Source organism: Fusarium fujikuroi, chromosome FFUJ_chr08, assembly GCF_900079805.1.
Source record: "Fusarium fujikuroi IMI 58289 draft genome, chromosome FFUJ_chr08".
NCBI classification, from domain to species: domain Eukaryota; kingdom Fungi; phylum Ascomycota; class Sordariomycetes; order Hypocreales; family Nectriaceae; genus Fusarium; species Fusarium fujikuroi.
In genome coordinates, this window is record NC_036629.1 from 1301068 (window position 1) to 1409291 (window position 108224).

At 32.3% G+C, this 108224-nt stretch overlaps 13 protein-coding genes; 7 read left to right on the top strand and 6 right to left on the bottom strand.

Moving 5' to 3' along the window:
- Positions 1-2148: 2148 nt before the first annotated feature.
- Positions 2149-6910, bottom strand: FFUJ_12232 (related to UDP-N-acetylglucosamine-peptide N-acetylglucosaminyltransferase; the record flags this gene model as incomplete). XM_023581813.1 has 5 exons in its annotated part: positions 2149-2784; positions 2842-3451; positions 3515-5157; positions 5263-5470; positions 5532-6910. The coding sequence occupies 5 exons, from the start codon at positions 6908-6910 to the stop codon at positions 2149-2151; spliced, it is 4476 nt and encodes a 1491-aa protein (XP_023434449.1).
- Positions 6911-9042: 2132 nt separating this feature from the next.
- On the bottom strand, positions 9043-9747 carry FFUJ_12233 (probable ribosomal protein L12; the record flags this gene model as incomplete). XM_023581814.1 has 5 exons in its annotated part: positions 9043-9056; positions 9108-9432; positions 9485-9605; positions 9656-9689; positions 9744-9747. 5 exons carry the CDS (start codon positions 9745-9747, stop codon positions 9043-9045), a joined length of 498 nt encoding a protein of 165 aa, XP_023435203.1.
- A 404-nt stretch (positions 9748-10151) lies between these two features.
- Positions 10152-12267, bottom strand: FFUJ_12234 (putative protein SEC23-like protein; the record flags this gene model as incomplete). XM_023581815.1 has 5 exons in its annotated part: positions 10152-10176; positions 10232-10431; positions 10478-11572; positions 11628-12104; positions 12160-12267. The coding sequence occupies 5 exons, from the start codon at positions 12265-12267 to the stop codon at positions 10152-10154; spliced, it is 1905 nt and encodes a 634-aa protein (XP_023434450.1).
- A 1035-nt stretch (positions 12268-13302) lies between these two features.
- Positions 13303-18797, top strand: FFUJ_12235 (related to poly(A) polymerase; the record flags this gene model as incomplete). XM_023581816.1 has 4 exons in its annotated part: positions 13303-14263; positions 15161-17258; positions 17314-18020; positions 18073-18797. The coding sequence occupies 4 exons, from the start codon at positions 13303-13305 to the stop codon at positions 18795-18797; spliced, it is 4491 nt and encodes a 1496-aa protein (XP_023434451.1).
- A 1640-nt stretch (positions 18798-20437) lies between these two features.
- FFUJ_12236 (related to exocyst complex 70 kDa component) lies at positions 20438-22388 on the bottom strand (the record flags this gene model as incomplete). XM_023581818.1 has 2 exons in its annotated part: positions 20438-22122; positions 22175-22388. 2 exons carry the CDS (start codon positions 22386-22388, stop codon positions 20438-20440), a joined length of 1899 nt encoding a protein of 632 aa, XP_023434452.1.
- Positions 22389-22882: 494 nt separating this feature from the next.
- On the top strand, positions 22883-25638 carry FFUJ_12237 (probable subunit of pre-replication complex; the record flags this gene model as incomplete). XM_023581819.1 has 3 exons in its annotated part: positions 22883-22955; positions 23018-25550; positions 25605-25638. 3 exons carry the CDS (start codon positions 22883-22885, stop codon positions 25636-25638), a joined length of 2640 nt encoding a protein of 879 aa, XP_023434453.1.
- Positions 25639-26689: 1051 nt separating this feature from the next.
- Positions 26690-28219, top strand: FFUJ_12238 (related to carbohydrate kinase MAK32 protein; the record flags this gene model as incomplete). XM_023581820.1 has 2 exons in its annotated part: positions 26690-26990; positions 27084-28219. The coding sequence occupies 2 exons, from the start codon at positions 26690-26692 to the stop codon at positions 28217-28219; spliced, it is 1437 nt and encodes a 478-aa protein (XP_023434454.1).
- A 17912-nt stretch (positions 28220-46131) lies between these two features.
- Positions 46132-53777, bottom strand: FFUJ_12239 (probable polyketide synthase; the record flags this gene model as incomplete). XM_023581821.1 has 4 exons in its annotated part: positions 46132-52562; positions 52615-52752; positions 52807-52987; positions 53049-53777. The coding sequence occupies 4 exons, from the start codon at positions 53775-53777 to the stop codon at positions 46132-46134; spliced, it is 7479 nt and encodes a 2492-aa protein (XP_023434455.1).
- A 638-nt stretch (positions 53778-54415) lies between these two features.
- On the top strand, positions 54416-55510 carry FFUJ_12240 (related to C.carbonum toxD protein; the record flags this gene model as incomplete). XM_023581822.1 has 2 exons in its annotated part: positions 54416-54924; positions 54979-55510. 2 exons carry the CDS (start codon positions 54416-54418, stop codon positions 55508-55510), a joined length of 1041 nt encoding a protein of 346 aa, XP_023434456.1.
- Positions 55511-56405: 895 nt separating this feature from the next.
- Positions 56406-57499, top strand: FFUJ_12241 (related to DltD N-terminal domain protein; the record flags this gene model as incomplete). XM_023581823.1 has 3 exons in its annotated part: positions 56406-56522; positions 56576-56698; positions 56777-57499. 3 exons carry the CDS (start codon positions 56406-56408, stop codon positions 57497-57499), a joined length of 963 nt encoding a protein of 320 aa, XP_023434457.1.
- A 1489-nt stretch (positions 57500-58988) lies between these two features.
- On the bottom strand, positions 58989-60597 carry FFUJ_12242 (related to monocarboxylate transporter 2; the record flags this gene model as incomplete). XM_023581824.1 has 4 exons in its annotated part: positions 58989-59418; positions 59477-59888; positions 59954-60235; positions 60324-60597. The coding sequence occupies 4 exons, from the start codon at positions 60595-60597 to the stop codon at positions 58989-58991; spliced, it is 1398 nt and encodes a 465-aa protein (XP_023434458.1).
- Positions 60598-61550: 953 nt separating this feature from the next.
- On the top strand, positions 61551-62905 carry FFUJ_12243 (uncharacterized protein; the record flags this gene model as incomplete). XM_023581825.1 has 2 exons in its annotated part: positions 61551-61701; positions 61815-62905. 2 exons carry the CDS (start codon positions 61551-61553, stop codon positions 62903-62905), a joined length of 1242 nt encoding a protein of 413 aa, XP_023434459.1.
- Positions 62906-68652: 5747 nt separating this feature from the next.
- FFUJ_12244 (related to O-methylsterigmatocystin oxidoreductase) lies at positions 68653-70384 on the top strand (the record flags this gene model as incomplete). XM_023581826.1 has 2 exons in its annotated part: positions 68653-69780; positions 69836-70384. 2 exons carry the CDS (start codon positions 68653-68655, stop codon positions 70382-70384), a joined length of 1677 nt encoding a protein of 558 aa, XP_023434460.1.
- Between the last annotated feature and the right edge of the window lie 37840 nt (positions 70385-108224).

Genomic DNA, 108224 nt, shown 5'->3' on the forward strand with positions numbered 1-108224 from the left:
TACACGGCAGTCCATCATCATCGACTTTCACTCATTCTCTTGAACATGACCATTACACAAGCATTGCCTAGGTACTCAAAAGTCAATCAAGGGCGGGCGAGTGAGAGATTTCCATCCCTGATTTCGTTAATCCCAACCCAGTCAAGTCAAGACCAGACCAGACCAGACCAGACCAGACAAGACCGCACAAGAAAGCGGTGGTGACCTTCCAAGCCCTGACTCGACTGTCCGACTACCGTTGCAATGGATGGGAAAATAAGATTGCTGCATCCAAATGCAGAGTGATCGATGGATGGGCACTTTCCTGGACAACCGAATAATATCTAGACCCTGGCCCGTCACGGTCATCATCTTGTTTTGTTCTCGTTGCTCTACAGAGCACTAGTCCTCTAGTTAGTTCTTTGTTCTAATTAACTTCTCCCTAGGTGCTAACTGCGTTACAGGCCGTTCGTCCACGTTTAATCAGGTGCGGAGAATGCTAACCCGCCCAGGTCTGGACGAGCAGGGGTTGCGTAAACGACGATGGGGTCATAGCAACGCTGCAGTTTGCACCAACCATTCTCCCATTGGAAACGAAACGAAACGAAACAAAAACGGGCGGGCAAGCGGGCTCGTCTAAATCTGAATGAAAAGATTATCCAGGGCCAAGGCGCGTGCCGAGATCAGATCAGACCATGCGTTGGATCACTCACAGACAGCACATGGTCATGGTCATCCCATACGCACAGGAGAGATACTCGAGTCACAACATGTCTTGACTTACTGAGAGCTCCTGGACTGCGTTCATATAGTACTGGTACTCTGTACATAATTACTGTTCTTGCGGGCAGAGGCAGAGGCAGATAGGCCCATCGGGGTCCGCCAGCTTGGGCTCTACATACACACGTATGTATGTACTAGACGTGAAAGGATGGATCTTCATGTCAATCAATCAAGGTATGGTTACATCACGGCTGTCATTATTGAATCCACAATGAGCTGTTGCACTCTGCAGCCTCCCTCCTTTGGCATCCATCTATCTATCTTAGTACTGGAATTACAGCATCTGATCCGTATTATGTGCTGTGCTGTGCTGTGCTGTATGGTTTGGCTGGCAAAGCAACAGGAGCTGCCCCTTTGGTGAATGCTACTCCGTACTTTATAAATATTCCATGAATGACCTACCTCTTGACCGGATGAGGGAGGCTCCGATGGGCAGACGACGATATTGGCAATAGTCACCTCAGTCATTCCCCCGCCCCGGACGTTGATGGAGCCCCTAATCCAAAGGCTCCATTCGACACCGGCCACTAAAAACGAAAAACGTTGTGGCGTCAGGCCTCCCTTCAGTGTCCAAACCCTTCTTGGATCATGCCAAGCGAAACAGACAACGGCTTTTCAGCTCGGCTCAGCTGGCTTCTCAGTTGACGTCTACATCGCCCAATGAAACCTTTCCTTTCCCCTGTCTTGTTGTCCAGATCCCTGCTGCTTACCCTGACCTCAGCTGGGGATATGGTCACATCATTTACCTCTTGCGGATGATCTGCTCCAGAACCAGCCGCATCCGGAGCCATTGCAACTTTTTCAAGCGCCGTCCATCCATCCCATCCCTTATTTGTGACGCATGTCAACCCACCCACCCTACACCACGCAATGTACCTCCAGCATTTGCCTACCTACCCTAGACGGATAGACACCTCCCTTTGACGTTAGTTAGCTGCTGCTTCTTGAACAGAACACAGCAATGTCATCGTGAGGGTTCTGCTTATCGGAGCGCGGTGAGCAGCGATGACAAGATATCAAGTGCCATTCTCCCTGTGGTTCTTGCGATTCTACAATATATATTGGATTAGTGTAATTGTCGACCTGTCTGTCATGACACTGTAATGCATCGACTCGACGAACTGGCACTTCGAGAGGATATGTCAGAAACTCGAGCCCCATTTGCTGCGAATGAGAGAGAACTACCCGTCTGCGACGTCGAAATAGCAAGAAAAACACCACAACGCCGTCCTGAGACATACCTCAATAGCATGTTCCGGCTTACCCACACACATCATTTACACATTCAATACCCCCGACTTTTGTCAGATCCTCGAGTATGTATATATATAGGTACCTTTCCGTCCAATACCCGCAACACCATGAGCTGCCTCGCTCATCACCTATTCATAGATAAATGTCGCCGCCTTCGCCAGCAACCCATCGTTGCCACGCTTGCTCATAGGCTGTCTCAACGTCATTCACCCAACGCTTCGTGTCGAAGAGCCCGCAGTGCCATTTGCTTTCCCATAACAACTTGCGTACATCTGCCAAGCGGCCATCACCCTGACCATAGCCGTCCGCGCACATGGTGTAGCTGAGGCCGCTGGCGAGTTCAACTGCGCGTTGCTCGTACTCTTCTTCACTCGCGGCGATCAGCTCTGCTGCAGCCTCTCGGCCTTCGTTTGATTTAGGTAGAGCGCCCTTCAAGATTGATGCGGCCATACGAGAGCACATCTTGTATGGGTATCGAGGAAGCGTGAGCAGGGGTGTGCTTGACCAGAGAACATCTGCCGCTGTTGTATGGGCGTTGCACTCAGGGGTGTCGAGAAACAGGTCACACACACGAGCCCTCGAGATATGCTGACTCTTTGGCGCTACATCTGTGAAGATCAGACGACTGGCCACTTCTTCGCCAGCCCAAGCACTAGCAGTTCGCCGTAGATTAGCTTCCCCGAGTTCCGGAAATCGAAGTAGCCATATCACTGCCTTTGGCACCTGTGCCAGAATTCTAAGCCATACTCTAAAGGTTGTAGGCTCGATCTGTTCGAGATCAGTCAGTGAAACTCCGGTAAAGAGCTGGATGAGTGACGGACGTACCTTGTATAACTGGTTGAAATTGCCCATGATGATAGTGTCATCACTCAAAGCAGGAAAAAGCTCTTTTCGCATCTTCCAGCGACGCCTCTGCTCTTGTTCCCAAGTAACCGACCGTTCACTTGCATCGCATGACTGAGCGTGATCGCAACAGAAGAAAGTATCTCGGCAATAGATGATATTTTCCGAGTACATCCAGTCTTCCTCCTCGCCCTCCGTATCGTCCTTAAAAACATCGGCGATATCGAAGTTTCCACGCCAGGGCCGTAGGGTCTCCGGCGGAATGGCTGTGCTATCGGCCAGGATATAATCGCACCACTCAGCACCCAGGGTACCGGCAAAGCCCATGAAGGACATCTGGACTGGGGCGGGTCGTGCAGCAAAAATTTCGTTGCGTGCCCCTCTCGTATAGCCGTTGAGGTTGACAAGTATATGAATCTCGTCCTTGATGATTTGCTCTACCAGTTTATCTGCGGGCCAACTGCTGACATCACGAAAAACAGGAGCCTCCCTTTCGATCTGCTGTCGGTGGACAGATCGGTCGCTTGCGGTTGTAGCATAGCAAATAGCGCTTGCCCGATTTGGATTGTGGAATCCAAATACTGATTGCATCCTAAATTCCGACCCGTACGCAATTAGAGACTCGGAAACACATTCAAAAGACGGGAGATCTTACAGGTGAGCCAAGGGGTGATTGTTAAAGTCCGAGGATACGTATCCTATATTAAGGTGTGGGTTAGGGGGAGGCGGTGGGGGATAGACTGTGGAAGGGAGCCATGGCAACCGTAGTGTTGAACAAGATATTCGAATGCCATTACGCTGAGAAATTACTCGAATGTCCTTTGCTGATAGGGGGCATGTGAAGGTATGAAAGGGTAGGACGGTTGGTGCTGAAGGAACGCTAAGCCCGCTGGGTAATCGAAGCCGAGTGTACTGGGTCTGTGTTTGGCTGCCAGAGACGTGCTGATCCCGATACCATTTCCATTGCGTTGCACGAGCTGCACGCTCTATCAAACGTATGACGCGTGAGCCCTCCCATGGTTTGTTGCTCCATCCCCTGAGAGCTTGCTCTGGGTCGAACGATGTGACCAGGCCCAGGTCCTTAATCTGCCGCGTAAACGAGGCGATTTTCTTCTCATCGAGAACCCCCTGACCCCAATGTGATGCGTCACTCAACTGGCGATTGATAATCCGTACGACACGCTTGACAAGGCCGCTGTCACGGCCGAAAGAACGGGCATCAATGAGCAGACCCTTGTCATCCACGTGCCATCGATCGTATTTCCCGGATTTCAAAATAACCCCGCCGCGACCTCTCCAGTCACAAACAGAGTTGAGAGCTGTAGAAAGACCACATACGGCTTCAGCAAAGTCGGGGTTAGAGCTTACAGCGCGTTTGTAATACGTTATTGCATCGTTGATGCGTCCCCTGTCCTTGACAGCATTGGCGAGGTTTGTCAAGGCGATATCAAAAGTCCCATCGCACGCCACGGCCTGTTCATACATTTGTATCGCAAGATCCAATTGTCCAATGTCCTTGAGCAGACTTCCCAAGTTGGTGTGTAAATGGACATGCTTGGGATCCAGGCGTAGGCCATAGTGATAGTACGCCAAAGCCAAAGCCAGACCGCTGCCTGGTACTATACCGGGAATGCTCGAATGGGCAGGCACATCAACATTCGGAGTCGGGGGATTTGATGCTATCTGTTGAACACCGGCGAGGAGGATGCCAACATTGTTAGCCGTGGAAGGGCTTTCCTGAAGTGAAAGTGATAGATAGTATAGGGCCAAGATATCTTCAACCCCAGAAGGGCGTCGTAGAATGTTCGGGGTTCCTTGCCCACTTGACAAAGAATCTTGGAATATCTTAGCCAAAGATAACAGCGAATTGCTTGTGGTCTGCACAGCAGCTCGCTTGGTTGAGCCTTCAGCTACATGCTGCAGTCCCGGTAGAGAACCGGTGCCGCCAAAGACGAGCTGTGCAGTATGACGAGCCCTTTCAGGAGGGAGTAATAAGGGCCGAGTACCGTGTCTAGCGTTCCTATGCGAGACTGGAGTTTCTGTTGGAGATAAGGCAGTCTGGATTCGACGAACAAGATCCTGTATACTAGTCATTTGGCGACCTACGCTGATCAACACAGCCTCTTCAAAAGCCTCTGATGCTCTGTTCACATCTTTGAGACTGTATAGCATGGTTCCCTTCGCATGTATGAGAGCCAGGACACGCCCATTCTCTTTCCCATGAACAGCATAGCCACTGGATGCAAAACCAGGAGGTTTCACTAGTTGGTCGTGAGGTCCGGCTTGCTGATTCTGTGCCTATCTCATGTCAGTATTCCCACAATACAGGCGCTATGCACCCTGCCAAGGCCTATAGTAAATAGCATGCTGGCTGCTGCCAATCATTTCTAATGGGTTACATACCGGCAATACCCTTAGAGCGCGTTGAACGTGGTCGATGATCTCGACGGCTTCTTTGCTGCGCTTTTTGTAAAGAAGTCCAACAAGATGTTCAACAGCTTCTAAGTACCTAGGCTGCACTTCCACAGCTCTGATCCAGTGTTTCTCGGCCTCGTCTTGGCGGCCGAGACAGTAAAGAGTGGCCGCTTTATTCGTAATTGCCTCGACATGACTGCAAAAGAGTCAGAACAATGAACAGCCACTTGACAGTTCACGTGGGAGAAGAGTTTTACCTCGAGTCAAGGGCGGTAATTCTCGAGAACCATTCCAACGCCTCTTGATATTGATCTAGACCATAGTGCAAACACCCCCCTAGCATTATCCCGTCGATCCAGCTCCAGGTACTCTGTTCGCAAAGACTGCTGAGCATATCTAAAATAGACTTTGCTGCCGCGAAAAGTGTTGAATTACCCGTGGAAGAATAACTGTTATACGGCCCCTGAAAGTAGGGTACCACATGTCCCCTTGACTGGAAGTCTTGATACGAATCATTCTCAGAGGAGTTGTTGAATAATGTAGGATCTTGTCCAAATGCGGCCTCAGATATTCTCAAGGAAGGTTTCGGAGGTTTAGGGTAAACGAGAAGCCTAGGGGACGTGTTGTGGCCTACTGCTCCTTTGGAGCCCTGCGGTTTCCGGATAGTTTGTGCGTATGCCAGCAGATCAACGTAGACCCTGTGCGCCTGTAATAATACTTTCTCTCTGAAACCCTGCTGGCTGCTCATATGAGGTGGCCGAAGATATGATTGTGTTTGCATGCCCGAATCGAATCCAGGATGATGCTGAGTTTCCGAGTCAAAGCCTGAAGCAAAGGAAGAACGACGCGCGAAGTCAGAACCACAATGCTGCTGGAAAGAGCGCAAGTCCTGCGGCTGAATGTGCCTTGCTGAGACAAGGTCAGGTCGACCATGATAATTCCATGGCGTATGCATGCCTGGTTGACCGAAAGGCAGCGATTCGTTCATGACTATGGGGGGTGGGCAAAATGCCCTGACATTGTACTCGTGAGCTCGTATTATTGGTTGGTAAAGATTAGGGAATACCCCCGGCGCTTCAGGCTGGCCTTGAGGAATGTACTGGCCTTCGGCTTGATGAAGGCCATAATGATTAGTAGGAAGTGCACCACGATGCAATGCCGTATCGCCTCCATAAGCCCAAGTGGAAGATCCGGGACGGGCTTGCAGGTCATCGCTGAGGCCAGTATTGCCGACCGAAGAGGGACGGCGGTAGTCGATGCTCCCATTGTAATGAGATTGGCGTATAGAAGGGCCCGTCAGGGGAAATGCCGTAGCCGTCGCTGATCGAGGTAGAACTAAATGTTTTGAAGGCGGGGGGCCATGGGAGAACAACGACGGCGAGCCGTCATATCCGGCATCGACAGTACCGTTTGGTGTCTTTCGTCGTAAATGATGCTCTTGGCGTGGGGGATAAAGAGCTGAGCCATACGGGATAGTGTGCCGGTGAGGTCGAGAGGTGCGAATCGCGAATGACTGCTGATATGGCGCCGGGACATTGCGAGGGTGATGGTCGTTAAAAATGGCGTCGTCGTTATTTGGGAACGTTGAGAGGGTATCGAGATTCGACTGCGGCGGCGTCACCGCGTGAGGGGACATTTGAAGGAGAGGTAACATGACAACGGGGTATTTTGGCGAGGAAACAAAACTGACTGAAAACGCAGGACAAAAGACACCGATTGAAATCTGTAGGTCATGGCCTGTTGGTTAAAGGGCATGGCTGGCGGCTGCGCTTGGTATTGAAGTGTCGAGTTGATTGCTGACAAGCATCTGGGCGAGTGAGAAAGGCGAGTGTAGCGTCAACGACACACCAAAGAACCAGAAACTTCAAGCTGTTGCGAGAGAGCTTTGCGCTGTCTTGAAACCAGCAGAATGGTCTTTGTGTTGGTGAGTAAGAGTGAGGGAAAGAGGGAGGGCCAGGCGTTTCTAGGCGACTCTGTTAAGTAGTGTCTATCGATTCTATCGCAGAGGGACCGAATATCAAGTCGCACGAGAAATCACTATCGCGTTCATCGTCTCACAAAGGAGGTTCCGATTGCAGTGGTAGGGAATCAGAGTATAATGACAGCCCCAGATCCCTAGATATTGGTCAAGTAAATGCTAAAGGAGGCTTTCAGGTCAATACAAGCAGAACAAGCAGCTGACAAGAGAGAGCTGTATCGGTAGTGGTACTACTAGGCAGGTTAGGTAAGTGAGGTTACGGGCACGTTGCTCGCCAGGCAGTTAGCGCCAGGCTCAATGGAGCAAGGCCCGTGGTTAGTGGAGAACCTGTGACAGCGGGGGGGACAGGGCGTCCCACATTGGGGCGGGAGAGACGGAGTCACAAAGGCACCTCACCTCAAACTTGGACACCACTTTGCCTGTGATGCCACTCAAGGCATGCATGGATGGAAGGGGAGGAAAGAAATCTGGGAGATATATCTCAAATGACAAAAATAACCAATCTTAAGGAGACCTAAAAATACACTAAAGCTACCTGAATATTTTTATCACTTAGAATAGAGAACCCAAGTTTTCTTGCTCCCTGAGGCCCTCTCAGCCCGGCTTGTACCATAAGCGCGGACAGACCATTTCCCTTCCATCCATCCACACTCATGCTTACCTACAATGCCCACTTCCCCAACCAACAACTCGAACCCCAGATAAAGATTGCGTCAATTTACCATTTGACGCAGATAAACAACTCGGCGCAGAGCGGGAAGAAAGTATGGACCAAGGCAAGTATTTGCAAATTGAATCATTGAGTACATACCAAGCCAGTATTGCTCCCGTCCTTGTTGAGCTGCATGCAATGTACCTAAGGTATGCAACGCACATACAGGGGCCCTGCGCTATGAGGTTGCTGCAGCATGTCCTGATAGTCATTGGATCCATCAATCATCCATGCCAGCATGAGGCGTTGGAAATGGGGCCTCTGATCCCACCCGTGCCCGTGGATGCGAGTGATATTCTATGAATACCCTCAGATGCGACGAGACTATTGAGGATATCGCCCATCGTACCACCTCGCTGGTGTACTTGCCGCATGTGGATAGAGTCTCGGCATTTTATCCATTCAACTCAACTCAACTGTACCCTTCTCACAACCCTGAAGATTCCACATAACTTGATGTAGTCTCGTAAGCAAGTAGATCAGACTGAAGGTGTGCTGCTTCAACTGATTTATGATTGAAACCTTGGTAAACTTCATGGAGAACTGGCACTCTCAATGGTGGAAACAATGTCACGCAGGTTATGCCATGAAAATGCTTACAGCTACCACAAGTACGACTTGATTCAAATTCTTCCCGGTTAGCTTAGATAGATGCTATCTTTCTCAATGCCCATTTCTACCTTACCTATTCGAGGAGACACCGCGAGTAAGAGCTTGTGCAGTCCAATAGAGTGGCAGGGAGATGTTCTCGAAATAAATGGAAGGGAATTTTAATTGGAAGTCCGGTAACTCTGTATTGGAGATTCTGTGTCATGTGGCCATGATGATGGACCGCTACATCCACAAGAGCTTTATCGCTAGTATGTCGCGGTGAGTATTGGGCCTAGGTTCTCTCCCTTGCACAAAAATAGAAATAAACCACGGGGCAGGATGGTAGATTTCAGAGTGAGTCAAGGGTTCATAATTTCGAAGCATATCACAGGGACTGGACGGAAATAATTTGTCATGGCCATCGATCATTGAGTCTATTTTTTGTTTCTCATACTGGTGGGATTTTTGAATAGGGCGCGAGAAACATTTACTCCTCAGGGACTATTCGCATATTAGCATAATGGTATCTCAAGGAGGGGCACCAAGACTTACTATCGATGTCTCCGCTGTCAATGGCCTCGATGATAGCCTGGGGAGGCTTGCCGTCGACCTGGCAGCCAACACTGTAGGCGGTTCCGAGAATCTCCTTGACAGTACCAGAGAGCTCCTTGGCGAAAGACTTGTATCGCATGGTGCGGGCGATCTCGATGATCTCGTCAAGGCTGACAGACTTGTTGTGCTTGATGTTCTTCTCCTTCTTGCGATCACGAGGAGGCTCCTTGAGAGCCTTGATGATCAAGGAAGAAGCAGTGGGCACAACCGACACGGCGGCCTGACGGTTCTGGATGGTGAGCTTGACAGTCACGCGCAAGCCTTTCTAAGGACAATTGTTAGTGTACTTCAATATGCAATGGGATCGAACACCATACCCAGTCGCCAGTGGCCTTGGCAATGTCTTCTCCGACCTTCTTGGGGGAGAGACCCAGAGGACCGATCTTTGGAGCAAGGGCAGAGGAGGCACCGACCTCACCACCAGTGGCGCGGAGGTGGCTGCAAAATGTCAATTTCATGGTGTCCAAATTCTGCGAATGACAACCTACATCACCTTGACCTCATTGGGATCGAACTTGGGAGCTGTTCATCGTGTAAGCAGAATGATCGTGCCTGATGTTCGGGAGTGAGACGAACGCATTTTTGTGTCGTGAAAGTCGGCAGAGGCTCGAGGTTTGCGTGCCGGAAGTATGGAACAGGCAGGTTGATCGAAAAGAAAACTTGAGGTTGTCGCGAAATATCGAAACTAAAAATGCAGGATGTGGGCCCCACATTGCCCTAAGCTGCCGAGTCAGCAAGCATCACGTGCTATCATCTTCCCAAACAGTGGAGGTGAACTAAAGCGTCACAACGCAGCGAGGTACTCAAGATTATAGATCGACGAAGGGCTGGCCTCGGATTTTGATTAATTGTAATGCATCTTAACTAATATTATGGGCTTATGAGAACTGCGTGGTCACTATCTACACCCCATCGTAAGACTTGAATTTCCATTGACTTCTTGAGATGGCAGTCGGTGTGCGATACAGCCGTTCGTTGGCCACCTCAATTGGTACCGCTCACAGCAAGCCTAGAAAGTTTGTTAGCTCACCTCAGTATGTGCTACCTACTGGGCTCAAACTTACTTCATCAAGTGGTCCATGAAGGTCTGTAGAGATACGTCGTCTGTGAAAATTGTCTGAGCAGTGGTGGCTCCTACACCACCATATGGACCAGTGGTGTGTGTAGTAGATGGGTTAAGCTTGGACAGGAGGAATCGAGCCTGAGAACCGCCAGCATCGCAAACAATGAATCGAGGAAGAGGAAAGCGGTCAGTGATGAGATCCTAGACAGGTTAGTGACAGATTGAGAGTGGTCGAGGGTGAACTTACGCGAGCATCCTCCTTGGGTTGTTCCAACAAACCAGCGAAGTTCTCATAACCTTCTTGATCTTGGTAACCAGCCTTTCTCCACTCTGCAATTGTTTCACCGTGGAAGATGAGAATGTGGAAGAAAGTATCGAGAAGCAGAATGTGAGTTGGTTGGATAGAGGCCGAGTCCAAAAGAACTGGCTGGCCGCCATCCTGGTCGAAGGTGTAGGAGTCCAGGGTTGGCTGAATCATCACGAGTGAGTTACTAACATCTTCATGGTTGAGTACGTGGCGGTAGAAGGCTGTTTCGTCTGGAGAGTTGTTGAAAACCTGCAGGAACTGGCTTCGTCTGAGATGGAACATGAATTGAGGGTATAACGTAAAGTTCTTCTCCAGTCGGAAGGATGAAGGATCATCTTTCCTGTAGTCCGCGAATCTGGAGCAGAGGCGAATCAACATTCTGTCAACCCAGCGTAGGACATCAGGGCCATCATCAACCTCGGCCTTGAACACAGCAATTCGTGACATGAGGACAGCGGCGGCCTCTTGGTCGAAGGACTGCGCGATTGCTGGGTCCCCAGCAGGGCTACTAAGGTTGCGGGCGACAGTCGTGACGCGGAGGTGGAACTGACCCGACGAGTGCTGATAGTACGTCAGGAACTGCATCATGCCCTTCTGCGGTGCTTGTTGATGTGTGGCAGGACCTTGGCCGGCAATCTCGAAGTAGATACCGTAGCTCGATTTGGGGTCGATGCCGCACATCTTCCAAGAACATGTGTTGCCAATTCCACATTCAGTCTCGCCCACAGAGATCGACTTCTTGTTGAGAGAGACTGCGTGTCCAATGAGACCTGTGACCTTGAGTTCCTTTGTGGTCAGAACTTCCAACACTGCGTTGAAACCCATGAGTAGATTATCATCGCCATCCTTCTCAAAGATTCGTACAAATGATTGTTTGAACATGGAAGAAGTGAAACTATCAGTCAGAATCATATGACCACCGGTTGAATTACATAGGCCCTTCATTTCGAGGAGACCGACCTGATCCAGACAACCAGCAAAAATGTCAATAATGTGACCATTGTGTGCCGTTCGTTTGGCCAAGTTCTCGTAAAACTATAATGAGACGATTAGAATGAGCTCAAAAGACTGCAAGTACCGAATGACGCACCTTCAGAGCCTTTTTGTAATACTTAACGTTGTCCCGATCAATATCATGGTGGGATCGGATAGGCTCTCTCAACTCGGGCCCCACGACCATGCCAGGGCCTTCAGTAGCGGGGCCTCCAGCAAATAGCATGATGCGCCCACCTGCATTCTGGAAACATGACTCCAAAAGACCGACGGCAACGCTGAGGGCAACTCCGGTGCATCGAAGGTTACGCCTGTCATTCGCAACTGGCCATGGGTCCTTTTGAAGGGATTCGAGAGCCTTGGTCAGCTGGAACTCGGCCTGCTGGACAGGGAGGAGGAAGCGAGATGCCGGGCCGGCAGGGAATGGGCGACCAGGCTGAGGTTGCATGCCGGGTCGTACGCCGGAGGATGATAGACCAAGCATCTCCTGGACTTGCTTCGCAGCATATTCTTTGCTACCTCGGAAAACATAGGACTTGGCGCATTCCTCGTAGCCGATCTCGTGGACATGAGCCTGTATAAGTATTAGTGGTATAACATCTGGATGGTGAGAAAAATGAATGGCATACCATTGTGCCATAAGTGATGAGACCAACAAGAGCGTTCTCGGGAAGCAGACTCAAACTCATCACAAGCGATTCTTTCAAAGAGGCGAGGCTGTCAGCCTCCTGGCACATATCGACGACATAGAGAAAGATCGGGGGCGCGGGAGCAGGTCGTGAGAGGCGATATTCTATCGTGGTATTCGCAGGGTGAAGTTCGGGGGGGATAGCGTTTGCAGTTATGTCCTTGTAGTGAGGTGGAAGCTGATTTCTCGAAAGGCAGAAAGGACAGATCCAAACTCTGGCACGAACATCGACTTGACTTCAGTATCAGGTCAGCTCATGAAACTAGAACAATCGTTTTCAAAGGGCATCGTACCAGAACGGGTTCAATACAGAGCGACAGGGCTGCTTGCATGTGACGGGCTCGAAATGGAGTAGAGGAGTATCGGGCTTCTCCTTTAACGGGGTATAGAGAGCGCCGATGGGCACGACGAGTCTAGAGGCTTCCTGTATAGCGTGAGCTCAAGATGGAGTGTTATGAAGCTGTAAACATACCATACGGGAGCTGGGAAACACATTCCAGCTCAGACGGACACCATCGCGGTCCTCGACCTCGCTCCATTGCTCCTTGAGCGTCTCGTAATCCATGGTTGGGGTTGGCTAAGTAGCAGGCGCGGGGCGGAACTTGAAGAAGTTATTATAGGAATTGAAGGTAAAAAGCGAGTATGGCAGTTGGCTTGCCTTGTAGAAGAAATGCAGATGCTGGACGCTGAGATAGCAACCAAAGCTAGGTTAGTAGGGATGGAGCTATGTGTTCACAACAAGACTCAGGCTCTGGCCAGGTTCCAGATTGACGACCTAGGTAAGTACCTAGTGGGGCAAGGCTGAGAGGTGGCGCTCGGTGCCCCGATAGATAATTAGTATTTTAGGCAGGTAAGGAAGGTAAGAACCATAAGTTTAGGTAAAACTTCCAAAGTAATACGGGGTAACTTTTCTTTGATTATTCTCAAATATTGTATAAGAATATTGTTATTTTCATATTTACTGTCCAAAGTTGATCAAAATATTCCATACATCTTCACTTACCTGAAGGGCATTGCATTTATTTTATAGCCTACTGACCAATATCTCTTATCCTTAATCTTCTTGTCTTCCTACATACTACACATGGAAAAGTCCGCAGCAGTCACCGAGCCTGAGCCATCGTCACCTGTCACAGTCTTGACCGGTGAGACTCCAGAGCATCATGTAACACTACCGCCTTATTCTGGACCTTCTGTCCCATCAAGCGCTGGTTCCGCCCCGGCCTCACAAGCCACAGCAGCCCATAAAGGCCCAGCACGCTTTCCTGGATTACCGCGGGTTGATTACCGTCTTTACTCTCCCCCTCTCTTCAAACTCTCCAACGACTATAAGACTCTCTCATCGCGTGCGGAATATCTATCGGCCAAGCCTGAGGCGCTTATCGCTCTCATCCGCACACAAGCCTCGGTGCCTCCCAAGCCCCAGATTCACATTCGTGGTAGTCGGGGGCGCAAAGTCGATTTTGACATCAAACTTAACCTTCTGAGCCTGCTAGTCCCAGATGATGATAACCAGCGTTTAGACTATATTCGATGTGTTGGCGATGGGGAGCTAGCTTATCGTGGAGGTCTCAAACCTGATGTCCTACCCGAAGTCGGCGATGCTGGGTTGGACGAATGGTGCCGCCATTTCATTCAGGATCCTGCTTCTGTCAAAGTCTTTACGCTTGAACGAGTGGTCACAAACCTCGATACGGCATGGCTTGAAGGACAGTTCCGCAGCCTCGTGGCAGCACTCAACTACCGCGGCGTAGTTGATGTCAGCTTCGTGGTTACCCATAGTCGTGTCGTGATACAGAACCCGGACAAAGTCAATCAGTTCTTCACAAGTGTGACCAGCCTGTTCTCTGGCAAGCACAAATACGAAGTGGTCAAAGCCGTCTGGCCATTTGCTACAGCGAAGAACGGGGAGCCTGACAGAAGGTGCATTGTTCAGAGTGAGGAAACTTGGTGGAGAGAGTGGAGGGATCCAATCAAGTACGCTATCTCACAGAAGCGTCACGGTTGGGTCACAGTCGAAGACAAGCTTGAAGCTCTAATGGAAGGTAAGGGGCATGAAACAGGAATTATTGATTGGGGGCCGGAGAACATGGGATAATGTGCTATTGCGGAATCTTGATGAGCTGTTCGTCAAGCGAACGGCTGACTGTTCCAAGGACTGCAGCATTGGCCCTTATTGATGTTGTAGTATTTTAAAATATGGTATTAATAATTGACTCATAAGTGCCTAAGGACAAATGCAATCCTGATGATACAGTGCCTTTTACTTAGTATCAACCCGGGGAAGGTCTATAGCCAGTCCGAGGGGAGCAAGAAAACGTCGAACCTTGATATAGGATGTCAAAATAAATCCAGCAAAAGGTATCTTAAACTTGGACTAAATTAGTTACCTAAATCTTTTTATCATCCGAGATTTTTTCCCTCCCTACCTTCGCCAGCTGAACATGTCTTCAGTTGACAAGATCGATATTCTTCATAATCATGTATAGCTCACAGTGAGTCACACCGCAGGCTTGCTCCCCCACGGGTCAGTTTGAAGTTGACGCCTGAAATCTATGAGTCAGTGGCCATATATCTCTGTATCACCTGTCAGCCTTGTGAAGTGAAGATGAAGCATTAAAGAAGTAAGGCAAGCCTTCTTTTTGTTAGTAACTTCATTGATACAACAATACGCGAGACGACAACCCCTCCGCCGATCCCCTCTACCTTTTCTTACCCCTGCAACGTTAGCAGGGCCCCCCCACTACACTTCAAACCCAGCCTATCTTCTTTGAGGCATAGCGCTTCTAGTTCACATAACATCATTCAGCTCATATATACCCGGAATCTGGAGGAGAATCTCATAAAAGTTATGGAAAAGACAGAACAAACATCACTGTATGGGTTCGACTCGCACGAGACTGCCCTATGTGTTATCCCTCCTCGTGGACTTTGGCCATCAGTGGATCGCCTGAGAAGTCTTTATGATAAGGCATATTCTGCGTGGCCTCCCCACATCAATCTTATCTACCCATTTGTCGAGCCTGAAGTGTTGGGGAATGCAGCTCAAGCACTCGAAGGGCTTGTGATACAAGATCGGGCTCATCTTGCGCTCAATGTCGCTGACTGTTTCAAACATAAAAGCCGCAACACTGTCTTTCTGGGTTCAGACTCAGAATCTACTACAACCGAGCTCTCAAAGATCAGGGATATAATCTGCAATGCTCTTGGCCGTTCACATAGAGCTCGAAATGAACGCTTCGTTCCTCATATGACCATCGGTCAGAGTGAAGACGCCTCAGCTGCCCCTCATCATTTCCTCCTCGAAAAGGCCCGCCTCTTGGCACCGATAGAATGGGAAGTGAAAGAAATTGCTATTCTTATCCGCGATGGCGCACTTGCGCAAGGCGGAAGCGGACCACGGCCTATGAGGCTTTGGGGGACTCTAGATCTTGGATTGGGAATCTTCCGTCGGATGACACCACCTCAAAGTTTCAATGATCATCTAGACAGATTGTCTACTATTGCCTTCCAGCCATGCTATCACTCAATCCAGTCTTCAGGGGTCTGGGAAACGGCTGAGTCGACAAACACATCTCCGGATACAAACGAGGTCATCCTTGAACAATTGGTTGTTGCTTCTTATAATGTTTTGGCAGAGTTTGAGTGGCCTCCTCAATCATATCGGCATCCAGTTCTGGTGGAAAATCTGCTCTCAGCTCATGCTGCCGCCGATATTGTTGTTCTCCAAGAAGTCACAGACCATTTTCTTCCTGACCTCCTCGCCAACAAAGATATACGTAGTCACTATCCTTTCGTCACTCATGGGCCTCCAGGTCATCCCGGTATTGGGCCACTACCTAGCCTCCTCAATACTGTCATCTTGAGTAGATTTGAGTTTGAATGGCACTATCTACCATTCCATAGGAAGCACAAAGGCTGTACCGTGGCCCGGTTTCCCGGCATCGGTACAAGAGATGCTGACGATGGAAAATTCAAACCTTGGATCCTTGTGGCGTGTCATCTGAGCCAAGGACTCACTGACGGCGCCGTCGCCACCAAAAAGAAAGAAGTCCAGAAGATGCTCGATTATCTGTCTGCTACCTTTCGTCAACATCCATGCATCATTGCTGGGGACTTCAATCTTGCGACTTCAACTTACACCATAGATGCTGCCAAGAAAAAGAATGATATTTCTGCCCAAACTGTTCGTCAGTTGCGAGATATCGACCGGGCTATCTCGAATTCTGGCTTCTTAGATACTTGGCTGGCAACGAGACTGGAGTCAGGCGAATCTTCAGACATAGCCAACGAGAAGAGGAACGTCTTAGACTCCTTCCAGGGAGAACAAGGGGCTACTTTCGACCCACTGACAAACACACTGGCGTCTGATCTCGTTGGAAATGGGCTGAATAACAGACCGCAGAGATATGACAAGATCCTGGTCAGGGCAAATGGCCACTATAACCCGCGTGGTTTCAATACTTTTGGTCAGACAGCCTTCGATTCACCAGAGAAGAGTGGTCCCACATACGCCAGTGATCACTGGGGCATAAGATGCCTTCTGGTAAAGTCGTCGCCCTCTGATATGTCTCGATGTTGTGTCCCTGAGATGAAAATTGCACTTCGACAACATCCTCCTGGCTTGGCTAATAGCGAGAGCTTGGAGGACTTCTTGGAAGGACATGGATGCTTGCCTAATGAGCGGGAGAGGACCGACCGGGGTGAAGCGATTAAGACCCTTGAAATGGTTCTTACAGATGCTACGTCCTCGATCTCAGAGAATGAATCCCGATGTGGGCCTGCATTTATTGTGGTCCCAGTTGGCTCTTATGGCCTCGGCGTCTGGACAAGTTCTTCTGATATCGACTGCCTGTGCATTGGCCCATTCAGCTCAAAGACATTCTTTGCATTGGCTGTTCAAAGGTTGAAGCGAGCAACGACCTTGGGCGTCAGAATCTTGCGACGAGTCAAGGCCAATTCAGGTAACATGCTGGAGTTAGATATCAATGGCATCAAAGTCGATCTCCAGTATTGTGCAGCTACATCGATAGCCGAAAGGTAGTATTGGCTGATGTCTATATTCAAAATGGAAACTGCTAATTCGCGGATATAGATGGCCTGAAGTTATGAAGCGCCCAGCCAGCGACCCAGCGTTTGCCTTGTCCTTCCAGGCACTTGCTAAGCTTAAGCCTGTCCGCGATCTGTTCTACCTTCGCCGCTCACTTCCAGATATGGTACAGTATCGAATGGCGCACTTGTTCATCAAATCTTGGGCCCAGGCGCGAGGTATTTATTCGGCAAAGTTTGGATTCCTTGGTGGTATTCACATAAGCGTCCTCCTTGTTCCTGTCTGTAAAGCACTGGCTTACGAGAATGAAACTGTAACCCCAGCCGATATTGTCGTCACATTCTTTCATCATTACTCGGAGTTCGACTGGAAGAACGCGATGGTCTTTGATTCGTTCTTTCACAAAGAATTGAGATATAAACGAACATTCCGAGAACCCCTCTGCCTGATCGGTTGGCATGCCCCAGCGCTCAACACTGCTCCTGTCGCGTCTATCCCAACAGTGGCTACCATTTCTTCTGAATTTGGTCGTGCCAAAAAGTTGCTGTCAGATGATGACTGTACCTGGAGTAAGCTACTGGGTATTGAGCCCGAGACAGCTCTAGGATCAATTCAAGCCCCAGCATCTACGGAATTTTTGCATGCATTCAAAACATACATCAAGATTGATGCGCATTACTGGGGCCCGTCGCAGGAAAAGAGTGGTCGCTTCATCGGCTGGCTTGAGTCGCGTTGCGTTATGCTACTAGTTGGTAGGGGACGTTTCTCTCGTTTGGCAAGACGTATCATGTTGACATTGTCTAGATATACACAGGAAACTGAAGCACCTGCTCGCACGCATATGGCCATCTCGTTTCTTGGATGTATCTGCTGGAGCAGAGACATCTGGCGCTGAGTATCATGGTTGTTACCTCATTGGCCTTGCATGGGACGATGACTCAAACAAAAAAGATGCCAAGGAGGTGGGTATGGTCATGCAGACAGTGCTACAAGAATTTGAAGTAAGGATTCGCCGAGACGAGAAGTACTATGACTCCCAGTTCTGTTGGATGAGTGCAACTGTCGCGAGGGCTCATGATCTTGGCTCATTGGAAATCGATCAGAGTCTATGGGGAGAATATGGGGGCGAGACAGACGATGACGGATCCGATGAAGAGCTTGAAGAAGAGGAAGATTTCGACGATGCTGAGGTGGATTCAAAAGGGCATAAGAGCACAGGGCCTAGATCCCGAGCTGCGGTTGTGGGCAAGACACCAGGGTTGGGCAAGTTTCGCACAGCTGCAGATGTGCTCAACCGGCTTCGCTGGGACCCCAACTTCGATTCAGGCGACTACATCATCGGCTACGAGGACCGCTTCCTGGGAGCGCGTGAGAGGGCAGTGGAACATTGGAAGACGGAGCAGACTGATGAGGAATTTATCCCGCAGCACCGCATACTCTACTTCAAACGGAGGGAGGACAATGCCATTGTGTGGGAGCGACGGACGCGAATCGACGAGATCTTTGGCAGTGGTGTCAAAGACCGATAAGTGAATTCTGCCTGTGCATGACTTGTCATAATCGAATTAAGGGTCCTCAAATCACAGCAGAGATCGACACAGGAACATGGATCTGGTCTGACAGAGAAGCGGGCTAGCGCGTGTGAAGTAAATTCGGCGTGCTGCGAGACAGATGGATATGATGCATGTGCATGAGCTAGATTAAGTAAAATACTTATTAGATTATGTATTTACATGTTGTGCCGAATGGCGACAAACAACTTGCTCGTATCTAGTTTCGGGCACCACTGCATGCATGGTAAGACCCGAGCGAGGCCCGAGAGTGGTATCCTGTCATTGTAGGGACAGCGTTAAGCATCATGGGATAGTGTGTGACAATTGGTTACTATCACCCAATAACCTCGAAAATAAGCCTCATCATCGCCTTTGCGAGGCCAGGTAATTTACAATGGGGGAGCCTCCGAGGCCCAAGACATATAGGAAATGCAAGATATTGGGCAAGCAGAGTGAAGGAAGATACCAGCCCACTCACTCACTTGTGGCCTCTCCAAAAGGGTCGGTTACCAGATGACAGCTGCCATCTACTGGGAACCAGGATTCAAGTCCCAACTGGCGTGGCGCCAAATTCCAGGAGACTGGACTAACAGTCGCATCACATGCATGATGACGATGACCTCTATGGCTGGCAGTTGAAGGGTTGCTCTCATTCTCGCCGTGGTGAAGGTAGTATAAAGCTGTGCATGATGACGCGCTAGGTACGTGGGGGGTGGGACTGTTTCATGTTTCAATCCATCCGTAGAAAGAAGGCAGTAAAGCCCCCCTGCACATATCTCCGGTCCCTCCCACATACGAGGACCACCTCGACTCGAATTGAAATAGCATCAGCCTCACTTTCGGGTCCACGGATAAGACCATCGTGGCATTGCTGGCTCAGACCCTTGAGGATGGACAGAGTATAAAGCTTCTGGAACCGTTGATCGGTTCTCCTTCAGGCCTTTGAAGCAAAAAGCACTCCATCTCAACTTGAGTAACACCGTCCTCCCCACACGGGCCAAGTGACTTACACAAAACTCTCAAATACTTTCTCAGCACCTCCACAATGGCCGTTGTCGAATCTCAGGTGCCTGTCAACAGTTGCTGTACTGCGTGTTGCAAAGCAAACGATCTCGGAACTCACGACTACTGCGGCACATGTCCCAGGTGTCCCTCCTGAGGACTCTGCGACTCGCCAGCCGCTTCTGTAGCCTCAACAAACTGGCCAGAGGACCAAACAATTCTTTTTTTTTTTTTTTTTTGGCTGCGTTGCTGTTCTCAAATCGCTTTTGCTCGACCCCTGATTTGCATGGCTACCCAGGATCTTGAAGAATCGCCAGATGTTGAAGTTGGATTGAGCATGGCAGTAAATGAGGGGGAACATGGCATAGCCGGTGAATAAATCCTTCAGGTTTCATGCACTGTGCCTCGGGCAAGATCGGGGAAATCGGTTGGTTGGGTGAATCAGGATGGTGACAAGATATTGATGATATTCATCTGGGATAAACATCCTTGCGACAAGAGCGGAACTGCTGCTACAGGTCGGCTAGCAGCATACGTCGTTCCATTCCTCACCAGCGTGTCCTCGTCCATAGTGCCTAAAGGTCCAGGCTCACGATCACCCCTTTGCCTTATGCTCAGGAAGCCAAACTGGAAAATACAGCGGCAATGGAAGTCTTATCATATTTGACGTACTTGCCCTTGCCCTTGTCGATTTCGTGATACCGGTCCCAAAACCGCTCGTAGAGAGGCTGTAATTTCTGGCGGATGTCCTCCCCAAACATTCGCCGGACTTCCCGCTCCATGCTGTATGATTTGTGTCGAGAAACCATGTCATCAAATGCGCTATTGAATTGTGTGAACTTTTCTTTGATCCTGTCCTTGTCTTTGCTTCCCAGCCCTTTGACGATCGAAGTAGAGTCCACAGGTCCAGAAGTTGGACGATGCGCACGATTGGTATGCACAGTGTCGAACAGGTGGACGGAAAGGTCTTTGCAAACATCCGTATAAGCCGCCGTTGCCTTTTTGCGCCACTGGTCGAGAACATCAAGTTTGTTCTCAAGCAGCCCGCTAAGTTCTGAGCTCTGAACCATTCTTCCAATGATAACAACGCTGTTGGCCAGGAATACCCCAGCAACAGCCCTATTCTTCATGAGTACGCGCGACTTCTGGTCCAAACCAGATAGGAGCATTTCGATGGTATCAGTGCAATAATGCGAAAAGATCTCTTTACCGTCCGCTCCTATGTCAAAGGATGCTAGACTGGGGATTGCATCGGTCGAGCGTCCGCTAGCTGCCGCGTTGGAGCTCCATCCACCGTCCCCTAATGATATCATTATGCTCGAGATGGGGCGTAGAAAGTGTACCATCGTCTGAAGGCGCTGCATTGTCTCCGAGACGAGGGGTATAGGGGCGCCATCTGACGGTAACATCTGTAGCATGCTGATCTTGCGCCTGGTCTCATCAAGGAGCTCCGCAAGGGACGATTTGGCAGTTTCTCGAACAGGCTTCAGGGCTGCAGCGAGTGCCCCTTTCAATTCTCCGGTGCGTGTTTCGAGCTTGCCTGAGAGAGCCGAGATGATCTCGGTGATTTCATATGCCAGATAACAGTCGGTGTTGAGGTGACTTTTGATATGAGCATTGAGTTCACGCAACGTTCGTGCAAGCTCAGCCATCGCTGCCTGGCAAGTTGATTGGAAGACCACGCCCCAATCCTCACGCGAGAAGACACTGCACACATTGTCGTATTCGGAGACAAAAAGGCCCTCCATAGCTTGCGAGTAGGTCCCTATACCGTTGGTCCCCGCACGGTAGACGGCATCTGGGCTCTTCTTCTTGGCGGTGTTGACACTTGCGGCAGCAAGGTTGGCCAAGGATGTTGAGAGGTATGGGCCGCGTACCTCTGCATATATATGGGCGAGCTCAGAGGATCCGCTGTGGTGACTCTCAATGACATATGAATAGACCAGACCGAGCCGGGCTATTTTGTCCTGAGGCAGTGTTGGGAAAGCCTTATCCTTTGTGATAAAGTGCAACGGCTCGACGGATCGAGGAGTCTCAGTGCGCAGCAGTGTTTCGAAATGGGATTCCAGCTGACTATTGCCAGACTTGATGAGTCGTGTTAGATCGGCCATCGTTTGTTGGTTGGCGCGCAAGTTGGAGGCTTTCATCTCGTTCAAGGCCTTCCCTAGGCGTTTGATAGAAGCCAGGTAATTAGAGAGGCCAGCCTTCTCAGGACCGACTCGAATGATCTGCTCTTCGTCATTTTTGCTATCTGCAGGTTGGCGCAATCGGTCAATAGCGGCCAGGACTGAATCAACGTCTACCCAATGGTTAGTTGTCAGCATTTGCTGGACATGGAGTCTGTTTCTTACTATTTCCCAATATCTGCAGTCGCCTGGTCTCTCCATTCAGAGGTCCTGCAACATCTTGGACACTCTTCCCTGTCGACTCGAGTCGGTTGAGGCACGATTGAATCTTCTTGGTCAATTGCGTCGTCTTTTCGAGCCGCGAATTGAGAACGTCAACCTCAGCCCTTGCTTCTTCATCTAGAGTGGTATGCAAGTTGCCAGAAAGCCCGACCGACATTGTGTACGAACACCGGTGAATAGCATCCGTTCAGGGAGTGGGTTGGCTTATATGTGGTGGTATAGGAAAGACGTCGTAGGGGAGAGATCACTAAGGTTGAGAGTTATGAGTGCTCCACGTGGAGGACCATGGGAATCCCAGCATAAGGCAATAGCACAGGCAGGTTTGGCGTATCCGTATGTACTTCCCTCTTAAAGACCAGGACCAGAGGTCATTACGGAAACTGGACTAGCTCCCTGACGAAATAGGGTCCAGCGTAGCCACACATCAGCCACCTCTGAGGGCCAGGTTTAGCTACCACTTTACGCGAAAGAGACGCGTTCTTCTCAAGGGAGCGCGGAGCAAATTCGAGCAGCCCCCTAGCAACGCCCCGCCTGGTTTACTTTCACCCCTCGATCTGATTACCGTTCAGTTGAGGACGTTAACTAGGTTCCATATCGGCATCACTTTTGACCAAGTCGCTCATTGAAACGGCAATACAAGGAACCGCCGACATGGACTCTTTTATGCTTCAAGATGAAGGCGTGCGCGATCGCATACGCCAAGCGGAGGAATTCCTTGATCCCAGTACGTCCATCGCCCGTTCTGCAAAAGATCGATCCTTGTGCCTGGCTAACTCTTTTCTGCAGATGATCCCCAAGTCCGAAGTTATCGATCCGATATCATTCTTATGCTACAGAAGAACCAGCGTCGATTGACCGTTAATCTCGATCATGTGCGCAACCACAGCCCGGACCTCGCACAGGGCCTCTTACAACAACCCTTCGATTTCACTCTGGCTTTTGATCAAGCCCTGAAGAACATCGTCCAAACCATTCCACAGGCACGACCTGACCAGACCGCAAAAGACACAATTTATTACTGCGCTTGGGCTGGCAGCTTTGGCTTGAACGCTTGCAATCCCCGTACATTGTCTTCTCACCTCCTCAACTACATGGTCTCTATCGAGGGTATTGTGACTCGATGTTCTCTCATCCGCCCCAAGGTCGTGAAGAGTGTTCACTACAATGAGAAAAAAGACATGTTTCATTTTCGCGAGTACCAGGATCAGACCATGACCAACGGTGTTACCACTTCAAGCGTCTACCCTCGCGAGGACGACGACGGTAACCCGCTTATTACAGAGTATGGCTTTTGCACATACCGAGACCACCAGACCATCTCTATCCAGGAAATGCCCGAGCGAGCACCCGCAGGGCAACTCCCCCGCGGAGTCGATGCCATTCTAGACGATGACCTCGTCGACAGTGTGAAGCCCGGCGACCGAGTGCAGCTCGTTGGTATTTATCGAACGCTGGGTAACCGTAATACCAATCACAACAGTGCTCTCTTCAAAACGATGGTTCTCACGAACAATGTTGTCTTGTTATCTTCAAAGTCCGGAGGTGGTGTGGCGACTGCAACCATTACTGATACCGACATTCGTAACATCAACAAGGTGGCCAAGAAGAAGAACCTTCTGGAGCTGCTCTCTCAATCACTTGCCCCCAGTATATATGGGCACGATTATGTCAAGAAGGCCATCTTACTCATGCTTCTGGGTGGTATGGAGAAGAACCTCGAAAATGGAACACATCTGCGTGGAGATATCAACATTCTGATGGTTGGTGACCCGTCCACTGCTAAATCTCAGCTGCTACGTTTCGTCCTCAATACTGCACCGCTCGCGATTGCGACGACTGGTCGTGGCTCCTCGGGCGTTGGTCTCACTGCGGCAGTAACTTCTGATAAGGAGACGGGTGAGCGCCGACTGGAGGCCGGTGCCATGGTCATGGCTGACCGTGGTGTCGTTTGTATCGACGAATTCGACAAGATGTCAGACGTTGACAGAGTTGCGATCCATGAAGTTATGGAACAGCAGACTGTTACCATCGCAAAGGCGGGTATTCACACATCGCTGAATGCTCGTTGTAGTGTTGTTGCTGCTGCTAACCCTATTTTCGGCCAATATGATCCTCACAAGGATCCTCACAAGAATATTGCGCTGCCTGATTCTCTACTCTCACGTTTTGATTTACTGTTTGTCGTCACAGATGACATCGAGGATACGCGAGATCGACATGTGTCAGAACACGTCCTTCGTATGCACCGATATCGCCAGCCAGGAACTGAAGAAGGCGCTCCTGTGCGTGAGCAAGGTGGGCAGTCCCTGGGGGTCTCGGCTTCAAATCAAACTGAGTCCCTGGGACCAACTGAAGTCTACCAAAAGTATGATGCAATGCTACATTCTGGTGTCACAATCACATCTGGTCGCGGTACAAACAAGAAGCCCGAAATCCTTAGCATCCCGTTCATGAAGAAGTACATCCAATATGCCAAGACGAGAATCAAGCCCATTCTGACACAAGAGGCTTCTGACCGAATCGCTGATATCTATGTCGGTCTACGGAACGACGAGATGGAGGGCAACCAGCGAAGGACCAGTCCTTTGACCGTCCGTACTCTGGAGACCATCATTCGTCTTGCCACAGCACATGCCAAATCCCGCCTATCAAATAGGGTGGAGGAGCGCGATGCGGCTGCTGCAGAGGGTATCTTACGCTTCGCTCTTTTCAAGGAAGTTGTTGAAGAATCGCGGAAGAAGCGGAGAAAGACCCAAACGGTTGACTTTGCATCATCCAGTGACGAGAGTTCCAGTGATGATGAAGATGACGATGGTGACATTGCCAATGCCACGCAATCAAACAGGTCGACTTCGAGGGCTACACGCAACAGTAGTCGCCTTCAAGCGAGAGAAACCAGTGACACTGCCCGGTCCAGCAGAGAACTTGATGCTCCTGAGGATGACTCGCAAAGCACATTGCGAAGATCTAGCCGGCGAACACAAGACCAGTCACAATCGCAGGCTTCATTTGCATCCTCAATTCCAGCCTCTCAGCTACCATCCTCGAACCAGCTAGAGTCGCAGGATGGCGACGAGGACCTTGCCAGCGGTGCTGCAGCATTGGCAATTGACGATACTCCCATCAGCTCTGAGCGACTGACAACCTTCCGAACAGCCCTTGGTCAGCTTCTCAACACAGACCTGTTTGAAGATGACGCGGCCGAGCTGGATGCTGTCGTGGAGGCGGTGAATAAAAAGATTGGGAACCGTCGCGATGCATTTGATAAAGGAGAGGCCACAAAGGCGCTCCAGAAAATGGGAGAGGCAAACCAGATTATGTAAGTCTCTTTATTGCAACCACCCACGCGTTGACCTACTAACATTCATTTGAGGTTCACGGAGGGAGATCTTGTGTACAAGATCTAAATCTTGGTGTCAGCAATACGAGGCAATCGACTGGCGTTGGTGGGATTTGTTTTGGTGCATCTATTGGTTGGCTTGGTACTACTATGAAGTTGATAACGACATGGATGGACACGAGGTTGGTCGAGTTATGTAGGTAGTTAATGATTGGTGCCAGGTGAATAGAATTCCACAAGGTCTGTAAGGGTCTCTCTCAATACCTTCCTTAATCGAGACTTTGATTGAACAATTTGTGGACAATGAGTCTGCTTAATAACCTAGGTAGTACTCCGTAGGTACAGATGGTTTGAGCTGAACCCAGAGGAGGAGGAATTGACCAGGATAGGAGAAACTCAAAATTTCCTGTAAATATTGAGCCACGTATCTATTGCTCAGGATGTGACACACAAAGAGTCTTTGATTGAATTCATGAGGTGCATTTTTTATCAGCAACTGTAAGGTCTGATGATATATTCTGTTCGCTCCACTACTTACCTTATTAGGTGCTGACCTACCTACCTACTATGTACCTACTAGGTAGGTAAAGAGGACACCTTCTGTACGTAACCTTCCATCCTTACGTGTACCAACCTGGGCAGCAGTTCCCGTGTGCCCAACCCACCACGGACACCGCCTAAACCTAAGTCAGCTAGAATTGCTCACTCATCCGTTCCTTTGGAAGTTGGTCTATCTCTTTCTTTCTCGGCAACTCTGGCCTACCCACCTATACAACGATTCTATAACTGAATCACAGCTTAACTACCTATACTAGAGTCACAGTAGTTCCCAGCAAAGAAACTGACCCTGGTACGGCAAAATTAAGAGTCTGGGCCCCGGGCTGTTTCTTACGATCCGATTCGCATTCATACTCAACACCCTGACCGCAAACTCCACCGACTGCTGAATATTTCTATTCCTGACCGGTCTATGAGCCGAGACTGTACAGTCCCGCGGTAGAAAACACCTTTATTCATTATCGAATAGCCAGTGTCTTTATAGGGAGTTTCTGCCAGTTCAAGACCTGCCTCGTACCCTTCCACACAACTGGTCATTACCTTACCACCTCACAAGCATCATGGCAGATGTAGCCGAAACTCCAGAGATTGGGCTGCCTACTGATAGCAAGGAAGCTGCTGTTGTAGAGGAAGAGAAAGACTTAGACCAAACGAAATCCGATGATGCAGATGAACACAAAAACGGTGATGTATGTGCACCAGGCACTGAACCAGCACCTGAACCAGAGGCAGGGCCAAGGCCAGAAGCAGATAATTCCCCAAAACATCCCCCGTTGGCCATAATTGAGGGCAAGGTCAGCGACTCATCAGGCGAAGAAGCTGTCCGAATCGATTTTGTTACGATGGGCATGTTTATAATTGGTGAGAAGATTCATTAACCTACCTTAGCCAGCGCCCTTGTCTACAAAACTGCTCCGTTGCTCAGATCAGACACTAACTAACTCGACCGGAAAGACGATATCGACTTCATTCCGCCAACTCCGCCTGTCAAAGACATCCTTGGTGGCGCTGGCACCTACTCAGCCCTTGGGGCTCGCCTGTTCTCACCCCCACCCAAATCTGCTTCAGTTGGCTGGATTGTCGATCAGGGCTCGGATTTCCCGCCCTCTCTCTCTACGCTCATCGATAGCTGGTCCACCTCGGCTCTGTTCCGTCATGACGGGCTTCGTTTGACCACGCGAGGTTGGAACGGCTATGAAGGCACTACCGAGAAGCGAGCTTTCAAATACCTGACTCCCAAGAAGCGGTTAACTGCTCAGGATCTGACACCACCGCTGCTTAAATCACGGTCGTTCCACCTGATATGCTCCCCAAATCGATGTAGGGATCTTGTCTCCGAGATCACCTCACTTCGAAAGAAGGTCGTGCCCCTTGAGACATATACCAAACCCATCTTCATCTGGGAGCCTGTGCCTGATCTGTGTACCCCTGACGAGTTGCTCAATTGCACCAACTGCTTACCTCTTGTCGATATCTGCAGCCCAAACCATGCAGAATTGGCTGGGTTCATGGGTGACAGTGGACTTGATCCAGAAACAGGTGAGATCTCTACCATTGCTGTAGAAAGGGCCTGCGAACAGCTTCTTGCAAGCATGCCTCTGCAGTCATTCTCTCTTGTTATCCGTGCTGGCGAGAAGGGATGCTACATCGCCAAGAATGGAGGAAGAAAGCGTGGCCGTGACCCCAAGACGACCAAGCGACGAAAGAAAGATTATGTTAGGGGTGGCCTTCAGCCAGACACGGATATGGAGGCTTTGTTTGCCGGCCTTCTCCAAGATGCCGATGGTATTGTGGCTCGCGAAGAGATCGAGGTCGATCCTGGTGTCGAGAAATGGGTTCCCGCCTATCACACTGATCCATCCAAGGTTATTGATCCTACGGGAGGTGGGAATACCTTCTTAGGCGGCCTCGGTGTGGCTCTGGCCCGAGGCGAGAGTCTTGAGGACGCTGTAGCTTGTGCCACTGTTGCCGCAAGCTTCGCCATTGAGCAGGTCGGTGTTCCAACGATTGGTAGAGATGCTGAAGGCCGCGAGGCTTGGAATGGACATAATGTTGAGGACCGTCTCCGCGAATTTCGCAAACGTCTATGAATGAAATGAAACATCGGATATACTATATCATAAACTATATTATAAAATTACGATGGGTTATAGGGGATTTAGAATAATAAGAATAGAGCACATTTGTATGGGTGTTTAGTCTTGAGCCAGTCACGAAATATAGGTAGTCTAAGCAACCCATTTGTATGGAAGGTCTACGGAGTAGTACCTATCTAGATGTCCGGGTTTGCGTCCGTTATATCAGTCGGCGCTAGATTGCCTGGTTCCGGCGTTGATGGAATGCCTCCCTACGTTTTGTATGGATCAAGGCAAGTTGCTGCGATCCTTACCCAGCTTGGGAGGTGTTCAAATCTTGTCATGGCCCTCTAGGTTAGCCACGTCTTTACCTAGAGCTTGGCCGATTTCTGAAATATATGGGTTTAAGGTGAAGATGTGTATTTGCCTTTGGCTGCCTAGCCAATCGCGCGACCTGGGGAAGCCGGGTGAGCTATGCCGGTTGTAAAGAGGTTAAACCTGAGATACCTGCCTTCCAAGACGTGGAGGTACCTTCCGTTTTGGCCTAATGGTATTTTTAACTCTGGTGCTGGCTCACCCTATACCCTCCTTTAGGGTGAGCCAGGCACACACGCAGAATATGGCTTAAGGCGGGAATGTTAGAAAGATAATAGGTTTAGGGAAGGGAAGAAAATTAATATTATTAATATAAGTTTCTGTTTACTTAATAGGTTTAAATTTAATTTTCTTTATTTTTAAAAAGATAATAATATAATTTATAGTTATATATAAATTATAACTATTAAATTATAACTTTATATATTATAATTTTATTAATTTTTAATAAAATTTCTTTAAATTTTTAATATTTTATTTTTTATATTTTATTTTCTTAAGTATTACTTATTTATATTTATTTTAATTTATATTTTTTATATTATATTATTTTATAACTTAATTTAATTTATTATTAACTTATTAAGCTAGCTTTAGTTTATTAATATTTATAGTTTTTTTCTTTAATATTAAAACCTTTATTTTTTAATTTTTTTTTTCTTTTTTTCCTTTTACTTTCTTTCTTTTATTTTTTTTTTCTTACTATTAGCCTAATAAGGCTATTAAGCTATTAACTTTATATATAAAGGCTTAAATAATAAGGCCCCTATAATAGGCCTATACCTTAAAGGTTAAAATTATATAAGGTTTATCTGCCTTAATGGTATAATTACTGCCTTAATTAAGTAATATTAATACCGCTTATCCTTTAGTAGCTATATTAGCCTTCTTCCTTTACTCTAGCTAAAAGACTAAGACAGTATTAGGCTAAGTCTATTATACTTCTAAAGTATATTCCCTAACCTAACTTTCTATACCTATTAATTATAGCTACTAATATTAATTATAGCCATTAATATAATACTTATATAAAATAGCCTATAGCTATATAATTAGGCCTACTATATAACTAGCTATAATCTTAATATAGCTATTAGGCCTGCCTTATAGAGAGCTAATAGAAATAAACTAAAAGAGATCTATATAATAGTAATTACTATTAAAAAGAACTTCTTATTAAGGTGCTAATTTCACCTTATTAAAATAGCTATTTTTAATTATAACCTAATTAGGTTAATTTATTATATAGGCTATTTTAGCTTAATTAATTTAAATTAGGTTAATAATAAGCTATTAAGTCTAAAGGATTTAAAGAGAGTCTTAAGGAAAGGTTATCCCCTTAAATTAAATTAGGCTGCCTTCCTTACTGCCTTTATAGGCCTAAACTTAAATGTATATAAAAAGTGGCTTTTTAATATAGCTAAAAGGGTTATTATAGCGGAGGGGATGCTGCTTCTAATGTGAAGTATGTCTGTATATAGAGTTAGATAAATGTGGGGTAATGGCGGGGTTTAAAGGTTTAAAGGAATTAGGTTAACTTTACTTTATATAAGTTAGTTGGCGAAAGTCAAATTGACCTCCACTAATTGAATGTATGTGCCTAGGTATATAACTAATTAACCTTATGTCTAAGAGCTGCAGATAAAGTAATATTAATAAAAAAGCAGTAGGCTAAACTTGGGTTCTTTTATTTTATAATAGCCTTTAATTTCTATAATATAATATTTATATCTTTTATTTAATTATTATAACTATATATTTTAACTTAAAGAATTACTATTAATATAAATTATTATTACTATTTATTATAGGCTTAGGCTTTACCTAAGCCTTTATAGAACTATATAACTTAAGGGCCTAGTTTAGACCCAGGCCAGAACCTAATAGTATATAAGGAGAATTCCTTAAGGAATTTCCTTTTTCTCTTTAAGTTTAATAATATCTATATTAACATTCTTTTAATTATAGCTAAGGAGCCAGTTTATAATACTATTTAATATAATATTAATAATAAAGGCTTATTATTACTTTAGTAGGTATTAGTCCTTTTTTAAGCACCCTATTAAGTCTTTTAAGATTTTTATTTAATATATAATATAGTTAATTTTAGTTATATTAACCTCTTTTAAAATAATTATATTTAATAGCTAAAGATTATTAAATTAACTTATTATATTATTAATACCTTATTAATATATAATAAATATTCTTTTATAGTTTTATAATACTTAAAAAAAGATTATAATATTAAGATATATTTAAAGTTAAGCTTATAGATTTTTATTAAAAGATTAATTATATAGTTATTACTTATATTAATTAAATAATTATAACTAAATTAGCCTTAATTTAAATTACTGCTTCTTTACTAATATTACTTTAACTACTTTTAAATATAAAGTTAATTAATTATATATCTAGGTATATATATTTAATTAATAAAGTTATTATTAACTTTAAGTTAATTTAACTTTTACTAACTAACTTATATAAAAGTTAACTTAATTCCTTTAAACCTTTAAACCCTGCTATTACTCTATATTTATTTTTAACCCTTATATAAGCAGAAGGAAGCTAAGTATATATTTAGCCTTAATAATTTATATTTTATAGCTACTCTTTATAGCTAGCTTAGCCTAAAAAGGCAGTTAAAAAGGTAGCCTAATTAATTATTAAGGTCTTATTTTACTTTATTTTTTTTTCCCTTACTATTAGCCTAATAAGGCTATTAAGCTTTTAACTTTTTATCTAAAGGCTTAAATAATAAGGCCTTTATAATAGGCCTATATCTTAAAAGTTAAAATTATATAAGGTTTATCTGCCTTAATAATATAATTACTGCCTTAATTAAGCAGTATTAATACTGCCTATAAGTCCCTTAATAGCTATATTAGCCTTCTTTCTTTACTTTAATTAAAAGATCTTTAATTAACCTGTTTAATTAGGCTAAGTCTATTATACTTCTAAAGTCTATTTCCTAACTTAAATACCTATTAATTATAATTATTAATATTAATTATAGCTATTAATATAATATTTATATATAAAAGCCTAAAACCTAATTAAGGCTATTATATAACTAATTATAACCTTATTATAGTAATTAAATTAATATTAAGTTAGGCTAGAAATAGAAATTACTATAAAATTTATATAATAGCTATAGCTATTATAAAGAACTTTTTATTAAAAAGCCTATTTAGCCTAATTAAAATAGCTATTTTTAACTATACCTTAATTAACTTAATTAATTATATAGACTAGAGTAGCTTAAGTAATTAAGTTTATTTAGTTTAATTAATTAAAAAGCTATTTAAATTAAAAAAGCTAAAAAGAGCTATTAAAAAAGGCTTACCTTTTAATATAAAAGAAGTAACTTTCTTAATTATATTAATAGGCTTAGCTTTATATAAAGAGTAGCTTAATAATATAATTATTAAGGCTAAATATATATACTATATCCTTCTAGTTATATAAAATTAATAAATTAATTATAGTTTAAGACTATAAAAGTAAAGGAATAATATATCTATAAATAGAGTTCTAGGATAAAGGCAAGGTAATAGCAGGGTTTAAAGGTTCTATTAAAGTTAGAATTAAAGGAATTAAGTTAACTTTATTTATATAAATTAGTTAGCAAAAGTTAAATTAACCTTTACTAATTAAATATATATACCTGGGTATATAACTAATTAACCTTATATCTAAGAGCAGTTAAAGTAATATTAATAAAGAAGCAGTAATTTAAACTAGGGTTGCCTTACCTTATAGCTTCTTTTAGGTCCTTTAGTTATAATAGCTTTTTAGCTAGCCAGTTTAGGGATATTATATAAAATAGGATATTTAAATTTATATAATTAATTATATTAATTAAAATATAATTAAAAATAGCTATTTTAATTAAATTAAATTAATTTTTTAATAAGAAGTTTTTTTTAATAGCTATAGCTATTATATAAAGCTTATAGTATTTATAGCTTATAGCTTTTATTAGCACTAATTTAATTATATTAATAAGGTTATAATTAATTATATAATAGGCCTAATTGGCCTATAGGCTATTATATATAGTAGGTATTATAATAGTGGCTATAATTAATATTAATAATTATAATTAATAGGTTAAAGAATGCATTTTAGAAGTATAATAGACTTAGCCTGGTTAAAAAGGTTAATTTAAGATATTTTAGTCTTTTAGGTAAGGTAAAGGAAAAAGGCTAATATAGCTATTAAGAGGCAGTATTAATACTACTTAATTAAGGCAGTAATTGCATTATTAAGGTAAATAAACTTTATATAATTTTAACCTTTAAGATATAGGCCTACTATAAAGGCCTTATTATTTAAGCCTTTATATATAAAGTTAAAAGCTTAATAGCCTTATAAAGCTAATAGTAAGGAAAAAAAGAAAAAAAATAACTAAATTAGCTATTATTAATTTTAATTATATAGTAATATATTTTATAATAAAGTTTTTCTTTAGTTTAACTTATTGCTTTTTTATTAATATTACTTTATTTACTCTTAAATATAAGGTTAATTAGTTATATACTTAAGTATATATATTTAATTAGTAAAGTTATTATTAACTTTAGGTTAATTTTACTTTCGCTAACTAACTTATATAAAAGTTAACCTAATTCCTTTGGTATAACCTTTAAACCCTACTATTACCTTGTATTTATTCTTATATTAAAAGCAGTACCCCCTTTATTATAATAACCCTTTTAGCTATATTAAAAAGCCACTTTTTATATATATTTAAGCCTATAAAGGCAGTAAGAAAGGCTATTTAATCTAACTAAAGGAAATAACCTTCTTTTAGGTCTCTTTCTAGCTTCTTTAAATTTAATAGCTTATAATAAATTTAATCTAAATTAATTATATTAAAATAAGGCTAATAAATTATATAACTAATTAACCTAATTAATATAAAATTAAAGATTACTATTTTAATTAAGTTAAATTAATATTTTAATAAAAAGTTCTTTTTAATAGTAATTACTATTATATAAATCTTTTTTAGTTTATTTTTATTAGCTTTTTATAAGGCAGGCTTAATAGCTATATTAAGGTTATAGCTAGTTATATAATAGGCCTAATTATATAGCTATAGGCTATTTTATAGTATTATATTAGTGGCTATAATTAATATCAATAGCTATAACTAATAAGTATAGAGAAAGCTAGGTTAGGGAATATACTTTAAAAGTGTAATAGACTTAGCCTAGTATATAAAAAGATTAATTTAAGATCTTTTAGTTAGGGTAAAGAAAAAAGGCTAATATAGCTATTAAAAGGTAAGTACTATTAATACTACTTAATTAAGGCAGTAATTATACTATTAAGGTAAATAAACCTTAATAATATAATTACTACTTTAATTAAGTAATATTAATACTACCTATAGGTTTACCTTTTAATAGTTATATTAACCTTTTTTTTTTATTTTATTTAAAAGATCTTAAATTAACCTTTTTAATATATTAAGTTAAGTTTATTATACTTTTAAAGTATATTTCTTAACTTAACTATTAATTATAGTTATTAATATTAATTATAGCTATTATTATAATACTATATAATAGCCTATAGGCTAATTAAACTTATTATATAATTAATTATAACCTTATTAATATAATTAAATTAATATTAATAAAAGCTATAGGCTATAAATATTATAAGCTTTATATAATAGCTATAACTATTAAAAAGAACTTTTTATTAAGGAATTAATTTAATTTAATTAAAATAGCTATTTTTAATTATATTTTAATTAATATAATTAATTATATAAATTTAAATATTTATTTTATATAATATTTTTAAATTAGCTAGCTAAAGAGCTATTATAACTAAAAGACTTAAAAAAAGCTATAAAGTAAGGCAAAACCTTAATAACTAATTAAACTACCTTTTTAATTGCCTTTTTAGGCCTAAATTTAGCTGGCTATAAAGAGTGGCTATAGAATATAATTATTAAGACTAAATATATATTTAACTTCCTCCTGCTTATATAGGGGTTAAGGATATATATTTATAAATAGAGGTTTAAAATAAATATAAGGTAATAGCAAGGTTTTATAAAGGAATTAAGTTAACTTTTATATAAGTTACTTAATAAAAGTTAAATTAACCTTTATTAATTAAATATATATATCTAAATATATAACTAATTAACCTTATATCTAAAAGCAGTTAAAGTAATATTAATAAAGAAGTAGTAGTTTAAATTAGGGATATATTCTTTATAATTACTTTTATAAAAAATTAAAAAGCTTTAAGGATTAACTTTAAGGAGTTATTATAATATTTTTTAATTTAACCTTAAAGGTAATTAAACTGTAATTTAGCCTTAAGGACTATTATTAAAGTCCTTAAAGTTTAAGCTTAAGCTTATTAGACTATCTCTTTAATAGGCATTAAAGTCTATAGCTATATATTAAGCTTTAAGATTATAACTTTAGGGTTAAAAAAAGTAAGTTTAATTTCTTTAAAACCCTTCTTAATATTTAACTTAATTATAGTCTTTTAAAAGGTAATATAAAAGGCTAAAAAGAACTTAATTTTAAAAATATAAATTATAGACTATTTAATTAATTACTTTATTTTTTAATTATAAGCCTTTTTTAATAGCTTAAAGTACTTAATATTAAGTAGCTAAAATAAATATAATAAATAAAGAGATATATAAAAGGTAATAATATTATTAACTTTATAATTTATTTAAAAATTAATAAATTAATAACTTTTATAGCTATTAAAGATTAAAAAATAATAAAAATTAATTAATTAATTAGTTATATATTAATTAAAGTATTTTAAATTAATTAAAGCCTATTTTATTATCTATTTAGCTATTTAATATTATAGTAATAGCCTAAATACTTAAAAGGTTATTATTTTAATATTAATTAATAAAGTAATATTAATTTATAATTACTATATATAAATTAATTATTTAGCCTTTTATATTAATTACCTAAATTATAGTAATTTATTTTTATTTTTAGGCTAAATTAACTTTAGGTTTTTATACCTTTTTAAGCTAATAATTACTATATTATTTAATATTATATTTATTATAAAGCCAGTTTTATTAAAGTTTTAAATACTATATTTTATAATTATATTTTATATAAGCCTAAATTAGTTATAAATAATAGTTAAATCTCTATATTAAGCTTTTTAATAGTTATATTTATAAAAAGAATATATTTTAAGCTATAATTATTACTTAATAAAATTAATAGCTTAATACCTATTAATTAATAATATATTATATTTAATAAATACTTAATTTACTATTTCCTTAATATTATAATATTAAAAAAGAAATTCTTATAAATTTAAATTTAAAATATACTTAATTATAACCTATTTCTCTTAATTATTTAGTTTTTAATTATTAAGGATATAATTAATATAAGCCTAATAACCTTAAGATTAATAATAAAATATATAAAAGAGAATATTATAAAGAAATATAGCTTATTATAAACTTAATTTTAGGTTTTCTTAATAGGCCTAAAGTATAAAATTTATATAAGCCTTAAAAGTAAATTAAAATATATTATTTAATTAAGAATTAATTAATTAAATAATATTAATATAAAGTAAGGGATTTTTATATTACTTACTTATTTATATTGCTTACTTATTGTATATATTATATTATATAGTATAATCTATTTTTTCCCTTTTTTATTAATAGTCTTTAACTTTTAATAGCCTACTTAAATTTATATAAAACTTAATATATTTTCTTTTTATAAAACCTTATAATTACCCCTCTTTTATTTATTTTATAATATATTATTTCTTTTATTTTTATACTTTTATAGTTTAAAATTATAATAAGTTTAATATTTATAGCAGTTTTATTTTCCTTAATACCTTTTTAGCTTATTACTTAATGCCTTTAAGCTATATATTATATAAGCTATTTAGGTAAATAGCCTTAATAAATATTAACTAATTATAGCTTAAAGCTATCTCTTTAAATAACTTAATTTTAAGCTTATTAACCTTTTTTATTTTAAGCTTTAAGAATCCTTTATTAATTAACTAATAGTAAGGCTATAAGACCTTAAGGATCTTATAATTAAAGGCTATTAACTTAATATAATTAATATTATTTATATTATTTATATACTTTTTTTTTTTTTCCCTTACTATTAGCCTTATAAGGCTATTAAGCTTTTAACTTTATATATAAAGGCTTAAATAATAAGGCCCTTATAGTAGGCCTATATCTTAAAGATTAAAATTATATAAAGTTTATTTGCCTTAATGGTATAATTACTGCCTTAATTAAGTAGTATTAATACTACTTACCCCTTAGCAGCTATATTAACCTTTTTCCTTTACCTTACCTAAAAGATCTTAAATTAACCTTTTTAATATACTAGGCTAAATTTATTATACTTTTAAAATATATTTTCTAACCTAATTATTAATTATAATTACTAATATTAATTATAGCTACTATTACAATACTATATAATAGCCTATAGGCCAATTAGGCCTATTATATAACTAATTATAATCTTATTAATATAATTAAATTAATACTAATAAAAGCTATAGGCTATAAATATTATAAGCTTTATATAATAGCTATAGCTATTAAAAAGAACTTCTTATTAAAGAACCAATCTAGCCTAATTAAAATAGCTATTTTTAATTATATTTTAATTAATATAATTAATTATATAAATTTAAATATCCTATTTTATATAATATCTCTAAATTAGCTAGCTAAAGAGTTATTATAATTAAGGGATTTAAAAGAAGCTATAAGGTAAGGCAGGACCCTAATAACTAATTAGGCTACCTTTCTAGCTGCCTTTTTAGGCCTAAACTTAGCTGCCTATAAAGAGTGGCTATAGAATGTAATCATTAAGGCCGAATATATGCTCGGCTTCCTCCCGCTTGTATAGGGGTCAAACGTATCTGCAAACAGAGTTCTGGAATAAATGCGGGGTAATGGCGGGGTTGGACTGAAGGTTCTGTTAAAGTTAGAATCTGGTACTGTAAGGTAAAGTTAAAGTAGTAAAGATAAGGGATAGTATATATGCTAAAGGAATTAGGTTGACTTTTGTATAAGTTAATTGGCAAAAGTCAAATTGACCTCTATTAATTGAATGTATATGCCTGGGTATATAACTAATTAACCTTATATCTAAAAGCTGCAGTTAAAGTGATATTAATAAAGAAGTAGTAATTTAAACTAGGGATTTATATACTTTTAAGTTAATTTAATTTTAATAGCTATATTATAAAAATTAATATAATTATTTTTATTAATAAATAAGTTAATTAAAGGGATTATATTAAAATCTTTAATTAAATAAGCCTTATTAAAATTAAATTATAGACTCTTTTTAATAGGTATTATAATAAAGTAGCTATAGTATTATTAATAATTATAATTAAAAGAAAGGTTAAGATAAATAACTTACTATTAAAGTATTTTTTTTCCCCTTACTATTAGCCTTATAAGGCTATTAAGCTATTAACTTTATATATAAAGGCTTAAATAAAAAGGCCCTTATAGTAAGCCTATATCTTAAAGGTTAAAATTATATAAAATTTATTTACCTTAATAATATAATTACTGCCTTAATTAAGTAATATTAATATTACTTACCTTTTAGTAGCTATATTAGCCTTTTTCCTTTATTTTAGCTAAAAAATTTTAAATTAACCTTTTTATATATTAAGCTAAATCTATTATAAAGTATATTTCCTAACCTAACTTTCTCTATTAATTATAGCTATTAATATTAATTATAGCCATTAATATAATATTTATATAAAATAGCCTATAGCTATATAATTAGGCCTACTATATAACTAGCTATAACCTTAATATAACTATTAGGCCTGCTTTATAGAAAGTTAATAAAAATAAATTAAAAAAGATCTATATAATAATAGCTATTATTAAAAAGAACTTCTTATTAAAATATTAATTTAATTTAATTAAAATAGCAATCTTTAATTATATATTAATTAAGTTAATTAATTATATAATTTATTAGCTTTATTTTAATATAATTAATTTAAATTAAATTTATTATAAGCTATTAAATCTAAAAAAGCTAAAAAAAGACTTAAAGAAAGGTTATTCCCTTTAGTTAAACTAAATAGCCTTCTTTATTGCCTTTATAGGCTTAAATATATATAAAAAGTAGCTTTTTAATATAATTAAAAGAGTTATTATAGCAAAAGAGGTATTACTTTTAATATAATAGGCTAGTTATAGTTTAAAACTATAAAAGTAAAGCTAGAATAATATATTTATATATAGAATTCTAAGATAAATATAAAGTAATAATAAAGTTAAACTAAAGGTTTAAAGAAATTAAGTTAACTTTTATATAAATTAATTAGTAAAGGTAAAATTAACTTAAAGTTAATAATAACTAGCTCTATTAATTAAATATATATACTTAGGTATATAACTAATTAACTTTATATTTAAAAGCAAATAAAGTAATATTAATAAAGAAGTAATAAGTTAAACTAAAGACTATTAAAGTATATTAAATAATTAAAGTATAATATATTATAGAGGTTAATATAAAACCTTTAAAATAAAGTTATAAAAGGAAGATTTTAGCTAGTTAAAAAGTAAGGCTTTTTAGCTAAATTAAATATATTTAAGTTTAGGCTATTTTTTTTTTTTTTTTTCCCTTACTATCAGCCTTATAAGGCTATTAAGCTTCTAACTTTATATATAAAGGCTTAAATAATAAGGCCCCTATAGTAAGCCTATATCTTAAAGGTTAAAATTATATAAGGTTTATCTGCCTTAATGGCGTAATTACTGCCTTAATTAAGTAGTATTAATACTGCCTGCAGGTCCACCCTTAGCAGCTATATTAGCCTTCTTTCTTCACCCTACCTAAAAGATCTTAAATTAACCTTTTTAACCAGGCTAAGTCTATTATATTTCTAAAATACATTCCCTAACCTATTAGTTATAGTTACTAATATTAATTATAGCCACTATTATAATACCTACTATATATAATAGCCTACAGGCCAATTAGGCCTATTATATAATTAATTATAACCTTATTAATATAATTAAATTAATACTAATAAAAGCTATAGGCTATAAATGCTATAAGCTTTATATAATAGCTATAGCTATTAAGAAGAACTTCTTATTAAAAAACCAATTTAGCTTAATTAAAATAGCTACTTTTAATTATACCTTAATTAATATAATTAGTTATATAGATTTAAATATCCTATTTTATATAATATCTCTAAATTAGCTAGCTAAAGAGCTATTATAATTAAAGGATCTAAAAAAAGCTATAAGGTAAGGTAAGACTTAAATAACTAATTAAGCTACCTTTCTAGCTGCCTTTTTAGGCCTAAACTTAGCTGCCTATAAAGAGTGGCTATAGAATATAATTATTAAGGCTAAATATATACTTAGCTTTCTCCTGCTTATATAGAGGTTAACAGGCCGGTTATAGTCTAAGACTATAAAAGTAAAGGGATATATATCTGCAAATAGAGTTCTAAGATAAATATAAGGTAATGGCAGGGTTAGACTAAAGGTTTAAAGGAATTAGGTTAACTTTTATATAAGTTAGTTAGCAAAAGTTAAATTAACCTAAAGTTAATAATAACTCTACTAAATTAAATATATATACCTAGGCATATAACTAATTAACCTTATATCTAAGAGCAGTTAAAGTGATATCAGTAAAGAAGTAGTGGTTTAAACTGGAGAAGTTTAGGCTATAATTAAGGCAATTAACTTAATAATATTAACTTAATAAAGCTTTACTATTTAAAAGGTAAGAAATATTTAAATTATAATAGATTTTAAAGCTACTTAAATACCTTTTAAGGCTAATATATAAACTTAAAAAAAAATTATTATAAAGAAATTTTAACTTTTTAATATTTTATTTTATTATAACTTAAATTTTAAATTTTTTTTAAAAATTATATAAATTAATATTTTATAATTTTCTTTTTAATTTAAATTATTATTTATTTATTAATTTTTTTTCCTTACTATTAGCTTAATAAAGCTATTAAGCTTTTAACTTTTTATTTAAAGGCTTAAATAATAAAGCTCTTATAGTAAGCCTATATTTTAAAAGTTAAAATTATATAAAGTTTATTTACCTTAATAATATAATTACTGCCTTAATTAAGTAGTATTAATACTACTTACCTCTTAATAGCTATATTAGCCTTCTTTCTTTACTTTAGCTAAAAGATCTTTAATTAACCTATTTAATATATTAGGCTAAGTCTATTATACTTAAGTTTACTTTTTAATTTAACTATTAATTACAGTTATTAATATTACTTATAGCTATTAATATCTTTAGTTTAAATTATTACTTCTTTATTAATATTACTTTATTTACAGTTCTTTAATATAAGGTTAATTAATTATATACCTTAATATATATATTTAATTAATAAATTTAATTATTATTAACTTTAAGTTAATTTAATGTAGTTAATAAGCAAGCGCTGCAGATAAGCAAGCGCTGCACTTTTCTCTTCTATATCTAACTTTTTATCTAATTAGATAATTCTTAACAACCAAAAATGCCATAACCTTTAGATAAAGCTAGAACTCTTCTTATACTTTAGGCCCTTTAAAATAATCCTAAACTTAATATTTAATATATTATAAAGAACTATAAGATTAATAAAAGATAATTATATTATCACTAAAATAGTATTTAATTATAATGCAATTCTATTTTAAATTTATAAAAACTATTTAATTTAAAGAAATAGATAATAGTTTAATTTATTTTTAATTTAAATTTATAAGGATTTCCTTTATAATTGCATTTTATAGAAAAAATAGCTAATTCTCTACTAGCTAACTGTAATATATTACCTATTAATAAGTGCTAGGCTTATAACTTTATAAAGTAATAATTAAAGTTAAAAATATATTTATTTTAAAAATATAACTATTAAAAAGCTAAATATAAAAATCTAGCTATTATTTATAGCTAATTTAGGCTTATATAAAATATAATTATAAAATATAGTATCTATTTAAATAATATTTAGAACTTTAATAAAATAGGCTTTATAATAGGCCTTATTATAGCTAAAATAGCTATTATAGGTTTAAAAATATAAAAAAGGCTAAAATTAATATAGCCTAAAAACTAAAAATAGATTACTATAATTTAGGTAATTAATATAAAAAGTTAAGTAATTATATTATTTATTATTAATATAGGCTAATATTACCTTATTAATTAATATTAAAAATATAACCTTTTATTAAATTAGGTTATTATAATAAGCTAAAATAGGTAGATAAATAATAAGTTAAGTCTTAAGTAATTAAAGTACTTTAATTAATCTATAACTAACTAATTAATTAATCTTTATTATCTCCTAATCCTTAATAGTTATAAAAGCTATTATTTAGTTAATTTTAAGAGATATTATAAAAAGAATAAGATTATTATACTCTATATACTGGCTTATATATCTTATTTACTCTAGCCTCTTAATATTAAATGCTTTAGGCCACTAAAAAAGGCTTATAGCTAAAAAATAGAATATCTAATTAAATACTTTATAACTTATATTTCTAAAATTAAGTTCTTTTCTGCCTTTTATATTGCATTTAAAGCTATTTTTATAGAAAGTAATATTTAGGGGGGTTTTAAAGAAGCTAGACTTACTTCTCTTAATTTAAAAACTATAATCTTAAAGCTTAATATATAGTTATAGACCTTAATACCTCTTAAAAAGGCCACTTAACTATTAATATTATAGGCTTTAAAGACCCTAAAGATAGTAATAAAGGCCTAATTTTAATTTAAATACCTTAAAAGGTAAATTAGAAGGCATTATAGTAGCTCCTTAAAGTCTATTATTAAAGCTTTAAAGTTAACTATTAAGGTAATAAAGGCAGTTATATATAAGGTTATCTTATTAAGGGCTAAGCTTTATAATCTTTAAAATATAAATAAAATATTAAGCTAGTACTATAAAGTAAAAAAGATTAAATTATAGAAAAAAGGGATTATAATTATATAAAAAGTATTATAAGTAATTAATTAAATAGATATTAATATATAAATAATAGCTAAATTATTAAGAAATAGTAAATTAAAAAAAATTAAAGTAATTAAGTAATTAATATTATAGTATATATAGTAAAGGCAATTATAATATAAAGACTTATTAAATAGCTCTTAAGTTATTTAAAGAGGAATTTAATAAGTAAAAGCTAGCCTTTTTAAACTATAGGTTAAGCTTTTTAAGCTATAGGTTAAAAAGGTTAAGAAAAATGGTATATATACTTAAATAGTATATATACTTATTAAATATATTATAATTAATTAAGTAAATTACTATTTAAAAAAATCTTTTATTACTGTTTTAAGTAAAGTTATTACTAATTTTTAAAGGATTTATTAATAGCTTATTAAGCTTAAAATTAATTATAGTAATTCTTTATAGGTTTACTATTATACTTAAGTAGCTTAAGGTAAAAACTTTAGGATTATTATAGTAAATTAATAATAGTTAGATAAATATAATAGTATTATATTAATTAAAGCTTAAAGAAATAAAATTTTATTTAAGGAAGTCTTAAAGTTATATAGTAATAAACTAATTAGCCTTATTATTAAGTTATTATTATATAAAATTCTAAAAATTTATTTAAAAAACCTAATAATTAATAATTAAAATAAAGTAATTAATAATAAGTCTAAAATACTAAAAAGACCTTTTATTTCTTTAAAATAACTTTTATTTTTTATTTTAAAAATACTTATTTTTATTTTACTTAAATATATTTTTAAATTAGCTAAATTTAATAAATTTAAAGACATATATTAAACCTATTAAGGCAATAGGCAGTATATTTTCTAATAAAGAACTTTATTTCCCTAAAAAGAAGGTTATATAGTTAGAATACCTCTCTTTTAAGCTAGCTAGGTTAATAGAAAATTGCCTCAATTAAGCACGAATAGAATAAGCGGTTCAACACCTAGTTTATGCGGCAAAATATCTCAATCCCCTGTACAATTATCCACCATGCTCCGGTCTAGCTTGTTTCCGATAAAGCCGGTACAGGACAGAGAAGTATGATGACCCGTACTGTTGTAGACAGCTGCATATAGAGACTGGTAAAGTCGCATTGGAGGGTTGGCCATTGATCGTCTAGTTTCCCCCCAGCTCCAGGACCATATCCATAACGTCCCCCACCCAAAGACCGGCCACCCCTATAGACTGGCTACCTCAGCTAAAACACTAAAAACCTAATATTATAATTAATTAATAAATTATTATAACACTATATTTTTTATATTAAATAAAACTTTAGTTAGTAAATATTTATATAGAAATTAATATAAAGATCTTTAAGTTTTAATTTCTTAATTTTATTTATTATTCTTTTTAGTTATAAAGTTTTTTATATCTATTTATAAGCTTTCTTTATTGCTAGAATCTTTATAAACTTTATATTTAGGTTATAAATAACTTTTTTATATTATTTTAGTTAATTTTCTTTATTTTCTTACTGTAAAATACTTATTTCTCTATTCTATTACTTAATATTAAAGTTATAATAATTTAATTAACTGCTAATTTTCTTAAAAAGCAGCCTAATAGTTAAATCTTATATTATAGAAGCTAGAATTTAGCCTAAAGCTTATTAAAGCTATATAGATAAATAGGAAGTCTTTAAGAGACTTAAATCCTACTCTTTTACTAGTAAATTTACTGTAATAATAGAAAAAGGTATCTTTATAACTATTAAGTTTATTAAGACCTTTACTAGGTTTATAGGCTACAGTATAGTGGCTTTAAAGCCAATAATTATATTAAATTTTATAATAGCTTCTTTTTAAGCCTTATTATAAGTATATAGAAATGTAATCTTACTAATATAACTATTATTAGAGATAGAAGTAAGATCTAAAAGAAGATAATAATATACCTTCTTTAAAGGACTAAAAACTATAATATTTAGTGGCTAAAAGATATAAGAAATATAAATAGGAAGAAATAATAGATATATATTATTATTATAATATTTCTAAAGGAAATTTTCTATAATATAACTTCTATAGCTATTAAGAATAAGAAGTTAGGGTTTATTTTTCTTTTTAAGCTATATTAATAAAATAAAGACTTTTCTTAATTAAACTAATACTAATTTATTACTTATTTAGCCTTTATTACTATATATAAATTTTTAGTCTTTTAAGAAATTTAAATTTTTAGGGAAATATTATTATTAAACTATTTTCTTCTTAAAAATAACTATAGGTTTTAAAATCTTTTTAGTTATTAAAATATACTTAAGAATTATAATCTAGGCATAAAAATTAGGCTAATAAATAAATACTAACTTTTTTAATTAATAATTAAAAAATAGACTATTTATTCTTATTCTTTCTATTATTTTAATTTTATTAATATTATATCTATTTCCCTACTTAATTAGGTATATTACTAGTATTATAAGAAGTATAAAAAATACCTTTATTAATTTAAAAGAAGCTTTATAATATTAATTAAAGTTAATTTTCTTGCCTTTTAATATCTTAATATTAGGATTTTATCTTAAAAAGCCCTATAATTAGTTCTTTTTAATACTTTCTAAAAAGCTATTATAAATAGCAATCTTACTAATAAACTCTCTAACTTACTAATATAATATAAGGTATTTTAAATTAGCTTAAATAATAATTTAGTCTTAAAGACTCTTTTCTTAAGTATTAAAGAGCTTTTAGTAAGGTTTTTAAGCTTCTTTTAGTATTATACTTTTTTTAATTTAACTTTAAAGCGTAAAATAGTTAATACTATAAGCTTTAGCTGCTTTATTTACTAATATACTATCTATAATTATCTAAAGTATAGTACTTATATCTTTTTTAATAAAAAAAGGCATTCTAAATTAATTAGCATTAATTTAAAATTAATTAGAATTAAATTAATAGAGTTATAACTATTTAAAGTATATATAAATTAGGTAGCTAGGTTGAGAATAAGGTAGCCAGTCTGTAAGGGTGGCCGGTCTTTGGGTGGGGGACGTTAAAGCTTTTCCTTTGGGCTTTGTAGCTCGTAAATACGAATAAATGCGGGGGACAACAGGCAATCCACGTCGAGTCGCGGGACAATGGTTGCGTTCGGTGAGACAGCTCGCTGTCAAACATGGAAGAGTTAGCAGAAATCTGAGCTCCGCTTGTACTGTTATTTGGCCTGTGGACAAATCGGCACAGAATATACGCATACTGTTTCACATTGATGTAAGTACACACCAAGAGCCCAATAAGTCTCACAAGCAATTGTTCATACTAGCGAGCCAATGATCCAAGCAAAGTATAACGACATCGTCAATTAGTGTCAGAGAAACGCTTGTGAACGTGAAAAGCTCCTTGTGCATTCTTGGGGGAAGGAAAGTCAAAAGAACACATCTCCTTGCGCAAGTGCGCACATACATAACACCAGATCTGGCCCCGTTAACCAAACTTGACCAGTGAATATTCATGCAGTCTGCCCTCTCATCACTTCTTATCCTCAAGCTCACCTTCTTTCTTAACCCTGCGCCAGTCAACAAGCACATCGTCACACACCCGAGACAAAGAATGTCCCACAGACATAATCTTGAGCACCGGCACTTCAACACCTAACTCTTTCATGAACCATTCTCTAATCCGAATAGCCACAAGCGAATCAATACCTAGGCTAGCAACCGGCATGCTACCATCTACTTTCTCTGGGTCGATCTCGAGCATGTTACCCAGAGCCTGGGCAAAGCGCTTCTCAAGGATGGGCAAGCACTCGGCGGGATCATCGGCAGCGTCGAGTTGGGTCTCGACACTGACCATTCCAGCTGCTTGATCTTTGGCTGAGTCGTTTCCTAGCTGCTGCTGGCCGAGGTAGCCTAAAAGGCGTGGGTCGTCACGCCATTCTCCTTGGAAGACAGCCTTGATACCAGTGATAAGCTCAGGTGGTTGGCTCGAGCCGGGACGCCCACAAACGATTGCCTCTGCTAGCATCTCGTGCAGATCCGTCTCTGCCTGTCTCTCCAAGCGCGGGAGCAAAGCCTTATCTATGACAGCCGTATGTTCTGAACCGCGCCGGAAGATATATCCCAACCCTGTAAGAACTGAAATATGAACAATTGAACCAGCAAGACCGCGTCGTTTTCGCTGCTGTACAAGGCTGACCATGAAATGATTCGCGGCGGCGTAAGCAGATTGACCGACAGTTCCGATGATCGAAGTCGCCGAAGAGAAACAAACAAAGAAATCCAAGGCTGACTCTTTTTGACCGAAGGCGTTGTTGATGTTCTGGGTGCCTTGCACCTTGGGTCCCAGTACCGCCGCAAAGTCCTCCCAGGTCAGGTCGTGGAAAAGACGATCTCGGAGTACCATGGCGGCGTTCATGACACCGCCAATAGGTGGCATGGTAGATTCGATGTCCTCTCGTGCTGTGCAGAGCGATTCCATATCTGTGATGTCGACAGACAGAGCACGAACTGTAGCCGACTTTCGCGACATGAAGTTGAGCACACTAGATGGCACATTGGGATTCCGGCTGGCTAGAACCACGTTTCGTGCTCCATTGTCGACCATCCACTTGCACACCGAGATTCCCAAATCACCTGTCATCCCGAAAAGAAGATAGGATTTGCTCGGGAAAAAGAGATCACGGTGCTCGAGAGGTCTGACCAGAGCAGTGACGGTATTGGCAGCATGCCAATCAATCACGGTTGTTGGGCCCAAATCTTTGCTACTCTCTGACGCTATCCTGTCAATGAGTATTACCTGTGAATGGTCTTCCGAACTCTTTCGGTCTTCGGTGAGACACCTTGCGGCCAATTTGGCAAGGTAGGACCGGTTAATGCCATGGGTAAGATCCATCATACATCTGTGCGATATAGCGGAAACAGGCAGAGAGGCGGCTACTGACGTGTGCAGCGCCTCGTTGCGCAATTCTGAATGTTCTAGATCCACAAAGTTGCGCAAACCGCTCGGTTGTTTGTCTTGGATATCTTGCCTGGTGGCATAAGGGTGAATGAAATTGAATGCGGCAACCTGTGCAAGATCTGATGTTGTTTGGAAAACATCGAGGCCTTCTTCTTTAGTAACCTCCCCGATGGCCTCACTGAGGTTACTTGGAGCACCATGGATCCACACAGGTCCTGTCGTATTGCGTAGCAAGTTCTCTGCTAGTGCTTTTGCCAACAAGTCGGATAGCTGTGCCACGTTGATAGCACCGGTCTGAGAATCTTGCCAGCGATGCAACACTTGGTCATCAGTGATATTAGCAATGGAGCTGTTTGACGCAGAGAGACCAATGATATTGTCCCCAGATAGGAGTTCGCGACCCATGAAGATGTATTCAGGCTTGCCCCCCTCACAGCTGAGGGTGTGAAGGGACGAAGCTGTAACTCGCACTTCTATTCCATTCACCCGGGTACTGTCAATCGGGCTACTCTGTAGCTTCCAAGAGTCCTGGTACTTGACAAGATCTACAACTGGGCTTGCTGAGTTAAGATCAATATCCTCGATGACTTGCCGATATCTCGCAGTGGATTGACGGTTGATGACATCCAAAGGCTGTACTCTGGGTATGTACAGGGCCCCGTTTTTCAGAGTAAGCTCGGGCTCTATAGTCCACAACGTTTCATCAGACTTAGACTGATCCAAGATAGCAAGACGGAGAAGCATTCTTGCTAACATAGATGGATCAATGGTGGTCGGGTCGTCCACGTCGAGGAATTGAAGCTTGAGATCTCCACGCTCAGCCATCAACGTGCTTCCCATACCGACAGTGATGTTAGCCTCGGGGTTCGTCCCGGATGTGGCACCCGAAGTCACCCAAAGAACCGCATTCGCTGCTTGGAAGACTTTCTGCAACCCTTCAAACCTCGTTTGATCCATATTGCAGAATGAAGGGCTGTCTAGATCACCAAGACAGAGGACAGTTGATCCCCTGTTTACCTCGACATCTTCGAGACTGGACGCAATGCGAGTCTCAACCGGAATAGTAGAAGTTAGCAGGCTTTGTATCTGAGGAGCAAGCCCAGAGCCCACACCACCAATGATGACGATCTCACTGAGCGATGGCACACCATCAGGGCTGGCGAGCGGGTTTCTTAGTACAGAAACCGTCTCATCGACAGCCTGAGACACGATGACAGAACAGTAAGAAGGAGTTGAGCTTATGTCAACCCCTGAAAACCCGGTGGTCTTCAGGATCTCGTCCCATCGGTCAAGGGTGACAGTGGGTGCCCAGAGTCGTCCTTCATCCATGCCAAGGAACCATCCAGGCAAAGTAGCCATGATCATCTGAATGGGTAGAAAGTCACGAGTGATCTCTAGCAAAACCAGACGTCCTCCAGGCCGTAGGAGCTTTCGACACTGGCGTAGGGTGTTCTCCAAGCTGTGAGTTGCATGCAGACAGTTGGAAGCGATGAGCATATCGAACGAGCCTTCCGTGAAGCCTTGATCCACTGGGTCGTTTTCGATATTGAGTGTTTTAAAGGTGAGTTTGCTAGCGTGTTGGCTGAAAACGCTGCGAGCGTTCTCAAAGAAGCCGGTAGAAATATCTGTATAGGTGTAGGCTGCGTATCGAGTTTCCAAGGCATCCAGCACGGTACGGGTAGTGCCACCTGTACCGGCTCCTACCTCGACGATGCGCATTCGAGGATGCTCATGACCAAGCTGCTTAACGATAGCGCCCAAGTCGACGTTACCATCCCGAAATCCTATTCCTTCAAAGTAGAGTCGATCAAGCATGCCGTCTTGTACGAGCACCTTCAAAGGAGGGACAGTGCCACGAACGATGGGTATCAAGCTTTGGCCCATGGCGTGTAAAAGATTCATATCATTATTATCGGCAGGTCGACTGTTGCGCCATCGCTGGACCGTATCCAGTGTATCGTCTTTCCACTCAGTCCGAATGTCCGGATGTTGACCACTCTCAATCTGAGGGAACAGATGTTCCGTGACCCATCTCATCATATGCCTTCGGAACTTGCCCATTAGCATCAACTCAGGAGGCCTAATCTTGGATCGAAGCTGTCGCAAATAGAAGTATGCCGTTCTCACAAGTTGCTCATACAATAGTCGATCATCGTCAGAGAACTGGGTCCCTGAACCAGGTTCAAGCCCATAAGCGATATCTCTTGCCCAGATCTTGCCAGCGTAAAGCCATCTGTCCGGTGGTTTCCCGATGGCCGTCATTTGAACGCCACGCATTTGTACTTGTGTGTGACAACTCGCGGCGTCGAATATGTCCACATCGCCCGTGATGGTAGTGACATCAGTCAAGGTTACCACACTGTCGGCTTTGAGAATAGGAGCGTCGGACTCGCTTGGGGCCGTGCTGATCCTAACACTTTCAATACGAGTTGGAAGATATGTCGTCCCAATGCGGCCATCTCCAGGAAATGAGAAGGCGGTTAGGAGGCCTTGAACAGCAGTATCGATTGGGGCAGGGTGAGTGAGCGTATGAGTCCACGAAACCGGACTAGGGGAAGAAAGGGTGACTACCGTATGGCCGAGTCGGCGTAGCATCGATTTGGCCTGAAAGTCCCCAGAGTAATCAAATCCTTCTTTGGACAAGGACGAATAGACCTGTGCCATGTTCAGCTCACTCATAGGCAGCAGAGGCTCACTCCGAAGAGGTAGAGTATAGGCCGAGGGCTGTTCCAGCCAAAGCCGGATACGTCCGTTGAAATGAGCTGTAAGCTCGGTCTGGTGGGCATCTAGGGGCTGAGGCGCATCGACGGCACCGCTGTAGCAGGCCACGTTCGCATTTATGCAGCTTTGACTCTGACTCGTGACATGAATGGTGAAGAGAACTTCAAGACCCGAGGTATCATCTTCCAATCTCATGGCACGTACGATATCCATGTCTTGCATCTCAACAATACGAACTGACTGCTGCTCATCAACAAGACGTATCGCTGCCTCGTACGCCATTGAAAGATAGCCAGAGGCTGGAAACAAAATCTCGCCTTGGATCTTATGACCGCGCAGCCATGGAAGCTCCCTCAGTCTCATAACTTGCCTCCAATGAACCTCTCGTCTGGAATGCTCGCCATGAGAGACAGAACGACCCAGGAGTTCATGAGGCGCATGTTTTGGTGTTCGGAAGTTCCGCGAGGCTCTGGACTCTTTCCAAAAGAGGGTGGCATGATCCCATGAGTAATTTGGCAAGTTCTTCAAAATGGTCATTGATGATGGTTTGACGGCGCTGAAAGCGCGGCATATCCCGTTGAAGGTGATGGTAGGACGAGACGAAGGGAAGGATTTCCACAAGAGACCCAGGGCATCAGCAAATGCCTCTGCTGCACCTTCTCCTCGCTTTAGAACTCCCGAGTAAGGAAGAGAGACCCCAGTCAATGTCTTGATGATTTCTAAGCTGGGGCCCTTCAGAGCCGGATGTGGTCCAACTTCGAGAGCGCAGTCAAAGCATTGGTCTTCGTTGAGGGCTCTCGCCAAAGCCTGGCTGAAAAGAACAGGGTGCGTAAGGTTTTCAATCCAATACTGGCCTTGAAGAAGTTCACCCTCGGTATTGAAGGAGCGACTGCTACCATCTGACCCCCAAACACTAGAATACCAAGCACAACCCTTCTTTGGCTTTTGAACCTGGATGTCACACTGCTTCAATGACTCGAGATAGGGAGTGGCACATGGCTTCATGTGATGAGAGTGATACGCCGTGTCTACTGCTAGGACTCGGGCGAAGGTGCCGTTTTCCTCCAGACGAGACTTGGCCTCTTCGATAACTTCGGCGTCGCCTGCCAAGGTACAGCTCGTATAGGAGTTGCTTGCAGCCACAGTAATGCCTCCGGAAAGCTCGTTGCAGAATGACAACGCTTGGTCGTACGACAAGCCAACCGCCATCATACTCCCGCGCTTCCCTCCCGGACCTTGAGCTAAGTGAGAGTGGAAGCCCCTGTAGTAGGCAATGCGGATAGCATCTCCAGCACTCAGATACCCGGCAGCATATGCTGCGCCTATCTCACCAGACGAGTGACCAACAACCGCGGAGAGCTCTACCCCGACAACATGCAGAACATCCACAAGAGCGACTTGAATGGCTGTGCAGAGAGGTTGCGATACTGTGGCTTGGCCGACGCGAGAGGTTTCTTTGGGTGCATGAAGCTGCTCGGCAAGAGTCCAGTTGGGGCGATCACTTTCTGGAAGTGAGTCCAGACTGTGCTGCATCTGTTCCACCGAATTTCTGAACACCATAGAAGTCTGGTAAAGCCCTTCGCCCATTTTGGCCCACTGTGCACCTTGTCCTGTGAAGACACCAAGTACTCGGGGAGGTAACGATTCAGGAAGGGTTGTGATTCGTGAGTTGCTCTTAAGGGATTCTTTGCCCGCTTGGAGCTTTTCGACGAGACACTCCACCGAAGAACCAGAGAAGGCAGCCCGAAAAGGCAGATTTGTTCTCTTGAACAGAGTGTAGCCGAGTTGGCCAAGATTCGTAGTAGGGTGCTCTTTAAGGTACTCGGCTAGAGCTCCAGCGTTTGCCGCCAATGCTTGGCTCGAGTTTGCGGATAAGACAAAGGGACCGGCACCAATGGCGTTAGGCGCAGGGCTTCTTTCGCGCACGTAAGGGCCATCCCAGCTTTCGACTATGGCGTGGGCATTGGTTCCACCAAAGCCAAAGCTGTTCACACTCACACGGCGAGGGGCCCCGGGGGAAAGTGTTGGCCAAGGAGTTGTCTCTGTAGGTATCCGCAAGTTGTCGTAATACGGTCGGATCTTTGGGTTCAGTTCGTTGAAATGAAGGTTGGCTGGAATCTGGCTATGTTGAATTGCCAATGTAGCCTTGAGCACCCCAGCAAGTCCAGCAGTCCCTTCGGTGTGACCAATAACCGTCTTGACGCTGCCAACTAGAAGCTTGCTATCCGTGGGTTGTGTGTGATCTGGGAAGAAGACTTCTTGGATGGCACGAGCCTCAATAGCTGATCTGAATTAGCCATCTGTACGTGCTAATCACCAAATCATGTCACTCACGATCACCTGCTTGTGTGCCTGTACCATGGGCTTCAAAGAATTGAGGACGATCGGATTCCCGATTCGGATCTAGTCCACACTTTGCGTAAGTGTCTCGGATAAGTTGGGCCTGAGCATTCGAGCTAGGCATTGTAATACCTTAAGATAGATTAGCATACCACTAAGAAAGAAGATTGGCACTTATAAACAAACCCGGTGTCTTTCCGTCTGAGTTCACGCCTGTCTCTCGAATAACGCATTCGATATGGTCACTATCCGCAAGGGCTTTAGTTAGAGTCTTAAGGAGAAGCACAGAAAAGCCCTCGCCTCTCGTATATCCGTCTGCTGAGGCATCCCACATGTATGATCGCCCATTAGGCGACAGCATGTTCAACTTTCGGTTTTCACGGTCAGCTCCAGTACATAATTCTTGGTGTTATCATTTCTTGTCATACCTTGGACTCTGAAATAAACGGTTCCGGTCCGAGGATCAGATTTGATCCTGCTGCAACAGCCAGCTTGGCGTCTCCGCTACGGAGAGCAGATACTGCTTGATGCAAGGCAACAAGACTGGAAGAGCACGCTGTGTCGATGGCGACTGAAGGGCCTTTCCAGTCGTAAAAATATGATACACGGTTAGCAAGTATAGACATAGCCGCACCGGTCGCATGGTATTGTGGCAGGGTACTGTCGATTCCCCGAATAGCAGCAAACTGGTAGTCGAAGCTCATGCATCCCACAAACACAGCGGTAGATGACCCTCGAAGCTGTTCGATCGAGTATCCTGCTGACTCAACACTCTCGTAGACTGTTTCTAGGAGAATGCGTTGCTGAGGGTCCATTGCCTCTGCTTCCTTTGGGTTAATCGCGAAGAAATCGCGATCAAACCCTCGCGGGTCATCATCAAGTAGATAGGCGTGCTTAACATTTGTGCTCCATTGGAGAGTAAGCCTCAACCCTTTTATCAAGTCCGAGGGACTCACCCCATGATGCTGACTATCAGCGTTATAAAAGGCCTCGGTGCTGAACCGTCTAGGAGGGATCTTCTGTACAACATCCCTTGGATTGTCGAGAAGCTCCCATAGTTTTGATGGCGACGAGGCACCTCCAGGGAAACGACAACTAGTGCCCACGATAGCAATAGGCTCCCTTGCGTAATATTTCTCAGAGATTTGGCTTCCCATTGTGGAGGAAAGCTGATAGTAGATTGAGGTTGCGGTGAGGTGACTTGGCTGAAGTAGAACGAAAAGTAATTGGAGTTTTCCACGAGCTTGTATATGATGTTCTTCTGGTTAGGTTCACAAGCGATACCATATTTAGGTATAAATTGAAGGCCTGTGAAAACGTGATAATAATTCAAGAGTGAGTTCTAAGCCAAAGCGCAGTTCGGCGTCCGGAGATAAGCTCTTGTCTCCTTTCAAGCACCTGTGTTTCCCAAGCTAGATGGAGTAGTAAGAGCGATGCCGATGAGAAGCGATGATCATCTCGGTGTATCGAGTCTGGTAGCCCCTACCGGGCTTACGTTAGGGTATATGCCTCTCGGATGCACACATGTCAGCGTCGGCCTACAACTTCATGACGCGATGCCTCCGACCTCCGATCCGGATCACCATCGGCTTCCACGGAACACTGGCACCGACCGACAACATCTTATGATGATAAGATGCCGAGGGCACATTATCTTGGTCGCTTATATCCAGTCATTGCGGGTGAAAATGACGAAACTATGTCTATCTTCAGCGTATTACGTCTTCATTTACCTGCACCACCTCATCCTTTCGTTCACAACAAGAACAACTAGGAAAGTCAATCTTCTTTTACAATGCAGGCTCTTGTAGGCGCCGAAACAGGTGGCTATCGTCTTGCCGACAACGTCGAAAAGCCTGTTCTCCAACCAGGCTCCATACTCTGTCATGTCAAGGCGGTCGCACTCAACCCACACGATGCGAAGATCGTTGACTACTCCAACGTCCCTGGGGCGCTTGGCGGTTGCGATTTTGCCGGTGTCGTTGTTGAGATTGGCAACGGCGTGAAACGTTTCAAAGAAGGTGATCGTGTATTTGCTGTCACGTTCGGTATGAATGCCTCAGACAAGACTGCCGGTGCCTTCACTCAGTACGCTGTGGCAACTGAGGACTTGAGCTGCCTCATCCCAGAAGCCATGTCATTCACCGAGGCATGTTCAATGGGACTCGCCATTGCTACCGCTGGCTTGGCGCTCTTCCAAACTCCCGGCTTGCAACTGTCTATGCAAGGTGGTAACGGTGAAGCTGTGCTTGTCTCGGGAGGAGCCACGGCCACAGGTACCATGGCAATTCAGTTTCTGAGGATGTGAGATCAGTATTTCCCTATGATGCTCAGTTACTAACATGTTTTCTTTCTCAGAGCGGGTTATACACCCGTAGTTACCTGTTCTCCCTCAAACAATGCTTTATGCGAGTCATTTGGTGCTGAAATATGTTTCGATTATCATTCACCCACTTGCGGTGCTGATATTCGTGTACAAACTGGTAACAAACTCCGACACGTCCTCGATTGCGTTGTAGACATCAGCACCATGAAAATGAGCTATGACGCGATCGGCTCCTCAGGAGGTGCATATGTCGCACTAGAGGCCATTCCCACCAATATCAAGTACACACGCAGAGACATTTGTGCTAATTGGCTGATGGCTCCTTCGATCCTTGGAACTCCTGTTAACAAGAAGGGAGCATATGGAAGACCAAGTATGCCCGAGCACAGACAGTTTGGGACATACTTGTTTGCTTTGGCAGAGAAGTGGTTACAAGACGGGAGTATCAAGCATCATCCAATTGAAATTAGAGAAGGAGGCTTGAGAAGCATTCGTGAGGGTATCGATGACCTGAGACGTGGAAACGTGCATGCCAAGAAGCTTGTATACCCGTTATCGGCCTAGTATGTAAAGTATGCATCAATCGGTTATTTTATGTATATAGCCACTGGTACATAGAACTATACTGAAGTTTATTTTGAAGTTCCCTGCTAGCTTATAGTCCAACTTTCCAAGCACAAGTTCATATCTTGTTTTGTCTTTATCGCTAACCTCTCACCAACAACACGTTCGTCACCCGCAAAGAAACAGCTCAGGTAGCGTGTTTGCTGATCGTTGAGATTAGAATATGAAAAGAAAAGTACAGTTGCCATTTCATCGTCTTGCATGTAGCCGAGGGCTTCGCTTGTGATGTTGTGTTCTCCAGCAGATAACCCCAATGAGCTATCAAAGAACACCGATTTTACAATGTTGTATTCCGTCCAAAGGGCAAGATAAGAGAGTTTTTCAATCCTACCGGCCCCCAATTCGGCCACGGAAGCAGCCTCGTGAAGTCGAGATCCAGCTTAAGGCCGAAGCTTATCTTGCCACACATATGTAGGATGCGGGACAAATCCACAGCGAATGCAACGATACAGCGCCATCTTGAATCGCTTAGATAGGTATTGGATTAATGGTACTTGTCATCCTCCGCGTATTGCTTACTGTGCTCCGACTCAGGATGCTGCATGCCCGGGGTTGCGGGGCCGACCCGTCGCCGGTATCCGCTCCTAGTTCTCCGGTTTACCGCTCACGATACGAAAGCGCTGTGTCCAAAGAGTCCTGGCGTACCTATTTTCACCGGCTTCAAAAAAGCTTTATTTGGACGTTGTTGTCTATTCCTTCGCTATCTCAAACGCACATTGGCCACAAAGTTCTAACACACATCTATCTCGCTGCCCTTCATATCCTCCGCGCAGCACCCTGGCAGTTATCGTTTCAATCCACAATACAGCATCAAGCACGCCACCACTATCATATAATGTCACCAGTTCTTCCCCGCCATGACATTGAGTTTCCAACTCTTGATGGTATAACACTACGCGGTTGGTTGTATCCCGCCACAAAGCGTGGGCCAGGCATGATCTTGTCCCCAGGGGTACGCAATGACATCCCGCTAGAGTCAGATTAAAGTCGTTAAACAGAATTCAGTTCAACATGCCAAAAGATGCTATCATACCCGATATTTGTAAATGGTTTCAAGAGCGGGACATTACATGTCTTGCATGGGACCCTCGTGGTATTGGTGCCAGTGATGGAGAACCAAGAAATGATGTGAGTTCGTCCAGGGATGTTAACTTCTCCATACAAAAGTGAAGGAAGAAAATAATCTTAAACTGATGAAATTGACAGATCGACCCCCGGCAGGAAGCTGAACACCTTCACGACGCTGTGACGTGGCTTTCAAAGAACCCTTTGGTAGATGTCACGAAAATAGCGCTATGGGGACTGTGTTTTGGTGGCAATGTGACCCTCGCCGCCGCGGCCCTAGAGTACGTGTTAAATGGCTCTCCGTTTTCGTCCCCTCCTTGCTTTGTCGTTCCATCTTGGGCTGACATCGATCTCACCCTTAGCAAAAGGATCGCCGCCATGATTTCGGTTGCGCCTTTGATTGACTCGACCGGCCTTCCAGAAAGGCGCCAGCCTATTCTCGAACTGGCCATGTATGATCGTGCCGGTCGTCTGGAGGGAGATGACCCCATGTATCTTCCCTACGTGAATGAAGATGGCAGTGTGCCAAACGGTCTCCAGCTCGCGGCCGACATGATGCCCGCGCTTGACCGTCTGGGCATCCCCGTTGAGAATCGTGTAACTGTCCAAACTTACTATCGTGCACTGACGTGGAGCGTTTTGAACCTTGTTGAGTATATCGCTCCAACTCCTGCAATGATGGTGACACCTGAGTTTGACGTCTCATGCCCTACTAAAGACCAGCTGAAGGCTTATGAGCGCATGGGAGAGCCTAAAGAACTCGATATCTTGAAGGGCAAGGGTCATCTTGATTGGATATTTGGGGATGTTGACATCATTTTGAACAGACAGTTGGACTTTTTAAAGAGGCAGATGAACTTTTGAAAAGGGTTTGTGCTTCTAGTCTTGACTCAGTTTCAGGATCAAATAGTTATTATTAGAGATTATAAATGTTCGGCTAAGAATTCGTCTAAAACATACGCCTTATATCCACTCATGTCCTGTTTCGTGATAGTTTTAGTATACTTATGTCACTGTCAAGCGGAAAACCCAGTGAATTCCCCATTAACTGCGTGACAGACAACAAGGGTCTGGCTAGATTAGGCAAGTGGGGACCTAGCGAGCATTGACAGCCTGATTCATATATGCATCTGATCGCACAAGTCATTCTTCAAATCCTCGAGCAGCTGCAAAGATAACTGCTCAAAGTTCGCAAGATAAGCACAAAATGACGCAACATGATAAGAAAGTTCCATTCCGTATTTGCTCTGTCCATGGCATGGTACCAATTGCAACATTCTTCTTTTCACCTGCCATTTCTAGTCTCGGAAGCCGAAACTTTACAAAGCGTCTGACTAAACCAGGATTCATCAAAGGCGGCCGCTAGAGGCACAGCCAGCTGTGCCTCTAGCAGCCGCCTTCATCAAACCTTACACGTAATTTGAGTAGGAGCTAGATTCCTGCCATTAATGTAATTTGTTTACTAAGTGAAGTGGCCCGGCTGTGCCGGCTGTGTAGATTAAATCTAACAGGTGAGTTCCAACAGCATCAAGGGTTTGACGAATATTGTCTTACTATTGATGTTAATTTACTACCTAACCTAGCGTGGCGGCACGATCCGTCCCTTAGTCCACGGCACTTATAAGGGAAATTATAATCAGATAGATACCGACCGCCTATTTTGCAAAGACACAGGTTGAGTGTGCCGCTAACGGGGTGACTACTGCATGTAAGCCGCATATTCGTAAATGGCAGCGATCTCCTATAAAAGCCACGCACGCAGCACATGGGTAGCTTTGCTTAGGTGGTATTTATGTACTCTCCTTTAAGGATTCAGTCACATCTAAGGAATTGTCCAAGGTATTAGCTCAGATTGTCTTATGCGCGATTTTTTGTGAAAGAACCTTTCTACCCATGGCCCACTAACAGACCTGGCTGTTGACATCCTTGAATGATATCCTCGAAATACATATTGAGATTGTGTTGATTTGCGAAGTGGCAGACCCTCCTAGATAACATAGTCGCCAAAGAGTTGCCTCTGACTCGGGGAATAAATCATCCTGAATCAATTCTAGTCTCTAGAGCACAGTCTGTCTCTCGTCATTTTATCTGGAGGCAACGTGATACAAGAATATGAGTTAATAATATTAAAACAGCGCATCTAATTTAGGTCCGATGCTTCCAGTTTTTCGAAACGAAGTAACACATAAGTACAAATTGACCAACAGCTTCATAGCTTCCATCAATATGATATCGCCATGTCGGTTTATCACTCTCTTAATATGCCCAAGCATCTTGGACTCACAAAAAGACGTAGTACGCCTACTGAATCTCTCAAATCTCGCCGGCCTCGAGGTTTGGGTGAATATACATCTTAAAATGCCTTGATCAGTCGCTTTTCAGTGTACAGCATTCTCGACCCTAGGATGATTGCGGACCCCACAAGGCACATAACGCCTGCAAATACTTTGAGGCTGACCCAGCCGTTAGACGCATGCTGTAAGATGGCTCCACCAATAGGTGCCATAGTTAGTGCGGGGATAGAGATGACAAGGAATACTATGCCCATGCGGTAGCCAAGCTCGGGAATGGGAGAGACTGAAACTGGGAGAGCGCCAACGAGGGAGACAAAAGCCCCCGATGCAAAGCCAAACATTATGGCGTACCCTATGGTGATGGAAGATTTCGTGGCGGGGATCCAGACGGCAAGATTGGAGATTCCCGTAACACCACAGGCAATGATGAACATGTTCCATCTGCCGATGATGTCGGCACCATAACCTGCGCCCAGGCGACCAAAGAGACTGTTGAGTTAATCATGAGCTTAGCAAATTGCCAAATGCGGTGATGGTTCAAGCATACCTTGCAGCATTCATGATGGCAACCAAGTATTGAGACATGTTTACCGACATGTGAGCTTCCTGAAGACCGCTGAGAGGTAGGTAGTCAATGGGAATATACATTCCATATGTCAAGATGAAGATTCCCGCGAGCAAAAGGGCAAATGCTGGCTCGGTGAAGGGCGCGGCAAGTCTTCCAGCTGGTAGTTTCTTGGGAACCGGCTTCTGTCTCGGTCGCACTGTCAGGCAAGCAATGACCTGGAGGCCGAGGATGAGGAAGGCTGCAGTTCTCAACGCCCACGGGTATCCATTCCTCTCAATCATGCGGGTAATCATGATTGGGAAGATGACACCGCCGACTGATGATCCTGTGGCCATTATGCCCATGGCTGCTCCACGCCTCTTGAGAAACCAAGTCGATATGCAGGCCAGCGCTTTATAGTACAGAAGTCAGCATGTGGAAAATACGGTGCAATGAGACGGTAAGGTGGTATCTTACCTGGAGAGTATAGACAAGCAACACCAATGGCACTGCAGACACCTTGCGAAAGAAGAAATTGATAGTACGTCTTTGCCAACGATGCCATCATCAATCCAAAGACGTGGAAAATCGTGCCGCCGATGATGAGTGGCCTCGGTCCATAACGATCAAAAATTATACCCACAATAGGCCCCAGCCCAAACAAGAAGAAGATCTCAAGCGAAGGGATCCAAGCAATCTCGCTGCTGGAGTAGTCTTTGAGTGGTTCGCGCTGATAGTACTCCTGGAAGCTGCCCATGCCTAGTGGTAAAACGTCAAGGTCAGTCAACTGCGATTAATGCGTCGCATTCAACCACGGTGCAGCAAGTGAAGACAGGGAGCGACATACTGTTGATCCATCCAGGACTGCAAAAGGAGCAACACCACGCTCCTAGAACAACCATCCATGCAGCAGTACCGCCATCTGGTGGGCCTTCATCATGCGCTTTTGCGGCGTCGCTAGCCTGCTGGTCCAGGGCTGCTTCGGGGTTTGCATCTTGAGGTCTCTCAGTCTCGCTCCCGCTAAGAGTATCTGGAAGTTCAGCGGGTTTCTCAGGATCGTGCCTGTTGTCTGAGATCGACCTTCTGCTGTTATCCACAGCACCTCCTACGTTGGTGGCCATTGTTAAAGTGAGTATCGTCGGATCTACTCAACGCTGAATGATTCCAGGTTTCTGTCATGATAAAGTAGAATGAAAAGTCGCAAGAAAATAGAAAACGTAATGCAAGAGTGGACGCCAGGCTCAACAATGAAGCCGAAATTTGTCAGGTATCGGAGGAGGAACGGGACATTATCAGGCCGCTCGGAGCCGGGTGGGTCCAACTCCACATCGGAGAAAGCGGGCCAACGTCCATCCGTTTGCGCCATAGCTTCAATGGCGCGACATGATTCGCTGTGTACGACCTCCAGTACCCTAAGGTACGGTACAGTACAGCACAAGATAAGCTGAGGATCTTGATCAGGCTACAGTATCCGAATGTTGAATCCGACGCGCGACACTGCAATGTCTCGTCTCGCGCGTTCAGCAACTGAACAATATCAACTGTACTGGACGGTCTGTGATTGACGCGGACCCCTGTATGTAAGATCAGCCCTGGAACTAATGTACACACAGCAAATGATTGAATTGGCAAATCAAAGTCGTGTTTGGTCATGGCGACACCTGACCTTTTGCTCGCTTACATGCATCAACTGGAAGGAGCAGGATATGATACCTCGAAAAGATAAACATGGCCTGACTTGGGGCTCATATATGATTATTAAAAACAAGGGCAACGGTTGACATCTTGGGGTCTGGATAGTAAAGATGCTAGATGGTAAGTCGCTACATACAGTACCAACAGCATATTAGTACCCTGATTCTGACTGAAACAAAGAGTTACGGACGGGTTAACCTCCCTGCTTGGGCTACGTACCCCTTACGTACTTAGGTGACACAGTCACGTCGTTGGCCGTTGACAGTTGACATAACTAATTACCAAACAAGCCCACTCGGCGCGACGCGATACTCCATCATACCACCAAGCAAACCCAAAGCTACAACCGGGAGTAGCACAGCATAACGACGCAACAACCATGTCCCATCGGCAATCGTGCGACCGCTGCCGACAGCAGAAAGTTCGATGTCTTCGAGACGAGTCACAAGGTGGAGCTGGAAACAAGGCTCGAGCTTCTTTTTCCCGGTGCGAAAGATGCACCAAAGCCAGCGTGGACTGTGTTTATAGCTGTACGTTCTCTTTGTGGCGGGTCGCATCACATGAGAAGGCAAGGCATGGCAATACCATGCTGTGCTATGCAATGTATGTTTCACCACGGACGGTTTATTGACTCTCAAAACAGTAAAATCAAGATCCAATCGCCCGAATGCCCATCAACCAATTCACAACCAGGTCGATGCGGACCCTCAAACTCTAGTCGGACCCTCCTGGTTCGGCCAAGGTCTCTTCTGTCAAGCCGCCTCCGGCAGTCTGGGGCCCGACTACGACGATCTTGCTGGGCAATTTGCCGACCTGGATGGGGCTGAGTTTAATGGCTGGGATGGGAATCTCGACGTAATTCCTTCATTATCCATGTCGTCGTTGAACACTCTGGCAGCCCCAGCGGCCATGGTATCCCAAGACATTTCACCCACCAAAGACCATCACGACAACAACCATATGCAGGAGCCCGAAGCCGACGATGATGACGAGAGCAATAATGGCCATGACCAAGATGCCATTCAAGAGCTCTCTCTACAGCTCACGGCAATAAGCCAAAGAGCGACTCGGGCAAAGCGCCGTCTGCATCGTGCTGGCTGCCCACCCCCGACGGTATCATCACCAGAAGTAAACGAAGCGTTTGAAGATACCAACAATCTACTTCGAATCGCCAATAATATTACAAATGCATGTGCACACCTTTGCGACGAGGCTAGTTCCAATTCAATCACCCTTGATTACGGACTGGTATTCTCAGCCTTGGCTTCTCATCAGCATCTCTTAGCTTTGTTCAAGGCCATTTGTCATTTAATTCAACGGTACCTAGAGTCTATGACATCAGCCAACCAACACCGGCAGCAACAACAGCAAAGACTTCATGACGGTGACATTGGCCCGTCTTCGGTGGCACAATTTGTCATGGTGCTCCAACTGCTAACGTACCTCATCAACCGAATGGACCGAAATCTGGCTCAAGTCAACGGCCCACATGGGCACGGTCTAGAGACATCTCTCGGCGGCCAGGCCACCCCGATCACGCCCAGCACAGGTTATCAAGACATTGTTCAATCGATGCTGATTCATAGAGGGGACAAGAATAATACAACAGGAAGTTCACAGTCGCTTCCCATTATTGGGCAGGTCGTCTTAGGGGCCATCCCAGATGAGCACAAGAGACTGAGACAGGTTATCCAGGAGCTACAGACTAGGATAGAGCGTTCGGAAATTCAGTAGCTAGCTGGATTATAACCTTAGAGTTAGATTTAAATTAAGTTATTTATACCTTCTTTAGGGTTAGCTTTCATTAAATAAATAGTAAAGTAAAAACTAGATATATTTTCACTATCTTAACTAGCAGACCAATTAAGATATCACGCTTTATGCAGCAATGAGAAAATAAAATCACTGCTAATTTCCTTTGGATTATGTGTTTGACTGTTAGTGAAGCATGCTGGAAGTATTATCTCTTAATGACAAGGGGATGAATCGTAATACTTTAAGCAGTGCGCTGTTATGAACTCGAACAGTTCGAGCAACATTGGGTGCTTACACTAAATTGTAAACGTTGCAGCTAAGGTCCATCATCATCGATATCCATATGTGCTATAGCTCAAACGTAGACAACATTCTAATACAAGTTCAACAGTGCCCATCAAGCATGGACTTTATCTTAACCTGAGGGTGTAAGAACTTGCTCGACGTGTTTAGTGGGTGGTTTGTAAAAGGTGAAAAGATAAAGAGGCGGATAATCCTGGACAATGTAGATAGTAGCTATATAAATATATCTTATAGAGGTTTGTCTTAAAAGTCTTTACCGGCAAGCAGGGATTAGTAACTACCCTTATAAAATTAATAGACTGGTTATAGTTTAAGACTATAAGAGCAAAGCTAGGATAGTATGTCTGCAAATAGAATTCTAAAATAAAGGCAGGGTAATAGCAGGGTTTAAAGGTTTAAAAGAACTGGGTTAACTTTTATATAAGTTAGTTAGTAAAAGTTAAATTAATATTTACTAATTAAATATATATACTGAAATATATAACTAATTGACTTTATATTTAAGAATTATAAATAAAGTAATATTAATAAAAAAACAGTAATTTAAATTAAAAAGCTATTTTCTATAAGTAATTTCTATAATATATATAATAAATAAGTAAAACAGATAAGTAAGTAAGATAAAAATCTTAACCTTTTTAAGATAAATTATAATAAAAATATAATAAACTATTTAATTAATTAAAATTAATTATTATAATTATTACTAAATGCATTTAAAATTACTTAATAGGTCTTTATATTATATTTAATCTTACTATATATATTATATTATTAAATATCTAGCTTTATTAATCTTTTTTAATTATTATTTTTTAATAATTTAGTTAATATTTATATATTTATATTTATTTAATTAATTAAATTTTAACCTTTTTATATAATTAAGCTCTTTTTATTTTATAGATATATCCTTTTTATTTTATATTGCTAGCTAAATATATTATTTACTTTATAAAGCTTTTAATTTTTAGCCTTTAATAAGGCAGTCTTTTATATATTTTTTATAACTGCCTTTATAAAAGACTAAAAAGCTTTAAGGATTAACTTTAAGAAATTATTATAATATTTTTTAATTTAATTATAAAGGTATTTAAACTATAATTTAGCCTTAAAGACTATATTTAAGGTCCTTAAAGTCTAAATTTAAGGTTATTAAATTACCTTTTTAATAGGTATTAAAATCTATAGCTATATATTAAACTTTAAGATTATAACTTTTAAATTAAAAAAAATAAAGCTAGTTTCTTTAAAACCCTTTTTAATATTTAATTTAATTATAGTTAATTAAAAGGTAATATAAAAGGCTAAAAAGAACTTAATTTTAAAAATATAAATTATAAATTATTTAATTAATTACTTTATTTCTTAACTATATACCTTTTTTAATAGCTTAAAGTATTTAATATTAAATAGTTATAATAAATATAAAAAATAAAGGGATATATAAAATATAATAATATTATTAACTTTATAATATAGTTAGAAATTAATAAATTAATAACTTTTATAATTATTAAAAATTAAAAAATAATAAATATTAATTAATTAATTAGCTATATATTAATTAAAGTATTTTAGCTAGTTAAGGCCTATTTTATTATCTATTTAACTATTTAATATTATAGTAATAACTTAAGTACTTAAAAAATAACTATTTTAATATTGATTAATAAAATAATATTAGCCTATAAGTATTAAATATAAATTAATTACTTAACTTTTTATATTAATTACTTAAATTATAATAACCTATTTTTAGTTTTTAAGCTAAATTAATTTTAGGTTTTTATATCTTTTTAAGTTAATAACTATTATATTACTTAATATTATATTTATTATAAAGCCAGTTTTATTAAAGTTTTAAATATTATTTAATTAAATATTATACTTTATAATTATATTTTATATAAGCCTAAATTAATTATAAATAATAATTAAATTTTTATATTAAGCTCTTTAATAATTATATTTATAAAAAGAATATATTTAAAGCTTTAATTATTACTTTATAAAATTAATAGTTTAATATTTATTAATTAATAATATATTATATTTAATAAGTAATTAATTTATTATTTCCTTAATATTATAATATTAATAGGGAAATCCTTATAAATTTAGGTCTAAAATATACTTAATTATAATTTATTCTTTTTAATTATTTAATTTTTAATTATTAAGGATATAATTAATATAAGCTTAATAACCTTAAGATTAATAGTAAAAAGTCTAAAAGGAAATATTATAAAGGAATATAGCTTATTATAAACTTAATTTTAAGTCTTTGTAATAGGCCTAAAGTATAAAATTAATATAAGCCTTAATAGTAAATTATAATATATTATTTAATTAAAAATTAATTAATTAAATAATATTAACATAAGGTAAGGGATTTTTATCTTACTTACTTATCTATCTTACTTACTTATTATATATTATTATTATTCTTTTTTTTAAATTTATAAAAAAGATATTATATATAAAAATAAATATTATAATCTAAGCTTTAATGATAATATTAAAAGCACTTTATAAAAAAATAAAAATTATATTTTAAATTTATATTTTAATTAATATTTTTAAATATATAATTAATAAAATATATTTTTATATATTTAAAAAAGGCTTTAAATTTAATAAATATTTTTTTTCTCCTTACTATTAGCCTAATAAGGCTATTAAGCTTTTAACTTTTTATTTAAAGGCTTAAATAATAAGGCCCCTATAGTAAGCCTATATCTTAAAGGTTAAAATTATATAAGGTTTATCTGCCTTAATGGCATAATTACTGCCTTAACTAAGCAGTATTAATACTGCCTGCAGGTTTACCCCTTAATAGCTATATTAGCCTTCTTCTTTTACCTTAATTAAAAGATTAAAATATCTCTAATTAACCTATTTAAATACCAGGCTAAATCTATTATACTTCTAAAGTCTATTCCCTAACCTAACTATTAATTATAATTACTAATATTAATTATAGCCACTAATATAATACCTACTATATATAAAAGCTTAAAATCTAATTAAAACTATTATATAACTAACTATAACCTTATTATAGTAATTAAATTAATATTAAATTAGGCTAAAGGTAAAGATTACTATAAGATTTATATAATAGCTATAGCTATTATAAAGAACTTCTTATTAAAGAGCCTATTTAACTTAATTAAAATAGCTATTTTTAATTATATTTTAATTAACTTAATTAATTATATAAATTAGGCTAGCTTAAGTAATTAAGTTTATTTAATTTAGTTAATTAAAAAGCTATTTAAGTTAAAAAAGCTAAAAAGGGCTATTAAAAAAGGCTTACCTCTTAATATAAAAAAAGTAGCTTTTTTAACTATATTAATAGGCCTAAACTTAGCCTTATATAAAGAGTGGCTTAATAATATAATTATTAAGGCTAAATATATATACTATATCCTCCTAATTATATAAAATCAATAGACTGATTATAGTTTAAGACTATAAAAGTAAAGGAATAATATATCTATAAATAGAGTTCTAAGATAAAGGCAGGGTAATAGCAGGGTTTTAGGACTAAAGGTTTAAAGGAATTAGGTTAACTCTATTACTTTATATAAGTTAGTCAGCAAAAGTCAAATTAACCTCCACCAATTAAATGCATGTACCTAGGTATATAACTAATTGACCTTATATCTAAAAGCTGCAGTTAAAGTGATATCAGTAAAGAAGCAGTAGTTTAAACTGGGGTTTAATAAATATATCCTTAAATTTATTAATACTTATTTTAAAATAAAGCTTAATTTAAGTAACCTTTAAAATAAATTAAAATAAATTAAAGCTTAATTATTATTAAAGTTAATATAAATTAACTTAATAAAAAAAATACTTATTAATATCTTTAATAAGCTTAATAGTTAAAATATTAGAATTTTAGCTATAATTATTATTAAAATCTTTAAATTAATAAAATATAGAAAGATTAAATTAATAAAAAAGCTTAAATTAATTATAATAATAATAGAAAAATACTTAAAAAAATATATTATTTATAAAAATTAAACTCTTAGAAATTAAAAAGCTATAATTTAATTAAATAAAACTTTTATAATACTTTTTTATTATTATAATAGCTATTATATTTAAAGATAACTTAAAAAGTAATTCCTTTATAATTATATTTATAAAAAATAAAAAAGACTTTTATAAGTTTATATTTTAAGCCTATTTTTTATATAATAAAAAAAAATTATTATTATTAATCTTTAAAGGCTTTTTTTTTTAAAAAAAAAAAGCCTATTAAAAAAATAATATAAATAATAAATAAAAAACTTAAGTTAATTATAAAAGAAAAAAAAACTTAAAAATAAAATAAAAAAGCTAAAGCTTTATAATTTATTTAATAAAAAGCTTATATAATTTTAAAATAAAGGTAATAATAAGTTAATAAAAAAGAAAAAAGATAATATTAATTAATAATAATATTATATAAAGATTTTGATTCTAAAATTACTTTTTTTTATAAAAAAATATAAAAAGAAAAAACTAAATACTTTTATATAAAAAATTGAAACTTTTATTTATAAATACTATATATAATAGCTTTTATATAATATTAAAAAAATTTAAAAACTTTTTTAATATTTAAATTTATTAAATTTAAATACTATTAAGCCTACTTAACTATAAATAAAGAAAATAATAATAAAAAAAGATATTTTAAAAAATAAAAATAAAACTATTTATAAATAAAAGGCTATATAAAATAACCTTTTATAAAAGTAGATTTAAATATAAATAAAAAGAATTTTATTATATATTTAAAAAATTATAGCTTTAAAAGGTAAGAATAAAGATAAAAAAAGTAGGAGTAAATAAATATAAAATTTAAGATTTATAGATATTAGCTTTTTTTACCTTACTTAGTATAATTTTAGCGCCAGTAAAGACTTTTAAGATAAACCTCTGTATAACAGGTTAGATCTGCTTGCTTGGTAAAGCGATTAGTGGAATGGGTGCCAAGACCGCTTCTTCCCCCGATTGACCGATTGATAAGTGACAAAATGATATATCTGCCAGCAGAATATGTGAAACACCGACAGGGGCCGGCTTTCGTCTGACGCTCCCGAGCATCCGACCGATGCATAGTCTCACGCTCCGATCGAATATCCGACATGATCTTTCCGCCGCTAACCACAATACAGTCGGACGCCTTATGTGATGGGTTTATGACTAGTGGGTGAGTCGAAGTATTAATTGACTTGACGAGGAGCTACGAACGCAATATTGTTCATTCATATTATTCTCAACGCAACTGTTCTTCACAACTTGAAAGAAACATTTTAAACTAGACGGCCAAAGTCCATTGTACTCGCATTCAAAACAGACCTCGTTATAAATATTTACGCTACCACCAAGGAGTGTGCACCACAGTTTCAATCTAGAAAATGGCAGGCGTTTTGTCTCTCATTTTGTCCCCAAGCTTTATCGTCTATAGCTCATTTGCGTTTGCTCTCTTCAATACATTGCTCTTTATCCGCACCACCCTTCGTCCCAAGACCTTCCCCCCAGGTCCAAAGGGAGTTCCAGGCCTAGGAAATCTGTTACAGATCGACAAAAGCTTTCCATTCCGAACATACAGTACTTGGTCTAAAGACGTCGGAGAAGACACACCCTTGGGAGTCAAAAAGGCTGCCAGTAATGTCGTGGTCTTAAACAGTGGCCGCCTGGTCCGTGAACTATTTGAGAAACGAGGCGCCGTATACAGCGATCGGCCGTGGCAATACATCAATAATGATTGGATCTTGGGCGATGACCTGAGAATTGCTCTCTTTGCCAACAACAGCTCTTGGCTCACCCGCTGGCGGAGAGAGTTTTCGCACATCTTCGATGTCGCAGCCATCACACGGTTCCGCCCTGTCTACGAGGCAGAAACAGCTCGTCTACTTGTTAAGCTGCTCGAGTCTCCCAACGCGCGAAGACGAGACCTTGAAGACATTCTCGTATGTTGGATTGTGAGCGTGCCATGCCTAGGATTATGCGGCCGGCGCCCCGACGATCTGGGAGACCATGATTTCAATGTCAAGCAGTTCAGACGTGATCAAGAACAATACCTCAGTCTACTTACTCCAGGCGCGGGTGATGTTTTCCCACTCCTTCGCTATCTCCCCGAGATTTTTGGTCTGGCCGCATGGAAGAAAAAGGCTCGATACGTCAGGCAGCAACTTCTACTGGCAGGAACATCTTTTCTCAGTGCTGCTAAAGAACAGCGCGCGGCTCTGGACGAAGGCCAGTCGATTGAGTGGGAAAGCCTCCTGGCTAAGATTTTGAGGGAACAGCGTGGCGCAAAGGAACCCATGTTCACAGAAAAGGACATGGGCATGACTGGAGTCCAGATCCTATCAGCTGCTATGAATACTTCACTTGCAGTTTTTTCGATCGGGCTGATGATCTTTGCAAAGTATCCTGCGCTCCAGCAACGCGCGAGAAGTGAGGTCATTGAGGTATTGGGAGATGCGCCCCCAAAGGCAACGGATCTAACCAAGCTGAAATACCTAGAGGCATTCTATAACGAGGTACACAGAACCATATCCAACAGCATAAGGAAAGTTGCAACTGACCTCTTAATAGATTCACCGCTGGCGCCCGGTCGCTCCTCAAGCAGCTGCCCACTCTCCCTCACAGGATAATATCTTTGAAGGCTATCATATCCCCAAGGGTACTTCAGTCATTGCCAATGTTTGGCACATTCACCACTCAGAGCAGGACTATGATGACCCTGATGAGTTCATCCCAGAACGCTTCCTCCATCACCCATATGGGATGAAGCTAGATGAGGCGCATAACCCAGCACGTCTCCAAGGCTCAGGCCCGCGACTCACCCACGCTTTTGGGGCTGGTCGTAGAATTTGCCCAGGCATGGACTCGGCGAGGCAGAGCTTGATGCTTGGTCTGGCAAAGGTCCTTTGGGCTTTTGAGATTATGCCAGCTCCAGGCAAAGAAATTGACCTCAACATGGAGACCGGATTCATTTCTGACTTAGCCTTGAGGCCCAAGGACTTCGATGTCGTCCTGAAACTTAGAGATGGAAGGACCAAGGGAGATATTCTAGACCACTATTCTCAAGCATACGAAGCACAGGCAGCAGTCATGGGGTGGGAAAATGGTCTGTACAGGTAGGTAGCGCAATCATTGGGTACAACTTTAGCATTAATTGATCGTGGATATTTCCTCCAAAATAAACACTTGAAGAGTAATAAATATAATCCTCAAAACAGTCCAAACCCGATGTCATGCTTTGTCATGATGTAGCACAAGCCCCTCGGACCAAAAGCCCGAGGATCTGTGTCATTCCACAGCAGCTCAATCAGTCGTGCACTGTTTTTTTTTTACAGCGCCAGCCGTTTTTTAAGAGGCTCTTATACATAAGCCTCTTCCAAAGACCTGAATATGATCTTGTTGTTGTGCACACGAAGCCATCATAGCGCCAGGCCAGAGAAGCATCTGTCGGTAAGGCAGGTCGCTAACAAACAGGGCATAGAAGATCAGTATTACCTTATAGATGCGCATCTCAAGTTCTACCACTAGTTATAGGTGGGCTAGCATATCTCAATAGAAGGCTGAATGGAGACACACAATAAGGGCTTCCTGATTTAACATGGTTGCTCTGGTGCGCTCTTGGCGGGGACGAAGACCTTCAGTGCTTTCTTCATATGCATCCAAAGCCTGCAACCTGGCAAGGAGCGACTCATACTGGTTCTGGAAAGCCGTAGGTATTGACTGTTCACTTTTTCTTCCTCACGGCGGGCGTCAACAAGCTGAGAGATCTCTAGGATCATCTCAAACAGCCGTTCTATAAAGCCGAGAAGATAACCTCAGGAGTTATATCTATTAAGAATATTCAAGGAATATACAGATGGTTCTGTTTCTACCACTTATTCAAAATGCACATTGCGGGGAGAAATAGCCAGCTTAAAGGCACAGTATGCGTAGAGCTCAAGAATGAAACCTCGCAAATACTCCAGCTCGTTATTTACAAAAGACAAATAATGTCAACGCCTGCAGTTCAGCATATTTCTCTAATACTTATTATATCACAGCTAACTACTGTCTTAACTGTATTTAGGATAGTTATGCCTTTTTCACATAGTGGACAATAGGTTCAGCGTCAGCAATCAATTCTTGTAAAATTTAAAGAGAATAGCTAAAATTAGACTGAGCGTGACGCACGTACAGTACATCTAGTGCCAAGATGACCCCTGCTCTCTCCCAGGACTAACAGCACACTAATGCCTGCCTGAGAGCTCGGACATCCACAGCTCGTTTACAACCAGCTTCTGGCGACTTATCCCTGTCCTTATCGCTCATGTCTGGATTTTAACCCGACAATGCTGCACACAGTTCCACTTGGCTAGCAAGTTCAGAATATTAACGAGTTAAATATATATTCGACAATAGGAGATCATGTAGTCTGTTATAAAAGTCTATCTAGCCATGCTTGTATATACTTTGTCCTCTCTGCAATCTTTCTCGGGGCACAGGGCGTTTTGAAGGATCATTATTAATGGCAGAGATAATAACGGTGTAAGCTTTTATTCGGATGATAGGTAAAGTTGAGCTCTGTATTATTGTCCGGTCAACCAAATTGATAAATAGCATAAAGGCATATAAATCCATTCCTCTAGCTTTTGGACTTCAATACAGCCACTTTAAGTTTCAATCCTTAGCAGAAATTCATAGAAATAACCTTATAAAGAAGCTTGACTTGGTTTTTCAGCTTTATTTACTGTCTTATATATGTTTTGGTATAGTTTTTACCTTAAGTACTGTATTATAAAGTTTGTCTACCCTTTATAACACACTATAAACCGTTTTAAGGTCCCTTAGCTATAGAAATAAGCCAAGATATAATATTAGTTATTAGGAAAATAATAAATTTAAAGTACTTCTATTTATATATAAGTACTGCCTAAAGAGGTATAAAAAGTTTAATATACTTAAAGAACTTATATAAGTAAGGTTTAAATATAATATTATTAATTAATAGATAATTAATATAAATAAAAATATTATTTAATATTTTTTAAAAGCTTAAAAGGCTTTAATTTATACTTTACTTTATTTTATCTTTATTGTTATAATAATATAAGTAGGATATTAAAAGCTTTTTTTAATTTAAATTATTACTTTTTTATTAATATTACTTTATTTATTTTTAAATATAAAGTTAATTATTTATATACCTTAATATATATATTTAATTAGTAAATTTATTATTAACTTTAAGTTAATTTAGCTTTTACTAATTAACTTATATATAGTAATAAAGTTAACTTAATTCCTTTAAACCCTATTATTACTCTGTCTTTATTTTTATATTAAAAGTAGTATCTTTATTATATAATAAGAGGTTTAATTTTAGAATAACCCTAGCTAGTTTAGCTAAACCTTAAGTAAACCTAGCTTATATATAGTTTATAACTACCTTTTTTAACTTTATATTAAACTTATACTTTATATTAATATAATCCCTTATTAAGACCCTATTTTAATTAATATTTCTTAATAAATAGTAGTAATTACTATTTTTAATTATTAATTTAATATTTCTTTTTTATTAAAGTTATTTAACTTATAGCTAAGATTATAAATATAAAAAAAAAGATTTAAGTTTTATTTAGTTATTAAATTAATTAAATTAAAAGATAATACTTTTTATAATTTAATTTTAAAAAGCTTTTAATTAAACTATAATTAAAATATAGCTTTATTTATAATTAATAAAGCTATTAATTAAATACCTTTTTAAATTAATAGCTTTTATTTTTATTAAAAAAAGCTATTAATTAAGCCTTTTATTTTAACCCTTTAGTTAGGTTATTAAGCTTAAGCCTAATTTATTAAAACTAACCTTTTTTTTCTTTCTTTTTATTTATTAAAATTAGCTTATAAAACTAGCCTTAAGACCTTCTATCTTTAAAGGCTAATTTTAATATATTATTTTTTAACTCTTTAAAACTAACTTTTTTTTCTTTTATTTTAACCTTTCTTTCCTTTAAGATTAACTATAAGACTAACCTTCCCCTTATAATAATCTCTATTAATATCTATAAATAACTATAGGTAGCTTAGGCCTATAAAAGAGACTATTAAGTTTATATATATAGTTTATATAATATACCCTTTCTCTTATAAAATTATCTCTTTTTTTTTTCCCTTACTATTAGCCTTATAAAGCTATTAAGCTATTAACTTTATATATAAAGGCTTAAATAATAAGGCCCTTATAGTAGGCCTATATCTTAAAGGTTAAAATTATATAAGGTTTATTTACCTTAATAGTATAATTACTGCCTTAATTAAGTAATATTAATATTACTTACCTCTTAGCAGCTATATTAGCCTTCTTTCTTTACCTTAATTAAAAGAATATTAAGCTAAGTCTATTATAAAGTATATTCCCTAACCTAACTTTTTATATCTATTAATTATAGCTATTAATATAATATTATAAAATAGCCTATAGCTATATAATTAGGCCTAGTATATAATTAGCTATAACTTTAATATAGCTATTAGGCCTGCCTTATAGAGAGCTAATAGAAATAAATTAAAAGAGATTTATATAATAATAATTACTATTAAAAAGAACTTCTTATTAAAGTATTAATTTAACTTAATTAAAATAATAATTTTTAATTATATATTAATTAAATTAATTAATTATATAATTTATTAGCCTTATTTTAATATAATTAATTTAAATTAAGTTTATTATAAGCTATTAAATTTAAAGAAATTAAAAAGAGACTTAAAGAAAGGTTATTCCCTTTAGTTAGACTAAATAGCCTTCCTTACTGCCTTTATAGGCCTAAACTTAAATATATATAAATAGTGGCTTTTTAATATAGCTAAAAGGGTTATTATAGTAAAAGAAGTGCTGCTTTTAATATAATAGGCTGGTTATAGTTTAAGACTATAAGAGTAAAGGGATAAATATAGAGTAATAATAAGGTTTAAAGGTTTAAAGGAATTAGGTTAATTCTATTTATATAAGTTAGTTAGTAAAAGTAAAATTAACCTCTATTAATTAAATATATATGCCTAGGTATGTAATTAATTAACCTTATATCTAAAAGCAGATAAAGTAATATTAATAAAGAAGTAGTGGGTTAAACTGGGGAAAATTATCTCTTTAAATACCTTTAAAAGCTTTATTTTAGCTAATAGATTTATTATTAAAAAGAGCTAGCTCTATAAGACCTTTATTAAAAAGAAAAGTCTTATAAGGCCTAATTTAAGTCCTTTAAAACTAACTTTTAAAACTGCTAATAGGAATTATAATTAAAAGAATTAACTTTATAAAATTAACTTTATAACCTTTAATAAGACTTATAGTTTTAAAAAGCTAGTTTATAAGACTAACTTTATAACTTTTAATAAAAAAGGCAGTCTTAAAAAATTAACTTTAATAAGCTTTATAGAAATAAGTAATTTCTATAATAAGATATTTTATTTTATAGAGATAAAGTTAAGGGCCTATATTATTAAATTAAGGAAAATAAATAGTTATATTTAATAGGCCTTTTTTTTAATTATTTTAAAAGACTTCCTTTTAGCAGTTTAATTAAATAGATTTATTAATATTTTTAACTTTTTAATTATTTTAAATAACCCTTTTTAATTATTTAATTAAATAAACTATTTTTTATAACTATTTTTAAAGACTTTAATTTTATAGCCTTTTATAATAAATTAATCCCTTTAGCTAATATAGCCTTTATTATAGCTAGTTATAAAGACCTCTTTATTATAACTATCTTTAAAGCTATCTCTTAAAACCTCTTTTTTATAGCCTTAATTAATAAGACTTAAAAATTAACTATCTTTTAGGCCTTTAAATAAGCCTTTATTATAGCTACTTTATAAAACAGGCTATTTCTCTTAATTATTACTATAAATCTCCTTTTTATAGCTTAATTTAATAAATCTAAAGAGACTTAAAGATAGGTCCTTTTTTTATAATTTTTTTAAATTTATTATATAATAAGAGGTCTAGTTTTAAAATAACTTTAGCTAGCCTAATTAAACCTTAAGTAAACCTGGCTTATATATAGTCTATAATTACCTTTTTTAACTTTATATTAAACTTATACTTTATATTAATATAAACCTCTATTAAGATCTTATTTTAATTAATATTTCTTAATAACTTTTTTTATTATAATAACCCTTTTAGCTATATTAAAAAGCTAGTCTTTATATTTTAAAGGTAAAGAGTAATAATAAGGAAAAGACTATAAGAAGATAATAATTTCTAATAGCCTTAATTGCAAGCTAAGTGCATATAGCTATAAAGGTTTAATTAAAATAGGGTCTTTATTATTAAATAGGTAATTAAGTAATTAATTTAATAATATTAAATATAAGGATTAAAAAGTATAAAATTTAGTTTAAAAAAGTATATTAAAACTAAGATATTAAGAGAAATCTATCTCTTTATATCTATTACTATAAATAGCCTTTTAACCCTATTAATAAGGCTAAACCTCTTACCTTAAAATACTTATTATAACTATTATATAGGTCTTTATATAGTTTTAATATATACCTTTATACTTAAGAAATTATATTAAATAAGTAATTTACTAAAAGTAATTATATATATATAATAAGTCTTTTCTCTTTAATAGTCTTTTTATAATTAATTAATTAATTAATCTTAACCTAAATAAAGTTTATAATCTATTTTATTATATTAATAAATATTTATATTTTTTTATTACTTTTAGTTTTTTATTATTCTCTATTTATTATAAGTTTAATTTAATTAAATTAAAGGTTAAAAAGTATTAATTACTAAATTCTAGATATTATTTTATTAATTAAGTCTTATTAACCTTATAGAAATAAATATAGCCTAAGTCTTTAAAGTTAGGAAAAAAGGATAATTAGGTATACCTTAAATAGGTAGCTTTTATAACTTTAGTTTAATAATTATCTCCTAAAAGTAAGCTTTAAGATTTTAAATTATTCTTTTAGTAGTTTTCTTATTTTTTTTAATTATTTTAGTATAATATATATATAATATATCTTTAATAATAGTAGGTTTATTAATTATAACTATTATAATAGGCTACCTTAATAAAAGGTTTAATTAGATTACTAGCTTTTAAATTATAAAAAGCTATAGGCTTAATTAAATACTTAACTTAAGACTTTATTTAATAAATAGTAATAAAGGAGGTAAAGGGAATAAATTAAGGCTTTAAAGTATTTATTAATTCTATAATAAGATTAAACTTAAGTAATTATTTAGATTTAGTAATAATATAAAATTCTTAAACTTTAGTTAATTTATTAAAGTAACCTTAATAGATTTAGGGTTAATAGCTATATTCTTTAAAGTTATAAGGTATTAAATAGAGTTACTATTAATATTCTTTAAAGTTATAAGGTACTAAATAGAAATCTTACTTTTTTAATAAAAGGTATTTAATATAGAAGTTTTTAAAGCTAGCCTTAAGGTTATTATATAGGCTTACTAAACTAGGACCTTTAGTAATAAAGGTATTATATATATTAATAACCTTAAATTATAATTTTAATTAATAATAAAAATAGATAATAATCTTTATATAAAAGGTCTTAATTAATTAAATAAATTAATTATTTATTATAGCCTTAATTACTATATAAAGGTATTAAAATTTAATATACTTTTATAAATATTTATATTAATTTTTATAAGTTTAATAGCTTAAATATCTCTTATTTTAATTAATTTTAGCTAAAAGATTATCTTATAAAATATCTCTTTCTTTTATATAGGCTTTTCTTTATATAACTTTAACTTAATTACCTTAAGTATATATTTATTTTAATTTAGTTTTATCTTAAGATTTAGCCTCTTAATATAGATATAGTTATATCTATTAAAGTAGCTAAATATATTAAATGTATTTAAATTCTAAAGGATATTTTAAATTTACTTTAAGAGTTTAATTTATTTAAGTAGTTTTTTTAATATTATAGCCTCTATAGGCTTACTATTAATACCTTTTTTTTAATAAAGGTAGGTTATATTCTTTATTTTAAGTTTCTTAAAAATAGTAACTTTAATTAAAGTATAGGCTAGATCTCTTTAGCCTTAAATATATTAAGGCTATTTAATCTTTAAAGGGATTAATATTTAATTATTATATTTAAAGTAGTCATTTTATTATAAAAAGTCTCTTTTATTATTAATATTTAATATAATAAATAGTTTAAATCTATTTAAGGTTATATATTTAAATTTAATATAAATATATATAGCTAGACTAAAAGATTAAATAGATAGTAATTTATAGCTATTAAAATTAGGCTAATATATTAAAGGAGGTATAAAGTAGTTAAAATTATATAAAATACTATAAATTATTAATTACTTTCTTTAAGCTAGAATAATTACCTTAATATAAGAGATTTAGCTTTTTTTATAAGTATTAAAGATATATAATTAACTATACCTTTAGTTCTATAAAATAAAGACTTAATATTTAGTATTCTTAAAGTAAATTAAAAAGCTAATAAACCTTCTTTTAGTAACTTTTTATCTTTATTTTATAAAAAAAATATAATAGCTAAAATCTATATTAACTCTTAATATACTATTTAAAAGCTTTTTCTTATAGTAATAATCTATTAGGCCTATTATAACTTATTAAAAAAGGTAATTAATAAATAAGTTATTACTTTAAATAATAAAGACTTAATTATAGATATAGTAAATATTAATTATTTTATATAAAGTTATAATTAAAAGATATATTAAAGCCTTTTTATTAATATATTAATTCTATTTTATTTACTTAAGTAGCTAAATTAATAGGAAATAATATCTTACCTAATTTATATTAATATTATTATTAATCTTTTAAGTCTTAAAACTATATAATATTAAAGCCTTGTTTATAATAAGTTTATATTATATAGATATATATATAATATTATATCTTAAGGAATTAATTTATATTAATAAAAGGTTTCCTTAATTCTTTTATAAATAGATTATAGTAAACTATATTATTAAAGTTATATTAAAGTAAAGGTTATTAATATTTAAGTATTTCTTAATATTATAAGGGTTTTCCTTATTATTTTTAATATAATATTTACTATAAATAATAGGGTATTATATTAACTTATTAATAAAGTACTAAAGGTAATACTTATTATTATTTTTAGGTATAAAAGGTAAAAAGTTTACGTCCTTTATCTTAAGGGAATTAAGGTTTTTATTACTTATAGAGGCTAATTTACTATATAGATAGTTATTATTAAATATTATTACTATAGTAAGAGATAAGGAAGGTATTTAATTTAAAGATAAGGTAAGTTATTTAGGTAATAAAAAAGGTTTTTCTTAAGCTTAATAAATAAAAGATTAAATAATTAAAAATTTTTAATTTTAATACTAAAAGGAAAATATAATTATAGTTATAGGATTTATAATTATATAAGTATAGATTAAGGTAGGGGTTTAAAGGTAAGTATAGTTATAAGATTAAAAATAGCTTTAAGTAATTTTAAAGTATAGAGGCAGGTAGTTAAATTAATTAATAAAGTAAGAAGTAAGTAATATATTAAATAGAGAAAAAAAAAGAAATTAAAAAAAAGAAAAAAAGCTTTTTATATCTATAAAAACCTTTTATATAGCTATATTAGTAATTTATCTTTATTATATACTTAAAAGCTTTTATTTTAAATTTAAAATCCTTTTTTTTATTATTTTTACTTTTTTCCTTTTTTTATTTTTTAATTTTCTTTTAATATTTCTTATTTAATTAATCTCTTTTATTACTTTAATCTTTTAATATTAATACCTTTTAATATATTTATTAAAGCCCTTAATAGTCTTAATTTCCTAAAGAAAGGAAAGAAGACTTTTCTAAATTTTATAGTAGTTATTAAGTATTATATTTATAAATCTAATTTCCTCTCTAAAGTTAATTATTATTAGTAATTATATAATAGCATTTAAATTAATACTAAAGATTGTAAGAATTCTATTATCTATATACTTATAAGTGCTACTATTCTTTATATTTTCTTTATATATTAATTAATTTTTTAAATTTTTAATTCTTTTAATATTTAAATCTATATTAATATAGTACTTAACTGTATATAATATCCTTTATATATTAAACTTTTATATTGCTTTATTTCTAGCTTTTTAAAACTAACTATTAAATTTACTTTTATTTTTTAAAAAAAAATACTTATAGTTATTAGTTAAAGTAATACTACCTTTATTAATTAGTTTATTAAATATACTTATTAATAACTCTAGCTTATATATATTTTAATTAAGTTTACTTATTATTAAGGCTAGTTTTTTTTTAAGCTTATAAAAAGTAAGCCTTACTTTAAAGCCCTTTTAATTAATTCTTTTAATATTTATAATTTTAAGATATATTAAAACTATATTAATTCTTACCTTTTTACTATTAATTAAAATAATAAATATATCTTTTAGCCTTTTTATTATTATATTTTAATTAAAGGTTTTTAAAGTAATTAATATTTTAATTGTATTTAAAATATAAAGGCTAATTATAATTAATACTATTTTTTTATTTATTAAATTAATAAATTTTAATTTAGTCTTTTTAAGGCTTTCTTATTAAGGAAAGATAGTATTACTTAAGCTAGTTTTTTTTAATAAATTAAAAAATCTTACTAAATATTTATAAGTTAATTAAACCTTTAATTTTCTTTAAGAATTACTAATTAGTAGCCTATAATAACGTGGTTAATAAGCGAGCGCCGTAAATAAGTAAGTGCTGCACTTTTCCCTTTTATATCTAACTTTTTATTTAATTAAATAATTCTTAATAACTAAAAATGCCATAACCTTTAAATAAAGCTAGAACTTTTTTTATACTTTAGGCCCTTTAAAATAATCCTAAACTTAATATTTAATATGCTATAAAGAATTATAAGATTAATAAGAGGTAATTATATTACTGCTAAAATAGCATTTAATTATAATGCAATTCTATCTTAAATTTGCAGAAACTATTTAATTTAGAGGAATAGATAATACTTTAATTTATTCTTAATTTAGATTTATAAGGATTTCCCTTATAATTATATTTTATAGAAGAAATAGCTAATTCTCTACTAGCTAACTGTAATATATTACCTATTAGTAAGTATTAGACTTATAACTTTATAAAGCAATAACTAAAGCTAAAAATGTATTTATTTTAAAGATATAACTATTAAAGAGCTAAATATAAAGATCTAACTATTATTTATAGCTAGTTTAGGCTTATATAAAATATAATTATAAAGTATAGTATCTATTTAAATAATATCTAGAACTTTAATAAGATAGGCTTTATAATAGGCCTTATTATAGCCAGAATAGCTATTATAGGTTTAAAAATATAAAGAAGGCTAAAATTAATATAGCCTAAAAACTAAAAATAAATTACTATAATTTAGGCAATTAATATAAAAGGTTAAGTAATTATACTATTTATTATTAGTATAGGCTAATATTACCTTATTAATTAATATTAAAAATATAATCTCCTACTAAATTAAGTTATTATAATAAGCTAAAATAGGTAGATAAATAATAAGCTAGGTCTTAAGTAATTAAAGTACTTTAATTAATTTATAACTAATTAATTAATTAATCTTTATTATTTCTTAATCCTTAATAGTTATAAAAGCTATTACTTAACTAATTTTAAGAAATATTATAAGGAAAATAAGATTATTATACTTTATATACTGGCTTATATATCTTATTTACTTTAGCCTCTTAATATTAGATGCTTTAGGCCACTAAAAAAGGCTTATAGCTAAAAAATAGAATATCTAATTAAATACTCTATAACTTATATTTCTAAAATTAAGTTCTTTTTTACCTTTTATATTATATTTAAAGCTACCTTTATAGAAAGTAATATTTAGGGGGGTTTTAAAGAAGCTAGACTTACTTCTTTTAATCTAGAAATTATAATCTTAAAGCTTAATATATAGCTATAGACCTTAATATCTCCTAAAGAGGCCACTTAATTATTAATATTATAGGCTTTAAAGACCCTAAAGATAGTAATAAAGGCCTAATTTTAGTTTAAATACCTTAAAAGGTAAATTAAAAGCCATTATAATAACTCCCTAAAGTCTATTATTAAAGCTTTAAAGTTAGCTATTAAGGCAATAAAGGCAATTATATATAAGGTTATTTTATTAAAGGCTAAGCTTTATAATCTTTAAGATATAAATAAAATATTAAGCTAGCACTATAAGGTAAAAAGGACTAAATTATAGAAAGGAAAGACTATAACTATATAGGAAGTATTATAAGTAATTAATTAAATAGATATTAATATATAAATAGTAGCTAAATTATTAAGAAGTAGTAATTAAAGAAAGTTAAAGTAATTAAATAGTTAACACTATAGTATATATAGTAAAGGCAATTATAATATAAGGATTTATTAAATAGCTTTTAAGTTATTTAGAGAGGAATTTAGTAAGTAAAAGTAAGCCTTTTTAAATTATAGCTTAAGCTTTTAAGCTATAGGTTAAAAAGGCTAAGGAAAGTGCAGCGCTTACTTATTTACAGCGCTTACTTATTAACTATATTACCTTAAGATAATAAACTAAATAATATAGTAATAATAAAAAATACTAAACTTATAATTAATTAAATAATAAATAAAAAATAAAGTATCTTTAAGTAATAAAGACTTAATTTTTAGTAATAAAAATATAAAATTAAGTAATTAATTAATACTTTTATTTTAAAGATATTATTTTTTTATAATAAATCTTACTTTATTTAATACTTTTAAAGTCTATATCTTAAAAATATATAATTTTAATACTATATTTAAGAAATTTAAGATATATTTAATATTTATTTAAAATATTAAAAGTATATTTTTAGTATATTTTATATATTATTTAGGCATTTAAGTAATATTTAATCTAGATTTTAAGTTTTTAAGGCATATTTAAGGCAATTTATCTTCCTTAAGTTTAAACTTTACCTTTTTTATTTTAATAAAATATTAATTATTTAAGGGCTATCTTTCCTATATATTAATTAATTATTTAATTTTAATCTTCTATTTATAGTCTTTAAGGTATTTTTATTTAATATCTTTTCCCTATTTTAGTTATAGTTTATATTTTTTCTTTAAGTCTATAGGATTTTATATTAAATTTATCTTTCTTTTTTATTATAATTAAATATATATTTATAGAGTTTATAGGCTCTATTTTATATTAATATTATTCTTTTTATTATTTTTTATAAAGGTAGTATTTTATTTCTTTATATTATTATTTATTTTTTCCTTTTTTATTAAAAGTATAATACTATAAAATACCTTTAATATTAATAACTTTACTTTTTATATTTTAATTATTTTTAAATTAAAGCTTTTAAGATTTTTATTAATTAATTTAAAATTAATTAATTAATTTATAGATATCTTTTTCTCTTTTAGAAAGCCTTTTAAGCTATACCTTAAAGTATATTTTTAATCCTCTATATAGATTTAATATTAAATTTAATATATTTAAATCTTCTTTATCTTTATTACTATTATTAATTTTATTTTTTAAATTAATAATTAAATTAGCTAATAGTATTAACTTAATTACTTTCCTTTTAATATAATTAGCCAGTTTTATACTTAAGGCACTAAAAATTAGATTTTATAGAGGCTTAATGCTTATTCTTTTCTTCTATAGCTTTAAGTCTTTCTTATAGGTTTACTAACTATCCTTATCTTTAATAAACTTTTAAAGTTAATTTTTATATATTAATTTATTTAATAGCCTTAATATACTAGACTTTTAAAGTAAATAATAATTGGCTTTTAGGTAATACTTAATAATATAAAAAAGATTATTCTATTTCTTAATTATTTTATACTTAATTAATATATTATTTACTTATAGTATATTATATTTAAGAATAAGGTCTTTAACTCTTAATAGCTAATATTATACTTTATATTAAAGCTTTTTATTCTTTAAAATTAAAGCCTTTTTTTAGTATTTAATAATCTTTACTTTAGCTTTTTTTATATTTACTCCTTTTATCTATAAGATATAAATTTATACCTTAAGCCTTTCTTTTAGTATATAAACCTTATTTTAATTAATTAATTATTAAGTAAGCTATTTAACCTCTAGAGAGTATATAGGCTTCTAGCTATATATTAAGTAAAAAGGTAAAAATCTATAAAATCCTTTTATAGCTATTTATTTAATAAATAAAGTATATTTAAGGTTATTTACTTAAGTATATTTCTTTTTATATTTAAGCTTCTTTAAGACCTTTTTAAATATATAGTAATTATACTTATTTAGGCTATTAGCTTTAGGGTTATATAGTAAGGTTTTAATAGTCTTTACTTTATACTACTAAAAGACCTATAGTAATTCCTTTTTTATCTTTAGGCCTCTATTTATTACTATAATTATTATTATCTTAAATTATAAAATTAATCTCTTAATAAATCTAGCTATTACTTTTATTAATAAGGCTTTTAGTGGCTTAACTTTAATCTATTCTATTAAATTATATTAAGCCTTAAGTAAATACTTATATCTTTAATTATTTAATATATATTAAGTATTAAAATAGATTTTAATAAAAGGATTATATAATATAATATAATAAACTATCTTTTATAGTCTTTTAGGATAATACTTCTATTAAGTTTTATATAACCTAACTATAATAATAATATCTCTTTAAAGGTTTTTTTAAAAATATCTTTTTTAAATTAAGTTAATAGTAATATTATATCCTTTATAGCTATATCTTTTATAGTACTGCCTAATTACTTCCTTTTAAATTATAGAGTTTTCTTTAATTAATATAGGCTACTTTTATTTTTAATATATATACTTCTAGAGTTAATAGTTATAAATAAAGAACTTCTTATTTTAGCTTTTTAAAATATAATATTAAAAGTCTACTATATCTAGCAGCCTTTATAAAGTTAATAGATAATAGGCTAAGTATTTAGATTTTAGTAAATAATTTCTATTAAGGATTTTAAGTAACTTATTAATCTTAACTATATTAAGGTAAAGGTTAATAAAGTCTTTAATATTCTCTTTAACTTTAATATTTAATTAATTAAATAGTTTAGCTAGCTTATATAATAGTCTATTAATAATTCTATTTTTTAATTTTAATATATATTAAACTTTAAAGTTAAAGAGAAATAAATAGCTAATCTATTATAAGATTAATAATTTAAGTATATTATTTACTTTTCTATTTAATTAATATATTAATACTTATATATTAATCTTAAAGGTAAACTTAATATTATATATTATCCCTTTTAACTTTTAAAATATATATAATATTATTTAATACTTTCTCTTTATTATATTATATATAGACTTAGCCTTATTTTATAATTCTAATTTAAACTATATTAAATAGTATTTCTCTTTAATAACTTATATTAATATAATACTTTAACTAATTAAGCTTATATTAACTATAAGGATTACCTTTTTTACCTCTTTAGTATAGTTAAAAGTAATTAATAAAGGTAATTAAATAATTTTCTCTTTTAGAATATTTATTACCTTTTACTTTAGCTAGCTTTATAAAAACTTAATATCCTTTTAAAGTAATTTAATAAAAGGTTTAATAATTTAAATAAAGTAATAAATCTATTACCTATAGTATTTAATAATCTCTAGAAATAATTATATCTCTTTTATATTAATATATTTCTTTTATTTTATAATTTTAATTACCTTAATATTATTAAATACTCTTTTATATATACTATAGAGGTATTTTACTATAACTATTATCTTTTAGTAGAATTAAAACTTTCTTTTTATAATAATATATCTTAATAGCTTAATATTAAGGAGAATTTTATTAATATTAATTAAATATTTAAGGATATACCTTTTTATATTTAAGGCAATTTATTTTTTATTATAAGTAGTAATTAATCTCTTAATATAAATATTATTAAGGAAAGCTTTATAGACCTTTAAGATAAGGTCTTTAAAGATATAAATAATATTTTTTTATAAATTAAGCTATTAAGTTTATTACTTTTTAGGGTAAATTATATATCCTTAATAGCCTTATTAATATATTAAATATAGTTATATTCTAGCTTTTTTTATTAAAAGGGAATTAATTATATCTTAAAAAGAAGTTTAATAATAAAATAATTTTATATATAGTAAAATCTACTAAAAACTTATCTATATATAGTAATAATAAGCTATCCCTTATAGTTACTTTATTTATTAAAGTTATAAAATTAATTAAATAGAAATTACTATTCTTTTTAATAATTAAAAATTAAGCATTTTATTAGATATTATAGAATTTTTTTAATACTTTATATATAAATTACTTCTTTAATAGCTTAATAATTATTGCCTTATAACCTTTAGGTATTAAAATATCTTTTATTTATTATATTTTATATAAAATTACCTTTAAGACTTATAGAGAAATAATAATTAAATTTAGCTACCTATACTTTAAGAAGTCTTATATTAAGGCTACCTTTTAATTATATATTACCTTAAAGAATATATTTAATTCTATATTTATTAATATATTACTTATTTAATCTTTTAGTATTAAAAGCCTTTTTCTTTTTAATTAATAACCTTATTTAATTTTAGAGAACTTAAAGGTAATCTATTTAATATATTTTATTATAGTATTTAGTATATCTTTAATTTTAGCCTACTTTTTCTCTTTTTAAAAGGGATTACTATTTAAGATAGAACTATCTAAAGGTATATTATCTATAAGATAGATTTTTACCTCCTTTTATTTATATATTATATTAATTTTAATAGTAATTACCTTTCTATTTTTATTTATACTTTATTTTTCTTCTTTCCTTTTCTTAATAGCTTTATTTATATACTGCCTAATTTTATTAAAGGTAGCTTTAAAAACCTCTTTATATTACTTTATCTCTTTTTTAGTAATTAATTTAATAACTTTATTTATAGATTTATAGTTTATTGCCTTAATTAATAATAGGATATTATCCTTTTTTAAGCCTAATATATTTTTAACTTTTAATTTAATAATAAAGTTAATATTTATTTTAAATTAATTAATTTTTTAGTTTTAGTTTATATTAGCTTTTATTTAATTAATTTTACTATAAAAGTAATAAATTTTATATTATTTAGCTAGTAAATTAATAGTATTAATTTATTTTATAGTAAATAATTAAATATTATTTATATTAATTTTATAAAAGGTATTTTTAAAATAAAAGATATTATTATTTTAATTAAAGTAATAAAGAATTACTAAAAGACTTAAATATTTATTAAATATATCTTAGCCTTTATTTAGCCTATTATCTTAAGTTTATTACCTATATAGAATATTATTATAGTTTTAATATTAATTATCTTTAGTTTACAGTCTTTTATAACTTTCTTAAAGATAATATTCCCTTTAGATTTAATATTAACTATAGCTTTTATAATATAACTATTTAGGTTATTAAGCCTAACTATAATTTTAAGTAGTTTTTACCTTTATGCTATTAATTTATTATTATTTTAAAGGTAAAGGTTTAAATTAAGGTTATTTACTATTAAATCTTTTAATTTTTTATTATTAATTAGCTATAGTATTATATCTTAATTAATAGTTTAAATTATTTATTAAGTTTTATAAAAAATACTTTTATTTTTAATAACTATATACTTCTTTTTTATTAACTTCTATTCTTTACTACTTTAAATATATCTATTTAATTAATTAATTATATCTTTATTATTAATCTTAAAGTAAATAGTATTAATATTAATATTAATCTTAAATATTTTTTTTATTAAATTTTAATAATTCTTTTTATAATCTTAACTTATAAATTAAATTTTTTTTTTTTTAAATTTATATATTAGCCCTAAAAGGTATTTAAGCATCTTTAAACTCTATTATAATTTAAATATTCCTTACCTCTTAAGTAGTAAAGCTTTATTAAGTTAATATTATTAAGTTAGCTGCCTTAATTATAGCCTAAACCTAAATGCATTTAATTTAGTTAAAAAGCCTTACTTTTTAGCTAGTTAGAATCTTTCTCCTGCTACCCCACTTTAAAGGTCTTATATTAACCCCTATAACATACTATACTTTAATTATTTAATATACAGTAAGTTATCTAACCTAATTATATATCTTTTAATTGCAATTACTAATAACACTATAGCTGCCTTATTATAATACCTATTAGAAAAAGCCTATAGTTTAATTTTAATAAGGCTTATCTAACTAAAGACCTTAATATAATCCCCTTAATTAACCTATTTATTAATAAAGATAATTATATTAACCTCTATAATATAGTTATAGAAATTAAATTAGCCTAAAAGTATATAGATAATATTAACTATATTAAGCTAATAGCCTTTAATTATAAGATCTTAAAGGTCTTATAGCCTTATTATTAATTAGTTAATAAAAGATTCCTTAAGCTTAAAATAAAGAAACTTAATAAACTTAAAGGTAAGTTACTTAAAGAGATAGCTTTAAGCTATAATTAGCTAGTATTTATTAAGGCTATTTACCTAGGCAGCTTATATAATAAGTAGCTTAAGGGCATTAAGTAGTAGGCCAAGAGGGTATTAAGGAAGACTAAGCCGCTATAACTATAGATAAAAGAGGGGTAATTGCGGGGTTTAGGAGGAAAATATATTAAGTTTTATATAGGTTTAGGCAGGCCGCTAAAAGTCAAAGACTATTAGTAAAGGAAAGGGAAAATAGATTATATTATATAGTATATAATTAATTTATAATTATAAAGACTAGCTAAATATTAATATATTAATAATATAAATAAAAGATAAATTAAATTATATTTATAAAGGTTAAGGTAATTTAAAAAGTACTTTAGTTAGTTTTTATATTTTTAACTATTTAATATAAGACCTTAATAATATTATTTACTATATTTTTTATTCTTTTAGTAATCTCTTTATTTAATTATAGGTTAAGTATTATTATATTAAAGATAGTTAATTTAATCTTTTTAAAATAGATATTTACCTTTATTTAAATATAAATTTAGTCTTAATAAACTTTAAGATTATTTAATTTCTTAAGTTTTTTTTCATATTTAAAAAGATTAAAACTTTTTAAATCTTTTTTTATAATTTATTTTTTTAGGATTTTTATAACTTAAACCTCCTTTTTATTTTTAATATAAATTTACTTTTTAGTATTTATATTTATATTAATATTAAAAATTTAAATCTTAAAGGGCCTAAGCTTTTAATTATTTAGTATTATATTTAAGTATTTATTAAATATAATAAAATTTATTTAAGTTAATTTAATATCTTAAGGCTAAATATTATTATATATTCTATTTATAATATCTATTAATAAGTAGATATTACTATTAAGGTAAATATATAGAAGTTTATAGAGATTAAAATTAGGCTTTTTATTTAAGTATTTTTAAATAGTATTTAAAACTTTTCTTTTTATATTTTAATTAATTTTTATATTATTATATATAGTTATATATTTAATATTTTTATAGAGAAAAGACTTAAAAAAGTATAAAATTTAAATATAAATTAATTTTTTAATACTAAAATTAGCTTTTACTTTATAAATTAAATAGCTTAAAACTAGCTTTTTATAATAACTTATTTAGGCTATACTGCTTAATATATTATAATTAGCTATATTATTCTTTCTATTAAATTCTAAATTATAGCACCCTTTTAGGAAATAGCCCTTTTTAATATAATATTAATATAAATATTATTAGCCTTAGTTAATATAGTTTATATTAATATATATATTAAACTCTTTTTCTATTTAATTAATTAGGTCTATAACTTTTAAGTATATTTAGATAGTTATATATTAAGGCTAGCTTATTATTTAATTTATAAGCTTTCTATCTATTTATATTTAAAGTATTTTAAATATCTTTTTAATTTTATTTTTTACTTCTTTAGTTAAATTAATTTATATTTCTTTAAATAAGGTAATTAATTTATTTATTAAGGTATTTACTATAGACTTTTAGTTTTTTTTAGGATTATTTTAGTAAATACTTTTACTATTACTTTTAGCTTTAGGATCTCTTAAGTTTAATCTTAAAGCCTATCTTTTTTATTTTCTTTTAGGTATTAATAATTCTTAGCTTTAATAATCTTATTATTAATAATTAATTTAATTATTTAAGTAAGTTAACTATAAGGTATATTTTATATATTATCCTACCTTTTTTTATATTATAAAGAGATTTTATTTAAAATATTTTAATAAATTATATTAAGGATATTTTTAAACTAAATAGTTATTAGTTTATATTTCTTTTTAAATTTCTTAAATTTAAATTAATAGTAGGTTAACTATTTAATTATTTAAGGGTAGTTATTAAAGAGCCGTTTTTAATTAAGTTTCTTAAGCCTAGTGTAATGGTAATTATTAGATTAGGAGAATGAAATAATTACTTATATTTAGGTAAAACCTTAGCAAGATGCCAGAAGTTAAGGGATTTAAATATAGCATTTCCCCTTTTTTAGAAGAAAGAATATATAAGTTTTTTCTAATAATTAAGAGTCTTATTTATAAGAAAAACTACTATAAGTATAACTAAAAAAGAAAGCCTAATGCTTACTAAAGACATTTAAAACAATAACTAATTAAATAATTAAGCTTAAATCTAGTAATAAGTAAATTAGCTAGTATAAAGCCCTAAAGGTTAAATTAAAAAATAAGGATCTATAGGCCTATATTAACCTAATAGTATCTAATAAGCCTACCCTTAAGGTAGTTATATCTATACCCCCTAATATATTAGTAATAAGACGGTAAAGCACTATAGCTGCTAGAGCGGTAACTATTATAAAAGTATTATCTTTATTAATATAAAAAATAGCTATATAAGAAGTTAATCTCCTTATTATTAAACTAAATAGAAATTATATTAAATATAAAATATAGACTTAATAAATACTATATCTTATAAAGAAAGATTACTAAATAGTTACTATAATAAAGGCAATATATAAAATATATTTAAAAAACTATAAAGACTTAAAGAAAAAGATATTTATTATTTAAGATTAGGTATTAAATATAGTAAATAAAGGGATTATAAGGCACTATTTTTTAGAAAATAATACTTTAGTAAAATAGATTTAATCTCTCTATAATAAGTTCTCCTTAATATAAATAGAGTAAAAATAAAAGGCTTATTAAATATATAGAAAAGTCTTAGTAAAACCTATATACTAAAAATATATAACCTATAAAGAAGTAAGTAATTAACTTAAGTAATAAAGGACCTTAATTAATAAAGCCTAAAATATAGGCCTATAAAAGGCTAAAGAGGTAGATTAGTAATTTCCTAATTTTATTATAGCTTTAAGGTTAATTCTACTAAAGTTATAGGTAAATACCTATAGTATTACTTAAATAAATTATATTTAGTTTAATACCCTATCTATTAATATAATAGTAATAGATATTTAGTTAATATTAGTATTACTGCTAGATATATAAAAAGCTAAAGTAAGCTATAAAGCCTTTTTAGTTAAATAAAGAAAAGAGGCTAGAAAAAACTAAAATACCTTAAGAAAGCCTAAATAAAAGAAGTAAAAAGAAAAGAAATATCCTTACTAAAGACCTAATAAAGATAAGGCAGGAAGATATAAAGTATATAAACTAAAGTATACTTTATTAAACTGTTTTTATACTTTCCTTAAAAAGGCTTATATTAAGTTTAAATTAATATAGATTCTTACTAATTAGGCATAAAAAAGAATAAATAAAAATAAAAAAGATATAGCTAATTAAATTAAGAAGTTAAAATTAAAAAGATTAGCCTAATTATATTTAGTTAGCTTTACTTAGCTAAGTATAGGCCTAACAGTAGCTAACTATTACCCCCTAAATAAAAGTATATTATTAAATTTAAGAGTAATTATATATATATTTAGGAATATAAAGTAAATAAAGAACTTTAAAGTAGTAGCCCTTAAGGATTTCTTTTAATTAAAAGTAATATAAATCTTAATAGAAAGATATAATAAAGTATAAGTTAAACTTAAGTTAAGTAATAATATATTAAAAATACTATAACTCTATAATATAGCTTTATATATTATATTAACTATAAACCTAATATTATTTATTAAGCTAAAAAAATAAAAAATTTAATAAAATATAAGCCTAAGAAATAATTATTTATAGCATTTAAATAGAAGTAAACTTAATAAGGTCTTAAAGATTAAAGGGCAATAAATACTTAAATATAAGCATTTTCCTTAAGACCTAAAATTAATATAAACTAAATTAATAGTAAATATATTTCCTATCTCTTTAAAATGGCATATATATATAATATAAACTAAAAGAAAGCCATTATAAGGTAATACCTTAATATAGCACTTAAGGTTAGGCCACTTAAGGCTAAAGGCTTTTTAATATCTAGCTATATCTATAAAAGAAGTATAAATAAAGTTAGAAATTCTAATAGAAATACAGTAAATAATTACAGTTAACTATAATATATATAGAGTAATAAAAGCTTATTAATTAATATACTGTACTCTTTAAAAGTCAGTTTAAGTTATAAATCTAAAAGATTAAATAGCTATAGATTTCTACCTTATATTACTAGAATATATAGGCTATAGTTTAGTATAGATATTTATAGATAGAGTATTAAGGTTTACTTAAGACTATTATATAACTAATTAAATAACCCTTATTATCCTTTTAGCACTAAAAGGCTTTTTAAATATAATAAAAATATAGTACTTTAAGAAAGTAAAGGTAATTAAATATAATAATAAGATTATAATAATCTATCTATAAGTATATATTAAGATAGTTTAGTAAAGAATATAATATAAACTATCTACTTTAAATATATAGGCTTAAAATAGTAATATAAAAAGAGTAATTATAGTTATTATTTAGAAAAGTAGGGCAATAAAGGTAGGTATAAAAATTCTAAAATACCTCTAGCTTAAATTAATAAAGGCAGCTACTTATTTCTATAACTATATACTATTAGTTTAAAGATAGTATAAATTACTATATAAAATATTTTACTTAAAGTATATAGCTAAGTAGTTAATAAAACTAGACCTATTATACTTTAGAATATATAGATATAAAGTATTTATATTAATAAAAAATATATAACTATAATGTAATAAATTGTATTATTAAATCCCTAAAGGGTAAATTAAATACTTAGTAGGATATATATTAAGTAATTCCTATAGGATTTAAAACCTATTAAATAAAGAAGTATTCTTAATATAGGATATTACCTTTAATAAATATTAGTACTTTAATAGAAATATAATAACCCTTTAAGATAACTTATAGGCTAAAGACCTAATAGTAATAGAAAAATAAATTAAGGAATTAATCTTATTTTAGTAAACTTAGCCTAATTTATAGTAAATATATCTAGTAAATAAAAAACTAAATAAAATTACTAATAAAAATATAGAATTTATAAGCCTTAAAGCTAATAACTTAATAAAGGTAAGTAAGGAATTAAAACTATATATTTAGTTTAAATTTAAGCTATTATTAATACCTTTAGAATTACTTCTATTAAGTTTCTTTTATATAATAAAAGATAATCTAAAGGTAAAGAAAGGTAGTAAGCCAGTAAGTAAAACCCTTATTAAAATATAAGTAAGAAATTATATTCTATTTAATATAGTATTTTTAGTAAAGATATTATAATATAAAATATATATAAATACCTAATAGAAGACTTAAAGTTATAAAAGTTAAGAGAGTCTAGCTAGCTTTAAAAACTTACTAAAAGGAGGGAGCTTACTTTAGCCTTTAAATTAATTTAATATAAAAAAGTAAAAGGCCTAAAGGGATAGAATAAGCTCTATATTAAATAAAGAAAAGGGGCCTTATATTAATATATATTAAAAGCTCCTAAAGAGGCTCCCTAGCTTATATATTAATATAAAGAGTTATTTATATTAGAATATAATCTAAAAGGCAGAAAAAGCTTATTTAAAGAGCTATAAACTCTTTTAATTATAAATAGAATTAATTAAGATTACAGTAAAGGGTTACTAAATACTTAAATATTACTAAATATATATCTATAAGTTAGATAAATATAAAAGATTTCTAAAAATTAAAGTAAGATTAATAGTTTAAAAAGACTAATAGGTAAAAGATAGCTAAGATATATATATAGCTATATTAATTAAAATATCTTTTAAAGTTTTAATAGTAATTATAACTAGATTTAACTATAAAATACTTTAGTATAATGCAGTTAATATATTTATATAATTAATATTAAATAAAGATATATATATAAAAATGCTAATAGATTATTAAAAACTTAATATAGTCCTTAAGCTATAAAAGGTATTATATAGACTCTAAAGGTTACCTCTTTTATAATAAAAATACTTTAAGAAAGGTCTATTATATATAGAATTTTGTTAAGTACTTAATAAAGACTATTATTAAGTTTAAAGCAATATAGTATTTTTCTTCTATATAGATAACTATATCCTTTATTACCTAAAAGAATAAAAAGAAAAGGCAAAAGATTTAATAAAGAAGTTATAAAAGATATATTATATTAAAAGAGGCAAGACTTTATAATAGTTTTTAGGTATTAAGGTTATAAGGGATAGACTAAACTATTACCTATAGCTCTCTTAAGCTATATATATTAATAAAATATAATAATTACTTTTAAACCTCTTACTAAAATATAAAGCAGTTATCTTAATAGTATAAAAAGAGTTATTATTATATACTAAATTATTAAGCCTAAAAAGTATAAATAGTTACTAATAGAAAGTAGGTACTATTATATATATTGCAGTAATAACTTACCTAAATATTACCTTTATAGCTAGCTAATTAGTAAGATTTAATTAAAACCTAAAACTATAATATTATAAGGCAATAAATAAAGCACTATAATATTTTACTTAAATTAAAGACTTAGCCCTTTAATTTAAAAGTAATAATAACTTTACTATTAATAGATTACTTATAGCCTTAAATATAAGCTTTATTAATAACTTAATAGACTGTTAAAGCTTATAAGCCTTTACTATATAACTATTTAGAGAAGTAATAAGCTAGTAAGTAAATAAGTAAAATACTATAATAATATCTACTATAAAGGCAAAATTACTTACCTTATTATAGGCAGCTAAAAAGGCTATTTTTATAAGCTGGCTTATATCCTTATTATAAGTTAATCTAAAAGATAAAATCCTTTAGTAAGGCCCTATTAAGCCACTAAAGGTAACTATTTAATATAATAACTTATAAACTATTTAACTAGTTAAAGAGGAATTAATTAAGCTATATATAAAGCTATAATATATATAGATCTATAACTATTAGCTAAAATAAAAAGTAGTAAATAAGATAGTAAATATAATATATACCCTATTAACTTAGCTAATAGCTAATAGCCTAATTAAAAACCTTATTAATAAGAAATTCTAAAATTTTCTTAAGTAATTAAGGCTTACTAAGATTATAGTAATTAAATAGTAAATAGAAATTATTTTAAATTAAATTATATAATAAAATAAATACCTAAAAGATTTAATTTAGATTTATTACCTCTAAAAAACTACTAAAGTATAAAAGGGGTAAAGCCTTAATAAATACTTATATAATTAATACTAACTATATAATAAAGACTAAAGAACTAAAAACCTTTAGTTAAATTACTTAAGGGTATAAAAAGGCTTAATAGCACCTTAATAATAGGTAGAAATAAACTAGCTAAAATAACTAATAGAAATAATACTAATAAAAGTAACTAAAATATTAAGAATGGAATTATCTAAATACTTATTAAATAAAGTATAAAAAGCTAGTTTAGCTTTAAATGCAAATAGAAGTTTATTATAGATCCTCTTGCCCTTAATAGAGATATCCTTATAGGTATTTAGATAAAGGATTGCTAAATAAAGGCAAATAATAGTAAAGATATTATAGATATAAAAAGATATTATAAAGGTAACTTAAATAAATACTTCCTTAAAAGTAAGTTTAATATTACCTTAAAAATAGGTTAATTAAAAAGTTAAAAAAGCCTTAATAAAAAATATATAGAAATAAGGCACTAAAGTACCTAAAGGTCTTAAAGAGATATAATATCTTAAGATTAAATTATAGTAATTAAAGTACTACTACTACTAGAGGCAGGGTTATATATATAGTTAGTAATTACTTATTAAACTATATTATAAGACTTAATTATAATATAGGCCTATTAGATTTAAGTAAGATTAAGTTTCTTATTAATAAAATAATCCTAAAGGCACTTAATTGCTAGGTAATAAGCCTAAATTGCATTAAAATACTTATAAAAAACTAATAAAATATTAATAAAGACCTAATAATTAAAATAGATAAATATATATAAAGCTATACTTCTTTTAGTTATTAGTATAAAAAATATAATACTTTAATAAGAGGCTAGTATAATATTAAAGAGAGAGATTATAATAGATATTATAGATATAATAAAAATATAAAATCTTACTAAAAGACTAATTAATTAGCTAAATCTCTAGATTATAAATAAACTTTTAAAGAATATTATATAAAAGTTAATATAAAATATAATAATAAAATTATTAAAAATTATAACTAAAGAATTTTAAAGATAAGTAAATAAAATATTAATAAAAGCTTATTAAAGATTAATAATTTTAGTAAGGCAGAAAAATATAAATATTAAAATCTAGTTATTAAAATAATATAAGTATAGACTACCTTATAACAGTCTACTAATATCTTATTAAAGTAATATAATATAATACTTAAATCTTTAAGATTAATATATTACTATTAGAATTATTATATACTAAAGAGAGATATTAAATTAAGAGAATAAAATAATTACTTATATTTAGATAAAACCTTAATAAGATATTAAAAGTTAAGGGATTTAGATATAGAATTTCCCCTCTTCTAGAAGAAAGAATATATAAGTTTTTTCTAATAGTAATAATAAGCATTTTAAAGTAAGAGGTCTAGTCTTATTAGTAGGGTTAAAAGGCTATTTATAGTAATAAATATAAAGGGATAGATTTCCCTTAAGATTTTAATTTTAATATACTTTTTTAGATTAAATTTTACACTTTTTATCCTTATATTTAATATTATTAAACTAATTACTTAATTATTTATTTAATAATAAAAACTCTATCTTAATTAAACCTTTATAGCTATATATATTTAACTTATAATTAAGGCTATTAAAAATTATTATCTTTTTATAGTCTTTTCTTTATTATTACTTTTTACCTTTAAATTAGTCCTTAAAACCTAAAAAATCCTTTTTATTAATAGTTACTGCCTAAAGGGATTTTAAAATTAATTAATTAAATAAAAAAGAAGGCACTTTTATATTACTAAAAGTTATAAATATATTAAAGAAGGAAAGCATTAAAATAAAAAGATATAAAGTAAAAGGCTATAATAATAATAATAATAATAATAAAATAATAACTTACTTATAGAAGCTATAAATAGTAATAAATCCTTTAGTTTTTAAGCTAAAAGTAATAATACTAAATATCTTATAAATATAAAAAGTAATATTATAATTATAAAATTAAAATTATTTTATACCTTTATTTTATAAAATAAGGATTTTATATTTTAATAAATAAAAGAGAATAGCCTTAACCTAATAGCAGTATAATATAGCTATAGTATCCTTAAGGGATACCTACTTTAAAAATAAAGTTTTTTAAGGTCTTTATATTAAAATTAAAACCTAAAAAGCTATTTCCCTTAAGGAGATTAAGATTAATAATACCTTAAAATTTTAATAAGATATCTTTTAGAATTATTTAATTAGAAAGTCTTTAAGAGCAGTACTATAAAATATTTTTATATTAATAGTATTTTAAACTCTTATAAAAGACCTAATTATTATAATAATAATTAAAATAATAGTTTTATAAAAAATAGATAAAAGGGATATCCCTTTAACCCCTTATAGAAAGGAGATATCTATAGAAAACTTATAAAGATATTTTAAATTAATTAATTAATTAATACTTACTATAATAAGCTTATTTAATACTGCTTTAACTTTTAAGGATATAAGAACTTAATCTATAAAGTTTATAACTTTATTAATTTAGGCTAGCAATATAATTATAGTCTTTACTATAATTAATAATTAATTCTATACCCTTATTAAAGCACTCTATAAATAGCATAAAAGGTATACTATTATTAATTAAGTTTTTCTATATAAAAAAACCTTCTTTAGGAAAAATATTATAGAGTACCTCTATTACTTTAAGTATTATATAAATAATATTAATATTTTACTAGAGAAATACACTATAACCCTTAAGACCCTTACTATAAAGTCTCTTATAGGTAATATCTATTATATCTATAAAAGATATACTTAAGAGGAAGCTAAAAAGAACCTGAAGGAGATCTTTATAGCTAAAAATAATATAGCTATAAATAGCCCTAAAGCTAGGCTTAAAAAACTTAATTAAAAATGGCTTTTTAATAACTACTCTTAAATAATTAAATAGTTAACCTACTATTAGTTTAAGTTTAAAAAACTTAAAAAGGAATATAAATTAATAACTATTTAGTTTAAAAATATCCTTAATATAATTTATTAAAATATTCTAAATAAAATCTCTTTATAATATAAAAAAGGGTAGGATAATATATAAAATATACCTTATAGCTAACTTACTTAAATAATTAAATTAATTATTAATAATAAGATTATTAAAGCTAAAAATTACTAATATCTAAAAAAAGATAAAAAAAATAGGCTTTAAGATTAAACTTAAGAGATCCTAAAGCTAAAGGTAGTAATAAAAGTATCTATTAAAATAATCCTAAAAAAAGACTAAAAGTCTATAGTAAATACCTTAATAGATAAATTAATTACCTTATTTAAGGAAATATAAATTAATTTAGCTAAAAAAGTAAAAAATAAAATTAAAAAGATATTTAAAATACTTTAAATATAGATAAATAAAAAGCTTATAAACTAAATAATAAGCTAGCCTTAATATATAACTATCTAAATATACTTAATAGCTATAAACTTAATTAATTAAATTAAAGAAAAGTTTAATATATATATTAATATAAACTATATTAACTAAAGCTAATAATATTTATATTAATATTATATTAAAAAGGGCTATTTTTTAAAAGGGTATTATAATTTAGAATTTAATAGAAAGAATAATATAGCTAATTATAATATATTAAGTAATATAGCCTAAATAAGTTATTATAAAAAGCTAATTTTAAGCTATTTAATCTATAAGGTAAAAGCTAATTTTAGTATTAAAAAACTAATTTATACTTAAATTCTATACTTTCTTAAGTCCTTTCTCTATAGAAATGTTAAATATATAACTATATATAATAATATAAAAATTAATTAAAATATAAAAAGAAAAGTCTTAAATACTATTTAGGAATACTTAAATAAAAAGTTTAATTTTAATTTCTATAAATTTCTATATACTTACCTTAATAATAATATCTATTTATTAATAGATATTATAAATAAAATATATAATAATATTTAGCCTTAAGATATTAAATTAACTTAAATAAATTTTATTATATTTAATAAATATCTAAATATAATATTAAATAATAAAAAGTTTAGGCCCTTTAAGATTTAAATTTTTAATATTAATATAAATATAAATACTAAAAAGTAAATTTATATTAAAAATAAAGAAAAGGTTTAAATTATAGAAATCCTAAAGAAGTAAACTATAGAAAAGGATTTAAAGAGTTTTAATCTTTTTAAGTAAGAAAAAAGACTTAAGGAATTAAATAATCCTAAAGCTTATTAAAATTAAATTTATACCTAAATAAAGGTAAATATTTATTTTAAAAAAATAAAAATTAATTATCTTTAATATAATAATATTTAATCTATAGCTAGATAAAGAGATTACTAAAGGAATAGAGAATATAGTAAATAATATTACTAAAGTCTTATATTAAATAGTTAAAAATATAAAAACTAACTAAAGTACTTCTTAAACTACCTTAATCTTTATAAATATAATTTAGTTTATAAGCTAAGATTATAAAAAAAACTATTAAGATTTAATAGAAAAAATATTTAAGATTAATATTAATATTAATACTATTTACTTTAAAACTAGTAATAAAGGTATAATTAATTAATTAAATAGATATATTTAAAGTAGTAAAAAATAGAAGTTAATAAAAGGGAAATATATAGTTATTAAGAATAAAGGTATCCCTTATAAAACTTAATAAATAGTTTAAACTATTAATTAAGGTATAATACTATAGCTAATTAATAATAAAAAACTAAAGGATTTAATAGTAAATAACCTTAATTTAGACCTTTACCTTTAGAATAGTAATAAATTAATAGTATAAAGGTAAGAGCTATTTAAAATTATAATTAGGCTTAATAATTTAAATAATTATATTATAAAAGCTATAGTTAATATTAAGTCTAAAGGGAATATTATCTTTAAGAAAGTTATAAAAGACTGTAAGCTAAAGATAATTAATATTAAAACTATAATAATATTTTATATAGATAATAAGCTTAAAATAATAGGCTAAATAGAGGCTAAAATATATTTAGTAAATACTTAAATTTTTTAATAGTTTTTTATTACTTTAATTAAAGTAATAATACCTTTTATTTTAAAAATGCCTTTTATAAAATTAATATAGATAATATTTAATTATTTATTATAAAATAGATTAATACTATTAATTTACTAGCTAAATAATATAAAGTTTATTATTTTTATAATAAGATTAATTAAGTAAAAGCTAATATAAATTAAAACTAAAGGATTAATTAATTTAAAATAAATATTAACTTTATTACTAAATTAGAAGTTAAAGATATATTAGGCTTAAAAGAGAATAATATCTTATTATTAATTAAGGCAATAAGCTATAAGTCTATAGATAAGGTTATTAAGTTAATTATTAAAAAAGGGATAAAGTAATATAAAAAGGTCTTTAAAGCTACTTTTAATAAGATTAGGTAATATATAGATAGAGCTATTAAAAAAAAAAGGAAGAAAAATAAAGTATAAATAAAAATAAAAAGGTAGCTAATATTAAAGTTAATATAATATATAAATAAAAGGAGGTAAAAATCTATCTTATAGATAATATACCTTTAAATAGTTCTATTCTAAATAGTAACCCTTTCTAAAAGGAGAAAAAGTAAGTTAAAATTAAAGATACACTAAATAATACAATAAAGTATATTAAGTAAATTACCTTTAAATTCTTTAAGATTAAATAAGGTTATTAATTAAAGAAAAAAAGGCTTTTAGTACTAAAGGATTAAATAAATAATATATTAATAGATATAAAACTAAATATATTTTTTAAGGTAATATATAATTAAAAGGCAGCTTTAATATAAGACTTCTTAAAGTATAGGTAACTAGATTTAATTATTACTTCTCTATAAGTCTTAAAGGTAATTCTATATAAAGTATAATAAATAAAAAATATCTTAATACCTAAAGATTATAAGGTAATAGTTATTAGGCTATTAAAGGAGTAATTTATATATAAAATATTAAAAGAATTCTATAATGCCTATTAAAATACTTAATTTTTAATTATTAAAAAGAATAATAATTTCTATTTAATTAATTCTATAACTTTAATAAATAAGGTAACTATAAGGGATAGCTTATTGCTACTATATATAAATAAGTTTTTAGTAGATTTTACTATATATAAAATTATTTTATTATTAGATTTCTTTTTAAGATATAATTAATTCCCTTTTAATAAAAAAAGCCAAAATATAACTATATTTAATATACTAATAAGGCTATTAAGGATATATAGTTTACCTTAAAGAGTAATAAACTTAATAGCTTAGTTTATAAGAAATATTATTTATATCTTTAAAGACCTTATCTTAAAGATTTATAAAGCTTTTCTTAATAATATTTATATTAAGAGATTAATTACTACCTATAATAAAGAATAAATTACTTTAGGTATAAGGAAATATATTCTTAAATATTTAATTAATATTAATAAGGTTTTCCTTAATATTAAGCTATTAAGATATACTATTATAGAAAGAAAGTCTTAATTTTATTAAAAAATAATAGTTATAATAAAATATCTCTATAGTATATATAAAAAAGTATTTAATAATATTAAAGTAATTAAAATTATAAAATAAAAGAAATATATTAATATAAAAAAGATATAGTTATTTTTAAAGATTATTAAATACTATAGGTAATAGATTTATTACTTTATTTAAATTACTAAACCTTTTAGTAAGCTGCTTTAAAAGGATATTAAGTTCTTATAAGGCTAACTAAAATAAAAGGTAATAAATATTCTAAAAAAGAAAATTACTTAACTATCTTTACTAATTACCCTTAATTATATTAAAAAGGCAAAAAAGGTAATCTTTATAATTAATATAAACTTAATTAATTAAGGCACTATATTAATATAAGTTATTAAAAGGAAATACTATTTAATATAATTTAAATTAAGATTATAAAATAAAGCTAAATCTATATATAATATAATAAAGAGAAAATATTAAGTAATATTATATATATTTTAAAAATTAAAAGAAATAATATATAGTATTAAGTTTACCCTTAAGACTAATATATAAGTATTAATATATTAATTAAATAGAAAAGTAAATAATATATTTAGGTTATTAATCTTATAATAAATTAATTACTTATTTCTCTTTAACTTTAAAGTTTAATATATATTAAAACTAAAAAATAGAGTTATTAATAGACTATTATATAAACTAGCTAGATTATTTAATTAATTAAATATTAAAATTAAAAAGGATATTAAGGACTTTATTAACCTTTACCTTAATATAGTTAAGATTAATAGGTTACTTAAAATCCTTAATAGAAACTACTTATTAAAATCTAAATACTTAACCTATTATTTATTAACCTTATAAAGGCCACTAGATATAGTAAACTCTTAATACTATACCTTAAAGAGCTAAAGTAAGAAGTTCTTTATTTATAATTATTAGCTCTAAAAGTATATATATTAAAAATAGAAGTAGCCTATATTAATTAAAAAAGACTCTATAATCTAAAAGGAAATAATTAGGCAGTATTATAAAAGATATAGCTATAAAGGATATAAGATTACTATTAACTTAATTTAAAAGAAATACTTTTAAAAAAACCTCTAAAAGGATATTACTATTACAGTTAAGTTATATAAAACTTATTAGAAATATTACCCTAAAAGACTATAAAAAGTAGTCTATTATATTATATTAAGTAATCCTTTTATTAAAGTCTATTTTAATATTTAATATATATTAAATAACTAAAAATATAAGTATTAACTTAAGGCCTAATATAATCTAATATAATAAATTAAAGTTAAGCTACTAAAAGCCTTATTAATAAAAGTAATAGCTAGATTTATTAAGAGACTAATCTTATAATTTAAGATAATAATAATTATAATAATAAATAAAGGCCTAAAGATAAAAAAGGAATTACTATAGGTCTTTTAGTAATATAAAGTAAAAACTATTAAAACCTTACTATATAACCCTAAAGCTAATAGCCTAAATAAGTATAATTACTATATATTTAAAAAGGTCTTAAAGAAGCTTAAATATAAAAAGAAATATACCTAAATAGATAACCTTAAATATATTTTATTTACTAAATAGATAGCTATAAAAAAATCTTATAGATTTTTACCTTTTTACTTAATATATAGCTAAAAGCCTATATACCTTTTAGAAATTAAATACCTTATTTAATAATTAATTAATTAAAATAAGGTTTATATACTAAAAAAGAGGCTTAAAATATAAATTTATATTCTATAAATAAAAGGAGTAAATATAAAAAAAGCTAAAATAAAAGTTATTAAATACTAAAAAAAGGCTTTAACCTTAAGAAATAAAGAGCTTTAATATAAATTATAATATTAACTATTAAAAGTTAAAAATCTTATTCTTAAATATAATATACTATAAGTAAATAATATATTAATTAAATATAAAATAATTAAAAAATAGAATAATTCCTTTTATATTATTAAGCACTACTTAAAAGCTAACTATTACTTACTTTAAGAGCTTAATATATTAAGGCTATTAAATAAATTAATATATAAAGACTAATTTTAAAAGTTTATTAAAAATAAAAATAATTAATAGACCTATAAAAAAGACCTAAAGCTAAAAAAGAAAAGGATAAGTATTAAGCCTCTATAAGACCTCATTTTTAGCGCCTTAAGTATAGAACTAGCTAATTATATTAAAAGGAAAGTAATTAAATTAATACTATTAGCTAATTTAATTATTAATTTAGAAAATAAAATTAATAATAGTAATAAAAATAAAGAGAATTTAGATATATTAAACCTAATATTAAATCTATATAAAGAACTAAAAATATACTTTAAGGTATAACTTAAAAGGCTTCTTAAAGGTAAGAAAGATACCTATAAATTAATTAATTAATCTTAAATTAATTAATAGAGATCTTAAAAGCCTTAATTTAAAAGTAATTAAAATATAAAAAGTAAAGTTATTAATACTAAGAGTATTTTATAATATTATACTTTTAATAAAAGAGAAGAAAATAAGTAATAATATAAAGAGATAAAATACTACCTTTATAAAAAATAATAAAAGAAATAATATTAATATAAAATAAAGCCTATAAACTCTATAAGTATATATTTAGTTATAATAAAAAAGGAGAATAAATTTAATATAAGATTCTATAGACTTAAGAGAGAAATATAAACTATAATTAAAATAGGAAAAGGATATTAAATAAAAGTGCCTTAAGGACTATAAATAGAGGATTAAAATTAAATAATTAATTAATATATAGAAAAGATAGTCTTTAAATAATTAATATTTTACTAAAATAAGAAAGGTAAAGTTTAAACTTAAGGGAAATAAATTAGCCTAAATATACCTTAAAAACTTAAGATCTAAACTAAATATTACTTAAATGCCTAAATAATATATAAAATATATTAAAAATATACTTTTAATATTTTAGATAAATATTAAATATATCTTAAATTTTTTAAATATAGTATTAAAATTATATATTTTTAAAATATAGACTTTAAAAGTATTAAATAAAGTAAGATTTATTATAGGAAAATAATATCTCTAAAATAAAGATATTAATTAATTATTTAATTTTATATTTTTATTATTAAAAATTAAGTTTTTATTACTTAAAGATACTTTATTTTTTACCTATTATTTAATTAATTATAAGTTTAATATTTTTTATTATTACTATACTATTTAATTTATTATCTTAAGGCATTATAGACTATTAATTAATAATTTTTAAAGAAAATTAAAGGTTTAATTAACCTATAGATATTTAATAAAATCCCTTAATTTACTAAAAAGAACTAGCTTAAGTAATACTATCTTTCCCTAATAAAAGAGCCTTAAGGAGACTAGATTAAGGTTTATTAACTTAATAAATAGAAAGATAGTATTAATTATAATTAGCCTTTATATTCTAAATGCAATTAAAATACTAATTACTTTAAAAACCTTTAATTAAAATATAGTAATAAAAAGGCTAAAAGATATATTTATTATTTTAGTTAGTAGTAAAAAGGTAAGAATTAATATAGTTTTAATATATTTTAAGATTATAAATATTAAAAGAATTAATTAAAAGGGCTTTAAGGTAAGGCTTACTTTTTATAAGCTTAAAGAAAAACTAGCCTTAATAATAAGTAAATTTAGCCAGAATATATATAGGCTAGAGTTATTAATAAGTATACTTAATAAGCTAATTAATAAAGGTAATATTACTTTAATTAGTAACTATAAGTATCTTTTTTTAAAAGATAAAAGTGAATTTAATAATTAGTTTTAAAAAGCTAGAAGTAAAATAGTATAAAAGTTTAATATATAAGGGATATTATATATAGTTAAGTACTATATTAATATAGATCTAAATATTAAAAGAATTAAAGATTTAAGAGATTAATTAATATATAGAGAAAGTATAAAAAATAGCAATACTTATAAGTATATAGATAATAAGATTTTTAAAATCTTTAGTATTAATCTAAATACTGCTATATAATTATTAATAATAATTAACTTTAAAGAGAAAATTAAATTTATAAATATAGTACTTAATAACTGCTATAAGATTTAAGAAAGTCTTTTTTTTTTCTTTAAGAGATTAAAACTATTAAGGGCTTTAGTAAATATATTAATAGGTATTAATATTAAAAGATTAAAATAATAAGAGGGATTAATTAAATAAAAAGTATTAAAAAAGAGATTAAAAAAATAAAGAAAGAGAAAAAAAGGTAAAAAGTAATAAAAAGAGAAATGATTTTAAGTTTAAAATAAGAGCTTTTAGATATATAATAGGAATAAATTACTAATATAGCTATATAAAAGGTTTTTATAGATATAAAAAGCTCTCTTTTCTTTTTTTTAATTCCTTTTTTCTTTCTCTATTTAATATATTACTTATTTCCTGCTTTATTAATTAATCTAACTGCCTGCCTTTATACTTTAAGATTACTTAAAGCTATTTTTAATCTTATAATTATACTTATCTTTAAACTTTTATTTTAATTTATATTTATATAACTATAAATCTTATAATTATAATTATATCTTTCTTTTAATACTAAAGTTAGAAATTTTTAATTATTTAGTTTTCTATTTATTAAATTTAAGAAAAACTTTTTTTATTACTTAAATAACTTACTTTATTTTTAAACTAAATACCTTTCCTATCTCTTACTATAGTAATAATATTTAATAATAACTATTTATATAGTAAATTAGCCTTTATAAGTAATAAAAACCTTAATTCCCTTAAGGTAAAGGGCTTAAGCCTTTTACCTTTTATACTTAAAAATAATAATAAGTATTACCTTTAGTACTTTATTAATAAGTTAATATAATACCTTACTATTTATAGTAGATATTATATTAAAAATAGTAAAGAAAACCTTTATAATATTAGAAAATACTTAAATATTAATAACCTTTACTTTAATATAACCTTAATAATATAGCCTATTATAGTTTATTTATAAGAGAATTAAAGAAACCTTTTATTAATATAAATTAATTCTTTAAGGTATAATATTATATATATATCTATATAGTATAAACTTATTATAAATAAGGCTTTAGTATTATATAGTTTTAAGACTTAAAAGATTAATAATAATATTAATATAAATTAGGTAAGATATTATTTCCTATTAATTTAGCTACTTAAGTAAATAAAATAGAATTAATATATTAATAAAAAGGCTTTAATATATCTTTTAATTATAACTTTATATAAAATAATTAATATTTACTATATTTATAATTAAACCTTTATTATTTAAAGTAATAAGTTATTTATTAATTACCTTTCTTAATAAGTTATAGTAGGCCTAATAGACTATTATTATAAAAAGAAGTTTTTAAATAGTATATTAAAAGTTAATATAGATTTTAGCTATTATATCTTTCTTATAGAATAAAGATAGAAAGTCACTAAAAGGAGGTTTATTAGCTCTTTAATTTACTTTAAGGATATTAAATATTAAATCTTTATTCTATAGAACTAAAGGTATAGTTAATTATATATCTTTAATACTTATAAAAAAAGCTAAATCTCTTATATTAAGGTAATTATTCTAGCTTAAAGAAAGTAATTAATAATTTATAGTATTTTATATAATTTTAACTACTTTATATTCCCTTTAATATATTAGCTTAATTCTAATAGCTATAAACTGCTATCTATTTAATCCTTTAGTCTAGCTATATATATTTATATTAAACTTAAGTATATAACCCTAAATAGGTTTAAACTATCTATTATATTAAATATTAATAATAAAAGAGACCCTTTATAATAAAATACCTACTTTAAATATAATAATTAGGTATTAATCCCCTAGGAAATTAAATAGCCTTAATATATTTAAGGCTAAAGAGATCTAGCTTATACCTTAACTAGAGTTACTATTTTTAAAAAGCTTAAAATAAAGAATATAATCTATCTTTATTAAAGAAAAGGTATTAATAATAAGTCTATAGAGGCTATAATATTAAAGAAACCACTTAAATAAGTTAAACTCTTAAAGTAGGTTTAAAACATCTCTTAAAATTTAAATAAGTTTAATATATTTAGCTACTTTAGTAAATATAACTATATTTATATTAAGAGGCTAGATTTTAAAATAAAACTAAATTAAAGTAAATATATACTTAAGGTAATTAAATTAAAATTATAAAAGAAAGCCTATATAAAAAAAAGAGATAATTTATAAAATAATTTTTTAATTAAAACTAGCTAAAATAAAAGATATTTAAGCTATTAAATTTATAAAAATTAATATAAATATTTATAAAAGTATATTAGATTTTAATACCTTTATATAGTAATTAAAGCTATAATAAGTAATTAATTTATTTAATTAATTAAAACCTTCTATATAGAGATTATTATTTATTTCTATTATTAATTAAAATTATAATTTAGGGTTATTAATATATATAATATCTTTACTGCTAAGGGTTTTAGTTTAATAAGCCTATATAGTAACCTTAAGGCTAGCTCTAAAAACCTTTATATTAAATGCCTTTTATTAAAAAAGTAAAATTCCTATTTAATACTTTATAACTCTAAAGAATACTAATAGTAACTCTATTTAGTACTTTATAACTTTAAAGAATATAGCTATTAACCCTAAATCTATTAAAGTTACTTTAATAAACTAGCTAAAGCTTAAAAGTCTTATATTATTATTAAATTTAAATAATTACTTAAATTTAATCTTATTATAAAACTAATAGATACTTTAAAGCCTTAATCTATTCCCTTTATTTTCTCTATTACTATTTATTAAATAGAATCCTAAACT